Source organism: Drosophila santomea, chromosome 3L (genome assembly GCF_016746245.2).
Source record: "Drosophila santomea strain STO CAGO 1482 chromosome 3L, Prin_Dsan_1.1, whole genome shotgun sequence".
NCBI lineage: Eukaryota > Metazoa > Arthropoda > Insecta > Diptera > Drosophilidae > Drosophila > Drosophila santomea.
Genome location: NC_053018.2, coordinates 7,622,292 through 7,746,392, shown reverse-complemented (window position 1 = coordinate 7,746,392; position 124,101 = coordinate 7,622,292). Strand labels below are relative to the sequence as shown.

General features: G+C 42.1%; 16 protein-coding genes across 30 annotated transcripts; 10 read left to right on the top strand and 6 right to left on the bottom strand.

Moving 5' to 3' along the window:
* Positions 1–6,470: 6,470 nt before the first annotated feature.
* LOC120448378 (collagen alpha-1(XVIII) chain) lies at positions 6,471–63,839 on the bottom strand. 11 transcript variants are annotated; one of them, XM_039630348.1, is made up of 25 exons: positions 63,361–63,839; positions 62,479–62,678; positions 49,385–49,503; positions 48,568–49,106; positions 26,788–26,883; positions 26,167–26,202; positions 25,995–26,063; positions 25,629–25,695; positions 25,353–25,498; positions 24,860–24,997; positions 22,506–22,652; positions 19,370–19,483; positions 16,570–16,824; positions 15,112–15,189; positions 14,759–15,005; positions 14,489–14,566; positions 13,600–13,754; positions 13,411–13,503; positions 11,081–11,203; positions 10,476–10,502; positions 9,861–9,875; positions 9,366–9,496; positions 8,613–8,792; positions 8,313–8,549; positions 6,471–8,039 (listed from the first exon to the last, which is right to left on the bottom strand). In XM_039630348.1, the coding sequence occupies exons 3-25, from the start codon at positions 49,482–49,484 to the stop codon at positions 7,964–7,966; spliced, it is 3,147 nt and encodes a 1,048-aa protein (XP_039486282.1). In that variant the 5' UTR covers positions 49,485–49,503; positions 62,479–62,678; positions 63,361–63,839; the 3' UTR covers positions 6,471–7,963. The 11 variants fall into 11 exon arrangements, with proteins under 11 accessions (XP_039486282.1, XP_039486284.1, XP_039486285.1 ...); XM_039630350.1 differs by having other exon boundaries at positions 62,479–62,673; XM_039630351.1 differs by lacking the exon at positions 10,476–10,502.
* On the top strand, positions 34,751–35,779 carry LOC120448379. The gene is made up of 2 exons (XM_039630361.2): positions 34,751–35,082; positions 35,141–35,779. Exons 1-2 carry the CDS (start codon positions 34,834–34,836, stop codon positions 35,597–35,599), a joined length of 708 nt encoding a protein of 235 aa, XP_039486295.1. The 5' UTR covers positions 34,751–34,833; the 3' UTR covers positions 35,600–35,779.
* A 3,747-nt stretch (positions 63,840–67,586) lies between the features above and the next one.
* Positions 67,587–72,012, bottom strand: LOC120450082 (forkhead box protein biniou). Its single transcript, XM_039632875.2, has 4 exons — positions 70,756–72,012; positions 69,209–69,485; positions 68,728–69,139; positions 67,587–68,029 (listed from the first exon to the last, which is right to left on the bottom strand). Exons 1-4 carry the CDS (start codon positions 71,835–71,837, stop codon positions 67,704–67,706), a joined length of 2,097 nt encoding a protein of 698 aa, XP_039488809.1. The 5' UTR covers positions 71,838–72,012; the 3' UTR covers positions 67,587–67,703.
* A 6,436-nt stretch (positions 72,013–78,448) lies between these two features.
* LOC120448456 lies at positions 78,449–78,907 on the top strand. The gene is made up of 2 exons (XM_039630474.2): positions 78,449–78,712; positions 78,766–78,907. Exons 1-2 carry the CDS (start codon positions 78,553–78,555, stop codon positions 78,852–78,854), a joined length of 249 nt encoding a protein of 82 aa, XP_039486408.1. The 5' UTR covers positions 78,449–78,552; the 3' UTR covers positions 78,855–78,907.
* A 51-nt stretch (positions 78,908–78,958) lies between these two features.
* On the top strand, positions 78,959–79,605 carry LOC120448457. The gene is made up of 2 exons (XM_039630475.2): positions 78,959–79,126; positions 79,207–79,605. Exon 1 carries the CDS (start codon positions 78,959–78,961, stop codon positions 79,124–79,126), a length of 168 nt encoding a protein of 55 aa, XP_039486409.1. The 3' UTR covers positions 79,207–79,605.
* A 3,349-nt stretch (positions 79,606–82,954) lies between these two features.
* Positions 82,955–90,862, top strand: LOC120448025 (G protein alpha i subunit). The gene is made up of 5 exons (XM_039629766.2): positions 82,955–83,514; positions 89,125–89,596; positions 89,668–89,762; positions 89,826–90,014; positions 90,074–90,862. The coding sequence occupies exons 1-5, from the start codon at positions 83,394–83,396 to the stop codon at positions 90,262–90,264; spliced, it is 1,068 nt and encodes a 355-aa protein (XP_039485700.1). The 5' UTR covers positions 82,955–83,393; the 3' UTR covers positions 90,265–90,862.
* Positions 90,863–91,142: 280 nt separating this feature from the next.
* LOC120448026 lies at positions 91,143–92,056 on the top strand. The gene is made up of 2 exons (XM_039629767.2): positions 91,143–91,330; positions 91,402–92,056. The coding sequence occupies exons 1-2, from the start codon at positions 91,264–91,266 to the stop codon at positions 91,974–91,976; spliced, it is 642 nt and encodes a 213-aa protein (XP_039485701.1). The 5' UTR covers positions 91,143–91,263; the 3' UTR covers positions 91,977–92,056.
* LOC120448024 (putative serine protease K12H4.7) lies at positions 91,968–93,967 on the bottom strand. Its single transcript, XM_039629765.2, has 4 exons — positions 93,022–93,967; positions 92,819–92,957; positions 92,287–92,758; positions 91,968–92,221 (listed from the first exon to the last, which is right to left on the bottom strand). Exons 1-4 carry the CDS (start codon positions 93,807–93,809, stop codon positions 92,094–92,096), a joined length of 1,527 nt encoding a protein of 508 aa, XP_039485699.1. The 5' UTR covers positions 93,810–93,967; the 3' UTR covers positions 91,968–92,093.
* A 494-nt stretch (positions 93,968–94,461) lies between these two features.
* On the top strand, positions 94,462–95,470 carry LOC120448042. Its single transcript, XM_039629786.1, has 3 exons — positions 94,462–94,635; positions 94,705–94,997; positions 95,119–95,470. Exons 1-3 carry the CDS (start codon positions 94,539–94,541, stop codon positions 95,302–95,304), a joined length of 576 nt encoding a protein of 191 aa, XP_039485720.1. The 5' UTR covers positions 94,462–94,538; the 3' UTR covers positions 95,305–95,470.
* A 69-nt stretch (positions 95,471–95,539) lies between these two features.
* Positions 95,540–98,196, top strand: LOC120448039 (cilia- and flagella-associated protein 52). The gene is made up of 5 exons (XM_039629782.2): positions 95,540–96,078; positions 96,137–96,841; positions 96,903–97,132; positions 97,201–97,417; positions 97,481–98,196. The coding sequence occupies exons 1-5, from the start codon at positions 95,654–95,656 to the stop codon at positions 98,130–98,132; spliced, it is 2,229 nt and encodes a 742-aa protein (XP_039485716.1). The 5' UTR covers positions 95,540–95,653; the 3' UTR covers positions 98,133–98,196.
* A 494-nt stretch (positions 98,197–98,690) lies between these two features.
* On the top strand, positions 98,691–103,922 carry LOC120448040 (UDP-glucose 6-dehydrogenase). Its single transcript, XM_039629783.2, has 3 exons — positions 98,691–99,082; positions 101,449–101,587; positions 102,141–103,922. The coding sequence occupies exons 1-3, from the start codon at positions 98,933–98,935 to the stop codon at positions 103,280–103,282; spliced, it is 1,431 nt and encodes a 476-aa protein (XP_039485717.1). The 5' UTR covers positions 98,691–98,932; the 3' UTR covers positions 103,283–103,922.
* LOC120448041 (SURF1-like protein) lies at positions 103,895–105,117 on the bottom strand. The gene is made up of 4 exons (XM_039629784.2): positions 104,840–105,117; positions 104,653–104,774; positions 104,399–104,593; positions 103,895–104,340 (listed from the first exon to the last, which is right to left on the bottom strand). The coding sequence occupies exons 1-4, from the start codon at positions 105,041–105,043 to the stop codon at positions 103,959–103,961; spliced, it is 903 nt and encodes a 300-aa protein (XP_039485718.1). The 5' UTR covers positions 105,044–105,117; the 3' UTR covers positions 103,895–103,958.
* Positions 105,118–105,362: 245 nt separating this feature from the next.
* Positions 105,363–106,525, top strand: LOC120450373 (ubiquinol-cytochrome-c reductase complex assembly factor 1). The gene is made up of 4 exons (XM_039633361.1): positions 105,363–105,505; positions 105,620–105,808; positions 105,871–106,122; positions 106,193–106,525. Exons 1-4 carry the CDS (start codon positions 105,449–105,451, stop codon positions 106,472–106,474), a joined length of 780 nt encoding a protein of 259 aa, XP_039489295.1. The 5' UTR covers positions 105,363–105,448; the 3' UTR covers positions 106,475–106,525.
* LOC120450374 lies at positions 106,440–107,467 on the bottom strand. The gene is made up of 2 exons (XM_039633362.2): positions 107,089–107,467; positions 106,440–107,032 (listed from the first exon to the last, which is right to left on the bottom strand). The coding sequence occupies exons 1-2, from the start codon at positions 107,249–107,251 to the stop codon at positions 106,527–106,529; spliced, it is 669 nt and encodes a 222-aa protein (XP_039489296.1). The 5' UTR covers positions 107,252–107,467; the 3' UTR covers positions 106,440–106,526.
* Positions 107,468–107,627: 160 nt separating this feature from the next.
* LOC120450371 (ATP-dependent RNA helicase DBP2) lies at positions 107,628–114,024 on the top strand. The gene is made up of 5 exons (XM_039633354.1): positions 107,628–107,775; positions 107,947–108,063; positions 108,274–109,670; positions 112,062–112,240; positions 112,314–114,024. Exons 2-5 carry the CDS (start codon positions 108,056–108,058, stop codon positions 113,196–113,198), a joined length of 2,469 nt encoding a protein of 822 aa, XP_039489288.1. The 5' UTR covers positions 107,628–107,775; positions 107,947–108,055; the 3' UTR covers positions 113,199–114,024.
* Positions 114,025–114,827: 803 nt separating this feature from the next.
* On the bottom strand, positions 114,828–120,850 carry LOC120450372 (histone-lysine N-methyltransferase 2D). 5 transcript variants are annotated; one of them, XM_039633356.2, is made up of 7 exons: positions 120,637–120,850; positions 118,924–119,254; positions 117,184–117,367; positions 117,074–117,131; positions 115,649–116,307; positions 115,452–115,575; positions 114,828–115,279 (listed from the first exon to the last, which is right to left on the bottom strand). In XM_039633356.2, exons 2-7 carry the CDS (start codon positions 119,000–119,002, stop codon positions 115,052–115,054), a joined length of 1,332 nt encoding a protein of 443 aa, XP_039489290.1. In that variant the 5' UTR covers positions 119,003–119,254; positions 120,637–120,850; the 3' UTR covers positions 114,828–115,051. The 5 variants fall into 5 exon arrangements, with proteins under 5 accessions (XP_039489290.1, XP_039489291.1, XP_039489293.1 ...); XM_039633357.2 differs by having other exon boundaries at positions 118,924–119,226; XM_039633359.2 differs by having other exon boundaries at positions 118,924–119,103.
* Positions 120,851–124,101: the final 3,251 nt, after the last annotated feature.

Sequence of the window (124,101 nt, the reverse complement as noted above, 5' to 3'; positions counted from 1 at the left end):
ATGTTATATATATTGTAAACGATTGAATTACGATTTAATAAAATTTAAAACATAGACTACAGTTTTGGTTTGGAAGTTTGGTTAAAAGCTTTTACAACATGGTAACGAAAACATCCTTTAAGCTCGAAAGCTCGTTTTCAAAAGTAAACTTTGGTAAAGCTCTGCTGAATAAAAGGATAAAAGTTCAACAGTGTTGCGATAAATAGTTCACGATGAACCAGTAACTCCGAGCTTTATTATATATTATATTTTAATTAATTTACATTTATTATCGAGAATATTAAAGCCCAAAAATCCATCTAATACGAATTTGCATGCCTACAGACTGAAGTTATTCTTAAATGTATTATTTTTGCTAAATGCAACTAAATTGCTTTCATGTTATTTAAGTTTAGTAGGACTTGGAAGTTGGCTAGACTTGGTTTCAGCATAGGAAAAGCTTTTATGTTCAGGAAGTTTTGAAACCCAGATGAAAACTTCAAAAGCTTTAATATTATTTTTGAAATTGCCTCTTTACCCACAAAACTGAACGTTATGAATGACTTTGCCAAGCAGATAACCGCCACATAATTGGTTTATAATTAAATGGGTCAGACAAACGCATATTTCACACCACTGCAAAGTGTGTACACCTTGCGTATACGTGATGTGACGACATTTCCGCTCTCATATTCTAGAACAACAAATCACTGCATGTCCTGCCACGTTGACAACAACAATCTGGCACACATTGGCCCACATTACAAGACACTCTCTGGCTGGGAAAAATTTATGCTTTGCAGACGCGCCGGCCTGGTCCTAAATAATGGCCAGTTGCGCCATCCTGGAAAAGTAACAGGAGCACGTGCACGTGGCGATGACGCCGACACATTTACGCCCAATTGAACAATTTTCCGGGAAAAAAAGGTTGGAGCGGGAAATGGCTAAAGGGGAGAGGCGGTGGCAGGACGAAGGCGGTCCATGTGGCTGGAGGGCAGTCGCTCAGAAGTGCAGTCAATTTTAATTGCTTGTCTGATCGCAGACAGGGGCTATTAATAGGCTTATGGCTTGCATGATATACCCACGCTATATCCCGATGCGAAAACCTACTCCATGTGGCTTTCTGTGCGCGTTGGCAGTCGCTGGCTTATGCAAGTGAATTGTTTCTGCCAGCTGGAACTGCAGATGCCCCCCATAAGCCCCACGATAATCACGTGGTTAGCTGGCCATCCCCCCCCCCCCCCACCAGAATGGGTCATTGTGTGGAAAGCGTGGGGGGGGGAGAGGGAATCTCCCCTGATACCTAATACAATTTGCATATGAAATTTGCCGTCTGCCAATTACGATTCGCCCAAAATAGATTAGTTCCCAAAAAGCCAAATCATAATTTTAATTATGTATTGGGGCGCCGCTGTTCCACAGCTCGAATGCTAATTAAAAGTTAAGCATTTTGGCATTTTGATTTCATTGTTTTATTTCGATGATCCTGGCTAGTTTAATTAGAGCAAGATGGCTAAATGCTGTCATTGCCATTGCACCCAACACCTGCACCTGCAGCTAACCAACACCTGCGCCTGCATCTTTTCCAGGTGGTAAATGCCGATTGGCGAGGTGGCAAATATTTACACAGCAGCAAAATGGAAAAGTTATCGCACGTTTCCCAGCCAGACTTTGCTTAGTGCTGTTTAACTATCAGTCGGCCGAGGGAAAATAAAACCAGGAGCGGGAAAACTTTCTATGTAAGCAGGACTCGTGTTGACGATGCCGTCTTTAAGTCAACTAAACCTGTTCACTAACAGGAAATAAATGCACTGACAAAAACAAAAGGCAAGTGTAAGGTAATTGTACATGAAAATGCAATTGGCATAAGCTTAGAAATTTATTTATATTTATTTAATTTTAATTTCTAAACTAATATAAAAAACAAGAGAGAACGCTATAGTCGAGTTCCCCGACTATCTGATACCCGTTACTCAGTTAGTGGAAGGGAGAAGGAGAGTCTTAAACACAGTTTTTCGCGGTTTGTGGGCGTTAGAGTGGGCGTGGCAAAAAGTTTTTTGGCAAATCGATAGAAATTTACAAGACCAATACAAAAATGAAAAAATTTCAAAACATTTTTCAAAAGTGTGGGCGTAGCAGCTTTGGGCGGTTTGTGGGCGTTAGAGTGGGCGTGGCAAAAAGTTTTTTGGCAAATCGATAGAAATTTACAAGACCAATATAAAAATGAAAAAATATCAAAACATTTTTCAAAAGTGTGGGCGTGGCAGTTTTGGGCGGTTTATGGGCGTTAGAGTGGGCGTGGCAACATGAATCGACAAACTTGCGCTGCGTCTATGTCTCTGGAGTCTGTATGCTTAATCTCAACTTTGTAGCTTTTGTAGTTCCTGAGATCACAGCGTTCATACGGACGGACAGACAGACGGACAGACGGACAGACGGACAGACGGACAGACGGACAGACGGACAGACGGACAGACGGACATGGTCATATCGACTCGGCTATTGGTCCTGATCAAGAATATATATACTTTATATGGTCGGAAACCCTTCCTTCTGCCTGTTACATACTTTTCAACGAATCTAGTATACCCTTTTACTCTACGAGTAACGGGTATAATAATCATTTTCATTTTGATCATTAAAATTTTATTAAAATATTAATTTTTAAAAAGCTTTATAAAACTTGTGACTGTAAGAACATTTAAAAAAAGGTATAACATTCGCTTTTTCGGGTTATATTCCCCAAGGCTGAACTGCAAGTATTCTTGTCTTTTGTCATTTAATTACATTAAAATGATAATTTAAACTAAAAGGGTTATTTTTTTGGTAGAATTTTATCTCTGTGCACTTGTTGGTGGCGCCACCAACGCTGGAGTATTTGCTTATTGTGTTTGTAAACATTGCTAACAACTTGAGTAATGCCGGCGACAATGCCAGTATTGCCACTTGCCACAGTGCCACGCCCACGCCACCTACGCCTCCAACTGTTAATAGCGCGGCAAAGGGGGCGGGATGTGAGGTGAACCAAGGGGGATTCACCGCCGCTTCCTTGCAAGTTGTAAGTGCCCAAGTTTTTCAATTAAAAGTTGCTACCTTTTGTGTGTTACTGCGGCGGCATAACATAAATACGCATGTGTGTACACACACACACACTCACAGCAACTTAGGTGGACTTGTATATTTCCTGACTTTTCGCCTAATCACGATGCAGCTGATATATCAATAAACCACAGGGGCAGAACCGAGGAGGATCGCATGCATTGTAAATCAGCAGCAACCAGAAAGCAAACTCCTGGCAAACCAAACAGCCAAACAAACAGAAAACAAACAACAACAAAAACAAGAACAAAAATAACAACAAAAATAACAACAAAAACAACAATAAAAACAACAACCAAACGAACGAATGAACGAACAGCAAACGACAGGTGTTGAAGTCGAGGGCATTATAAATTCATACGAAAAAATACCGAAACGTCAAACAAATTGCAAGTTTTCAGTTGCATTTCCGCAAAACGTAACTGAAATAATACGTTGCCGGCAACGCAGCAAAGTATGCAACAAAAGGCGGCGCTGTGCGGTTGCACTTGCATTTTGCCCGCCGTCGCCGCCAAGTTTCTATCCCAATCCCATATCCAGGTGGCAGGGTTATCGGATGGCGACGGGGCACATGGACAAATTGAAGGTAGGCCATGTTACAGCCCGGGGCAACGTCTTCGACTTTGCAGCACGGTTCTCTGCTTCTGCTTCTGCCGCTGCCTGTGCCCCGCCCACTTTCACCTGTGCCCCCCACCGCGTGCCGCTCTTTTCCACGCTTTTCCCGCTCGCATGACAAGTTGAAATGTTGACGGCTCACTGACATTGTCTGCCAGTGTATACGTGCCCTGTTCCATGGATGCACTGAAAATAATAGTGCACTCAAATATTCTAATCAATTAAATTTTCACTGAATATTGTCTTGTGGAGTAAATGCCTCAAAAATTTAAGAAGGGTTATTTATTAATGGGCTTCTGTAAGAACCAAGTTTTGTGTAATTATTGTTAACAGAGCTTCGTATTCAAACGTTTAACTCTGTTTTAACTGTTTTTTATGTTGTTTATTTCATGACTATTTCAAGTTAGTCCAAGTATGCAGTATAGATCGTAAAAATATGCATTTTTTTTCCAGTGCACTTGATTGTGGACTGCATGCATGTATAAATGATATTGTGGCTCGACATGGCTGCGCTGCAAGAATCTCATACAAAGTTATGCAAATTCCGATTCCGTTGTCGCTGTCGCCGCTACGTTGACGTCGCAAGGGCTCTGGGATGTGGGCTGTTGGCTGTGGGCGTGGCAGCGGTTTCTGCGGTCTGGCATGCATAATTGTTGGTTTTTAGTTACACGTGAGTCGGCCGTGCGGCCACGCCCCCCAACTCTTGTAAAAACAGCCCCTTTCTAAGGCATATTCATTCAAATAATTTGTTCGCCTTAATTGTCTATCTTGGAAAAGATGGAAATCTCATTAGAAAGGATAAATTTCATGTGTTGTGAGATAAAAGCTTTTAAAATGTATAAATATATTCGGAAATATATTCGGTATAAATAACTGTCTGTTATGGCATGGGAAAAAAAGGAGATTAAGAAATATAATCTGCAAAAATCAGTTCGCCTTTGGCATGTCTATTTTGGGCCTGTTTTAATGATAAGATCTAGAACTCATTCAATGGACCATCTGCTTTGATTAGAACCCATTCATAACTCTGTGTAATTCGAAATTCCCATTGGCTATGATAGATTGTAAATCACATGCGGGCAGAACAATAATCATTTCTCAGACATTTGCCATGTATTTTCGTGTTGCTTACCTAAGAATCCCTACCACACACACAAAAAAAAAAGAAGGAGAAATAACTACAACTGGGGGCTATCATCAAAAAACAATTCTCTGCGTAGCGTCCGCAAAATAATGGACGTTAGGCCGCGCGTCTTGATAAGCTAAATGATAAATTGTTTTTACTCGTGACATATGTATGTACGCCCTTCTGAATGCGAGTGTGTGTGTGTTAGCCAACTTGTTACGGATGCTGGCCTCGTATGTGCGGCTGGGAAAGTTGTTTTGTGTTTCAATAAAAAAGAAAACAGAAGAAAATGGAATGGAATGGTACGGAAAAGAAAAGCAAGAGAGCTGGAAAACATGCTTGGAAAACTTGTAAATGCGGCTGGGCACAAAAGTGGAATCTAATAAGCTCACGGCTAAATGTGTTATGATGAATGACATTGTCAGCCGCACACGGAATTTAAACTTTTTGGCCCTGGGACCAACTCAAGCAAGGCTTATAATTGAAAACTCCGTATACTTGGCCCCCTTTTTGTTGTTGGAGGTTTTGCAAGATTTCCAAGAGGCACAGATTTGAATTGGCTTTGTGGCTAATCAACTAATACTACAAGAGATTCGCATTCATTCATTAAATTAAAATTTCATCCCGCTCATCTGATTTGATTGCTTTGTGCCTAAGTGCCGGCCTTTCCACCAGAACTTCAGCCACCAAGATCCAGCTGGACGTTAAATTTTCCCGATTATATTGCGGCTTCAATCACAATGGAAGCTGGCAGTCCCAAGTCGAATCGCAACTGTTGGCACTCGGCAGCTTCTTGGCCTGTTTGTTTATTTGCCTGACAGCAGCCATACAGCCGCTGCCTAAGTATCTGAAACTGAATCTGAATCGGAATCGGCAAAATGAATCTGTATCTCTGCCGGGGTATCGGCAGCTCAGGATGAAATCCGCATCCGGAAACTATGTTGGCCTGCCATTGAAATTCATAAAGCATCAATGGCTCCGCCGAGCTTGGCAGTGGCAGTGGCGTGGCTCTTTTTGTTTGAAATCATTTGCTTTAATTCAAGTGAAAAATTATTTAAATTGGTTATCAAACGTGCGGCTCAGACAAGCTTCAATGGGGCTACGGATGCAGATACAGATATAGATTCAGATACAGCTACAAATACAAATACAGATTCAAATACAGGTAAACGTGGATATGGAAATGGAGCAATGCTCTTTGTTTTCCCCCAGCCACATCCATATAAAAATACCTTTTGTTGCCATGCTGGGCCGACTGGGATGGAAATGAAAATTGATTCCAACTTAAATGAAAAATATTGAGCAAAGTAATTTCTAGGCGGCATTTGGTAGATGGCCAGGTAGATGAATTTGTAATATTTTTTTTTATATCCTGAAAAATGTATGAGCCATATAAAATATTTCGAATTCAGATAGACAACAATTGCGCCCGGATCCATGGGGGATTTGTCGATATGCCAAGTGTGTTTGGGCTCACTCTGAAATTTCGATGCGTGTTTATGGATATTAATATTTTAAGGCCAAAACACCCGAAAGCAATTTACCACGATTGCCCCATGTGCAGCAAACTTTTTAGCTATTTTCCATAGCCTTTAAATAAATTGCACTAAAAACCAGAAAGTAGAAAAGTTCCGAATGACAAGACTTGTGCTGCATTTGATAGTTTACTTTTTATTGTTTCATATTATTCAATTATATTATGCTATTATGTATCTCTGTTATGCACTCGCTCTGCTCTTTTCATCGCATCATATTTTAGGCTTAGGACTAGAGGGTTCTGCACTTCAGTTTTGATTTCACTAAATTTATATTACTTTAATCGTACTATATAATGTCACCATGCGTTTGGCTACCGCGCCAATCGCTTTGTGTTCTGCATTTGTGGTTTATTGTTTTAAATTAATACCTTAACTGTCGTTACAATTACGTTTAATTACATTACAAATGTTGTAGTTGGAAATGCATTGGTTAAATGCAAAAAGAAATTATTATGTAACTAACTATCGGTAACTATAATTAGAATTTAGTTAAGTGTTTCGTTATCGAATGACAATAAATTACGAATTTACCATCCACGTATGTATGTGTATGTACTTATGTATGTGTGTTGATTATGCTATAATTTCATTATCGTTACTCATCTGATGCATATAAAAACTGCGATCCGAATGTGGAATATTCGCCGGTAACGAGTATTGTGGGTAATCGCGAGCTACGCTGTAGAAAATCTCTGGCCTACGATAGGAGTACTGTAGAAATCGTTCGTAAAACATATGTATATCCTATATAACCTTCAGATATATATTACCGTATATAGAGTGGGCAGAAAGGGCTGCATGCGATAGTTAAAAACGGTTGTTTCGTATTGTAACCACGCGGGGCTTACTTATAATGTACACACACCTAGAAGTCTTTTGACAAAAATACACATTTATACACGCATATACAGGGTCCTGTGAAGAGTTTGGAGAGCCTTTGAATTCTCGATTCTCGAGTGCATTGCCATACGTTCTAAGTAGGATACTAATTTGGCCAGTATTGCGTAGGCGGAGGCGACTGGGTGTTCCGCTGCTGTTTTTCTTTTCTTTTTCTTTTTGTTCTTTTATTTTATTTTTCTATTTCATTGTGGGGGTGAGCTTATGTAATTACAAAATTAGACATTAGTTCGGTTACGGCTATCGGTAAGTTACAAATTACAGTTTACAAACTACAAATACGTTTTCTGCTTGTACAAAAAATTGCTGCTTGCTCGTGCCGTGTCCTAAACATAAAGTACAACTCAATATATATATATATATATCCACGATATATATATATCTATTTGCGTTTGTCATATACGACGTGTAGCAATATATTAGACATATTACCTACGAGTAGTGTGTATGCGTACGGGTAATATATGTAAGTATGTATTTATATGCAACATCCATCTGCCGTCTGAGTATTTCTCTTTTTGGTTTTTGTTTGGAATTCGCTGATTATATGCATGGCCATGATTCACGTTTACATTCAATGTATGCACGTAGGTGTGTAGGTGTGTATGGGTGTTTATATATGTGTGTGTGTGAGTGCTGTGATTTGTTTTGTTTTATGCATGAGAATGGTTTGGTGTGACGCCGCTCTGCTTCTTCCTTCCGGTTCCGCTTACAGCAGTAAATTTTCTAAATGCGCTGCATACTCATCGGCCGTCTTGAACTCCCTGCCTTCACTTTCGCCGTGACTGTGAAATGAAACAGAAACAGTGACAAAATTAAATAACATAAAACTAATCAAGTGGTAATTATAATATTTTCATTCATCAACTTGAACAGTTTAGGGTTTAATTAAAAAATAAGATTTTAAACACATTATTCGTACAAATAAAAATAGGTCTCAAATTAAGGTGGTAATTTCTCCCTGTGCACAAGTGCTTGTGGCCACGGAGGTAATGAGCAAAGTTGGCAAGTAATAAAAACGTTAATGCCAAATCAATAGGACCCGTGTAAGTACACACCTGCTGCCATCGCCGATTTCCCGCTTCTTGCGCTTGCGATCCTGCGAAAGTGCCTCCACGCACAGGATGATCAGCTTGCTGTCGCAGGACTGGCGCTTCTGTTCGAGCAGCTTGTGGCCATCGAGATTGCTGGCATAGCCGGACTTCAGATGGTCACCCGAGTGCCAGGCATCGCAGTAGGTGTCCATGGAGCGCTCGCCATTGGGCAGCGAGCCGTGCCACACCATCTTCATGGGCCTACAGAGGTTATTCACAATATGAATTTATTTGAAAAACTTTAGCAGCAATATAGATTTATACCATGAAGAGTCCGTCATCACATTCTTGCCGCTGAAGCTGTAGATTCTCGGCGCCTGCGAGAAGAAGCCACCTTGGCCATTGAAGATGCCCTTCCACGAGTTGAAGAGCACATCGCCACGAGTGTTCACCACGGGCAGATCCCGGTCACCCGTACGCACAATGCTGTCCAGATTCTGTACCCTGCAGACGAGAGACGAGAGTTAAGCATTCCGTTTATGCACAAGTTATTGCCAGCATACGAGCGGCAATTATACGCGAACAAACAAACTGCCATCAAAAGATGTCTGAAGGGCAGGTGCTGTGTTCGCTCGGTTCTAGCTCTTTGTTCGTTTGTTTATTTATGCTTTTTTTTTTCCTTGCACAGCCCAAACACCAAAACTCGTAAAACTCCTACTACAAGTCCACCCCCCCTCTGGTGTGCCGGTAGCACTGGGTAAATAAATTGCACGAAATTGTTTTCACAAGCTTTTGTTTTCATACTTTGGGCGCGCGCATTTTTGCCGCTTTCGCCTCGCTTCAAATATCAAGATTATGCGGCAACTAATGAGTTCCCAAAGTGTCGGCTCAGTCGGGCCAACGTGGCGTATGAGCAATGCCGAGCATTAAAGCGGCAAAATCCCCGAGCTGGATTTGTGAAGAAATCCAAATATCCAGCACCGAGAAAAACTAAACACGAAAACGGGCCAAATACGCGTGAAAAATCTAAAGAATGATAAGACACACTCGCCGCCAAAGACAAAACCAAGTACTCACCTGGATGAGAGGAACGCCTTGAAGGTGCCCAGGAGTCCTGCCCGTCGTCCTTGCCGATAGCAGGCGAAGTCCGCCCCCCGAATCCCCTGCAAATCGCCGGTGGAGGGCTCATTCAGTGCGGCCACGCGTAGCTATTGCGGATCCAAGAAAATATGGCATGAAATTAATGCGGAATTTATGTCAAGCATTTTAAGATCTAATTAATACAGAATTTAATAGCCAGAAATTGTTTGCTTTACAAAGGGAGGGCTGTCGCAACCCCCCGGGGACTCTGTACAATAATTGATAGGTACGAGTAATGGATAGTAAAATATTTCAAATAATTGTAGGGACTCTAAGGAAACAAAAACAATAGATGCCGAAACCTCCTTCCGGGCACTAAACACAAGAAAAAAAATCCATAAAAAAAACAGCACTCATAAAAATGTTAAAACGTGGGCAGAGGAGCTCAAAGGTCGAATCTAGCTAAATTGAGGGGGAGAAAAGAGAACTCACCATTCGCGGATACCACTGGAAATACGATTTTAATTTGTTTATTATTTTCGAATCCATTAAATTTGTTTGTAGACGCAGCCATAAATGTGGGACAAAAATGTTCATAATTTAATATATCTAAATGGAAAATTCCGAGCATTCGAACACCGAGACACAAAAAAAGAAGCTCTCAACATTCTGGATTTTTGGTTTCGTTGAGAACTAAGCTTTATGGATTACCCAAAAGCAAAGGACACAAAATTCAATCAAGAAGCGTCTAGTTATAAAAGCAAATCACATAGAAACACACAAGGAAATGGAATTAAACATATAACTTATTTTTCTAGATAAAAAGTATAGGGTTTCCATTGGCTTAGTGAATATATAGATTTAAAAACAATGGATACAGACAAAAGCAGAAAATCAAACTACACCAATTGTTCCGTGTACAACAGAACTTTAAATGCAATTTTTGCTAATTAGAAATATTTCCATCGACCAGCAAAACAAATTAAATTATTTATTCAACGAGTGTGTGTGGTGCAAAAATCGTTTGGCTATTTGAAAATATGCCCGTTTGGTTTTTATTATTTTTTAGTCGACACTACGATATGCGAATATTATGGATTTAATTACCGTTTCGTATTCGGGCGCGGTTGTAAACTGCATTTAATGACAATTAATTACAAATAAGTTTAGTAGGTTATATCGATAGCAATTGCTTCAGCTTTTCAGCTCGTCTCACTGAGTATTCAATGTGAAATTTGGAACAAGTAGTGTGTAGTGCATTTGTTGTGTATTTTTGTAGCTTTCTTGCATGAAAGTTGAGTTGCCAAAACATTGATAGTGAACTCCATTAAAAATTTGACATAAATCAAGCTGCATCATAAAATAACTATCAATAAATCGCCAACTCAATTATGTAGAGTAGAATACATTTTTGTTAGACACTCTCGGCGGGAAATGACATTCGGAAAATCAGTGTCAGCGTGCATCGCGATTTATAAATATTTCATGTTGAGCACATCAAAGTCGAGTACAATTAATGCAGGCAAAAGGGAATCGCAACTAGGACTTCTGATTTTCCGTCGAAGAACTCGAAATTCTTTTTCTATTTTTTTTGCCCGGTATCAATGTCATTATCCCACCGATGGATGTGGATGTGGATGCGATTCGAATGTGGCAAGCAAGTAGATGTGTGGCAGCAAGATAATGACAATTTTCCATCATTTTCCACTCACCGTTGGCGTATTGAGCAGGGGTGGTGGACTGTTGAGCAGGTTCTTCGACTGCAGATCGAATCGCATCGAGGGTGCCACCGTTGTGGGCGGAGCGGGCGTGGCAATCGGCACCAGAGTTCCCAGCTGCAAAAGATAGTAGGAAATGGGGATATACGAAAAAGGGGGGAGAATTAAATGTGGAATCGTAATTAAAAGGCGCAGAGACAAACAAGCGTTTGACGAATTTGTAATTAATAAAACAAGAGGCTCTGTGCGCAAATATGCTCGTCAGACCCTTTCAAGTAGTTAATATTTCAGCGCTGGAACAGAAGGCAAACAGCCGGTGTTCGGCTCCATGCCATTATGCGATGAAATCAGCGTTGTATTGAAACTTTTGCTCAAATATTTGCATTACGTGTTGGGTAAATATATGTAGCAACTGTCCCACACCCTTCCCCCCTTCCCCCCTGATCCACAGATCCCCAGATCTGAGTCCTTATGCCCATCCTTTCAGCCAGCCCCAGCTTTTTAGCGGGCCCAGTGTATTAGGGTCAAATTTTCGACTGCCATAATGCGCGACGTCGTCTGACAAAAGTTTTAATTACTATTTTGAACTTTAAGTAGTCGACTCGTGTACTGAAATCTAATTAGGCTGGCGCTTCGGCTACCATCTCCGTATCTCGACAGACTGCTGTGTACTTGGCCCAGACGAAAGCGAAATGCAAATGGGAGTCCCGACTACACCGGCAAAGATTCGGAATACTTCACAAACTATTATTCAGTAAATAAAACTATTTTATCAAATTAGAAATTACAAATTAAAGTATTGTTTTCAATGACAGTTCATTTTATGAACATTTCGAGTATTTGTGTATTATTGGAGCATAAGTACATAACTATTTGTTGCCGTGCAGCCAAATTCCTGGCTTGCTGATATTCCGTCAACAAAGGGTCCTTTGCTCTCCACCCGATTTCGCCATATTACTCGGCACACACTGACAGTTCATGGTGCTGTGTTGGGTTTTTTGTTGTCAAAAGTATTTAAATGCTGCCGTCAAAGGCAAGAGATTTCGTTTTCATTCCGGGCTGTCTTATGCACATGCCAGTTGCCAGGACTCGGGACTCGGGACTCGGTGCTCAGTAACCAGTAACCAGGATCCTGGAGCCACGAGGCACAACCCTGCTGTGCTGACTTTTGTGCCCTGCAACAACGGAAGCGGAAATCGAATCTCGAGCTGTTTTTTTTTCGTCTTTTTTACCAATGTTGCTGTTGTGCAGCAGCAGCCACAGCTCCCCAATTCGGAGAATTTTGTACACTTTTGCCACAATCGAGGCACTAGTTTCCCGTGGCTGGCCTTTCGTTTTTCATTTTTTGATGATTTCAATAACGCAACAAGCAGTCCAAATTGTGGCCACTTTAATGTTTAACAAGCTATTGAGAAATCGAGCAATTTTGTGTGTGTAATTTCTGCTGACCCAAGCAAATTTGCGAGGGAGAAAGTAGGGTAATAAAAGGCTCCCATAAGGCGCAAGTTCACCTTGAACGCAGGTCCAGATTAATTGGCAAATTTCGACATTTTAGGGGAATTGTCCAGAGGACGACAATAAAAACCTTCGATTTCCGTTTAATATTACTTTTAATCTGGCAAAAAGAATTTATGGTCTTTCTCCCTTCTACTTATCCACCAAGCCATATGAAGCGATGCATGTTTTATGTTCCATCAATAAATGTTTTGAGCCTCTGACGGACTGACTGACTTGGCTGACTCAAATTGCCTGCCACATGCCACATGTCTCAGGACACTCGCAGCCCCCCGTGTCCTTCCTTTTTATTTGTATCCCTTAACCGGCTCAAGTGAAAAGCCAAGCGCAAGTCAATATAATTGAATAACGCAGATACACATATGTATATATAGTATGTATAGTAGCACCCATGTTTCGGGTGGCAATCAGTCTGCAACATTTAATGTGCAAATAAAAAACGAGTCGATACAAGGGCAATGCCAAACAAACCTTACTTTATGGCAGGCAAAGGAAAATAAATAAATAAATAAGGCGAAGCCTCTGCAAGGCCTGTCTCATCTACTTTTGCATGCATTTGAATCTTCTCCATTGTTTTCCTTTTTTCCTTTTTTTTTTTTTTTTGTTGCCAAAGAGCAGCTTATAGCCATAATGGCACAAGAAGCGTGGATGGAAGGGAGCGGGATCTATAAAATAATAACCACCCGTCGGCGGGCTCAGCGGCTGTCATATTTGGCATTTTTAAAAGTCCCTCTGTTTGCTTAGGAGCCAGAAATCATATTGCAAACCCAAAACCAAAAAACCAAAAAAGGATTTGTCCCGAAACTCACCGCAATGTACTGCCATCCCTTGTTCACGCGAACCAGTAGCGCCTCCTCCTCGGTGATGTAGGCCAATGTGCCCGGTGGATTCAGGGCCGATTTCTGCGGAATACACATATGTATGTACACACATATCAGCGAAAGGGTTTTTTTTTAAAAATACATGGCAGTTGCCAAATTTAACTAATCGACACCCACTTTTGTCATTTCATCGATGTTCTGGAAGGTGACTGCGCCCGGCACAATCTTCATGTTCATATTCGATGAGGATGCGGAGAAGTATGGCTCCTCGCCATCGACGAGCCCCAGGGTCTCCTCATGCTTGTGGGAATGTCCTGGCTGGCGTGGTGGCTCTGAAAATACATAGTTCATGCATTATGACACAATATTTGATATCACGCTTTCACTTATTTTGAACTCAATAAGTGCTAAACCATAACAGTGCCAACATACTTATTTCTAACTTCTATTTGTTTTATAAAAGTTTTCACAAATTCTATGCCTCTACAATATTTGATATTCGAATGAGTAAATCAATAAATCAATATTCGTGCACTCAACAATGTAATTATAATTATAAAAAGCCTTGTTATATCCTGTTGCTCTACATGTGTGCCCGAAATTCAATATGAATAAAATTGTGCTTAAATGTTACATCTGCACATTCAACCGTTTTCCATTTTGACTTCTGACCAAAATATTACTGGTAACTAAAATATGTAATATCTCTGTGTGTGTGGGACCATGAGTCGTTGGTTTTACCATTTTTGGCAGAGGAGAAGGAGAAAAAGTCATGACGATGTGAAAAATCGCGCATAAAGAAAATGTTTACACGTTGTACTCCATCAATGGCAAATGAGTTAATGATGATGTGCAAATATGAGCAGCTCACTACTAGTGAGTTCCATTAATGGAGCTAGCTCATGTACATAAATGTTGGTGATTGAATAGGTAATTTAGGAACAGAACGTAATCAGCTGAATCAAAAGGTAAGTCATGCAACATACAAAAGGACTAGAACTACTCTAATGTGGTGAATGGGAGTTTCGATTGTAGATTGTAGATTGTAGTTAGTTAGTTCGATTACCGGCTGTGCCATCGGGCCGATCGCGAAGATCTTGCAGTTCTCGCAGTGCTTTGAGTTCGTCCAAGGATGAGCGCGCTCCTTGATGACGAGGACGATGCAAATGACATGGATTGATAGCGGTTGGATAAGTTAGGTTTTTTTTTTTGTTTTTTGTTGCTCTTGGGCAAGGATAATGCTAACTATGTACAGATATTGACCACTAACTAAGCTCACAAGTGACATATATACAATTTATGTTAGTATAGCACAGTTTTGCATAGCCTATCTCACCTGGTCGCCCGTAGTAGGATGCATCGCCGAAGAAGGAGCTTCGCGAATCCATTCCGGGTTCTCCTTTGGGTCCTGATATGGAAAGTCCCGGCAGACCCGGAGGTCCCGGAGGTCCTGGAGGTCCTGGCATTGGGATGTACTGCACGCCGCCGCTGTCGCCATCACCTCCACCAGTGGAGGGTAATCCTGGAGGTCCTGGCAAGCCATCGCGACCATCCTGACCTCGGTCTCCCTTATCACCCTTTGTCTGCAAGTGAGTTTCAGTAGGTGAGTATATGCAGCACCCCTGGTGATCCATCAACATTCTGTTGGCCCCACGGGGCGTATACTTGACATCGACTTTTGCCACTTACCCCCTCGCGTCCGCCGGAATCGCCTTTTGGTCCTTTGGGACCCATTTCACCCTTTGGTCCTGTCATGCCAGGACGGCCCTTTAAATCAATTAAATTGGGCGTCATTAAAATCAGTAAAATTAAGAACAAAATGGGTATTGTATGAAAAAGTAATAATACAAGAAGGCTTGTTTAAAATGCACTCAATTATTGGAATAAAGTCCTTAAAATCGCTTAAATGACAACGGCACGTATCCAAGTTTCCAGATGGCCAGCAAAAATCATACTCGCCTCGCCTCGTAAGTGGGAAAGTTGGAGGGCAAATTATAAGATCATTGCCAGCAAAATGCCTCGTGCGAAGCATATACAACTTGGCCCAAATGCAGTTCCTAACACTGGGAATCGGACCAACGGGGCAACTTGAACTATGGCCAAAAAACGGGCAAACTTTTGCCGTTTTCGGAATGTGCAACAATTCTGCTAGTTGCAACGCTTTTGTCTCTTCGCTCGTTTCGGCCATTGAGCCAAAGTTCCGTGCCCCACTCCAAAATTTAGCTGCAGAAATGGCAGCTCATGTAAATACGTTGCTTGATTTTGATTTTTCGGGACGGTAAACGATGCCAGTTGGCATAGAGAATGTCATGGTGTCCTTTTGCAATGGGCATATCGTGCAGCACACGCGCCTGCCTCTCAATTCACTGACTCTGACTCGGATCCAAAAAAAAAAAAAACAAAAAAGGAAACTTTGCTCCTTGCTGCCATTGCTTAGCTGTTGTTATTGCGGAATAATGGCGGAATTTCTGGGTAAACTGCAATTGGAATCGTGCGATGCACCAACTGCTGCGTCCTGAATAACCGTGATGAAAATGCACTTAAAATACTTTTCGTTTGACTTTATTCCAACGCTTTTTGTCCTTTTTTTTTGCAGCTCCTTTTGCTGTGCAACTCAACCTCTTTCAGTGCCCTGATTGTCTAGATTGCGAGTGCGGCCAGGAAAATTCTGTTTGTCTGTGAACATTCTTAGCATCACGAAATATATAGCCTAGGTCATGGCACAATTTTGAGTTATTTGGTTTAGGCCTTCTCTAATAGGCGTAAAAGAGTACTTTAAAACCAAAGGTATAAGTTAAAAATAACAGTGACCTAGGAAAAAAAACTCTTTTCTACATTAAAAACTAAACTCTTTAGATGCAATGTTAAATATGACTTAATTTAATAAATGCTTTTAAACTTGTTTGTTAATATTGTGGCTATTCACAAGATTGCCATTTAATCTAAATATTTATGTATTATGAAAATATTTAAAAAACAAATTCCTTTCCTTTCAAAAACTCAGTGCCTGCACCCACGAAGTAATTTGTGGCTACGCCACTGGCCAGCATGGGTGAAAGCATGTGAAAGTTGGTCAATCTCATGAATATGCATGCGAAAGTTGTGAGTGGTCGGGACTCTTTCAGTCGCACTCCACCCTTCACTTACCGAGTGTCCAATATCGCCCATGGGTCCGGGTTTTCCGGGCGGTCCAATTGGTCCAGTGGCGCCAGTTCCTCCACGGCGACCCCGCATGCCCTTCTCGCCCTTCTCGCCCCGCTCGCCCTTGGTCCCATTGGCGCTGGCGAGTCCCTCAAGTCCGCCGGGCTGTCCGGCCTGTCCCGGCAATCCCGGCAGTCCGGGTGTTCCCGGTTCGCCGGGCTCACCCTTTGCGCCGCTGGGCCCGTGTGCACCTTTGTGACCCTGTTTTTGCCAGCGAAAAGATTTTGGTGAGAAAGGAGCGCAAGTTGTGTGAAATGATTTACGGTCTTAAATATGTAGGCATACATGTGTGTGCCCAGGGGGGAATAAGGAAATACAGGGAATACTATATATGGTTGTGTGTGGGGGCGCCTAGAAGCGGCAACAGCAGTTCTCTCGCCTAATTTGGCCGTAAAACTCAATTTCAAACGTTTTGTCGACGACCGAAAAAAAAAAGAAATTCAATTCAAACTCATTTTGAAATCAAATCAATTCCGAAATCCCACACTCACACACGCAACACACGAGCAGAGAAATTTATGCAATGCCTGGTGACAAGCCCGAAAACACAAAACCATATTCCTTTCTTGTTGGGGGGCAGGGAGGTCCTTTTTGTGGAAATTTGCTTCCTTCCTTCGACTCAATTCATCCCCAGCGTCGTCTTCCACATCATCAGCGCCTTAAATGGTTCGCCATAAATTCGCACGCCTGCATTTGGTTGGAGAAAATTGGGAGGCTGGCTGCTGGCTGATCCGGCTGCTACTTTCCTCGATTTTCCCCAGTTTGTTGCGTTGGCGAACCTTGCTCCACATCGCCAACTTAATACCAACTAATGAATAATTAATAAGGCAACACACACACACCCTCACACACACACGACTGCTCTGCTGGCTGTCTTTTGAGATTCCTGTTTTTTAGGCTTAATGAAACGTACCTAATTGTGCGTGTATTCATACGTTTAAAATGCTAATTTCCATATTAGTTTTCTGCCCTCGAAAATTGTAATGCAATAACGCCGTCTCCCTGACAAATTGGGCGTGAATTTATCATAAAATCCCAATCGATTTTTTTTCGTTTTTTTTTGTTTCATCAAGTGTGTGTTTGTGTGTGTGTGCTGTTTGCATAATTTCTTTTTATTTCACGCACGATTAATTCCGGGTGTGGCCACCGAAGGGAATAACTACTTAAAAGAGCGACCTTGTTACACCAGATTCCTTTGCCACAAGCCGCATAAATATTACTTATGCATATATATCAAAGGTCGTGGGCCCAATTTGGATGCTGTTTTGCAAGAGTAATCTGCGACACCCGGAAGGTAACCGAGCTCAAAAGCTAAAGCCGGGAAAAAACCGACAAACAAACAGACTAACAACAAGCACATTATGCGAGTCCTCCTGGTTGGAGATTTAAGTTTTTGAGGTTGCAGGACATAAAAGAAATATCCTGGAAAAAGGGAGAGACACCCGCAGAGGGTGTCCGAGGGTGCAAAGCCACCCCAACTAAGCTGCTAAATGGCATACAGGGTAATGGCTAGGAAGTAAGCGTCGCCTAAGCAGGATGAGCTTTCCAAATGGCCAAAACTTATTATGAAAGTAATGCCAAAACGAGAAGTGAAAAGAAGCTGAAACGAAACCAAATAGTTTATGATGAGTGTGTGCGTGGCTCCCCTTTAAGCTGGTGATCATATCATATCCACTGAAAATCAAATGAGCTATAAATGCACACAAATTGGCCCCCAACGAAAGACACATCCACATCGTCGCAACTGACGCATTTTTCTCTTTGGCCAACTGCTGATAGAAATTTATGTCCCAAATTGTGTATTTCCTGCACAAATGACTGCGTTGCCATAAATATGAAATTCGGGATAACGAAGGGACAGAATAGCAGGACCTCAACTGGAGCTGAGCGCCCCCAAAAAAAGACTTATTACTATCTATCAAATTGGGTACAATTTAGCTTGAACTCAAGTAGTAATTTGGTAGATGGGGCATTTATCCTTTCACGGGGTTAATCGCTTGGCATTTATTTGCCAGGAAGCAGTCATTTTAGGAAGCAGTAAAATATTAAAATGTGTCATAAAGGAGCGAAAATTATCTTAGCTCTTCGTAAAGTCATTGCACTTTAACTATATTTTGATTTAATAGACAGTTGAAAATAAAATTGTATAGTATATACGTGTGTCACCTTGAAAAACAGTAAAATATTAAAATAACCGAATCTAGAATATACAGAATCTTCATAGTTATATTTCTTGATTTAATAGACTAGAATAGACTAGAATAGAGGTAGAAAATAAAATTGAAAAGTATACAAGCTTAAAAACGCTTTTATAGAGCTTGCAAATTTATCTACAACTAAAATACATTCTGGTCTTTGGTCGTAAATGCAAACCTTGAGACCTTTTGCACCCAAATGCCCGACCAAATACGATTATTGCCCGGCCCAATAGAGAATTATCGTCGCAGTCCTGTTTTGCTCATTTGGGCCGAAAAGCAACAAAGTCCTTGGCCCGATTGCCCTTTTAAGAAGCCTCAAAATCAATTGAGTAGTCAATAGGGCAGAAGTTATTATTATTATATATTTGAAACAACAATCGTGCGGGCCTCCAAGATCCACCTCCTCCCACCCAAAAAACACTTTATAATGCAAACACTCACGCACACACACACACACACACATCTAGAGGCATGGAAAACTGGAAGGTTGGGAGAGAGAATTCAAGGAAAACCTGGGCCATTTATCAGAACATGCCCCCATGACTTACCGGATCGCCACGCTCTCCTTTCTGGCCGGCATCACCTTTCTCGCCGGGCACACCTTTGGCTCCTGGCTGCGTCGTGCCCCGGAATGCGCCCATCGAGTTGACCATTAGGGATTCCTGTGTGCGGGTATGTGTATATGGGCATAGTAATTTGTTAAATATTTGCTTGTTGTACAATTTATTTTCGATACATGTATCTTCGTCTGCGGGGGACCCCCATTTTTCTGATCGTTTTTCTTCACAGCAGGCGGCCCCCCTTTTTTGACGAGGGACACCGCCGCCAGGACACCACATGCACCAAAACACACGGCGGTGTATCTCAAATTTGATTAATGATCTTTTTTTTTTTTATTTGGGCGTAGTTGGGCCTTTTTTTTGGGGGGCGTACCGCCTCTCAGATTTCGGGGCGGGGCTAATGATGCCAAGTGGTATTAGTCCATTAAAGGCGGTGGCCAGCGCTTAACCCCCGACAAACCTTTTCGTTTTTTTTTGCGATTTTAGTTGTGTTTTATTAACGAGTAAGTGGTGGTGATGGTGAATAAGATGAAATTGTTAAAATGTTTATACCTTGAAGGTCCTGGTTGGATTCCAATTTATCTGTTATTTATGTGTTGATTGTTACAAGAATACATAGTTTTTTTTGGATACGATATACGTTTAACAATAATATAGAGCAATGGGCGTGAAATTAAAGCGTATTAGTAGATGATTTTACTGGTAGAAAATCGGGAAACGTTTCAAAATTGCAACTTTTACTTTTACGGGAAAACTCATAGATACAAATTGTACATGGGCATGGGTAATTGAATTTCTGAATAAAACATTTGAAGAAGTGAATGTCGTGTCGGCAATCAAAAGCCGTTCTAATAAGCATAAAAGCATTTCCCTCCTAAGTAACTCTAAGTGCGTCTATAGAAAAAGTCGGCTTTAAATACCGTCCAACTAATTGTATACCCTACATTGAGGCAAAGTATATGATATATATTATTACATTCTCCCTTAAGTTCTTTTTCAATATATCCCATTAATATCCTTTCCCTTTTTCATCTGATTTCTATTTTATTATTATATGCTTGGACCCAAGCGCATTTGTTCAGCCGCTGGTGGCTCCCTTGTCGTGTGTCCTGGCACCGCCCAATCCGAAGGATAATGCCGAGGGTATACGGCTTTCCCTGGAAAGCTTTTAAAAACGCTCCGACTCTGGGGTGATGATAATGATGATAAACCCTCCGACATTAAACAATGGGCGGGCCGACAGGCGAGTGGCTGTCTGATTTTTACTGCCGCCTCGTCGACCACAAGTAGCTTGACACTTTCATAAACGTAACAGTGCGATAATGATTACGGCCCACCCCCATCCTCTGCCACCCACAGCCACCCACAGCCACCCACACACAGTTAGATGGAAAAGCGGGCAACATACGGCGTTGAAATGCGGTGATAAAGCCGAGCGGCAAAAAGAAAAGTTTCACTCTTGCATGAAAGGGTTCAAAGTGGCAACGGGGCTTCGGATGCCCGGAGTGATGTGATGTGTTTGCCTTTGTGTGGGTGACTCCGACTCCATGTTGCTGCCCCCCCAATCGTATCTGTGTTTGTATCTGTATCTGTGTGCGTGCCACCGCATTTAACCGCGTGAACTGCGCGCCATGCGCTGATAACGGTAATTGCCACCAGCTGGAACACCGCCATCGACATTGCCATGTGGCATGTGGCATGCGGCACCCCGAATACTGCCTCCTGCCCTCTGAAAACTGAGCCTCTGACTGCCGCCTAAGGGCAATAGTACTACAGTAAGTCCCACAGTTGCACGGAAAGTAATTCTATAATTATAAACCATTTTTTATAGGAATAGGAGCTTTCTCTGAACTTAAAAAAATACGAATATTATCAAACAAATTATAAAATATTTTTTAGAGCATTTGAGAAAGTATTTTATACTACTTTACTATGTTTTCTTTGGCTGGGTTCACTATTAAAACCTTCTAAACCTTCTTTAAACTGCCTTCAAATAAGACCTATTTTCTGCCAGTGCAGACTCCACTTGACTTCAGTGTCGACACGACGACTCCACTTCCATTTGGGTTAGGTTAGGCCTGGTGGCTCGCGTGCTCAAGACGCTTACGTTTCGGCCCTTTCGCCAGGAGATGATTTCGTGTTACCTCCGCGGTTTTAAGATTATTAGCAGAGATAGGCCATTTGTGGCATTCGCGACAACGACAATGGTGGCCACCGAACGTGCCCGCTTGTGGCAGACTCTGACTCCCAGTTGCCAGTCGCGAGTTTCCAGTTCCCAGTTGGAATAGGAATAAGGATCTGAATCTGGAGCTGGCGTGACGCCACGAGCCACCAGGGTGGTAATTTTTCACAGTTACTGCGCGAGCCAGGAAGGAAATTAGTTTAGGCAAATTGTGCGGCTTGTAAAACACGACGGACGTTTACCTTGGCCAGTCCTCGCAATTCATAAGGATGTGCGTGATTGAAAAAAAACAGACGGACAAGGAGCGGCAGGACGAAACGACGGAAGGATACGCGACCAGACACCGAGCAACTGCATTAGCCATCTGACGTTGCTGTGTTTGCCCAGTGTAAAAGGTGCAATTTTGATCGAAAGCCAAGTTGTAACGTAGCTAGGGAAGTTATGAACAATATTCTCTTCGATTAGCCGAAGAGTGGATACCCGTGTCCTCTACATATAAGAATTATAAATAAATAAAAATAATAATAAATGGTATATATTATTATACATACATATGTAGTATATATAGGGAACGAGGGCATAAGAACTTAATATAACATTTAATTTACATTTATAAATACTTAGAACTTTGGAAAATCCAAAGTAACTTTTGAGTGTGTCACGATATTATTTATTTATTTTATAAGCTACTAAAAAGTTATTGATTTTATAAATAAAAGTAGAATTAAATTTAAAGAAATATATAATTATAATTTAAAAGTTTAGTTTAAAATTAAAGACTCGAACCAAAAGTAAACTACTCGTGACACACTCAATGTGCTTTAAAATGGAGTAGTGATATTTTCGAGTAAGTCCATTACGACATAATTAAACATTTAAACTGGTAAATATATTCAAATGGTTTTCTTTGTCTTTTTCTTAACGTTTCTATGGAATACTTACATCGTAGTTCTCGGGCAAACCAGGCGGACCCGGTGGTCCCGGCGGACCCATGACTCCGGGCAGTCCGTCGACGCCTGGCTCGCCCTTCAGCCCCTGGGCACCCTCGGACCCCCGGGCGCCTCTGGCTCCTGGCACTCCGGTGGCTCCCTGGATAAATGGAAGCGGAAGCGAGACATCCAGTAGCAGGACAACAAGAGTATTGAGGCGGTAGAAAAGGGAAGAAACGTCGCCGGCAGCGACAGAGAAATAAATCACATTAGTGGGCGTGCATATAACGTGTCCTGCGTCCTTACAGCTACAAATCTACATCTACATGGCAAATTCTACACCGTCTACGGACTGCGACTTCAAGGAGCTGTTTGTGGAGCTATAGCATTTTAGCATTTTGGGGGTTTTCCTAACTGGCTGCGGTCGATTTACATAATCGTTGCGTTTTAGTCCGAGCTCATTAATCTACGCGACCGTGCCCGTCCATGTGGCATGTGGTTCGGTTCTTGGGGCCTTTGGGATTGGATTAAGTTTTGGGTCTTGGGGGTCTACCGACATTCCAATAGGCTGCATGGATGGGTACACACAAAAAATGTGTCTCCCGATGTTCTTAATCTTATGCAAAATGGTCACGCTGTGAGCCATTTGCGTGCCATGTTTCTATGCCTGTTCTTGTTCTTGTGCTTGTTCTTGTTGCTGTGTTGGCCTGTGTAGCTGTTGCTTATCGTCGTCCTTTAAATTAATTGCTATTAGTTAAGGGATTAGCAGTGGGGCAACAAAGTTGTCGCTGGAATTTCCGGTATGCGCGCCAGCTTGCCATATTTCACTGTGCCCGTCCAAAAGCCTTTTTGAGTGGGCTGAGCTTAAGGATACGGGGTGGCATTTTGGGTGGGTCAGTGGGTTTTTCGGGCCAAGTAAAGAGGGGGAGGACGTAAGCTGGCATATTTAGCTTCTGGCAATGGACCGCAGAATGCGGGGCATACCGCTTTCCTTTTGATGTATTGCATCGCATTGAAGAGGCTGCGTTCCACAGGTTGCTAAAGTGCCCCAGATAATGCGAGATTGAATGGAGACGGAGATGGAGAGATGGGCTTTAGAAGTGAATATCTTTGGCCTGCTTTCGCTTTCTGAATAATTCCAACCGAAGTAATGGACATGCATTCAAAGTTATTCTATATTTTTGGTTAGCTGCTCAAAGTTTTCTTGCTCTCATTTTTTTTTTTGGCCCTGTTGCGTGATAAGCACTTAAGTGAGTTGAGAGGAGAGCTTGTTACATTGTGGACTTTGCCTTTGACCCGCACTCAAACACACACTCACACTGGCACGCTCGCATGTAGTAAATGACAAGTACATAGTCAAGTGTAGTTCAGCACACACACACACACACACAGGAGACATGGAGACATGTCCTTTGTGTATCCACTGTGAACTCTTATGGTTGCCAAAGACGTTCCCAGTTGATGAGATAATATAACGAGTAGCACCCGGAGAGTGGATAAGTGTTTAAGCGTGAGCTGGCGCATAAAGAAATTTTTCGTTACGATTCGTTTTCATTTTCTCCTTTTTCTCATCTTCCACGCGACTCTAAGTGTTCGTGTGTGTCTGTGTGTGTGAGTGGGTGTACGTTAACGTTTTTTCCATTTCCGGTTACACGCACAGCCATACGCACACTCTCACACACACACACACACACACATGGTGCACAGTGCAAATTATGATGTTTGACATAGGAAAACATGCAGCCCCTTCTGAAATTGCCCACCCTCCGTTTGCCAATTCCCCAGTCCATCCAGCTTGAATCCACTCACTCTTGGAGATTAGACGATGTGTGTAATGAAATTGAAAATGTGTTAGATTCATGTCAAATATTGCCTTTTTGCCAACCCGTTGTAACTCGAAATTGCCGTACACACAGATAAGCCCAACGAACGGAAGGAAAACATGAAAGAAAGTTCAGCTCAAATACCTTCCATCTCGATTACATACATAGTTCGCTTGAGTACAGCACTGACTTATAAAAAGACCTTCACTATTTTCTCCAATAAATTGTAGTATAAAAACTAAACTTTAGTTCTGCATTTATAAAAAATATAAGAAATTTACAAGGACTAAGTAAATACTTAACTATGCACATTTTTTTTTTCATTTTGTGCAATATTTACAAGTTCCAATGTACTAACTTTACCATATATGTATATATAATTCTATAGAACTGGCTAAGTACTGATAGATACTCAAAAATAGTACCCTTGCTTAACTATCTGTGTAATATTATATCTATACATCTTGCCATACTCAAATATCCTTCGTTAAGGTATGAAAACAGATAGAGAAAATCCTGCGAGATGACAAGGACTGGTACTTACGGTGTGTCCAGGGGTCCCTGGCTTTCCATCCTTGCCCGGCGTACCCGGTGCTCCACGCAACGACTCCCGCAACGACTCATTGTCCTTGATGGCCTCTAGGATATCAGACGCATTACATGTACACTCGCCAGTGTATTTCTGCGAAGGGAAATGGAATACAAAACTTAGCACCTGGCTGTGAATCGGATCACATTACCGCGGCACATCGTTATGGCAGGCAGGCAATTTCGTGTTGCCCGCCACAACGGCACAGAGAAAAAAATTCTACAATACTAGTTTCATTTATACAAGAAATTTGAATGGAAATATATGTATTTTCAAACTATTTAAGCTACCAGGAAATATGCCAGACTTTTAATCAGTAATCGTTGCCTACCCTTAGACTCATTTAAAAATGATTTTGGATATTTTTGCAGCTTTACTAAAAGGTTGTCTAAACTTTTTTCTCTGTGCAGATGCCAGCGGCGAATAAGTCTCTATTTGCAATACTCACAGCCCCCGCACTCGTCGTCTCCACAAAGGGCGGATAGGGGGCCGTTTCGCCTTTGGGCCCGGGCGGACCCGGCGGTCCCGGCGGACCGCGAATGCTGTCGCCCTTGGGCCCCCGCTCTCCCTTCTCGCCCTTGATGCCTCGGTACGCTGCCGCAACGGATGTGAAAATGGTATGGAAAGCAGAAAAAAAAAAAAACAATTGATTAAAACCATTGCATTAGCATTGGACAATACAGTGGGACACATTAGCATGGATTCCTGGCGGGGATGCACTTACGTCTCTCGTGCGAATACTGCGTCTGTCCCGGGGGCTGCATGCCACTGGCGTCGAAGATGTCTGTCGCCTGTGGAATGTGGATAGAGGTGAAAAATCATTAGGACTCGAGTGCAAACCGCTGTCAATTTTCATACATTTTCATGACATTAACTTATAACTGACTGTAAATATTTAATTATGCAAAGGGCAGCCGCACTGCTGACCAATATTACCATTTATGCAGCATTTCAAGAGCACTGTCAATAACAGCAGCACCACAATGAGCAAACGTATTTGCACTTGTTTAATGCACTCCCAATTGCTTTACTTAATTTTATAGATATTTTTTTTTTATTTGTTAATATACCAATAGGACTGCAGACTAACCTCATCGCCTGTATCCCAAAACTCATCACTTAAAATATTTGCTTCCGTCGAATCTTCGAAGAGAACACTCTTGGGGCCAAAAATATGAAAAGGCGGAAAGTCAGATAGATAAAATAATAAGGGAATCAAAGGGTTAAATAAATAATAAATAATAACTTGGGAACCAACATACCTCTCCAGATCCTTCGTTAGGTAAAGAACTCTCATCCTTATGAAAAAATAAATACAAAATAATGCCAAGCTTTAGGAATCAACAAATAAAATAATTTCAAGGTATTGATATTCAACAAACTATAACAAAATAAAATGAGTATATAAATAATAGGAATTTCAAAGGAAGAAACCCGATAAGTTTGGTTTAATTTGGTTAATTAAAAGTCGTAGGTAACTAATATGTGTAAAAGGACTTTGCAAATATTTCAAAAGGCTGGCTTACACACATTTTTAGTGCTAAATTGAATTTTAAATTTGCAGCTGGCTACCAACACGATTAGCCGCATTGAGCTCTTTAATACACAAATATAACTTTACAGCGCGGGGATTAAAAATGCATCATCACATACATAAGTGTATCCGATTACATGTTATTTGCAGCATTAGTTGGTAGTCTCAATAAATGAACGCAAATCCCAATGCAAATATTCCTCTCACTTATGCAGACATAATGCAATTTTAATGTAATTTATCAGTAAGATGATTTGCCCGGCTATTCATTAATTAATTTAAATGCCAACCAATGCATTCTATTGGTTTTGGTTTAGTGGTGACCTCCATGATGATGACTATGACTTACCGCCGTGGTGGGAGCAATCGTTGCCTTTGGGGGCGGCATGCATGTGACATTTATGGCATCGGGATTACCATAGACATTGATTTTTTCTAAATAGCCCTGGGTTAAATAGTAACGTTTGTGTTAGAAATAAACGCATATTATATGCACATGCATATGCATATGCATATTGCGAGGGGAATAATTTTCGAAACGCTTTTCATCGAACCAAAACGCACAATGAGTGCCCACAACCCAATACATAATAAATCAATCAATTTGTATATATACATACATACGAGTATACTACCCGTGCATGTGCAAAGTATTTCCAGTACCAGAGCCCCATTTGTAATTGCCGCAAATCGAAATTTATTATTGATGTTAATGTGCAACAGTGACTGGCAAACGGCCGACCGGCCGGATAACTAATGTGCCGTGGTTTCGGATTTAGAATTACAATTAAGCATGCATATTTCACATTAGCCATTAGAAAAGGGGGCCCAGGATAAATAACCACTTGCGAGCAGTCAGTCGAACTGCTGGCCGCAGAAACTAACTACTGCATGCGGAGTATGGAATACGTAATGGGCCTATGAAGACAATGGACCACAAACAATATGCGGCTGAATCCTGAGACCAGAGACCATAGACCAGAGGTCTGAGTCCTTAGTCCTCGCTGCTCGCTGTACAATCACCTCCCTGTACAGATAGAGACACACAAATGCTCAATGCACATTTGCCCATAAAGTGAAGCACTGCAAATAAAAACGGCAGCAAACACTCAGGCCCAGGACACCAGTTTCAGGAGCTGAAACAGGCGCAGCAGGACTCAGCACCAGTACCGTGCAGTATCACAGGACTAAGCTACCGTAATAGCAGTCGGGTGTTTTAGTTGTGGCTGCTACTGCTACAGCCGCTTCGTCCTGTGAATGATAGTAATGGCCGTGCAGCTTTTATCCTGCCGCTCAGTTGAAAAAGTTTTGTCTGAGACGCTAACTCGTTGAGTTTCGGGTTAAAAGCGTCCTGGCACGGCTCACAATGGCTTAATATGCGCTGAGTCTGCGGCGGACTTACAATCTGGCTTTTGGACCTCGAGTTTATGGGGAGAGCAATTTAAGTAGTTTTTTCGAGTAGCAGAATTGGGATTTTACGTTTTTATACTAAATAAAGTGGTTTAAGTAATATGGATATGCTTTTCTACAATATACTTCAAAATTATTTTTAATATTATTATATATTTATTTAAACGAGTTTTTCAATTCCGTAATAAGTTAGAAATTAAAAAGATATTTTTATGTATTTTTTTCCGGAAAATGTTAAGAGTGTTTCTCAGCAAGCAAACATCATTATCTGTTTTTGAAAGTCTCTGGTCTCTGTTCGTAATACCACCAATTCTCAAGTATAAACGAACCAAACTTTGGTCATTGACAATAGGATGGTGCCATGGAGGATATTCTTTGAAACTGAGGGGTAGACAGTGAGGGTGTGAGTGTGTAAGTGTGTGTGTGCTGTAACACACACGTGGCCCATCAATAGACATTGAAGTGAGCATTGTTCGCCATGTAGCTTGTTGCTGTTGTGGCATTGAGTGCGGATATTAAAGTTTTCGCTTTGTTTCTGGCTCGGCTTTGTTTTGGTTCAAGAAAACTATGCGCTAAACAAATGGCAAGCCGGCGAAAATCACTGGCTGGAGAGTCGGAGCATGAAAGCAATGTCCGTGCTCGTGTCCGGACTCTGTGTCCGTCCGTAATTTCTGTCCGTCCACCGTTCTGTCCGTGCTCGTGTCCGTGTGGCCCAGTTTCTATTGCAGCACGTGCTCTACGACCAAATGTTTGTGTGTGCAACAAAATTAGCAGCAAGGAAATTCACTTGAAACGGAAATTAAGCCGCAGGAAGTGGCATTTTTTTGGGCATGAGTCGACGTCGACATTTTGGGATGTTTTTTTTTTGCTGCCGCTGGCTTGACTCTCATTATTACCTGCATTTTTGGGCTAAGTAAATTGACAGCTCCACCATTGTGCAGTTGCCAAACAAAGGAAACGAGAATGTACTCTCTCTGTATCACATTTCTGGGTAGTCAAAGCTCCCCAATTTAAGGACCAACACTCTTTTGGGTTAGAATTAAAATTACTGCGGCCATATTATTACGTGTACACTTGCATAGCCAAGTATAAGCTTTCACAGTACGACTTATGGTATTCCTCGTTTCGATGCGGATCTGGCAAACAAAAAACTATCTGTGGACATTGCAAAAAGGGCTTAACCTCGACGGCACCGAGAACCCTTTTCGACCGCTCCTTGAGTACGACAGAAAATTCAGGGCGATGAACTGATAAGCGGACATCAAAGCCGCTCGCCTCCGCAATATTGTGCACGGCAACAAGCAGCTGCAAAGGCAGCTGGCCAACGAAAAGCCGTAAGTAAATAGGTGTACGGAGAAAAATGTATATAAAATATATACCCAAATGGAAATGTGTCACTACGAGTGGTAAAGTGATAAACTATTATAAGATACAATAAATAAACCTAATAACTATTAGACAATTCGGAACGCAGTGTTTCAATTCTGCCCAGATTCTCTGCTGTGTAAAAAAAGGTCATAAAACTCAGTTTCTTAATTTCTTTCAGTGCAGTATTTTTTATCCAGTAAGGAATTGCGTTGGCGCACGACAACAGGCGTTGTGACAGAGGGTCAAGCGCAGACAAAGGCCGTTTTAAATAACGAAAAGCTGGCCGCAGGCAAAAGAAACATTTTCGGTGTCCTGGACATCCTGGTAGAATGTGATTTTAAGGTGAGCATTTAGTTTAAATAGTGTCAGGCGGAGAGCAGCTGAGGTTCTGCAGGTTGAGCAGGCTGAGGAGATTGAGGAGGCTAAAGGAGGTGGCAGGACAAATGGTTGGCATTCGCAGGACGTCTCGGCAGGTCGGTCAAGTGGCGCAGAGTGCTCCGAGTGCTCCGAGTGTGCCGTGAGCAATTAACTGGGCTGAAAGTGCATGTGCAGTGCATATGCGCTGCTTGTGCATTTGTTGTTTGTTCTGTGCCGCACATAATTAAGGCCAGAAATGAACTGAAATGCGAAAGAAGCGGAGCAAGGACACAACAGGCCAGCAAAAAGTGAGTGCGAGAGCAGGCAGAAAGTGTGGTAATATTTGCGCAGCAGCGAGGCATCCATTGCCTAGCAATGAGTCCTTTTTGCTACTTTTTTTTTCACTCTTTTGCCCCTGACAAGGGTTCGTTCTGCGTATTGAAAATAAAGCAAATAATACGCAAATCGTTGACCCTTTTCCATTTGCCATTACCACGAGAAACCAGAAAGGTAGACCGGATTCCTTAAAAATGCGAGACACGTTTCAGTTGCAAGCTATAGGACCAGGAAAAGGACTCCGCAAATCCAACTCTGCGGCTATCTGGCAATTTGTCAAAAATGTGTCAATAATGGAGATCGATTGGGGCTCTTAAAAATTAACCGAAAATGGATTCGCAATCGAATCGAAATCCATGGCCAGGCAATAACCGTCACATTGTCTGAATCGGAAACATGTAAAATGACTTAGCTCAATTGATATTTCTATATGAATTTCAAAAATGCAAAAATTTGTCAAATTTTTTTTTTTTTGGATAAATAGTAGGGATAGGCATAGTTAGCTGTGTTTATTAGCAGCACAAAACAGTTTTTATTTTAGCTGTGCGGACATTTTTGGTCAAGTTATGGCGAAAACACCGATTGAAAATATCCGATTTTTGATAACAATTTTTTTTTTTTCGATTTTTCGATAAAAAATAGTCAGTTTTTCTTCGATAGCAGTAAAATTAGTTGTCCAAATGTGGAATGCCATACCTCGTTGAATTCGTAACAAAATTCCCTATCGATCCATGTACTTACATTGAAATGCTCATTTTTTGCCATTTTTCGCAAATTTTGGTGATGGTACCCCTTATGGAAAATGCAAAAATTTGTGAAATTTTTTTTTTTCAAATATCGAAAAAGTGGGGATAGACATAGTTAGCTATGTTTATTAGCAGCACAAAGCAGTCTTTATTTTAGATGTGCGGCTATTTTTGGTCAAGTTATGGCGAAACAACGATTAAAAATACTCGATTTTTTTACATTTTTTTTTTTGATATTTTGATAAAAAATAATCCCTTTTTTTCGATAGCAGTAAAATTAGTTGTCCAAATGTGGAATGCCATACCTCGTTGAATTCGTAACAAAATTCCCTATCTGCATGTGTTAAAAAAATTTAAATGTAATTTTTTGCCTTTTTTCGCAAATTTTGATGATGATACCTCTTATCGAACTATAAAATGTATACTTGTATATATTTGTGCCTATTTATTGCCACTTCTGTATTCTTTTACTTTTAATAACCATTGTACTTTAAAATAAATAAAATTTACTTTATTGTTAAATAAAATAAAACGGAAGAATGATTTAATTAATCTTACAATCCATAATCTGAGATTTCAATAAATTTAAATCATTGCTTCACCTAATGAACTTTTCAAGGAGGTCGTGACTCATGAACTTAATTATACATTATGAAACTTAAAGCCTAGTTTGAAATGTGATCCCAATGCCATTGAAAGTCTGATCCCGCCGTCACTTCCTCCCAACATTTCGCTTGTTGTGAGAGTTAAATTCTTAATTAAGCACAAATATTTAATAAGTGAAATTTACGGCATGCAGCGGCATCACAACAAAGGAAAGCTTTAGGCATTAAGATTACCATAAACTTGTTTCCGCTGACGCTGCTCCTGTACTCTATAATTCTGAAACTTATGGTAGGGTATATGAACTATTAGGAATTTATAGGACCATAAGATTAAATCTTAGTTAAAAACGTTAGCTACATATACACAATTTTACAGACACTTTACGGAGTATTTTTATCGCTGTTGCTGAACCCGGTGATACAATCATATTTTCTAGTCGAAACATTTTAATCAAGGGTATTAGTAAGTCCACCTGACTTCTGTAACAATTAGAATTTTTCGCAGTTCGCTTTACCTCCTATATAATGACAATGGCAGCCACTGCCAGGACAAGAGCGGAAACGGATGTATATATTTTCGTTGAAGGCTCCTAATTCGCCCGCTTGTCCTGGTATTTGTGTCTGTGTGTGTGTGTGCATTTGTTGGCGGTTCTGGATCCTGCGAATTCTGCACTCGCACCCAACGAAAAAGTTATGCTCAAGTTAATAGATAATTAACCATGCAAATTGCCGCGCAACAGTTTACAGATACGGGTCTCATCCCAACCACCAACCAACAACCATCGTCATCGTAATTTTCATTATCATTTTCATCCTCATCAGCTTGCGTACAGCTTCCATCTTCCAGTTTCAGTTTCATTATCATTTTCACCTTCAATCTCGCCGTGTCACCGGCTACATGCGTAAGCACTTTCAGTACCTGACTGCCTACCTACCGACCTACCTTTGCCAGGTGTCTCTGCTCGCTCAAGTACAAAAGAATTAACTCTAATTACTTTGTAATGTTGATTAAGCCTGTTAGAGCGCATTAAATATGTAAGCGACGTTTTGACATTTTCAGCATATTTGCCCGTGGCTTTTAAGTGGGCAAAAACTATATGAGTTATGCATATTTGCCACTTGATTCACCGACGGCGGCCTAACGTATTTTCGTAATTTCAACTGGAATGTGGCTTCAATTATTTAACCGCAGTAATGGCAAACAATTCGATTTCAATTCGTTTTCAAGGCATTTTCCAGAGCCGCACACAAAATGGTAATGGCAATAGCCGAATGCCAAAAATGCTAAATTTAAATTCAACTTTATGGCCACCGACGACAGCCGGCCGACAGCCGACAACAAACAAATGCCAATCCTGCTGAACTCGCAACTCCAAACTGGGAGCTCGAAGAACTCGGAGCACTCGGTTCTCGAACGGGCCAAGGTACCCGGGTCATAGCATAGTTTCTAAATCACTTTCTGACAGCCGTTTCGGCCCTCAGTAAAAGTCCAAAAAAAATAAGGCAAAAAAACCGAAAAATCTGAAAAGGAAAACACCGGAGCAACGAGGATAACAATCGCAACGTCAGAAAGTTGCGCACTTTTTGTAATTTTATTTTATTTCCGTTTAAATGCGTGCCACGCCCCCTTGGTTGCCACTTCTCACTTTTTGGGGATGAGCTGGGTTGAGGTTTTTGTGCGATTTTAAAGCTAAATTATAGCAACATAAATTTTTACGGCCCTTTCAAGAGGCGGGATTCTTTGGAAAATACGAACATAAGGCTGCCCAGGTGCAGGACTTAATTCTCTTTACTCTGCACTTGACGCCAAAGCTCCCTTTTTTTTTTATTTTTTTGACACTCGACGGCCGTTTCACATTTTATTTGATGCCCATTTTCATTTTTGCGCCGGTTCTTGTTTTGCATATAATCAGAATAAATTACTTTGCACATTTTGCGGCACATAAATTATTTAAGCAACGGTCGCATCAAAGCGCAGAGAGCACATAACGCAAAACTTGTACATATATGCAAACTCAAGCACATATTCATTGATTCAATGGCACCACTGTATAAAATATACTTAAAATACATTTTTTTATAACCAAAACGTAAATTGTAGCTTGAACAATACATATTGTTTTGCAAGTAGCTTATCATTAACTTCATTATAAGCAACATAAAGCCCTAAAGTTTATTTTTGAGATATTCTTAACTTGCTCCTGAGTCATCCCTTCTTATAAGAGGTTCTATATTAATGTAACATTATTTTTAATGCGTATATTTGGCAGTGTCCATGTGCAGCGAGCAGAAGTGACTATCTAAATTGTGGCAGAGACGGAGAAATGGAAACACAAGCCGAATATGAAAAGGAGCTGGAGCTGGGGAAGTGGAAATGGAACTGAAACTGGAAAAGCGGGTGGAAATGGGGGAAAATGGGGTAGCTGGGGGATCAAGGGCCCTGTTAGGGGACCGAAAAACAATGAGACGGCAAATGCCAACCGCATAGTGACAGATTTTTTTTAATTTTGCTAAAAACCTACGACTAATTCTCAAACGAGCTGACACAAATCTCGAAAAGTTTTTGCGCCAACGTTTTTGCAGAAGCGTCTGTCTCTTGGTCCTTCAGTCACTTTGTCCTTCCGCCTCTCCGACTGTCACACTGCCTTTCTGCTCGACTGTTTATCCTGCTGAGCATAAGCTACATATATATGCATATACAAATATACACAACTGGATACATACATATGTATGTACCAACTGCAGCAGAAGAACTCGGCAGCGGAGCTTTCGGGCTTATAGGGAAGGCAAAAAAGTATTTCATACTAAATTGCCCCAGTTAGGAAATGAAGTTCTTAAAAAAAACGAAACTTCACTGTATTTATTTAATTATTTAAAATTAACTCATTTGTTGTGTTGTATGCACTAACATAATCCCATTGCGCACACACAAAAAATATAACCCATGCCTATGAAGCACATTTTGTCTAATAAATTGTGTTAAGATGTTTGTTACATTTTGTTTATTTAGGTTTTTGTGCCACTTTTCCGCTCAATGAATTTATTACTTTATTTGCACCTTTACACGTATGTTTTTCAGACCCCAAGACAGAATACAAAGAGCAAAAGGGTTAAAATTGCATTTTATTGTGGGTCAAAAGTGCCGACAACAATTAGTTTAATACGAGAAAAGCTGTCAAAAATAAAACCAAAACTTAAAATGTACCATGTGAATAAAGCAACATATTGTGAGCAAGTGGAATATTTTTCTGTGTTTATGTTCCAGTGTGCTGGTTTGAGCGTTGATTTAGACAGTTTTATAAACACAAAAGCAAACAGACTGTGACAACGTTGCGTATACGCAGCGTAAGCCGTTCTCCTGAGGCAGCTGCAGCTACAGCTACAGCAAAATATGCAACATTTTAAATATATATTTTAAAGAGGATGTGCTAGACTTAGTTCCTAAAAACAAGAAACTGGTTGGGGAAAATACTGGGAGTTTCTGAAATGTACTTCAAAACAAAAATTTATAATGCTAATACAGCATTACTTTTCATCAAGCTTTAACTTTCCAATTTATATTTTGTTGTCAGCATGCAGCCTGCTAAAGTCCTAAATAAACTACTAAAGGAAGCTCCCAAGAATACTAAAGGCAGCAAGGAGATTGAGGAGTTGCGAAAACTGATTAGGGAGCTGATGAAACCGCGACAAGGACAACTACTTCAGATCCTGAAGACTCGCATGATTGCTGCCACTCGAGATGACTATCAGGATGACAATCAGGACTGGTGGCCAGATTACGAGCTATTAACATCAGACTGGCGAGCCATTACAGATATGAATGTGAGCAGTAGTTAATAAAGTATCAAAAATAATATATATTAATAATAAAATACTAAAGGGTCTTTTAGTCTGCGCTCAGGATGCTCTGAAGGGACTACCAGATGATCTGAAGGCCATTGGTGAAAATTTCGATTATGCCTATTCGGTAACAAAGCCTATAACTATACGGAAAAAGACAAGGAACTATTTTTTAGTAGTGGAACTTATCGAGGACATGGAGGACTTCGTAACGCATCTCAGCCGCCTGTGCAGCAAGAATCTGGACGAGCGAAGGGACCTGTACGATCTGGCATCGATAACTAAGGACACTGGCGACCGCATCAAGGTGAAAATCTTCGATGAACGCACCTTTGTGCAATTGCAGTCGCGTATCGAAAGTCTTAGGAACTACATAAGAGACTTCAGCGCCCTATTCGATGTCCACTTGGAGTCCAAAGAGGAGGCTGCATTCAAGCCATTGTATATGTTGGCAAAACCCCAAGAACCGGTTGCCATTGCTGATAAGGTCCAGACTTAAGCCAGATCGATCAGGAAGTCATCTCACCGTCTATTCCCAAGGCATGGCTTCCAACGGTTTTCATTGTACAATACCCACACACACACACATATACACGTAGATACAGAACACAGAAACATGACTCCGGCATATGGGCGGTAATAAAGAGTTCGCCTCCAGTGTATTGGAGTATCTGGGAAAGCTTTTTATGCTTCAAAGTCAATATAGTAGTGTGCCATGTACAGAGCGCACAGTTTTAAAACGGTAAGTATGCCTTTCAGTTACGTGGTCGTGTGTGGTGACACACTTGCCCCCCCCCCCCCCACCCCCCCCACTGCCACACCCACTGAACAGCCCTACGACCCTCTGGCCACCCACCCACGGCCCCTTGTCAATGGGCTGTTAGTTGCTCCGAGCACAGACGCCATTCAAGCGGAAATGCAGCACCGAAAGCCGGCTACGAGCTGCACTGAGCGAAATTTGGGTGCTAAACGGTTCGCTGCTTATAAGGATGACATGTAATTGGTTATCGAATGAGTTGGAAATAAGGATTTTTCAGAATTTGAGCAACTGTAATTCTTTGAAGATATATATCAGATTTAATTGTGAAGAACTTACTACCAAAAAAAACTTACAGATTGATATGTCACTGCTTTTCACTGATTTTTTCTTTAAAAACTTTAAAGTTTCAATGTTTTTTCGCAGTGTGAGTTCTATGAACGGGCACACGGCAACGAAAAAAGAGCCAGAACCATAGCCGGAGGCAGAAACCTCCATGTGAAGTGTGTCATCAGTTTAAGGTTTTTGTGGGCAGCACTCACACACAGACACAGACGGCAATCCACTCACACTAACATGCCGAACACGCATACAAATGCACATGCACACAGATACTGGCACACAGATACAGGCTCAGAGGGCCGGAGAAAGCGATACGAAATACGGAGCTCCCACTCACGAGACCGAGCAGCCCGTATTTTCATAATAAACAAATGGGTTGTATGGTTGGTTGGCTTAACTTTCGGGCTGCCAGCAAGTCGCAGATAGCAGATAGCGACAGCCACCGCTCCGCATTTGTTAGCGCAAATCAGTGCTATTTATATTGCGGCAGTGGCAAGGTATATGGCAAGGTATATGGCATGGCATGGCATGGTATGGTTTATCCTCGACCATATCTCCCGCCATATCAGAGGTACCAAGTCAAATCCTCACGCCCCCGGGGGCATCATAGTGCGTGGTGCTTGTCAACACGCTTGCCAACTGCATTTCGCCGACGAGGTTTGCATCCAATTTGCCGAGCAGCGGCCACAATGACGCACACACAGATACTCAGAAACTCAGATACTCCGATGCAAATGCAGATGCAGCCGCTCTTGGAGCAAAAACCAACCCGCCAGCTATCTATTTGCTATAACTATAGCGCGCAGAGTAACATTTGTCTTAAAATTACCTTTTTTTCGGAATGGTAAACCAAAAATATCAAATAAAATAAATAAATAAAGAATTTGATCCTTCAGAATTCTTTTGTATACAATTTTCAGCGGGAGACAATACCTGAGGTAGATACGAATTTAATCTTACTATGATCAATAAATAAACTTTAAATTTATAAAAAGATATCAAATGCAACCCAATTATTCATTAAGTTTATAAAAAGACATCAAATGCAACCCAATTATTCATTAAATTTATATACCATAAAGATATCAAATGCAACCCAATTATTCATTAAATTTATCTAAAAATCACAAGATGCGGGTTATCAGCATTTGCGGCATGCAAACAGAAGTTGCAATCTGAAGGGAGCAACTTCCGTTGCAGGTTGTCAATGCAACAAGTTCAAGAAGCGCAAACTTTTGCGCTGCCTATCGCAGCGTCAAAACCGCAAGAGTCGGCTAAAAGTTCTGCTATCTATGCCATCAAAAGTGAGATACCACCAACTACACCTACACCATCGTCCTGCCACTTCTGTTCTCTTCAGTTCGGTTCGGTTCGGTTTGGTTCTGGCTTCTGGCTTGTGGTGCGGCACAATAATAAATTTATTACGGACTCTTTGGCGGGGCGTGTCGACGTCGTCATCGAGCGGCAAGTTCGCCTTGGATTTCTATACGATTCCTTGGGTGCGTGCAACAACTCAAACTCCCTGCTGCCATTTGGTTGCTAACCCGTAGTTATAGTGGCATGCTGCGCTTTAATAAAATATTATCATAAACGTAACGGAAGCTAGTTTTTCATATGCTTATATTCCCAGCCCGTGGAAGAAGCTTTCACAAATATCCGTATTTTTACTCCGGTTTTGTTTTCCTTTTCTCTGCCATGCAGGATAGCAACGGGCGTAATATGTTTTCATAAATCAAATGTACGAGAAGCGCGTTGCTCAATATTTAATGTTTTGCCTTTCGGAATTTATACACACATCAGGAATGTGGGGATTAAATTTGAATTTATCTGATGTTCATGAATATGAACATCATTTCTTTTAGTCATCTCAAGACTTTTTTGTAGTCAGAGCTAGTTTTCAAACCATTGACTTTAAATTAGCTTCTATTTAGTGCGGAAAATAAAATATTTTATAAATGCCATTTTAGAGACTCTGAATACGGAATTTCATTTTGAAAGAAATAGAGCAGCCGAGTTGCTGGTTTATTTGCTAGTAAACACTGATTCGATTCCCAGGAATTCGCCACTGGTATTTTCTTTCTGTTTTAGACGGAAACTTTTCTTCTGCTGCTGAGGCACTCGGATATTTTTATAATTTATTGCCAGCCACGAATGCACACATATACGAGTATCTGTGTGTGTTTGTACCTGTATATTTGTGTAGGTAAATCTAGGGGAATGCTTTTCCGGTAGTTTTTTATTGCTCAATCGAAAATGGGAAAGTGGGTGTGAGTTAATGGCTGGCTACTTTCTACTTTCTTTCCATACCCAGCAGCAATGTCGATGTCTGAATGCGGGTGTGAATTGGTTTTTTATGCCCACAAGGATACCACCGCATAATAGATGCCTTATTAATTGGAAATGCGCAGCAGGATTAACGACTTATACCTGGTGTAACACAATGCTCGTCAGTCCATAAATGTCCAACGACTTTCGACGAGTTGGCGGCATCGGTAAATGCATTAACTATAATTGGCTTTCGTCTAATTTCGCTTTTGGGTAATTAGGCACTAATGAAACCTAATAGACCTCGCTCCGCCTCGAAAGCCACAAATCTAAGCCTCGGGAATTCGGCGATATCAGTCAATAAGCCAACTACCGCCAGCAGTGGATAACCACCTCGTATTAAACAAGGACAAATTGCCTGTCAATCTACGTGTAATTTTTATAAATTTCCAATTGTGCAGCAGGCGTTTTTTTTCCTTTCATTCGCCACCGATTTTCTCGCCCCTTTTGCCCCACCATTTTTATCGTGGGTTCGTAATTAACAGCGCCAAGGAAACTAGGAAAATAGCGACTAGAACGGGGGGGAAAAGCGTGTGTAATGTAAGTCACTGCTAATGAACCCATCTACGGTTTGCTAGTGGGTGGTGCTGGGAGTGGGTGTTGGAAGGTGGGTGGTTGTGGGTGCCATTTAGTGGGTGGTGCCAGGTGAGACAGCCCATGCAGAAATGGCTTTATTAACAACCTGGCTACAACTCGCGCTGCTTGTTTTGGATTTTTATTGCTAAACTTTGTTTCTTTGGTTTGTTGGGCTTGACTCCATTTTCGCGCTCAGCACATATATTTGGTTGGGCACTGGGAAAAATAGTCATAATAATCATAAAAAAATATTAATTTATAAATATGTATGAGGAATTTGTGGCAACTAATAATATACAAATCAAACAAATACAGATCAACAACAAATACAAAATAGCTTAGTTATTTTTTTTCTTTCTTTCCATGTTGGTATATTTTGCCATATAGAGATGGTAATTGAAAAACAGCAAAATAGAGCCATCAACTGTGTTCCATATCGATGCCAGTCGTTAACGCTTGTCGACTTTCACTTTGCTCGTTCTCATGCGACACTTTGAATGTTTTAAATGGTTTTTTATTGCCTCGCCCCTCGCCGTTTCCTCGCTTTCCGCGAATCCTTGCCTGTATCCTTGTATTCGCCCTCGTCCTGCCTCGCTGCTGCATAAAATTAGTTTAATCACTGTTTTCAGACTCGCAAGCGTGGTGAAGGGGGGGGGTGGCGAAGGGGCAGGTGAGAGCGAGCCAAACCCATAGGTAAGCGTAAATAATGTCAAAGCAGTGCAACTCTGGGAAAGGACATCGCCCAGCCCCGCCCACCAGTCGCCGCCCCTTTGCCAGCGTGCTTGGTGTCAATAGAAACATTAACTGGGCGTGCTGACAAAATTAGCACAACAATTATGCAGGTATTAGTCGAAGTTTTCTCGTATTGTGGCTCTGTATTGGTTGCTCTCGCTCCCTTTGGGAAAAGGTCCTTCGGCGCGGAAACAATGGAAACGAACGTTTGACAGGAAAGAAAAAGGTTCTATCAACACGGAAATAGCTGCCATTTGCTCTTTTGTCTACTTTAGAGCACTTCAATTGTGTATCTTATGACAAAACTTTAGAAAATGGGTGGGGCATTAGCACTTTGCGAGCTGTCTGCAATAAAACACTCTTTTAAGTCATTGTTTAGGAAATAGAGGAAACTTAATTAAGTCTAAGTGCGTTTATACACATTCTATTAATGTGAAATTCATGGAATTATCCTAAATACGATTAAATCATTTCATCTCTGCTTTTCCTTGGGTCATCAAAAAGTCTAAAAATATTTTGTGGTCAGCCAGTTAAGCAAGTTACATAAATGAAATTTGTATATTTACATTCAAAGCATTTTCAAAATGCTGAGGATATTTACAATTTAACAGCCACAAAATGGAGAAATGATGGTCTGCCATGTACTTGTACACTTTCTTTAAAAAAAGCAATAACAAAACAAGTCCAAAGTAAAAATGCCATTGGGCATTATAAAGTGCAACCCACTCATTCGCCAAATAGAATCTTTCAAGCAGTCGCAAAAACTGACATTGCGTATACGCCACGTGGACAGCAGAAAAACGTAAAACGCAGCTCGTTAAACGGGACATGAAGTACTATACCAAACAGGTGAGCGTAGCCGTGTCACTCTTATCAATTTATCTTGTGACCGAGCGTCGGCAACAAAATGCTTATAATGTGCTCTAATAATTGCAATGTCCTTTTATTCCTCTGCTGCGCAACAACAACAAAGGTGGACTTTCACCTGTGGGAGAAAGTGGAGAACGGGAGAGGCGGGTGTGCTCGACCAGAGCGAAATGTTATGTTGTCATGAAACATTTGTCACAATAAACTTTATTTGTTTTCGTGTACTGCATGTATATGTATATGTACGTGCACGGAGAATAATTGAATGGCAGTAATTGCTGGCTATAATTACTTGTTTTTAATTACATGTAATAGTACTTATAAATAATTTAAACCCTTTATTACTATGTCAATTGAGACAGTCTTCAATATAAATGTTAGCTTTCAAACTGTCAGCTGTATTGTATTGTATATTGAAGAGGGGAACGATTAGGGTAGTTTTGTAAAAATCCACTTAAGTTTTAAAAAATAAACTCTTAATATTTCAATAATATTCAATAAAATGAAATATTAAGTAATTCTCAATTTTTTTTTAAACCAATGCTCATCCTCGTTTCCTGTGTACATCCTAGCATGCTTTATTTGCTCTCCGCTCGCTGTGACTGCGACGATGTTTGCGGGTGTGTGTTTAAAAGTTTTTCCCAACTTGTTGTGTGTGCTGGTTGTTAGTTCCAGCTGTGTGTGTGTCTGTGTGTGTGTTTGTTGTGTGCGTGCTGGACGCGCATAAGCCGCGCTAGAAGTGAAAAACCCCCTGCCCGAGTACAAACCAACCTGGTCACTGCAGGTGGAATCCCAGTTCTGGAACCCACACCGGTGACATTTGTTTGCATTTAAAGGGGCAGGATGTCAAGCATTTAGCATTTACCATTTACCATTTAGCATTACACATAGTAATGTACACAGTTCGTAATGTTTAGATGCTTGGCGAGCCTCGTAAAGTGCTTGTGGCAAAACAAAAAATAGAGGCGGCGTAATGGTGCGCCAGACACGTGTTGATAATGATTATAATTAATTGGCTAGTTCATTTTAATTAGACTGAAATGCCATTTGGTTTCAAAAAAAAAAAAAAACGCAAAACCCCAGCAAAACTTGTTGCGGTCGAGGCTTGTGGGTTTAAGTTAGTTACCTGAATCCTAGCTGCCACCCGTTCGCCGTTGTAGCGATTGGGATTGAACCATCCCTTTGTGGAGCCCGTTACGAGAACGATGCCGAGCAGGAAGAACAAAATCAGCGCGGTAATCACGAGCTTGGCACGCGTCGATATAACCATTGCCATTTTGTACGATATTTACACGATTCCGATTCCGATTGCGATTGCGATTCAACACCGATTCGATATGCAACACTTAAAGCACTACGAGAAATCAACGTCAAGCGAAATGAACGACAACAAACGACCGGCGACGAATAGAATTGCCTGAAAGAAAATGCATAAATTGGAATATTAATTAGCTGAGGGTGGGTATATTGCTTTGCCACCATCGCCGCACACAAATGGTTTAGATGGCTTGGGTTCCGCTTCTGGTTCGATTTTATTTTAGTTTCGTTGTTCGACAGTGATGAGAAGTTTATCCTGGGATTAATACATATTTAGAAATCAACCATTTGGTTTATAAGTACATCGCACTATTTAATTGTAACATCCCACGTTGGGCGCCATAAACTGGTCTACGCTGAAGTGAGACCTTAAAATTGGGTCTGTATCCTGGTTTTTTCCTAATCACTTGCCATCTCTGATTATTGAGTTGTCGGCAAGTATATTTGACCCGCTTGGACTTTGGCTTAGTGATATTGCTGGCTCTGATGCTGATGCCTAATGGCTTTTGTGGCCCAGTCTTAACCTTGCGAACTTCCCCTGCCGCGCCAACATGTTTCTGTCTGTGAGGAAGCAGGAAGGTGCTTTCCCTGCCACAAAGCGTTTTTGTACACATGCCACAAGCACTCTCACATGTATGGCAAGGAGCTCACACCCATACTCATACTCATACTCACACTCACACGCACACGCCCCTTAACAGGCACTCGACCAAGGACCCCCGACCCTCACGCTCACTTCCTGTAAACGCTACAAATGTAATACGTTTTATTTAATTCTGCTTCCCGTATTTTTTCCTTCCACCCGTCGCTTGTCAGCATTTTCTCACTGATTTGCGGCGCCCGGGGTGGCGGCTCTAAAAATATGACTTAAGCAGTGGAAAAGACCAACTGATACCCATTAAAAACAGATTTAATCAGCATAAAATGTTATTTTTCTAACATGACCATTAAAGCCAAAAAAATACATAAAGTAGGGCTACTACTATGAAAAATGATCCTTAAAGTGCTTAAACTTCCCAATCATCACAAAAAATCACCCTCAAAACGGCGAAACCGCAACAAATCAGAGGTAGCACTTGAAGTAAACTTTTTGAAAAGTTAAGCTGCCAACAAGTTTAGTTGAAAAAAAAATATTGAATTATAGCAATGTCAAAGGCAGGGAATGAAGCTCCGAAAATTGGTCACATGTTTGCAAGATGTCTTGCTACGACGTTTGCTACATTTTTGGTAATTTCTTTTTTTTTCGTGGCAACCGCATAAAGGCATAAGCCAAATGTTTTGCAGCGGGTTCTGGGGGGTTTTGTCCTTGAGTCAGTGCAACCCCGAAAAAAACTGAAAGTAAAATGAAAATAAAATGAAAAAAGGCGAGCAGCAACTTCTGCCAACCTACATAATTGCGGCAAAAGTTGGGCCAACACACACACACACTTACAGGAGATGCAGAGATACACAAACGCACTCACACAACAACAACTTATTACGAGGCTAAGAGTTGGCTCACAAAAGTGTGCTACAGTCAGCGCATAATTACGATAATCGTGTCAGTCTAGAGCCACCAGCAGCGTCCATGGGCTCACCTTAAGTCTTTAACACCCCGGCCACGCCCCCAGACCCACCTAAAACGCCCACCTTTCGGGCCTCCTACGACTTGGCTTCCCTTTTCTTTTTTTTCTTTTTTTTTGTGGGTGGCAGTGAAGCCAACCAGTTATTGGAGTCAACGAGTCGGCGGCGGCGGCGTAACACAAAGTTTTGTGCGCGCCCAAAAAGTGGAAGGCCAAAAGGAAACTTTTTTATGCCAAGTCAAGCGACTGGCCCACACCTCTGGATCGGATCCGGATCCACCCATACACTCCTGCCCATCTAAACTTGGCATTCTTCACGCAGCATTAAAATTCTGCGACTGCAGGCACACAGGCGCGGAGTTGAAGCTTAAAGTTTGACGCGGTTCAAGTTTTCTAATGAAATTACCTGCTCCCTGGTACTCAGCCTTACTTTTAATGAAAAGGGGCAAGCTTGTGCTGCCAGAAATAACAAAAAAAAAAGAATTAAGGTGGTTGGGCGATAAGAAGGAAATTTCGTATCTTTTACCAAATTAAGTACACAAAAATGAGTAACGACTTTTGAAGTTGTCATGGTAGCCAGAAAGTTAAATGCTGGAAGAGGGCAGAAAAAAAAAACACAAAGTTTCAGAGGGCAGTAGTTTGAGTGAAACCCTTTTTCGGACATTAGCGCCTAATGAAGATAATGGGGCGACATATTTAAAAAGGGTTCTTCCGTCCCCGAAAGCAACGAAATCCAAAAGCTTTGTGCAAAGTCATCTCGTGTGAGTTTTGGGTTTCCTCTGCTGGCTTTCCGTTTGACATGTAATTTTTAATAAGCACCGTTTTCCGCACAAATTTCCCTTCTTTTTTTTTTGTTGCTGTGGGCCCGTCTTTGTTGGTCGCTATCTGTGACAAGGTCGGAAAATGGAATAGAAATGAATGCTGGGAGTGGGATATGTGTCACACATGTATCCTTAAAATGAAGGCGGAACAAAACAAACCGTCAGTGCTAGAAATGTCTAATGTCTAACCTCAGGCCTTTGTGACTTTTGTAAGCGTTTGATCGATAAGCCCGACAGCTCCTCCCATCTACACATGTATATATTCTCATATATATCTACAGAAGTCCCAAGAAATCCACATCATATGGGGGTTTCCTTGAGACGCGTGTTCCCAATGATTAAAACGCGCTCATGAATTCTCTGCCTAATTAATAACAACCCAAAAAATTATGGGGCGGTGCTATCAGCTCATATAATTAAAGTCAAAAATTTGCATAATTTATGTTTATTGGTGACGCCCCATTTGGTTGCGATGGCTCTTCGCCCCTTTTGGGGTAGCTACCAGCTATAAAATTACAAAATAATCATAGTTTGTCGTTGCTCTCTGCGTACCCTTGTGTCATTGAAGATGTGTGTTCTTCGTTCGGTTCACATTATTTTGTAAGGGTTTTATGGGGCTTCCAGAAATCAACAGCCCCCATCAGATTCATAAAATAGGCAACGAATATGTACGATTTTAATGGCCTGCAGCTCTAGACGTAATAAAAAACCCATTTATGGACATAAGCACAAAAGGTATGTACATGTGTTATTGCCTTGGGGTAAAAACTCTCATGGCCGTCCATCAAGCGGAAATATATGCGGTAAATGAGTATCGAAAACCAGATCCGTCGTAAAATAATGCTCGAGGAATCAAAGAAACCGCCTGGCTTTCAATTATTTATTACATCATTGCCCAATTTTATGTATTGCCTGCATATTTCTTAAAATGCGAAAAAGAGAGAATATATTTAAATCAACGACAAGTATTGCCAGCTTCTCAACCCAAATGTTGTTTACTGACCAACTGTGAACTAACAAACCACTAAAAAATTGTTCAATTTCCGACGAGTGCAGAATGAACCAGTGGACCTGAGTGTTTGTTGAAAACTAATTTCCAAAACAATTGATTGGCAGTTGGTAGCTGGTAGATGGCTGTACTTGACCAAATATGTAAATAAACATTTTAAATTGAATTTTGAAATTGTGCCAGCATAATAGATTCTAATATTCTATTATGATGATAAATTGTTTAATTTACAAATCAAAATTACATATTGCTGAAAGCGAAGCTGACGCAAGTCAATGTTCAACGTGCAACAGCAAAAACAATCATCCTCTGATATTTAAATGCATATTAGCAGTGAAAACACACACACAGACCCACACATGCACCCAGTTGGTTGGTACATGAATATTTATGATCTCTTTTGGCCAAGAAGCTGTGCAGAGCAAAGTTTGTTTTGTAATTGAAATTTTGCTGTGCCTCTTGTGCAATTAAATGCAGTCGAAATGGCCAAGGTCTTTAAAGTTTCAGCCGTAGAGAGATACTTTTCAGTATGCTTAGCATACTTTTCTGAAGGGTTAACTTTCGCTCTTTATGCCAACGCGCCTTTTGTTTGATCCACCACACGATGCCTATTAAAATCCAGCACGAGCAAAAGAGAGCCTCGACTGCCAGTCCTATTTTATTTAATAAATAAAACGTATTTTCCTTTGCCTTTCGGCCATATGCGAAGTACGCGGGACGCAGAAGGCGGAGACAAAGGCGGCCAGGACAGCCCACAATATTATAAATGTATACATACATCTTACGCATACGCCCCGTGCTGCTTTAATATGCATATGCAGGCGCATTGGCTGCTCGGGAATAAGGGAAAATTGTGGGAGTATGGGAGTTGGGTGCTAGAAGGCGGGAGTTGGCCAACTCTGTCAGTGGTTAGTGACGCGTCGGGGCAAAAACTGTTTTCGCCGGCGCTTAATGAGTTTGCCATTGATTTAGGCATGCCAGGGCAATCCATGCGGCCCTATATCCTGCCTATTTTAGCCATGGCTGGCTGGACTAAAGGGGCTTTATTTTCCCGACCCCACCAAGCTTGACACAATTTATGCGCGAACCATGTTCTCTTTTTTGATGGGCGACTTTCCAAACCATTTGTGTGTGTACGAAGTAGGTCTTATTTCAACTGGCCAACTGGCCATATTTACCTTCAAGCCGAACGCACTGGGACCATTCACAACTATTCACTTTAAATTATGGGATACGAATATGGGATATGGGAGTTTAATCACGCGCACGCAAAATATTTAATATGTTGACAAAAATCACAGATAATTTAATGGCAAATACTTTGCTGTATTTATAGGTATGTGTTTTGCTTTAAAATTTATTGTAATTGTGAATTATGTATGCCACTTTTTTTCCTGCTCATTTGTAATTACAAATGACAGTCGTGTCGTGTGGTGCTTTTATGCGCAATTTTATTCTTTATTGTTAAATTGCTGTTTGTTATGTTTCTTAGCTTTGACGTCGTGCTGTGCAATTAATTCACTTTTTTACACCGCTTGCATTCTGGCATTGTGCAATTGATTGATTTCCATTCGAACAAGCTCGCTGAGTGGAGTTTTTTATTTTGGTGGGGGTTTTTTGGACAGTGTTTGGGTTTATATTCGTGTTTGCCACCACTTCTTGAACTTTTACAACCGGCAGTTGCAACGCGAAGACACAGAACGACGACGCTGACAAGCAGAACAAGGGTAAAAGTAATTGCAGTTTTGATATCTGGCGTATATCCTTGCCGTTGATAAGTCTCACTAGTCTGGAATTTAACCCACTTTTGTAGTGTTACACGATATGTACTCTCTTATCCACTTGTGATATGATCGATTGCTTGGATTATGCTTGGGGAACACACTTCAATGGCAGTTTAAACTTCCGGTTCAGTCAGGAGTTCAGCGGTCGAACGGTTTTCAAACGCTTGCGCGGCCTCTCCTTCATCTTTGGTCGCATAATTGAATTTTAATTGACTCAATTCCGGGCCGGTCGGTTCACTTAGGCGAGCATATTTCATTTGGCCATATAAATCACTTTCATTTTTTGCGGCTAAGCCAGCACAAGGGCTTCATTCGCAGTTGTTTTTGGCCCTATAATAGCTACAGCAGCAATAGCAAAAGTAGTATTGGTAGTGGTAGTTGTGCCACCAGCTGCCACCGCACTCACGACGTCCTCTAACCAGAGCGAGCAAGACGAGCAGGACGACCTGAACGAAGACGACAAAGACGACGAGGATGTGGATGTGGACGAGGACGAGTACCGACCGCACGGCAGCAACGATGGGCTCATCTTAAAACCGGCCGCGTGGCCATCTGAACTGCTGGAAAACGCGAACGCAACTGAAAAGGTAAACGCACTCGCAGCCCAAGGAGGCCCATCAAATCACAGCAATCTGTTCGGGCCACAGACAACACATTGCTCCTCGTGCCAGCTCGACTCGTTCACTCATTGGCTGAATCTCAACGAGCGCTGAATGCGCTCAATGGAGAGAATCGGGAGTTGAGAAGCGAGTGAGTTATTCGCCGGCCAACGGGGGGTATACGCAATAAAGCCCACATGGCGTATACGATACGCTTTTGAGTGCCTTTTGAGTGCCAACTGAGAGTGCCAACTTTTTCCGCCAGATGGCCAAGTGGCGCCACTTTTGGGGCGACTCAAGTGGTGAGTGGTGAAAAGCTTTCAGCTATTGCTGAATGGAAGTGCACAGCAAGAAAATACCTTCTACAATTTGCTAACTTTGCTCAAGCTTAATTCAGAAATGTTCTACCTCGACCCACTTAAAAATATTTGAGTTTTTCTTTACTTAACTTAACTTGACACAAATGAATATTTTCCATTATTACAATAATAATTCTATTATTATACATTCTCAGCAACAAACTGTAGAATGAACAATTAGGTCGTGTTTCAGTCCACAAAATATTGATTTCCAAGAATAAACCATTGCGGTGCTGACCACAAATTAAAGATCCACTTAAAATCGATTTCCAAACTTCACCCTTACGGTAATAAAATTGCACTTCACTTGAATATTGGGCAAGTGGTAGGTGGTGCTCGATAGCGTTTCGAAAATCATTCCCCTGCCATGGATCGCTGATCAAAGGCGTAATCAAATTGGCCGCCGCCAGAACTTACCTCGAATTTACCGCCAATAATGGAGCCCGCCTGGCCAATATACAGAGTGGATGCCGAATCGAAGACCAATTCGATGGGCTCCCTGGTGACCAGAGTGGTGTTGCGCAGCTCGCAGTCGTAGTAGAAGGACACTTTATCGCTGAGCACCTGGAGGGCAATCGAGTTCCACTTGTCCGGCACATGAGCCACGCCGAAGCTGGCCAACTTGCGGCCGATGTTCTGGTCCGCCTGCGTGTAGACCAGCGATACGTTGTAGCTGTTCTTCACGACGGGCGAGAGGTGTACGCCCAGCTGAACGACCGTGTCCAGCGGATTCACCACGCTGAACAGGTAGCCGCCCTTCAGCGAGCTCTGCCGGAAAGTGATGAGGATGGCGAACTCGTAGAGCTTCTCCGGTAGGAGCATCCGATACGGTGACTTCACGTCCGCCGTCTGCAGGAAGCGGAAGGCGGGGAAGCCGTCCTCCGCCTCACCAAACTCGATGCCCGCAAATTGGTTGTTGTTCATGATGTCGGTCAGCGTGTATTCGGCCAGAGCATCTGAAAAGGGAGTCAAGTTGGAGTTAGAGTCACACTCATTGCGATATTGGAATATTACAGTTTGAGGTGCACTGGCATGCAATGTGTGTGCCCAAAAGTATGCTACACCTATACCACATGCTGCAATCGTACTCAGCCACAAAGCTTGCAATAAACTAAAGATTGTTTAAAAAATGCTTTTAAAAATATTAGCAGAAACCTAATATATTTAACACCTTAAGCGCAATGTGTAGTTGCTTATACTAAAAGTTAAAACTACAATAGTGAGACGCACTAACCTTTAATGGACTGTCCAACCAACTCAAAAGATCCAAGCACTGGATCCAGAAGCATGCAAATCATGCCCAATGCAAACATTACCCATTGTAGCACACGCATCTTGATTCGAATGGGGAGTCTGCAAAAAAAGCAATAAAAACCATAAGCTGTCATCCATTTGAATCTGTAAAATTATGAGATTAAAGCGGCACTTCCGTTTCGCCGGGTAATCAATGCACAAATGTGGCCAGTTTCGGATTGCATTCACAACTCGCATACAATTCTCCCCACCACTTTTGCGGACACTTGTGCGTGGAAATAAACCAACCGCAGACACTTTATGCGCCGCCCGCAATTATGGCCACCAGTATTGGCAACACGAGTCGCACACTTGACTCAATGCCGAAATTATATGCACACGGGCATCCCTCCTCGGTTTTGGCCAACTGGGCTGGCTGGCTGGCAACATTTTGTAATTACCTCCCCGGCAAACCGCAAAGCCCTTGTCCCATTCCCATTCCCATTCCCAATTCTGATTCCGATTTCCATGCCATCGCACACACCCAAAAAGATAGTTCATCTGGAAGCCACACAACTTTGCGGTCGGTCTTCATTCATTCGCCAAACGAAAATCGTAGGCTTCGGCGGAAGAAAAAACTATGATTCATTCATTGGGTTCGAAGCAGTCAGATCGCCGGGAAAGATTAACAAAATAATGGTAATTATGAAGGGCAGATCGCTACACACAAATAAAATGCGATTGTGTGCTGATATTATCATAGCAAAACGATCTCTTTGATCATTGAAAAAAAGGTTGTCTCATTCTTAATGCAAAATAAATAAAAATAAATAAATTTATTCAACTTTTTTAAATGAGCATTTAGCTTAATGCTCTTTTGTGCCCAATTGTTTTTAATTGCGTTCAATAGATAATTTAAAATACTTTTCCGTGTATCTGTTTACCTACAAATTTTGGGGACACACCTAAAACTCAAATGAGCCATAGATTAAAACTACTTTGTTTTTGAGGGGCACTGTGCCAGTTGAAATGTCAGAGATCATTGTGAATCATTATCCCATAAATACAAATTTTGTCAACTACTCAGTACTGAAGCTATAATCGCTCAGCCAATAAATCATTATCTGAGCCCAGCTTCTACATATTACGCAATTATCTGCTGCCAAGGGCAGCCTGATAAAGCCATTCTATTGAAAGTTCCCAAGAAAAGTTCAGGCGCTACAAACGTCATGTGTGAATAATTTGAACACAATAATATAACACAATTAATGGGCGCCAGTTACCCAGCAAACACTCAGATCCAATCTACAGATACAATTTACATTCGGAAACTATGTCGCTGACCCCGAAATGTCTGTGGACAATTAATATTTATCAAGACCGACTTAGCAGCCCAACAATAAGAATCGAAAAAGAAAAAAAAACTATGCTTGACACTTTCTCTGCACTTTGCTGCGTATGAAATGCAAATTACTTTCAATTGCGAGCATCGACTAAAAGTGTATTCTTGTCTCAATTTGTGGCTGACAGCTGACTCAAAATATTTCGGCAGCCAATGTTCAACTAATTGGGTATAAGAGCTCAATCATCAATTCACATAAAAGAAGTCTTGCTTCAAACCGCCGATCTATATCTTAATTGTTCAGAATAATATGCATCTTTTGTACGAGCATTTTTTAACAAGAAATGCTATAAAATAGTACAAATTTTGTATTAACTGCGTGCCTTGTGAAATATGTAGAAAATAAGAATTAGAAAATAGAAAATAAAATTTCTTTAAACTTTTTTTGATTTTTACAAATTCTATCAATCAAATACAAACAGAATTTGTGACTCACAGTTTTTTATTGTTTAGCAATTTCTTTAAAAATAGAATAAAATAGAAAACAAGTGAACGATTGCGTCACGTATAAAAAAGAAGAATTACTCCAGCTTTCAATGCGAACGCATTCTGAATGAAATAACGTAAAGCCTTCAACCAGCAACACACACACACACACACATCAAGTGCTGTCTACATATGTGCACTTACATCATTTTTGGCCAACAGTCTTTCGACTCCAAGCCGTATGTTCCGACAATCTGCACCAGCCACTTAATGGCATCATTAGGCGCCAAAAACAAACAGCCATACAAATTGAACAATCGCCCCGAGGGGGGGGATATTTGATTTTCAAGCATTATCATACGAATTCCTGGCCATTCTGGTGGCGTGTCTTTCCTGTTTCTTGCTCTCCACACAATTGGCTCCCTGACATAATGAGGCAGCGTTTATGCAGTTCACAGACGGCGAGCCGCACATCACGTGCAACATGGACCGCGTGGCCAATGTCAGCGGCGACCCCTTTTGGCCAAGCTTCACCTCCCCCCCTCCGATACAAATTCCCACTCCCCAGCAGGGATCCCCATACAAGCACAACTGCGGTTGCATAAATAGTTCCGAAGTTTTATTAAATTAGTAGTCTAGGATCTTGTGAAGAATCATTTTTTTTAATTTACATACATTTGTTTTAGGTGTTTGATTTCCACATTTTTTTCAGCACCAATAATAAGCATTTAAAAATACATTTAATAACAAATGCTCTAGTTTTTTTTATCAATTTATGCATTTAAAAACAATATAACAATTAATTAGTTTTCTAAATCAAAAACTATTAAAACAAAATCTGAAGCATCACTCTAGTATTATAAAGACTTCCAAGACCTATTGCTGTGCCCTTATCTGTGTGTATATATGTATGAGCCCGATTGTCTGGCTCCCGGGGAGGCGAGTAATAATAATACTCCGGCTGTTTGTTTAGAATGGGACGCACGTACGACCGATTATTGGGGCCTAGCCGGCAAACTTGGGCGTGGACGGAGCGCGACTCATGTAAATGCCCAGGAAAGTGTCGAAAGAGCGGTCATAATAAATAAAACTCCCCCCACAAAATCAAAGCGCGCCCATGTATTTCACTTATGAATTTACGAGTCATTATGATTTTCCGCTTTTGCATCCGCTGATCATAAGCATGGCAGGCCATTTGGTCCAATACCATATGCAATTCCCAAAACCAATAAGCAATAAAATTTTATTCAAAACTAGCAGCAACAGCTGCCAATTTTTTGTTTTAAATCAAAATAGTTCTGAGTGGTGGTGGTTAGTGTCGTAAAAAGTTGCGCACATCAAATTCAAAAGTCGTCAGAGCGTTGCACATTCAAAGGCGGTAAGACCTTAAAAAAAAAAGGAAGTAAGATATTCAATGAAGGGAAACCCCCTTGTAAAGAGCACAAAAAGTGAGGGAAAATTGTAATAAAATTTTATTTTCAATAGTAAATCGGCTCAATATGACTGAGGGGCATATGAAAGGGCTCCCTGGCCACAGACGACGACCAAGCGCAAAAGCACCAAAACTGTGCCACTATGTCACTTCAACCGGCGACAGGGACCAAAGACCCATCTTTCCTCGACGGCAAAAGCGGCTGAAAAGCTGCAGCAACTGCTGCAGAGACAGACGCCGCAGTGAAATACCCTTTCAAATGGGTTAATGGAATTCGTAGAAATCATTAAAGTTTTATTTGTATGTATATAATTCATTCTGCAACTCAGACAGAAGTTTATGGGCTATAATCTCTTTTAATTTTATTTCATATTAAAGAACAGTAAAACTCAAGATAACTTAACTAAAGACAAATAGATAGATATATAAAGATTTTCGAAATTTTTTATTGGATTTATTTTCCATGATTTATTATAGAGTATTCCGTATTCGGCTTTCACTAGCAAATTTTCCCTAGGGCCCTGTTTGGTTCGTCGCGCACTTTTTTGTCCCCGCTTCTGCGCCCCTAAGTGAACTATTAGCTTTGTTGATTTTATGTTTTCCAATTTGTTTTGTGATGTACTTGCTGCGAGGACTGGGTTGGGAATGGAAATGGGGATGGGTTTGGGGTTGGGGATGGTGTTCGGGATGTTGATGAACGAGGGGGCAAAAAGTTGCCTGTCAGCTGGCGTGTCGCCTGCCGACATTTATTGGCTCTGCTTTATTTGCAACGCCCAATTCGCCCTTTTGTTTGATTTAAAGGATTTACATGCCCAATTTGACTTTATATATTTTTAAGGCTAACACGTACACGTACACGTACTCGTACACGTACACACACCCACACACACAAAAGCAAAGAAGTGATTGGGCTGAATGTTTAACATTTTAAGTGCCTTCATTTAAGGTGAAAATATTTTACAAACAGCTTTGCATAAATAAACGACAATGCATCGAAATATAGGGTGTTTTTTTTAGAGGTATAGAACTTTAAATTGCAATAAAACAACGATGGATTATTCGATTGACATGAATTTTATTGACATGAAAGATAATCTTGTGGCATTACATTTTAAATATGATTTCTGGCATATGACCGCCACGGCTGGCTCGGATGTAGTCCAATCTGGACGTCCAATTTGCAATGACTTTTTCCAACATTTGGCCGTATATCGGCAATAACACGGCGAATGTTGTCTTCCAAATGGTTTAGCGTTTGTGGCTTATCCGCATAGACCAATGACTTTACATAGCCCCACAAAAAGTAGTCTAGCGGTGTTAAATCACAAGATCTTGGAGGCTTATGAAAAATCGGGAACAACAGCAATCTCGTTTTGGGCCCATTCGACGAATCTACGCCTTGCTTGATGATCGTTTGGTTTCAATTCTTGCACGAGTTGGATTTTGTAAGCACGCATGACGAATTGCCAAACCAAACTGAGAATAAATCACTTGACAGCTGTTAAATCGGTCGCCATCTTGAACAGTAATGCCAACTTAAAGTTCTATACCTCTAAAAAAAACACCCGTTACAAGTTGCCACATTTAGAGCAAACAGCAACCAATTCCCCAAAGACATTCAAGCCAGGACCAACTGTTGCATGCTGGTTAAAAGTGTGTGAGTGTTGGATTTGGATGGATGAGCGATAAAGGCCCAAAGCGTAATTCGATATTGGCCAGCTGGCAACCAAAATCGGAGGTGAAGAGTGGGTTTCGATTGCAGAGACATAATACCGTAATTATAAATGGATGATAGAGACACGCAGTCTGGCCCAGAAACTGAAATTACCGCATGAAAAGTTCACAGAGTGGGAAATGATGAAATTTTATTTTAAATATCGCAAAGAAGCACTTATCAAGGGGAAATATTTGCTTAGCAACAAAAAAAACACATTGATCGTGTCATTTGCAGATGCAATATATTATATTTTTTGCCAAATTTCTACATGCGCTTGAAGTATGGCCAAATAAACACAAACAAATTGCAGGTTCACTATTTACCAATCCAACTCTACAGCACTTCAGAGCATTGAACTTGCCAATATTCCTGGTAATACCTCAAAAAGTATACATCTATACGAATCTCACAGTTGGGGTCGTTGAAACATTCTGGGAAAAATGTGCAAAAATAATATATTTGACTTACTGACAGCATCGATGGCAAACAATGCAATATAGATAAGAAAAAATCCTCTTTTATTTAAAAGGCTTACTGCCGCAGACAAGCGATTAATAATGCCTCAAACATGGGCAAATAAATAACCGAATTACTGACTAGGAATTTTTCGAACGGGCTTTTTGTAAATTTTGCTGTATATTTTGGGTGGTATAAATATCAGCAGTTTCCCCTTTTACGACTCCTTCTGATCCACAAAAAAGCATCATCTCTGTGTTTAGCATTTGGGTTAATTCCCTTGATAATGATGCTGGCAAAATGGCAACATAAAAACTGAATCGCCAGACACAAAAAACATTCATACCAAAAAGTATAAATATGCACTGATCTCGGTTGTGGTACCCACTCCTACTCCCATTTACTTTTACTTTTACTTTCTGACCCCGATCTTCTCAAGAACGTGGCTAAGTTGCAGTCCTACTAATTGGCCACATGCCTCGGAAGCTGAAGCTTCGGAGGAGCAGAAGCTAAAACTGCCAGTGTGCCACTTGCATCCCGCTTTTATTTTTCTACAAAGTACTTCCCCTTTTTATTTACACTTGGAGAAAATGTTCTTGCCATATGTCATATATTCTAAATCTTAAAAATTTCTAAACAAATCACTTCGAGATATTAATATTTTTATATTTTTCTGCATCTTACGTTTAAGTTAAGTTCTCTCTTTCTAATAAATTAGTTTTGTGATTATTATAAATCTTCCCCTTAAAATCGAGTATTTTTTCCTTTGTAAATAATTTATGATAGTTTCTAGATCTCATTTTTTTATGCAACAGCTGCCGGCAAGTGATTTAAATAATCTCTAAGCGACGAGTGCTACTCACATTGCACTTAGCTGGAAGGCGGCCATGTGCAACATGTTGTCGCAATCCCAAAAACAAAAAAAAAAGAATCGAAGGCGCAGACAGCGAAAAAGTTCAATGAAATGTGCATCATGAGGCGTTTCGGATACAGATTCGTAATGGGATTGGGATTGAATATCCAGAGATCCAGATCTGAGGCTGTGGCCGTGCGTGTCCCATCGAACTTGATGAATGGGGTGTGCCGAGGCATCAGAGTGTTCGTTATTGCTGTCATTATAATGCTTTGCATTTATTTATAGCTTCTTTGCCGCTTATCTCGCATGCAATGTGTGTGTGTTTTTTTTTTTTTTTTTTTTTTCACCGGACACTTCAGCCAAAAATGTATAAATAATGATCGGCGATCTTTGGCAACGCAAAAACCCAAAATAGGTAGTTGAACTCTTTGCCCGCAACACGGGATTCAAGGTTGACTGGGTGGCCGTTGCATTTCACGCAGTCTGGTATCGAAAATCGACTTCCTACAGCGAAGTTGCCTCTGAATACTTTTTCATATCTCCATTTGCTGGCATTCGGCCAGCCACGCAATGCACAAAAAAAAAAGTGTAACTCGAAATGGAGCAAAAGTTCATAAAAATTCTGGCTACCAGTCGCCGCCAGAAAACTGACTAATTATTTGTTTTGATATTCATGGAAATTTTTGGTTTCATACTTGATGAGCCAAAATGATGTCCTCCAATGTTTTCTATAACTTTCGAGACGTATAGAAAAATTCCCAAGGGTCTAGAGAACACAGAGGCGTAAAGTTTCACAACGCAAATTTTGATCGCTCTAAAAATAGACATTATGTTCACACTTCAGCGGACGACAGCTGTCGGGAAGACAATTATTCGTCCGTCAGTCTGTCCACTTTTGATGGAATCATTTGTCTGCGATGACCTTGTGCCCACAGATGTAGGGCCAACTGCATGGTCTCCCATAAAAGACCTATAAACATTTCAGTTTATTTCCAAATTGCCATATCTATGCTTGTTGTTATTGCTTCATTTTCGCATAAAATTAAAATGTTGGCGGGAAAATGTATTTAATGTGTATATAGCGAGATGTCTCTTTTTCCGCAAAAACAAAGAAAAGCAAGTAATGGAATGTACGGACTATGGGAGTGGGTTAACATTCATCATGCTAGTTTTGTGGTCTAGGATTCGGTGGCGTATGCGTAATGCGGCAACTGATATGAGCTTGCCACAGGCTGGAAAAAACGTATTTATGGCCAAAAGCCCGTTATCAGCTTGGCAGCAGAAGTGCGGCAAGAAATCCGAATTAAAGCCGGGAATTAAAGCTGGGCGAACGAAGCCCATTTGATTGCACTTGATTGGCAATCAATGAGCTTGCTGCGAGTTCCCCTGTCACCAGATAAGCACAAAAAAATCTATTAACCGGACTCGGTGTCCTGGGCCAAAACGAAATCTAATATCCATTTGGAATGGATGTGGTTGCTCCGGGGGCCAGGCAGCATCACCGTGCCAGGACACGCACACGAAAGGCGGCAATAAAGCGTTCCGGACTTCAGTTAATAATCAATGTGAGTGGATGGAAAGAGGTGGTGGATGGATGGAGGTGATGGCATTACTCCTTGAAAGGTTAAGTAGCGAGTTGTCGAGTGGCGCTTGACTGCCAAAAGCAGGAAACGGAAGCCAGGACACGATAGATGTCGATAAGTCACATCCTCGCCGGGCTAAAGGAGCATTACGCATACGTGGCTGTTAGTCAAAGGTTTCTACTTCTTCGCCTAATTGAAATGGCTTTCATTAATGCCTCCATGCCTTCATACCTCCATCCACAGAGGCGACTAAGTGACCCCCACCCAAAACACCCGACGACGTGTCCCTGCCGGAGATAATGGATTGATGTAATAAATAAATATATTAAAATGCTCACACGTCTCGCGTATTTAGCTCATTGTCGCTGGCTATATAAGCAAAAACAAAAAAAATAATTAATTAATAAGTAACATTTACATATAAGCGTATGATTTCATAGTGTAATCTGTTGTTTTCACAGCCAGTCTAGAATTTATTGGACAGCTGGACCATCAAAGAGACGTCTTCCTCATGCGAATTCAAGAGTGTATAGCATATTTTGTAAGCATGCACATTATATGTGAATTTATGACGATCACGAGACGAACAGGTTCATTGGATGAGTTTTCATCGCTGCTGGACTGTAAATTTATAAATAACTTTGGACACATGGAAACAGCAGAGAAATAGCTTTCTTGATCTACTTGGGAGTATAAATCTGCAGGTCAAAAATGTATAAATTGCTGTTTGGGTAACTGATACATTGACGCATTGAACCATCTGTCTAGTTTGCTTAAACAGTACAATAATTCGTTGATAAGCTATGATTAATATTAATGATACACCAAGCCAGTAGTTAATATCAAATGGATTCTACAAATATATATGCTAATATAGAAACGACTGCCAAAATGTTATCAAAAACTGTATGATAAAAACCAAAAATATTTCATATTTTTTACTACTTCTCTTATCGGAAACTTTCCTATGGCACGTGTGGCATGAAAAAACCATTTATTAAATTAATTTATGTTTGTTTATAATTCGCTTTATTTTTTTTTAGAAATTCAAATCGTGGCTGAGAACTAAGATCGTTAGACGGAGAACTAGTTTCCACTCGAAGTAGACGATACTGATCGAGAATAAATATGTGCAGTAATTGCACGCAAGCTCCCAAGCAAATTTAGTCGTAATATGTAAAGTAATTCCCATTACGTCAAATTGACGTCTAGCCAATGAGTTTGCATGAATTTCAATTTCCAAAGTGTGCATAAATTTTCGAATGAGAAGTTGAAAAAAAGATCGCCGGCTGGAGGACAACCGCAATCCGATGGAAACCAGACTCCAAACTGTAAGCGATCTGATAAAAAGTCATTCGCGATTTATGATAAGTGGCACAGAAAGATACTTTTTGTAACTGGTATGTTATGTGTATGCTTTGCTAGGTGATTATTATTATTTGTTTACTTAATTAGTGATACACCAAAATAAAATTGAATTTGTGGCATACAATTACATTTAATTGTGTAAGTTATTTCATTTCAGTTTTATATTAAGCTTCTTCCCTTTAAACTGCTCCCTTCCAGCGCTCTATGGCTGCCATATCAATGCATAAACTAACCTTATTTCGTGATTTTTCGCTCAGTGTAGTCGCAGCGACCTGCACTTTTTGCATAACTCCTTTGTCGCGCCAATCGAGGCGGTTAATCGCTGCCAACTTGGCAACGCATCAAGTCGCCGGCACACACAATGAATGCCAATTAATTAAGACGCGGGCAGGGGTACGATCTTTTTGCTGTCCGTCGACTTATTTGGCTAATTGTCTTTCGATCGATCGGATAGTAGCCGAAAATGAATATATATATATATAAATATATGTATTCCAGCCCACATTGGGTGAGCAAATTCAGATTAAACAGGTTGCGTTGCGCACGCGTTCAAAGGCGGCGACCGGCAATTATTGTTAACACGGGGAATCGATCGAAAAAACTGATTGAGAGGCGCCAAGCTCAGGTGACGGCGCTTAACGTTTTGCATAAATTAAATTGGCATGATTTAGCTACAGATTGCCATCGTACACGGGCAATTAGAAGGCGTCATGAAAGGGGGTAATCATCTAAATGGTTTTTGTAGGTGACGAAAGTATAGACCAGTCACTGCGAATTATGATCAAAGACAATGTCTTTGTTTATTTGCAATGCGAATGCATAAACAACAGGACACAATGGCCATTGTCCTGCATTTATAAACAATGACAACAAGTTCCGAAAAAAAAAAACGGAACACAAGCGGAAAACAAGCAACGATAAAATATTTAATGGCAAGGTCAGCGAAATAATGTTGACTTACTGAAATGGCAGCAGATTTTATTCCGGGAACACACACAAATAAATGCAATATAAAAGTGTAAATATAAACCCAAAGCTTATCAAAAATGCGATACTATGCCGCGGGGATCGTGGGAAAGTAGCCTCAAATGCAAATCGCCGATTAAACTAATCCAAATGCCCGCATGCCACGCCCACCGCAAATAATTCACGCCCATCTTGCACAACAATTATGCGCAACACTTGCGAGGCTAATATTTATGTAAACACGGACACGTATTTTCACTTGGAGCCCAATAACACGACTCTGTGGGATGCAAATGCATCTGCATCTCAACATCTCAGCAACTCAGCATCTTGGCATCTTAGCAACGGAAAGTCAATCTGAGTGTAAGGCCGCGTTAATGCCCCAAACCTGTTCGTCTTCTGGCTATTTATTTTGCGGCATATATTTTGTTAATTTTGTTACCTTTGGAGCTGCTTGGCTACTTGATTTAGTAGTTTACTACAGCTGTGCACTGGAAAAAATGTATTACAGTTACAGCGTTATGAAGCTGAACAATGATTTACTTTTATTTAATTTTGTAAAGCCTTTTTCTACATTTTTTTAAAACAATCTTTGAATCCTAAGGGTGTATATTAATTTCGGCTAAAACATGGGTCACTTAGGAAACTAATATGTTGAAAATCCCATAAGAAAAACACACCCCAACGATTTTAAAAATACGAATTAATAACTGTAATAAACCCACCAGAATTACAATATTTTTTAATTACCAATTATTTTTTCATGTGCAGCATTTAGTTGCAGACAGCTGGTTACCGAGGGACCCTCGCGATCTTTCATCGCCAACTGCCTGGTTTCATTAAACAATATTATTATGAGATGCGAGTATGCGGCACTTATGGGGCAACAAGTTGCGGATACCGGGCATGTTTCTAATTTAAATATTTTGCAAGTGCGCGAATCGAACTAAAATCGCGCACTACCATTCACAAGTGACCTAATTGAGACGTAAGTTCTTCCAGTTATCACTGCAGCGATTGTTCACTCACTTTTATGCCTGAGTCACTGCCAAGTGGCAAAAATATGACGACATCGAGGGGTGTGTGTGGGGGTCACATGCAAATTTGTAGCCAATATTAATTAATTTCTACATTTTTGCATTTATCGCTTTTTTAGTGAAAAGTCATGCTTGTTTCGCTGCGACTGACTCATGAAGATTTATACTTGTTTTCGTTACAGAATCTTAAATTGGCACACATTGTTCTAGTTCCATTTACAAAGCCTACTACTATTTTTTGATGTATATTTTTTTCTCTTTCTTTTGCTGAGCTTGTGTAACTAATATTGGTGGCATTCCCTTTTGCAAAATGTTTATGTGTATTACATCAAAGTACATTTGCTTTTCGGCCAGTTGTTGCTGCCGGTTGCTGTTGCCGTGAATTAGAGTCACACAGTGGCAACAAAATCGCAACACAATCGCAACAAAAAATCGCAACAAAAGGGGGAACTTTCAACAGTCAAGCCCACGAATGTTAGCACAAATGTGTGCCAAAAATGTTTGCTGTCACAACTTTTTTTTCCTGCCAAATTCGGGGCATTTGTCATTTAATTAGGACAAGTTAGTTCAGTTCGCATGGATATAAAAAATCCGGCGGGTAAAAGTTCTAAAAACCAGAATATTCACAAAGATCAATAAGTCAGCCGCCGGATTCTTTAAATTTAAATACATCATTTTCTATGCATATCATGCAGTGCCAAACCATTAGGAAAAGAGTATAATCATTCCATTCGACATTCGAGTTACTTTTCTAGGTTTTTTTTTTTTTTTGCCCTTAACCGATTTAAGTTGGTTGCACATCATGCATCTTAAACTTAAACTGTCGCAGAAGCCACCCATGAAATAATTATAGATTCACAGAATTGCGACAGCTCTCACTCAAGATTTATATGCAATAATTACAAGTTTATTTCGACATGATTGCAATATGCAATTATCGCGTATTAAACTCACATATATAAAGCTGAGCCCCATAAATCGCGAAGTTCTCAAGCGAATAAGTTGACTTATTGACTAGCCCCATCGACAGCTTCAATTTCCGCTGATGTATTGCAGACTCAATCGACTTAATGCCGTTGAAAGATCATTAATGTGTTAAACTCCTAATGCCGGCAAAATATTGGGGGTACAAAAAAACACAGACAAATCTGGCGAAGAAAAACTGCAGATGTTATGCGAAAATGTCTAAAAGAAACTCTGTAACAATGGCTACATTTAAATATTCTTTATTTTTTAGCATTAACTATGATGATTGTATGATTTTCAATTTAACGCCTTACCGCTTTTTCTGAAGAAGCAAATCAATAGTTATTTTCAGAATTTACGTGCTGATTTATCAGTAAGTCAATCCCCACGTGAATAAAATGTGCAAACATTTTGGCTGATTTTGAGCCAAGATTGCAGACACACTGCCAATATTTGAACCAACAGATGGCCAACGAAATCCGTCAAGGGCAACAAAAAGCCGAATTTGCTTCTGCTCCTAAACCTATAGACTCTAAGTTATATTTGTTAATGAGCTGCGCAAATATGCATAGTTAATTTTCAGTTCATTGCCGTTGTTTTTGCTTTGTTTGTTTGTCGGCGATTTTGTTTGTCGTCATGAATGGGTTATGATATCGGCAGAAATACAGAAAACTAAATGTTATTTAGTAAGTAAATAAAAGCAAACGCTAATCGTTGGCCGAGATTACGACAGGCTAAAAATGCATTTCCCGCACTTCCAATTATCATTTGAAATGCCCGACTTCAAGTGGCTTTCTGTGGGCAATATGGATATGGAATTTTTGGACGTAAACCCATATACGTGACCATCAAAGGGTAATCGCTTAAAATAGTTTGGCGGACTTACCTCAGTCTCCTTGGTTGAATGCCACTGAATATTTCCACGTTTTTCCTGGCGGAAGTGGGCCTTTTTCACTGCTGCATAGTTTCGGGCGACAGTTGCCAGCAGCAGGACACTTCTCACAAAGCCTTTGGACACTTTTCTTTAAGCGCCGGTTTCCTTTTCTATATATACTCTCGGGTATTCCGTTCTTGTAACTCACTACACTACACAAAACGAGGACATTATACATGGGCATTATACGTGGGGAAGATCAATGGAACAATGACAATGATTGGTCATTTGAGATGGCATTGACATTGGCCAGTCATTGTCCAATCCAATAATGGCACAAAGCAGGAGCCACAAAGGCAGTCCGAAGGACTTTTGAACGCAAAACACAAAGTATACTTTTGAATTTCGCAATCAAAAGTACACTATAACTACAAGTTACTAGTCTGCATTGTAATAATGTATGGTTAAAATGTCATAAATGTTTATGGTGCTTTGTTTAAAGTTTTATGTTATAAGTTTTTATGGGATTTGGTTTAAATGTTATGAAATAGAAATCAGAAAGGTATATATAAATTGCATTCATTAAAAGTGGGCCTATATTCTGCTTTGCGTAAATCAAAAGCTTTATCAAAAATAATTGACACTAATATGAAATACAAATTATGTGACTTTTTGATGTGATTCTTGATTAAAATTGTTTACGATGTGCTTTTTATAATAACACAATTTTTTCCAAGTGTTTAATTTTAGATTTAATATTGTATACACTTTGAGCATGCTCAAGTCTGCAAGTTTATTTAAATCAGTTTAAAATTTGATTCGTAACACATTTTTATACACTTCTTGCAATGAAATATTTAGTTATATTTTATGTTTATATTTTTTTCAACGCACACTCTCGTTTTTTTTCGCAGTGTAGCAATCTCAGCCGGCGAAATCGCGAGTTGTATCTTTCTCGTTTCGCAGGGGAGCACGCTTCGGTGTGGCCGGCACTCAATTCGCGTGTGGGTGCCCTGCGATGCGCTCCGTTCAGCGTTCAGACTGAGACTGAGTCTGAGGCCTGAAAACGAAACTTTCGACTGCCGGCGACTGTGTGTGTGTGAGAGCAGGCAGCCGGCAGCGCAGTTGGCAGCGCAGTTGGCAGCGGGAGAATGTCAAAATCAAAATGCTACCGTTTTCCGCCTATGGTAAATACATTTTGGCAGATACTTTTGTCGCTGATACCGATACAGATACGGATGCAGATACTGGCGGAACGCAAAAATTCGAAATGCAATTAAAAGCATTGTTTGAAGGCATTCGAACTGGTAGACAACTTTTAGATGCGGTTTAGCAGCTGGAAAATAAATCGAAAACTCGATTTAGTAAACAACTAGCGCCACTTTGTATTGCTGATCCAGTGTTTGGTGTGCAAATAGAAGTAGAAATTTTAATTGACTTGCTTCAAAGCAAAATTGTGTAAATAACATGAATAAAATAAATTTAAATTAAATTTAAGTGATTATATTTAAGAAGCCCAACTGTAGTTATAGTTTCAGTAACAATACTTTAAACAATAAATCTGTTCAGCATTTTACTTAGTTTCCTATGCATTTTCTTGTATGCATTTTGTATAATTTGTGATTCACATTCTGAAAGACTGGAAGTATACATGACATCATATCCGTTTTATGAGCAATACTTAAAGTATCCTGCGAGTGAAATCAAAGCGCAATTTCGCCAGTTGCAGCGCAATTTTCCGCTGCATGGGACTGTGACTGCAGGTGCTTAGGGCTTCTGCATTTTCCGTCTTTTCCCAGCTGTCGTCGTCTTTGCGGCGACCACTTGGCTATAAATAGGGCCAACTGGAGAGACGAACCAAACGGGGCAACACTTTCGTTTAACTTTTCGGTGAGGGAAAAATGGCAGGACAGCAGCACAAATTAGTTCCCCAGCGGCTTTAAACGCTATGTGTGGCAAGCAAAGGCCGCAAGTGCGGAGAAGTCGAAAAATTGGTTGGGCGGGAAAACATAGCGAGCATATGCCCCTGGTCCCACATGTGCTGTGGCAAGTTGGCCATCTTAATTATTTATACGTAATAAAACTAAGCATAATTCTCCAGCAACAACTACGCACTGGCGCCTCATTTGAAATTCTATAAATAAATTGGAAAGCAGTTGATATAGTTGCAACGCAAAGGGCTCGCAAGGCTCGAAACCAAAAAGCCGGATAAACTGAAAACACATTCATACAAGTTGTTGAACGAAAAAAATAGAGAGAGAGAGAGAGTGAGTGAAAAGCGCCAGAGAGAGAGTGTGTGTGCATGTGTGTGTGTGTGTGGGCAGAGGAAGAGAGAGAGCGCTGCCGACGTCGACTGCGACTGCGACGCGGGCACATGCGGCGTATGCGTAATTTAGTCAGCCTTATCAGAAAGCCATTGCAAGCAAACTTTATTTTAAAGAGCCGGGCCATTTATCGAACTTGCAACGTGTTGTCTCCTGTGGTTCCCTAACCCCCACTCCACCTACCCCCCCCCCCCCTTGGATGGGGGTATTCCCCCACAACCCCCCTTAGCCATTTTCTGCCACAAGAGTCGCGTTGTTTGCACGCCGACTGCCCAAAGCCCGCCAATTGTTTATTCAAGCAGCATCACAGCATCGCAGAATTGCAGCTCATGTTGCCCATGTGCACTTGAACTGCCTTCGCCAGCATGCCTGTGCATCCATTTGGCCGGCGATGTGTTTGTCTGGACATTTTTTTCCGCCTCCAAAGCCAGCCTCCGCCCAAGACACTGGAAAAAAATATGTGCTTATGACATATAGTAATATATAAAAAAGCATTTGAAAGTCTTTTAAAGAACGCCTAAGTGCAATAATAATAAAAGTTAGTAGTTTAAGTAAAAAAGGTTTCTTTACTGCATCAACTGACAATTTTTTGGGAGTGAAATATAAATAAGAATATAAGAACAAAAAACAAAGTATATTGACTCATTAAAAGTTAAATAATTTTACTTTAAATGATGGCCAGCAATTGGTCGCTGTGCAGAAGGCGCTGATTGCAGTTGTTATCGCCGCCGTTTGTTGTTGTCGCCGGGTTTAAGCGCCTCTTAGTGGCAGTGAATCAGTGGCCAAACATGTAATCTGTTTAATGGCCAACTGACCGTGCATCCAACTGAACCAACTGGTCCTTCACGCCCCTGTCGCATTTCAGACCGTCGCGTATACGCACTGTGAGCCGGGCAAAAGTATTGGAATTTGCATAGATCTTTCGCCAAATACTTGTGCCTTTTTTTTTTTATTTTGTGCGGCGGCACTCTTGAAAATGCCCACCTGTTGCATACGACAAACCAAAGCCGAAACTAAAAAAACAATAACGAAACAAATGGCATTTGGACATTTGGGGCCAAACAAATAACGTGAGCAATCGTTAAACAAAATAACCGCAACAAAAAAACAAAGTTACTTTGCCAGAGAGCGTAAACTTGTTCAGTTGCTGATTTGCATAAACCGCTAAAACCAAAAGCTGAAACAAATAAACATTTAGCGCATTTCGGAGTAAACAACAATAAATAGAATCATTGCATTTAGTACTGGCGAAGCTGATTTTTCAATTAGTCTCGAAATCGAACGGCTTCTTAAAACCCTTAATCTAAATCTCCGATCTTTTTAAGTGTTTTTTATTATACCGGCGAAACCTGGTTTACAACATTTATATCGAATCTTTTGATTCGCACTTTGCATTCCTCGTTTTAGACACCATCTATAGTTATCCACAGTTCTAGAATAAAAGACCCGAAAATTCCATATTCGAAATGAAACATGGCCAATTTACATAAATAACGACCTGATTTGCCTTGACTATAATCATCGTAAGCTGAAGCTTATTTGCATTTATACAAACAGATAAGAAACCGATCCGATTGCATATTGGCTTAGCTCTACGAAACCTATATTTCCGCTTCAAGTCCTGATCAAGCGAATTTTATAGTTTCGATGTTTTTTAACAAAAGAAGACTGTTATGCTCATATGTTTGCAGACTCATATTTAACTAAGAACATTCTAAACGTATAATCACCAATAAAATTTCGCCGTTTTTTTCTGGGAATTTCTAAACCAGCTGAACACTTTTATTAGCCCAGTTTATTATTTCTTGACCGTTTATAGCTCCGTATTAAAGCGCCTAATATGTGCTAAAAAAGTTGATGCTGCTGATTAGTATTAGACTGGATTCGCATCGGTTAAAATAATACAATTCATTTGCCTTATTAAGTCAATTGATAATTTGCATTTTAAGTTTATCCATCAACATTTTATTGTTTATATTCAATATTTGCTTGTCCTAAAATCTCGGTGTCACTGAACCGTTTTTCACAAAATACCAGAAAATCTAAAGCCAATCGAAATAAAAATATCCGCAATTTAAAAGTGTTCTCATTGCTAATGTTCGACTTTCGTCTTTCGAGTTCGTCTTTTGTACCTTTAATTTTTCGTATTTACACCACCTTCTGTCGCATAGATGGCGCTCGAAATGGGGGAAATTTATATAGGTTTTTTAAAGATTCCCAACCTATATATATTTGCAAAGGCATAATAAGTATGCAACGAAATAAAGTAGGTTTCGAAACTGAAAAGGAAACAGTATTTAGCTTCAACCCACAGATGGCGCCAAAAACTGGTTCGAGAATTAGCTAAGGTGCTTTGCATCTTGAAGAACTTTTGTAGGCGTGCCTATTTATTCCTCTTTTAATTGTATTTAACAGTCACCCTCAAACTGTAATAACTTGGTTAAATCCTTTAAAATGCTTATTAAATATAAAGAAAATAAAATTTTTAAACAATAAAATATGATTTTGATGAGAATTAAATATTACTTCATGTAATTGGTCAAAAACCTTTTATTTAATATGGTATAAAATAACTAAATATTGCAAATAATGCCATTCAACATATATAAAAAGTTTTCTTTTAATAGGTTAGTTTATAAGCCATCTTTCATAACTTATATGATTCACTTGAATCCACTTTAAAAACCCGAATTGAAATGATGTGTAAAACTTCGCAGCGCTGTTTGTCTTTTTTATAAATAATTTCTGTTTATTTCTATTTGTATGTATATATATATATTTTCATTTATAGTTTCCCTTCTATGAACTATGCAACTACTTCTTCTCCGCCACTACTTAGAGCCTAATTAAACGTGATTAATGTGTCCTTTGAGGTAATATTGATGCACGCCATTCCAATTTTCGGGTAAATGGCTAATTGGCGTACTTGAGGCCCTCGTAATAGCCGCCGCCCCCATTCAGAGCCACCGAGGTGGGGGGCGGCGTGATGGGCGGCAGGTAAACCGGCTTGCGATCAATGGGCGAATGATCGATCACATGGCTGCCACCGGACTGCGATGGCGGCGGCGTCATGGACGATGTGCCGTGGTTCTGGTGCATCGATCCGTGGCCCGGATGGCTTCCTCCATGGCTCGAGTGGTGCTGATGGTGGTGGTGATGTGCCTGTGCCTGCGCCTGAGCCTGGGCATGCTGGATGCTGGATAAGCCGGGCAGTTGCTGCAGCGAAATCGAGCGGAGGCCTGTGGATAGAATTCGAATTGAGAGGAAAACCGATTAAACTGGCTGTTCTCGTTTTATGGACAAGCGCTAAAATTCACACTGCGCCGCGACGTCGGCGGCAACTATAAAAACAACACAAAAAATACAAGAAAAAAAAAGGGAGTCGATCGAGTGCGGCATAGATTACCATATGTCGCTGCTGCACCCACACCCCCCCACACCCCCGCCCACCGGCCAGCGTAATTCGAGATGTGAACCGTCAGCAATTAAATTACCCTGATTGACGCGAACACCCAGGAACATTGCGATCCCCCTTCGCAGCTCCGAACGGGCCCTTCAAGTGGCCACACTGCGCGAAATACTACGCAATTTGTCTACAAGTATTAGTTAGAATTTTTAAAATATTAAGTAGATTTTTCCCATGTATGCCCACAGACTTAAGTTGTTTTAAGCATATTCTTTGCATTCAGATATCACCAGTTTACAGCTTTGGAAAATTACAAATACATTTTAGGTATTAGAACACTCACCCATGAACTTAAAAATTTTTAGCTATATCTTTACAAATTATATCCCTAATAATTTTAGACATTATTCTTTAAGCTAACTATTTCCTAGCTTTCCCAAACAATAAACCTTCCTTCATAACCCTAATTTTGGTGTGCGATTTCATTTCAGCTATAATTTCTCGCTGTGTAGCGCGACCCTCGTCACTTACCGTTGTCCAGGCTGGCGGCACTTGTTGCATAGGAGTAGCCCGCTGCCACGAGACTCGCGGTTGGCGCATAGTCGCTTTGAAGCGACGCCGCCGCTCCCAGGCTCACAGGCGAACTTGAGGGTGGGAGCGATGATGGGGCCATGCCCAGGGTGGAGTGGGCCAGCGGGGGCGTGGTGGCCGAGCCATTCAGATTGCCGCCTGCTGCTGCCAGGCAGGATATGTTCGTGTACTGGGGCAGTGGGCCCACGCCCACACCCATGCCCACGCCCACCGACGAGGAGCCACTGTGGGCGGCATGGGCGTTCCAGGGATCGGCGAATCCTTGACCACCAGCAGGTGACACGCCGCTGGCTCCAGCTGCGCCGTAATCGTAGCTGGCGAAGGCGGGCGAGGCGTAATAGTTGCCATTGTCCTGGTGGCAAAAGTGAAGTAATATAGTTATGATGTGATCCTGATGAGTAAGGCAAACAAGTGAACTTACCATTCCCGCATCGGCATAGCTGCCGGCGTAGTAGCCATTGGCATGGCCGGCATAGGGCTTCACCTTGATCTTGGAGCGATAGCCGCGTGGCCGGCGCCTTAGGCTGCCTTCGTCCTCGAAGAGATGCGCGGAGTTCTCGTCGATGGTCCAGTAGTTACCCTTGCCCGGCTTGCCCACGCCCATGCCCTTGGGCAGCTTCTTGAAGCACTCGTTCAGGCTGAGATTGTGGCGCACCGAGTTCTTCCAGCCCACGTAGGGTCCTCGAAAGAATTCGTAGCTGCAAGGATACATATGATTTTTAACAACTGCATTTGGAGCACCTCCTTTACGGCTTGTACTTAATATCATGAATTTAAGAGGGCATCATTATGTTTGTGCTTAAAATCAAGCGAATTTTGACGAAAATTGATAATCAAGCGTTTATTTATTTTACTGAGCCTGCGAGACTCGATTAAATTTTTTTTGGTGCTGGAGCGGATCAGAGTGTGGTGTCAAACAAATAAACGATGTCAGCTTAAAAGCCTCTCACGCATTTGGAATCCCCTCCCCCCTCCATTTCCGACCCCGCCCCTGCCCCCTTAAAGCTCAAGTGGATTGGAGCTCCGTCTCGTCGCCGAAATCGAAATCCAAACAAGCGTCGCGAAAGCGAAATATGAGATATTCTGAAGGATGCGCATGCGGCAGGCAAGTCGAGTTGGCTAAATAGAATCGGATGCCCATAAATAAGGCAGTGCGACACATATTTGTTGTAGCCCGACACGGATCGCACTCACTGGTATTGATATCCGTATATGCCGGAGTGTCGATATCGCCAATTGGCTCCGCCACTGAGATGCCGCCACCATTCTGCAGATCGATTGGTTTTTAAAGAAACTGCGAGTCTCAGTTTGGTACGGAAATATTTTGGGCTATCTCAAAGAATGTGCAATGGATTTTACCATTTGGATAAACATTTTTTTGGATTTTAATTTGAAGCACTTGTGCATAAATACGTACATATGTATATACAATCGGTTTTCATTCTTGGCCTAAATATTGCAACTTCACTGATTGGAAATTGTATAGGAATTCGGTCCTTCTTGGATATCTATTTTGAAGAAAACTTTTCACTTTTTTAGATATTTAAAAGACTAATTTTTGAAGTGACCTTTTCACATTTTTACTTGTTTAATAGACTCCATTATTAAGTTACCTCTTCAATATTTTACTTATATAATAGACTAAATTTGGAGCGACCAAAGAAGCCAACTATTTTAGATATTTAAAAGACTAATTTTTGAAGTTACTTTTTTACTATTTATATATTTTAATATTTAATAAATATCTCGGAGTGACCTGTCCACTATTTTATTTATTTAATAGACTCATTTTTGAAATTACCTTTTCATTCTCTTAGTTATTTAAAAGACTCATTTTTGAAGCGACCTTTTCACTGTCTTAGATATTTTATAAACTTAATTTTGAAGCGACCTTTTCCCCTTTTTTACATATTTAACAGACTCAATTAGAACGAATTTAATTCCCCATCCATGACTTATAATAATTACCTCTTTTGCAAGTAGGCGTAGATCTCCGAGAGCGTCAGTTTCCCAGTGGGCGACTCCTTGATCGCATGTCCAATCATATTGATATAGCTGAGCGCTGGTTTCTCTGGCCGCCGGGTACCCGACTTCTTGGTGGTATCCGGAGTGCTGGGCGCATCGTGGTTGCTGGAACCACCAGTGCCACCACCCGCTGAACCAGCGCCCTTGTTCTCCAGCGGATTCTGGCTGATTGGCGAGCACTCCGAGCCGTTGAGCGACTTGGCTGGCGAGGAACTTGAACTGGAGTAGTTGAGCACATTCATGCCGTGCGCATTGCTGATCACCTGCGACGGCGATGTGGTGATCCGCGTCATGTAGGCGCCGCCTGGTGAGTGCTGGAGCTGCTGGCTGGATTGCACCTGCTGCTGCGACGGCGGCGGCGGCGGTGGATGCTCTTGCTCCACCTGGTCCTGGCTGGTCAGCAATTGGTAGTCGTTCGCACTGAGTATGGTGTTGTTGGAGCAGTACTTAATGGTGGACGCGTACTGATGGTTCAGCGGCTGCAGCTGCACCTGCAATGGCTGCACCTTGGCGGCTGTGCTGGAGCTCACATACTGCAGATCCTGCGCCAAATCCGTGGGCGTCTTCGAGTTCGATTGCGGCGACGCGGATCCCGCCGAATGGGCAGTCATTAGAACGCCATACGGTGGTATGGGACTGGAGGAGGCCGGCGGTGTGGCCATGCTGTGCAGCGCACTGAGGCTGTAATGCTGGGCGGCCGAAACGGGCGTGGCAGTGGGCGTTACTTCCATATAATGCTTTAGCTCCATGTAGCCGATATTCGGCTTTTCATCGATCAACTCCGTGGGTGATTCGCCGCCACCCATTGCCTGGTAATTGCCACTGCTCAATAGATTCCCTGCTCTATATAGATGCCCACTATGGGTGTGATTGTGCGGGTGGGTGTGTGTGTGGTTGTGTGTGTGGTTGTGGGTGTGCGCATGTGGGTGGCTGAAGGGCGGATGGGCGCGATGATCGTGGTAGTAGCCACCCAGCTGATCCATCGTCATAACCGAACGATCTGCGACCTCTTCACTCTTGATCATTTTCACTGGGCTTCTTTAGTTTTCAACAACAAATATTATAAATATTACAAAATATTTAAGAAATATTTTACAAATATTACAGAATATTTTACAAATATTACAGAATATTTTACAAATATTTTTTTTATTTATATTTCTCTTTAAAATAGTTTGCACTAAATCTGTACGAAATTACGCGCAATTCTTTCCGCCGGAGTTTCTTTCTTTTTCTATAACCACTGGAAGACCGCACCGCTTGGCTATTCTCGCTCGACTGAAACTGATGGCAGATCGCTCCTGGAACCACGACCACGACCACGATCACGATCCCGATCCCATTCGATGCGATCCACTTGAGTTGCCATCGGCCGGAATTCTTTTTTTAGTACGCCCACGCCTTACGCAAATCGCTCGATTCTCTTCTCTCTTTTTCTCTCTCGGATTCTCCATATGTACTATGAACATATATATTTTGGGCCACGCTCTTTCTTTTCACGCCGCCAATTGGCTCGTTTTCCCAGGGTTTTCCTCGGAGAGTCGAGCAAAAGGCAAAACATATAGAATTCAGGTCTGTGACTTGGGAACTGCGGTTATTGGAGTACGTTTGGATGGTATGCCAGGTATCTGGGTAACCTAGACAGGAATCAAGGGAATCAAGTCGAGATACCCATTACTTGGTATCAAGAAAAACAAAATCAAATGCATGCTTTCTATTTCAAATACTTAGTATTTCCCTCTAGATAAAGGCTAATATGAAGTCTTGAAATAAATAAATTAACTAAAGCATATGATTATTTATCAATTTCCATTTGGCACTTTAAACTGCTTATATGATAAACCTGGCATCTGTGTATAGTTCCAATATATGGTTCAAAGTTGAAAAATTTATTCTGACCCCACAAAGATCGCGAACGGAACCCACACATTACTGGCTCATTATCGTTATTGTTTCCGATGCGAATTTGAATTGAGATTGAGTCCCCGCTGAGGGGGGTGCACACCCTTCAACCCCTCCCCCCTCCGGCCAGTCAACTGTTAATAAATAGTCGAAAAACAGAGAAAGATCCTCGAAGATCGAAGATCGAAGCCCGCAATTAGCCGCAAATGCATTAACATATTCGGCGGAAAAAAGGAAGCTGCCGTTGCTGGAGGCGGCGTTCGGATTTCGAAACGAGCTGTTAATTGATTTAGTCGTTGCCTGGCACGGATCCGGACCAAAATGGGTATGGCCACGGGAATGGGCACGGGCACGGGCACGGGTATGGATATGGGTATGCCCATGTGGAACCGGCGGAGGTGGGTGGGGGGAGCGTTGGGCCGCCGGAGAGCGGACCGTTTAGCAGCACCCCTGAGTGCCGCCATTGCTGTCAGCACTACGCCGACTCGTTGGCAGCAAGACGACCGTGACGGTGATGGAAACATGGGCGTAGAATGGGGGCAAAAAATACAAAAACGTTGAATAAAAATATACAAAAAAGTTACAATTATAATACCATATGCAAATTATTATAATACACTATGTATAGAGAACTGCGTTTCAGAATGATACGGTTTTATAAACCACATTTATCAAATAAGTTTTAGCTAAGAACTAAAGGCTAACAATATATGTAAGTTGAATATATGTACATATATAGTATATAATACATAATTATTTAAAATCATAATCAAAGACTTTTCAGAGCTTATTACATTTAGCAGTTCATTTTCCAAGTTTTATATTCAATGATTTAAAATCATTTTTAGTTTTATGGATTTATTTTAATCTAAATATATTTATGTAGTTTTAATATATATATTTTTTCTAACTCTAAGTAGTATCAACACCTTATAAGAACGCCCCAGAAAGATACCCCCTTGACAGCGCCCCTGAACGGAGACGATGGCGACGCCGCTCCCCATCGCTCCCTCTCGCTCGGGCGCTATCGCGGGCTCGCTCTCGCCGCCGCTGTCGCCGTGGCAACGATTCAATTCGGTGCTCGGTGCCCCAAAACAAGATACGAGATACACAGGGGCGCGCACAGATACAGATACATTCCGTGGAGGGGACACACGGGGGCGGAGTTTTGTTTACATTTCACGAAATTCTATTTGTCGACGGCATCGGGCATTGATTGAGAAAATCGAAGGAGAGAAAATTCCGCTCGCTAGGTTACTTTTTTTTCTGTTTTTATTTTTTTATTTTTTTGGTTGTCTTGCGAACGCGGCCTGAAAGATATTTTAATTCCATCCGCCACTTTCTAGCCCGCCCGCATATCAAGCCACTCGCCATTTTCCGCGAATTTCCACCATTTCCATCGCCCATTCGGCTTTTCCGAATTCCGCCGTCTTTAGTAATTTCCAATCGAGCATACAGATATTTCTCACCGATGGCCATTTTTCCTGCGGCTTCTGCGGTTTGGAGGCCATAAATTAATTTTACTTTTGATTATTATTACTTCTTCTTAATCGTTTTTTTCATTTTTTTTTTTTGTTTTTCGTTTTGCACGCTGTTTTTGTTTTGTGCAGATTCAGGAATTTTTCAGCGAGTGAGGAATAAATTAAGCAGGCCCCACCAATAGCTCACAGACCCTGAAATGGCGGCAAATTAATTAATTGCTTTGTTTGGCGATGGATTCCCAGAATCGGAAAAGTTATGTCCGACTTCGCATGACGTTCATTTACAAAATCCAGAAATCCTTAATGATTTATTGGCTTGGCATAAGTTTAATGGCGCTAATGAAATGTGGCCAAATAGGTGATATTACTGCTCTACAATGTTTGCATTTCATTCGTTGGTGGTTTTTAAAATGTGGACAGTAACAGATTTCTAAAAAATATAAACCTCACATATATTCTTCAACAATCTGAATATTTCATTTACATTTTTCACCCAAAATTTAATTTTACTGCCCACAGAATATTTACTGAAAATTTGATCAAAGATTCGTATGGCATATTTGACAGTAGCTGTTGCAGAAAAATGTTTGCCATGAAATGGATTTCGCTGCGATGATTTTATTTTTGCATTTCCCGGTGCGACATCTTGTCTTTATGGCCGCTTATTAATAGCCAGTGTCCGACCAAAATGCAACGACCACCCACACAGCAAATGTATCATGCGTCATCATCTTAACTGGGCCAACAGCAACTGCAGTGGATCTTAGCCATCTTGACTTGGTCAATGGACTTTCAATGCACCATAAGCTGCAAGAGCGAGCTCTTTTTGTGGGTCATAATACGGATTCATAAACACTGGCAAGGGAATTCCCAAACAAAAGTCGTCATCAGACGATTCCATTCCACATTGTTGTGCCAGTTTTCAAGTTCAGATAATCATAATAAAGATAAGTTTGGCATAGACGAAAGGCGTGCTTCTTGTTTTGCTTTTAATTTTAATGTTAATGTTATTAAATGGCCGAAAATTGTTTACTATTATGGGTGTTTGTAAACAAAATTATGTATACGACGCGTTGAGCCGGCTGATCGGCGGCGATCTTCTATTCGTATCCCAGGCGAACCCATTGATGCTCCTGGATGATGCGATGCCCATCTCAGGCATTGTTTAAACTGTAGTTTTAATAAACATTTAACAATTAAACGCTTCACTCTAAACACATCGCAATCGAACCACCAGCAACACCAGCAACATCACCAACTTTTGTATACAAGAAGAAGCCGCATTCGGATTGAGATTTTTGTTTTTGCACACTGACCTACAACAACTGGTGAAAGCAAACAATTGCACCTAAGCCAAATCCTCCTGGCTTATTAAACAGTCCACCCATAAATAATCGAATGGAATCAGGCTGATAGTGGATGTGAATAGGGAATGGAGGATGGAGGATAGGGAAAAGTCGAATGAATTTCCATAATATTTACATAGAGTTTTCGACCCGAAAATTATGCCGTCTAGTTAAACTCCGCTGCTGCCCCTCGCCCAAATTCTCAGTTGGCCAAGACTTTGTTTAAATATTTACATTCTGTGTTCGCTGTGCAATTTGCTGCCTAGATCTTACTCGAAAACGACTGTGAATGCGATTTGATCCAGTTTCTGTTTATCACCATCTTGATTAGGATCACGTGTTGTGGCCAAAAACCAAAATCAAATACACAAACAGCGCGTTATTTGCTCATTTTTTTTTTGTTTTTAACCAGCCAGCATTTAAGTTGTTATTGTTCTTTCCCACGACTGTAATTATGTGTTTGTAAATATTTATGAATTTCCACGTTTTATTTCCCATTAAATGCGAGCATTTCGCTTTAAGTGGATTCGATCTTGTTTGGGCCAATGCGGTTGACAAAACTTGAGTGGCATAAACACAGCCACGATTGCCCAAAGTTCAAAAAGGTAAACTCAAAGGAATGGCTAAGTGTAATTGCGGTGATGTGTAAATAGGAAGGGAAATTAGCACGGGAAACTAAACAGAAATGTTGGCCAAAATATTATGGCCAGCAGTAAGCGGAAACGGAAATGGTTAATGGGTTCAAAAGAAGAAGAAATCAATAGTACCAAAAAAAAACATAAAATATTAAATAATGTTGTTTATAAATACAATAGTGTACAAATATTAGAAATAAATAAGGTATTTCTATATTTTCATTTATTTTCAAGAATAAACAGCGCGTGAAATTACTTTTGCTATAGGAAAATGTAGGATTTTTTTGTTCTTTCCACCGAACATATTTATATTTTGTGCTGTAGCAATTCGGTTAATTGCAGTTTTGGCTCTCGCCTCCTGTTGTGACCAACGATTGCCACACTTTGGCACTTCAGTTGGCCATAAACACCTTGGCCGCTGTGAAAATTCAAGATGGGCGCCTTGCGTTGCGCAAGATGGCCAAGAATCGCCTGCTTTTCCATCGCAACGATGCCATTGCCAAACTATGCCAAACTATGGACTATGGACTATGGACGGACGCAGTAAAAGTTCAGAGACGCCTCCTTCTCCATTCTCACATTTGGCGCTTTGCGCCATTCAACTGTCGAAGCTGGCGCAATAAAATCGAACAATTTATAGACTGGCGATCCATTTGGTGCGCAATAATTGCGCCAAATGTACAAAAATTAAGACAAAGAGAGCAAAAGAAGAAAAGGCAACAAAACGCAAAGAGAATTCTACAAATTACTGTGGAAAAGACCCAAAAAGAAAAAAGGAAAAAAAAAAGAGGAGAAGAAAAGCACTTCGGATGCCCGAAAAACCGATCGCATCCGATTCTTCACTTGGGCTGCTGTTGTTTAGCTTTTAGTTTAATGGCCGGTACTTAAAATGCGTTGACTCACAGAACAGGAAGCTGAAATTGAAATCGAAATTGAAATTGAAATTGAGCATCTGAACGCTGGGATTTACTCGCTTTTCATCAGCCGTTCGATCGATTCCGCAACGTTGGCAGTAATTAATCTTCCCGCTTAAGCACCCTTGCCAAAATGGCTGATCTACAGTCTTCAGTGTTCAGTCTTCAGTGTTCAGTCTTCAGTGTTCAGTCTTCAACTCGTTCCCAATCCCCAATCGATGATGATCTCGATCTTGGGATTTTGTATCTTGTATCTGCAGATCGCCATCCAATTGGCTGGCGGCATCTGTTTCGTTTCATTTGACGCCCATTGTCGTCAATGGTCCTCCGCTCTGCTCCAATCTTCGCCACTCTTCCCCAGTCTTCTCCACCTTCATCCACCCACCAATTCTTCCGTGTCGTTCGCTTTGTTCTTCCTGGGCTTTTGTAGACGCGTTTTTTACGCATCTCCGTCTTTTGGCCTTCGAGGGCAGCGCACCTGTGGGTTTAAAAATATACACGGATACACGCGGCAGAAAAAAGTTCGCTTGCTCAACATTGAAATGTCAAGGGGATGGTGTTTTTTCCACCGACAGTCGAATGTTGAAACTATTTGCTTAAATGTTTTTCATGCGCCGAAGGTAAAATCAGCCCACGAATTTACTAGTGATGGATACAGAGCAGTTGAAGGATTTTTCACTTTCGCTGCAAGGCTCTACCCTTTCATGCAATTAACCCACGTAGCAGTGCTCTGCCCTTTCATACAATTAACCCACGTAGCAATAAATCAAAGCCAAATTTCTTGACAAGCCATCAGCCGCAGATCATTAGTGAGATCAAAACCCCCAACTAAGATCATGTTCAAGTGTTTATGGCGTTGTCCAAAAACAGAAAAATTCCCTTTTTTCCGCTCATTTTAATCAACGGCGACATCCTGACGCAGCAGTCGCCTAATTATCCGCACCGTAAATCGAAGCAATTGAGGCGCTGACGACAAATATTTTGACGTGGCGCCGCCACGACGTTTGCCTCGTTTTTCCCCGCTTTTCCAGCTCGCCCGCTTTTCCCCGACGAAAGCCGAGGTTCGTGGCAAATGTGTGGTCGCCACTTGAGTTTCGATTTTGGAAGCGGTAGCCACGGGGTACTGAACACTCTTGGCTTGTAATTGCAACCGTAACCGAAACCCAAAACAACAAAAAATGCAAACCAAGCAATTGAGCAGCGCCTCAATTCCATGTGTCACTTCAATAATAGATTTTTACCCACATTCAGCATTAAATTCGGGCCTAAAGATAGTTGTTTTTAACCAGTACAATTTGGCAGCAGGAAAAGGGTTGGCTTTTCATATTCAAGTTGTATGCTGCTTAAAATCACAGTAGCTTTTGAAACTAACGCAAACAAAACATAGTTCAGCACACAATTTGGACACTAAGTTTAAAAATTTTTGTGATTCGTAACTTCGTAAATAAAATTCAGTTAAAAAATGTTCAAAATTCGCAACTTTGCGCTCTTGAAACTGAGTGAAGGCGTTTTCGGCCCGCGTCTAATGTCCAAATCTTCGAAAGATTCGGGCAAGGATTCTTGCAAGGGTGGCGATTCCGCAAAGGGGAAAGACAAGAAGAAGAAGGATCTCTGTGGCAGAAGTGGGTAAATTACCATTTAAAGTATCCGGTTAATTCTTGCGTTTTCCACATAGCTATTGTTCCCACTTCGCCACGTTGCAAAAACAAGCCCGGCGGTTCAGACAAGTCCAAATCCTCCAAAGATGATTGCAAGAAAAATTAGCAGAGCTCGAATTATGATTTCAAAATCATAGCAGGCCTTGCAACAACTTTCAAGCTGCCTGGGCTCAACTAAATAAATTTAAAAAAAAATTAAAGTTCAAAAAGATGTCCCGACTTTTGCTGCAGTGCCGCAGAACTTTGCTGATCCTGCGCCGCCAAACGGCGGTGGAAAATGAAAAAGGACTCTTCAGCAAGCTGCTGGAGAAGTGCGAGTCCTTCGGCAAGGAGGAGAAGCATGTGGACCAGGAGCAGGAGGAATCTAAGCGGTCTTAAGTAAGAAGATCTTTACTATTAGTATAGCTTCTGAAATTTTCAAACATTTATTATCTCGTGTTCCTTGCAAACCCTTACAGTCTGCAGTCTACAGCTATCCCTACCCATTGAAGATCATATAATGGCCAACAAATTACCATATTACCATATTGCTGCCGGGGGCCTGAGATGAATCGGGTCCATTTTACGGGCAGCTCATAAAACGGAACGTGCACAGACATTATAAAGGCATAAAGCATCAACTAAAATCGGGCAAAAATAGCTGTGGAAGAACAGGCGATGCCCAGACTTAGACAAGTGATATAGTGATATAACACCATTTCCATAGACGCTGGACGGGTTTACGATGTCTAAAATGCCAGGCGTTCCATTCGATGGCCGAAGGGGAGGTGAGGAAGGACAGCATTGACCAGCGGAACGTATCAAAATTTTAAGCGAACACAATTGTTAGATAAAAGCAATCGTTTCTCACTGAACAACCGAGTATGAGTATCATTATTTCGGGGGAAAACTGGACAACATCAGCTGGCAGGTGCTTAAAAGCTCCCACGTTGCAGCAACCGTAGTTGCGTTGCAGTGCTCAAACTGCGATTTTCCCATTTTCCGACACAATTTTCCGAACCACAGATGCATGACAAAGATGAGCCGGAATCCAGAAGCCCATGGGCAACCAATAAATCCCAAACATCCGAGAGTGGGCGGCTACTTATGGCCTGATTTCTGGGTTCTTCCCATTTTTATGGCTATTCAATTGCATTGCCAGCGACTTTTGTTTCCTGCCGCGTACCAATTTTCAATTTTTTTCCCCCCTTCCCCTTTCCTAGGCACGCAGGTTGCAACCGTATGGCCATGTAAGATCTATATTTTCGGCTTTTCCTTTGCGGAATGTAAACAAATGTATGTATAACCCCCGACATAGTCACACTTGTCGGTTCAATAGTTGGCATACTATTTTCCCCAGCTCAATTCATTTATTTATATATTTTTTTTGTTGCCTTGGGCTGCGATTGATCGCATGAATCGCTGTAATATACGTTGTTCTGTGTTTTTTTGGGGTAATTATTACTTTGGCGCAGTGTAAACAAATCGCTGCGCCTTATTTTAGTCGAAGAGATTATTCGCTTTGGTTTTACGATTCTGCGGCCTCATTTCGTTGGCAAATCGGCGCAATTTATTGAATAATTGGGGTTACTTGGGGTCTGTGGTATCTTTCATGTTAGCTTGGCTATGGAAATACTATGTATCAAACATAAATCTATTTTATTAGTCAATTCCTAGCAGGACAATTGATGGCTGGGAACTTTTGGCGGAAAGAAACCGCACGGAAGTTTTCCATTCCGTAGAATATACATACAATACTAGGCATTTTTCCTATAGTTAAACTATGATCACTACTTGTAACTAGCAATCTTCAATTGAAACCCTTTCCATTCCACTTTTCCGATCGATTCATTTTCTACACTTCTCGCTTCCAGACGTCTTTTGAAAAAGTGCCGAAATTCAATGGGAAATCAATCCGATGATCGACGCCTAAAGAATCCATCAATACCCTTTAAACGCCTCTCGTCTGCAGACTGCAGACTGCAACTTCGCTTGACTGCGACTGCAGATTGAAGGGGTGATTTTGGTGGAAAGTGTGGGCTTTTCCCGCCTGTCTGTTCCACCTTTCAACGGCCAGCGAAAGATTTCGTCCGAAACTACATTTTCCAGCCTCTCGAATTATCGGGGAAATTAATCTTCTCAAATCTTGAGTTTGCCCAGTGCTGCAACACATGTGCCAAACGCAGCACGCACGCACTGAGAGAAATAATAATGCCTTTTATAGGGATGTAAAAAATGTTAAATATAAATCTCCTGGTTAGTTTACTAGTTATAATATGGACACTTATAAAACTAGTAAAAATAGCTTTTAATATTTTTTAAATGCCTCACACTTATAAAACTAGTAATATAAGCTTTTTAATATTTTTTAAATTTTCTTACACTTGCAATCCTATATAGCAATATTTTTATAAAATACTGTGATTTTAATATTTAATATTATTATTTAAAAGCTAGAGTATTTTGAGCTATTGGCAATACCCATAATTCCAAATTCTTAATATTTCATATAAATCACAACTGAAGCCTGTGCTTTTTTCTCCCAGTGCATGGTATGTGTGGGCTGGCTGCTAACGGTATATCTATTTCAAGGCCTTGCCCATCCTTGTAATTGCTCCTCCCCTCCCCTCCTCTCCACTTCCCTCCTCTTCCTCCTTCCAGCCGCTAGTTTCAAGGCAGCTTGTTGTTTTTGGTTCTCCTTCCCCTCCCGCCCTTCTTCCTTCTCCTCCTCCTCCTCTTCTTCTTCGTTTTCCCGATGGCGATTGAAGTTTTGGATGAAATGATGCCGACATTCGTCAAATTTGTTGGCATCAGCAAACAGTTCGGGATTCCAATTCCGATCCCGCCTGCAACAACAACACTGCCAGCTACAACAACACCAACAGCAACAACTACAGCTACAGCAACAACAGCAATGTTGCAGCGTGCGCCGCATTCGCAGTCAGCGAGTGCGACAGAAATGGGTAGCGGGACCACCCACAGTGCCTGCATTGCTGTCTCGCTCACACTCGCGCGGAAAACCGCAGAAATCCATATTTCTCTAGCTTGTGCTTTTTACGATAAATTACAGAGGTTGCAGGCTGTTTGTTGGATAGCACAAATGATCATTCATTCATGAGACAGCAGCTCCCCATCCCCATCACCACCCCCACCCCCCTTCCACCCCTCTGGCTCAACCCTCGACAAATGCCGCACGTTGCGTGTAAACATGTGTAAATCATGACCCGTTGATGGCCTTTATTTTCATGGCAATGGAGGGAGGGGGTGGAGGTTGGGGTTCTTGGGGGGATGGGGGCCACATGTGACGTCCTCCGGCGGCGGCAAAACTTTTGCACTGCGACCCCATCCTCATCCGCATCCGCATCCGCATCCTCGTCTTCCTGCATCTTTGCATCTTTTTGTTTAGATTAATCACAATAGGTTCTTTTAATATCTTCGATTTGGGGAAAAACAGAGGAGCTTCTTTTAAGTCAAAGTTTCTAATGGAATATTATTTGCCTTATCTTAACATTGGTATATTATTAAAGGTAGTGTTATTAATTACAAGTACATTAAATAAATAGATACTCAATTTAGTTTTAAGTAGTTAAGTTATAGAACTTTTCGAAAACTTCTGTGCTTCTTAATGATCTTAAATGACTTGAAATATTTCTGGTTTGTGACAAAGAAGCTCCACTGTACCCGCACCGCTTGCAACTGCAGACATTTGGAATTCAAATCGAGAACGGATTTGTCCCAAAAGGCAAATATTATTTATGCCAGGGCCCTGAGAACTTTTTCTTCAGAGGCCTGCGTGCATATTGCATTGGGGCAGGGGGAGGGGAAGTGGTGGGGAATGCCGATCGCCTGCATTTCAGAACAACATCATATTTTCGGCTATGTTTATTTACACTTAAAGCGCTATAACAACAAACAAAAGTGCAAGAGGAAAAGGGCAAGTTGGGCATAATGCATGTCTGACTCATGAGTGACCAAAAGAAATAAGATCATATGATCATTCAGAAACTTAAACATACAAAGTTGCGATAATAAAAATGCGTGTAGTTTAATTAAATTAATTTGAAATTTGCCGCGCAGGAGTGACGTCACAATTGCCTAAGACACATTGTAGCGAAGTTACAAACCCAGCCGGAGTTGCCACATCGCTGCAAGCAGAGTAGCAAGCCCGACAGCGTTGCCACATTGACGATCGTGCTAAATGCACTAACGCCAGCGGGCAAACGATCTGTGAACTTCAAGCAACGGTCACACCAATCCGACGCGAAGTGAATCATATTGCGCACAGCAAAATCAGCGGATAAGCGAATTTAAGCGACAAAAGAATATTAAAACGGCTCTGCCGGTGCAGCAAAAAGCGTGACAAACAGCAATGCAAACGGGCTAATATATTTAAAAACACCCAATAAACGTTTCGAACCCGTGCGCGAGTGTGTGTGTGTTTGCGTGCGTGCCCTGCGCATGTGTGGTGTGTTCGTGTGAAAGGAAGAGAGTTGAAAACGCACACAAAAAGCGAAACAAAAAAAAAAGTGTACAGCCGACGACGCGCAGACGCATCTCGAAATTTGGTGGAAAAATCGCGAGTGAAGAGTGCGGAAAGTACATAAAAGTACCATAAAACGCGGTAAAAAGCATTGCGATCGCCGAGCGCTAAAGACATCCAGCGAATATGGGTTGTGCCGTGAGTACAGCACGCGATAAGGAGGCCATCGAGCGGTCCAAGAACATCGATCGCGTCTTGCGGGCGGAGGGCGAAAGGGCCGCCTCGGAGGTGAAACTGCTGCTGCTGGGTGCGTTCCTCTTGCATTTCACCTATTCACCTCTCCACCTCTGTAGTATTCCGGTATTTGTATTTCCCCAGTTTCGCGAATTCCCTTGTTTGCCGAGAGAAATGTGCTGAAATTCGCGCTCTGACCTCATTTTTCGGTTGCTTTTGGCTTGGGCGGGGTGGGTTTCCGCTGGGTTCCGTTTTTTTTCTTTCCTTTCCTTTCCTTTGCTTATCTTTTCGGCTGTGGTGAGTTTGGGCAAGGATTTTGCCGGCTTTTCCAGTGGGGAAATCCCCATGCTGGAAGGCCGCGAAACAAATAATACAGCAGAACCGCAGTATATTGCAAATTGAATTAGTCATACTTAAATAACAATTTTGTTTATTTGAGCTTTGTATACTAAAGTTACTAGAAAAGTAACTATTTGCTTAAAATGAAGACATATATTGAAATATACTAATAACTGAACTTATTGTTATTCTATACAATACAACTTATGCTAAGAGTTTTCTATAAATCGAAACAACTAAGATTTAGGTAATGTAGTTGTGAGACTTCAAACAACTCTGTTTATCTGGGAAAAGCCATGTTTATAAGGCTAAACAAATCCATCTGTTCGTATGTAGATCGTGCATTATGCAATGTCTGTGTCCAATAATTCGATGGCGATAAGGGAGTTGAACGTAAATTGAAACCAAATGTTGGTTTGGCTGTGGATTCTCTATTCTCGATTCTCCGTATGCGGTACACGATCTTTTCAGATCTTTTGGATCGATTCAACAAGTGGATTGAATCGAATCGCCGCAATGGAAACATGTTTGTTGATATGCAGTTGGTGGTGCCGATAGTGCGACGGTTTTTACTTTGCAGGAAAAACCATTCAAGCGACAAGGCGCCATCGTATCGTAACATACTTATATGGTACTTTTATATATGTAAGCACATATGTACATATATATATGTATATAGTATATGGTGACCCGACCTCTGCGGCAAATGCAGTGAAACTGAATGCGGCGCCGCGTTGCAACCTTCTGCAATTTAATTTCCACCGAGCGATTTAAATGCACGGCATATGGGAGCGATAATATTTCACCGTCTGCGTGTGTACTTTTCATTTCATTGCCATTCACTTGCGAAAAACAATGCAGCTGAGCTTTTCCTCCACCTGATTTGTGGCTGACTTACCAATGAAGCGGGCCAACATGCCTAAGGCAACAAGTGGCAGGCTAAAAAGTACAGAAAAGATTGGCTATCATTATTCAATTCAATTGGAAAACATTTTCTTTAATTTCTATGAATTACTTTAAGAACGATTCTCTATTAACAAATTATTGTTAGATAGGTATCATGTACTATATGTTAAAGAAGAATGATGAACATGAGAAAATTAAGACTGAAATCAATATTTTAAAAGCCTTTATCAGGTGTAGTTTTCATTTGCACTATGAAATATATCTACCATATAAGCACACTGCACCTTGCACAGTGCTGTTTGCCAGTAACCACTGTACTTGCAAGCTGAAAGATAATAGGGAAAACTGTTTGTCTGCAAGAAAACCCTGGAAACCGGTTTGGAAAATGCCAGCAGAAAGGTGCCGGAAAGTTCTACAGTTTTCATCCCCGCATTGAGCACCAAAATCTCCCCTATAATCTTTTACTATCCCAGCTGTTTTGTTGACCAGTGTAAATGGACCCGGTTTACATAGACGAGAAAACAGCTTGCAGCAGTTGCATCCTAGAATTTAGCCCAACTTTCCCGCTGCCAATGCACTTGATTTAATTGTTTGCACCTTGTGTGTGGGGCGTGAGTTCTGTAATTTCTGGATCATGATGAAAACCGATCTCTGATCTCTGAGCCGAGCACTCTCTTCTCTTCTCCCCACCTCTCTCTCTTCGTGTCTTCAAGCTGAGTAATTGGCTGATGTTGTTGCTGCTGCTTTGTTGTTTGCTCGCTGACATTTCAAGTGGGGTGAACGATATTAGCGCAAATAAATGGCCCCGCCACCAAATGCAGCTGGCTCTGCTACACGGAGAGAAATACAAAGTCAAAGTTAATTCTCAAAATTAATTAAAATATGATAGTTTTTCACTACAAAGTGTAGACATCTGTATACAACATTTTTGTTTATTTCGTTCATAAACACTCTTAGTAATAAGAATTGTGCAGTTCTGATTTTTCATTAGAATCTTTGTGTTCTTAGCTATATTTTCTCACAATGCCACAAAGAAATTTGTTAAAATATTCCTTTTTTTTCGTTGAACTTGCATGTTATTTCTCCGCGTGTAGCGCGACTACTTGCTCAAATTGGAATCGGAATTGCCAGCCCCCAACGCTGCGCTTATTGTGTAGATTTAATAAAGCTGCTCAGCTGGCACTTAATTTATATTACACTATGCTGTTGCTGCCACGCCCCTTTTTGTTTCCTTTGCCGCACGCCATTCAATTGAAAAGCTGATACTTTCAGCTGAATTTCTTCGCTTTTCACCCGTTCACAAGCCCAAAACATACTCATTTAAGGGCAAAGATTGTGAGTTATTGCATTATTATCAAGATATTTGCACTGAGAGAATTGCAAAAGCGACGGAATTCCATTTGGGGGGCATGAGTAAGCAGCTTGGGATATCTGTAAAAACAAAAAAAAAAGCGAAGAAAAAAGCGAATGTATAAACAAAATAGTGTCATGCTGCTGGCGCACCAATATCAAAATCGAAACACAGACTACTGTCAACACACAGCAACTTAATCTACAATTATTTAAGAACTTACTTACACACACACTTGAGCACGCTGAAAGTATCATTGGCCTTATCAAAATTATCGCCAAACGAGCGACCTTATACATCAATTTCGAACAGCCCTGTGCTCCATATATATGCTATATGCTATATGGTTCAATAATTTATATAAGAAATTCCCCGATAATCGAATGATCTGTGTGAAAGTCACTGGGTGGGGGCTTCCGTTTTGGTGGAGTCCCATTTCATCGGATTTAATTGTTTACTTTTTCGGTGGCTCCGGTCAATTTCACGCTCCCCGCTGATTAACACATTTCCCACTTCGATAACCGCGACCAGGCGCCATTTAACTTGATTACTCATGGCGCGAACACTTTCTTACGATTCTTCTCTCGCTGTCTACAGCGTTGTTCTTCCTCACCTCCCCCTTTTAACTCATCGCGTGGAGCGGCCTTAGTCACCACTTCCAATGAATATTCTAACGATCATTTGGCCAATTGGATGTTGCACTACGTTGCACACAGTCGGGAAAGTTAGTAAGCAATACAGTGGAAAGTGCATGTTTCACTCGGCTTTAGATTTGCTGTGCCACTTAAAACTGTTTTTTTTTACAAGCTAAAGTTCAAATGATAAGTGGCAATGTAGAATCATTAAGTTTTATTTACATATTGTTAAATTTTTTGCAAAATCTAGTATCTACAGGTCATGTAACTCTAAAAATATGTAAAATGAATGCTGCCACACCAAAAACATTAGAATGTCATTGAACGTTGGTCACACTAAACTAAACATGTCACAACTTGTGGACACTTTTATATACCAGTAATACTTCTTTCTGACAAATTCTAAAAATTTATTCTAATAACAATAATACAAAATATGTTTTTTTTTTTCATAATAAAACTTCTATAACTTAATGAAAATAAATAAAACATCTCAATAGAAGCGAGAGATCCCCAACATTCTCCGCCGATTCTCTTTTCGCCGCTGTTCACTGTTTAATGATGTTAATTATAATACCGTTTGGTCGTGGCGATCGCGATGATGATAATGAGCTTGTAAACGCGGCTTTGTGCGTACCGCCGTTGTTCTGACCCCTTCTCGCTCTAGCCCTCTAGCCTGGCCTCTCGCTCGCACGCGCTGACGCGCGGCTTGTTATGGCACAGCTAACGGTGCATTGATAAATGAAGGCCCAGCCACACTAACACACCAATACACACGCACACACACTCTTTCGCATTTTGTTAGCATTATTATTATTAAATTGACCTTTTTCCGCCGCTCATTTGGTGGATTGCTTTGTTTGTTGCTTTTTTCCACACAGTGGCAAGTTTGAACATCGCCTAATGTCCATATTCGTATTCAAATCTGTCAATTTCATCATTATGTGGCGACCGTTGTTTGCCTATTATTATCTATTATCTGCACTCTGCATCCGTCTCTTTCGCTCCGGCATTGTTTATGCCAAAATTAGCACGCATTGTGCGCGATTGGTTGGAATGAAATTCTTAAAAATATCTGACAAAATATATATAACCATTCTAGTACAATTTGTATTAGTAGTAGATGTAATAGTTGCACGCACTGTACAATTAAGGTGGACCTTCTTCTAACTCTGTGTGGCACTTGTAACAAGGTCTGATGAGCATAGCTAAGAATTAAAGTGCTTTTCAATGTTTTTTCTTAGCTGATCTTAAAGCCGAAATATTCCAAAATATTTCATTTACTTAATCACTTTCTTAAATGAGCCGCAGGGAACTTCCAACCCTGGGGGATTGATATATGAACGAATAGTAAAAACAATTATAGTTTCAGTGCAAGTACCGAGGCCCTGAAAGAGGGGAGAAAAGTGAAAGTATAGTCGCAGGCTTGGCTTTGGCAATTACCTAATCATCCGGTGGCTGGGAATGGACCCAACTGCCAACTGCAGCAAAAACTCAGCTTAATGTGCCATTGTTGCAATGCCCCAACATCTCGTATATACATACATATGTATATGTATATAGCTATAGATATGGCCAAAGCTATAGATAACCGAAATAGACATATAACTTGGAGCGGCAGAGTTGCCAATTTTTGTATTTGCCCATTTTCTCTGCCATTTCAGCTTCTGTAGTTTTTAAACGAAAAGGGAAACTGGCGAGCACGTAATGCGATTATATTTCATATATTTTTTTATCATTCGACGCAGCAGATAATAATACATACATAATAAACTGGCCAGACGAAGCCGTGTTTGTTTATTAACGCTCGCGGGTCAGGTCTCATTTTACAATTGAAGGCACTCGGCGAATGAAATTATGCCCAGTTCATTTTCTCCGCCATTTCCACCGCCTTTGATAACTTTTGAGAACTGATGACTGGTTCAACGAACTCCAGGGCTTGGCCAATGGCCATGCATTCAAATGTAAGGGAATGGACACTGACTGAGCTGACCAGGCAGTTTAAAAACAAATAAATTATGGAAGATTACACATAGGAAATACATGTATATATTAATGGGTAATATATTTACCTTAATAATCATCATATTACTTGATGAGCCATCAAATACTATGGACCTCTATTGGGCATTCATATTATTTGTATCGAAATACGACATTCATTCATTTCTCAACTTGACCAGCGCAATTAAGCGTAAACCAGTCGCTGCTTTGACCTTTTGAGCCCGCAATTGAGCAACTTTTCTCGATCATTCCATTCATAAATTCCTCTTCCGTGCCCATTGATACTTAAAAACCCGAATCCAAGTGGCGATTCATTCTGTTTTACGCCCTGAACTTCAAAGTTATTACAAATATTCTTGGAAAGAAATTGAATACGCTTACAATACACTTACATTATAAACTTAAATAGTAACCTTTACTGATACACATTGTTGAATTCATTTTGCAGGAGCCGGCGAGTCGGGCAAGTCGACGATTGTGAAACAGATGAAGATCATCCATGACACGGGCTACTCGCAGGAGGAATGCGAGGAGTACCGTCGCGTGGTCTTCAGCAACACGGTGCAGAGTCTGATGGTGATCATCCGGGCCATGGGTCGTCTAAAGATCGAGTTTGCCGATCCGGGACGGACAGACATTGCCCGCCAGTTCTTCACACACGCCTCGGCCGCCGACGAGGGCATCCTGCTGCCCGAGATCGTTCTCCTGATGAAGAAACTCTGGGCAGACGGAGGTGTACAGCAGAGCTTCGCCCGATCCCGTGAATATCAGCTGAATGACTCGGCGGGTTACTATCTGAACTCGCTGGACCGCATCGCGCAACCGAACTACATACCCACCCAGCAGGATGTGCTACGCACGCGGGTGAAGACCACTGGCATCATCGAGACACACTTCTCCTGCAAGCAGCTGCACTTCAAGTGAGTTTGCCATTAATTGGCCACTTCCGGTTCATTTTGATTCGTTTCTAATGGTTATGTTTTCGCTTCAGACTTTTTGACGTGGGCGGACAGCGATCGGAGCGCAAAAAGTGGATTCATTGCTTCGAGGGCGTTACGGCCATAATCTTCTGCGTTGCGTTATCAGGTAAGTCTCATATTCTTAGCAAAATATGACAATTCATAACTGGAATGCCTTTTATTTTGTTAGGTTACGATTTAGTTTTGGCCGAGGACGAAGAGATGAATCGCATGATTGAATCCCTGAAGCTCTTTGACTCCATCTGCAACTCCAAGTGGTTTGTGGAAACATCCATAATACTGTTCCTCAACAAGAAGGATCTGTTCGAGGAGAAGATAAAGAGATCTCCGCTGACGATATGCTTCCCAGAGTACACAGGTAACATACGAATGCAAGAAACAATTAAATATTTAACTAACAACATATATTTTTACTAGGAACCAACACCTTCGAGGAGGCGGCCAACTACATTCGCATGAAGTTTGAAAATCTCAACAAGCGAAAAGACCAAAAGGAGATCTACACGCATCTCACCTGCGCCACGGATACGAACAACGTGAAGTTCGTCTTCGATGCCGTCACCGATGTGATCATCAAGAACAATCTGAAACAAATTGGCTTATTCTAAGAGGGCTGCGGATCATAAGAGATCATCATTATTTAGCTGGCGTCGTAGTATTAAAGGAAAACGCGCATCAACATTTCCATTAAACGCTAAGAACTCGATACATTTACGCTCTGCATATGCGCAATCGTATGCTCCATATATGTTTTAAATGCGTTACATGCTTGACACACGTAATTTTAATAACCGATTTGGTTGCCAGTAGTCGCGGAACAAATTAACCAACTGCAATTTAGTTAACCGTGTCCATTAAATTGCACCTATAAGTTAACTAATTTAAACATTAGCCTAACACAAATGTAAAGTTCGACAAAGGACAGCCGATGGGTTTTGTACATCCTAAACCCTCAACCCGATCGGCTCTCCTTGGAATTTAGTTAAGTTTCGCGTGCTAATGGCGGCGACCAAGGAGAACATCCGGAAATCGTAGAGGTGTCTCCTTGGACTCTGCCATTTTCCGGACGTTTATTTTTTGCCAAGAGCTTGACAGCGTTAGTTAAGGTGAACCTAAGGCCTGGAGTTGTAAGCCCTAACATGTAACTAGTAAACTTACTAATATGTTTAGTAATAGCCTAAATAAAAGACCATTTATACAAAATAACCACGAACTTTAATGCTGCCAATGGTGCCCATCATTCTGCGTGCTTTCAGAGCTGACAACTCAGTATAATAAATTTAAGGATCTTTAATTTACATTGAGCATTCCCTAACAAGTTTAGTATATCCACAAATTTAGAGCTGTTATTCTAAAACTTCTTCCTGTTTATATACATATCTTAAAAATTTTTGTTTCTTTGGGGTTAGCTTTATTAGAATTAAGTGTTCTCTTCTTAGAAAGAGGGATTTTCCACAGAAAGGGTTGCAACTCTGGCTGATGATAGTCAAGTTGGCCTTTCCGCCTTCTGCTTTTTGTCAGGCATTTTTGGAATAATTCGTTTGTTGAAATTGTCACTTGCGTGTGTGAAGAATTTAAAATCTGCAATCGTCGCAAAACCTTGGAAAATGATTCGCGCATTGTTAATGACCAAATGGAGCAAGTCGGTGGCGGGACCAATGGTCACAACGTGGAGTAAGTGAAGCGCACGTGTTTTTTCACTCATTAGCAACTAGACTAGACTAACGCCTTTCCCTGCCGTAAAGATTACCCCACATGGAATCGCCTCAATGCCCACACTGTGCGTCCACGTGCCGTGTCCTTGAATCCCGATCGCAGCTTCTCCGCTGAAGGTGGCAGCGATGACAAGCCCAAGAACGTGCCGCACGGCTTTGTGGCGCCGGGTTTTCCATCGACAAGCAGCACTTTGGGAAGTAACCCAGGGAAGAACACGCGTAAGGACGTGCCAATTGGTGAGGTGCAAACGCCATCCATTTCCATAGTCACTTCAGGCGGAAAACTGGGCAGAGCCGAGCCACTGGACTCCATCGTACGCAGCAAGGGCACCTCGAATGAGGATAAGAAGAGCGAGGCGCAGAAGAAGGCATCGGAGGCCAAGGAGGCGGCCGCCAAGCAGCTGCAGGATGTCATGGCCAACTTGCCCAGCAAGGAGCAGACCGAGAAGTACTTTTTCCGCGTGGTGGCCTTCTTTTATGACCTGACCTACCTGACCTGCACCTGGCTGCTGAACTTTGTCGAGCACAATATCGTTCGAAACGCCACGGTGCAGCACTACTGGAAGCGATTCCACGAGAAAATGGAACAGGCCAAGAAGGATTAACTCCCAGCGGAGCAGAAAATATATTATAAAACTCATGCGTTAGCAAAAAATAAAACAAATCGCTGACGAGTCCAAAATTACATTTGACTTAGCCACTCTTCCCCTGCCATTTCGAAATCACATTAGTGCTGAGGTGTAGCCATCCAGTAGCTTGGCCAGGAATTTGAGTATCTTGTTGCGAGCGGCCACCAGTTGGGGCGGATCGGTTTTCACCGGCTCGTACATATTGGCGCAGTGAGCAGTTCCTAAAAGGCGAAAAATACTCAATTTAGCCAACAAAAAAGGGAAAAATCTGTTGATAAGCGCATACCTTCTATGTAAATTGTAGGAAGTGCAGGGTTAGAAGACTTGAACAAGCCCAAAGCATGCCAGGGATCAATGGAACCGTGCACGTACAGCACATTTGTGGTGTTTGGCTTTAGGGCGCCATAGTAATCATTGGTGCCGGACACCACCAGCTGCAGGAACTTGGCGTCCATGTTCTTTGAGAACACATCCATGCACTGGCGAATGAAGAAGTCCACCCCGAAGCGATCTCCAAAAGTGTCTGCTGGGTTGTCCGAAGTCTGATAGAAGCCGAATTCGTGGCAGGTCTGATACGTCCACTGTCGCATTCCCTTGGCCGTTTCCGAGTCCCAGGAAACGTTCTTCATGTCCGCCACCATCTTCTCGTACTTGTAGTCCAGGCAGGTGGTGTTCGATTCCTTCAGTAGCATGTCGTTCACCAGGCCCAAACGGGTGACAGGTGGACCCGCTGTGGTATTCAGCATAACATCGCAGATCTACGGAGTTGAAATATGTTTAGTATGTGCTCAGAGGAGCAAGGTGAGGGTAAAACACACGTCGTCAATGGTAATGGTGGCATGGGGACTGTTGTCCTTGTTGTACTGCACCACTCCAGCAAAGTTGCCAGCCAGATTCTCAAAGAAGTTGGCCATGTCCAGGTCGTTTTCAATGGAATCCTTGATGGGAGTGCAGGTTCTGAAAGTGAAAAGGCATACAGAATCAACACTTGAACAGGATGTTTATAAGTTGATCCACTCACTTGAACTTCTCATCCAGACTGCGTTGTCCAATCATGTGCTTCAGGAGAATCTCCACTTGAGCGAAGCTGCGGGTCACGGCCTCCACGCATTCGGGCTTATAGGCAGCTAGAGAGGCTTTGACCACCTCGAAGTACTCCTTGAAGTCAACCTCCGCCAGCAGTGGACCACTGGAGCTGATTGATCCGTGGATGAGCTGGGGAAACTTCTCACGGGCCCAGGCAGCCAGCGAACCAGGATAGGAACCACCGAAGGCGATCCATTTCTGACCATCGGCCAGGTTGAACTTAACCTTCATGGCGGTCACAAAGCTGGCCAAATCCTCAAGAGCCTGCTCCGAGCTGAGATAGCGAAGATTATCGGTGGACAGATCCGCGGTGGGATGACTCTTGCCGTAGAAACGGTGCTCCAGCTGCAGACAAAGCGCTCCAAAGTGCTCCGCATAGTGTACCCAGGCTCCCTCCCGCATCCACTTGGCCGACGCCTCACCCTCGCCACCGATCATCAGGAAAACGGGTGCGGAGCTGTCATTCCGGTAGTAATCGGCATTCACAAAGTATCGCTGCTGCCAGGTGCGCTTATCGCTGGACTTGAAGTGATCCAATCGCTGCTCGAACCACAGATCCTCGGATTGCTGGCTCCTTTGCAGGGTTGGAATCTTGCTGGGCTCCCCAAGGAATCCGTTGCCCAGCCTTCCGCGTCGAAAGCCAATGCCAGAAATGGGCGCAAACAGTCCCAGGAGCAGAAGACCCACTCCCAAGGGGCACAGAACGCCCCCCATGAAACGCATATTTGCTTCCTTTGTTTGCTCGGGTCAAGTTGATTTTCCAGTAATTGAAGTATTTAATTAGTTGGAACCTCGCACAGTGCCTAACTGTAAATAGCGACTGCAGAAGAGTGGTGTGAGCTATTTATATAGGCACCGTTATGTATGTCGCACTCTCCTGATTATTCAGTTCTCGCTGTATTATATTCGCAAAGCCGGCAAAGCAAAACAAAAACATTAGGGGCATTCATGGTGCTTCTCGATTTGCATTCTCATTCAATTAATATAGTTTTTAGCGGACTAAGTGATTTATATACATATTTTGTATGCGTTCTGGTAACTTCAAAACTCTACAATAAGTGTTTTTAATTTATTTTTTTCATAAGCTAGATATTATCGATGAGCCCAACATGATGAGATAATATATGTATTTGTCAAGCAATAAACCAAGTATGTAAAATATTCCATTTGTTAGGTAGGTATTAATGCGGGGTTTAACAGTGCCGTTAATGTGCATGTTTAATAAATGTATTTGTCAAAAACTTTTTAAAACCATGGATGGGTTTCTTTTATTTAATTTCCATCTGCATAGTAATTTATTAGCAATGAGCTAAATTTACTAGCTAGATTTCTAGCTTAGTATGGCAGCACTGTTGATGTGTTAGCATTTCTCCGCTTTCTTAGAACGGTCACATTAAATGCGCGACTTTTTCAATTATTTACGTTTTTGTTCAATTTAATTTTAATATTTTTATGAATATATTGTTGAAATCTGTGATAATGGACTTTAATAGCAGCACCTACGATCAGAAGTTCTTCAATTTCACAGCAGCACAGCTATCGGCAGAGCGTAAGTCCTACATTCCTAGTTTCCTATATCAGCGTCCTTTTTTCATCATTTTCAATTTCCATTTCAAAGGTGAACATATTGTGCAGGACATAATAAAGAAAGGCATTGGCCAGATCATCAATAAGATTAAAACGCCCGCAACGGCGGAGTTATTAGAAGCCCAAAGGGAAACCGTGGAGCGTCGTTTCCAGGCCGCCGCCTGCAAGGGCCTAAAAGCTCTGAGGGAACTGGACAGCAGGGTGTTCCACGTTCCACCGCATGTGCTGCATCCGGAGCACATGTTCTTCGAAAATCAGTACACCAGCGAGGAGGAGGAGCAGAAGACAGCCAAGTTGGAGGAGCTAAAGGCCAAGTACAGAGAGGTAACTTAAGAACTAAAGGAAACTATCTTGATCACAAGCTTAAGATCGTGGGAAATGGATGATTTATGTTATAATGCTAGATCGAGAAAGCAATAAATCTATAAATGCACTTTCATTTCAGAACATGGCTATGCTGGCACATTTGAAAATCGAGGAGGAGAAGTACGCCGCCATGGAGGATGTCATCCAGAAGGAGCTCGAAATGCAAGATCGTGTTCAGCGAGCCTGCTCCTCCCTCAATATCAGCAAGCTGAAACAGTACTGCACTCAAGTCAAGCCCTTCCACCTACAAAAGGAGATTGATTAATTTTAATTTATAATCTACATTCCCATTATCTATTTTCCCATTTATTTTTAACGTTTACGTTTTTCCCTATTCCACTTTAAACCTTTTCTGTCGTTAATTTAGTTTTAAAATAGACATTTAAAATTATTATGAAATAGAGCAAATATAAAACACATTAATCATCTTACAAAAACGTTAAACTAGTTACTTTGGCAACAGCGGCAACCCAGCAACGGTCGCTGTTTAAAATGCCAGCTGCCCTGTTTTCAAACAAAAAACAAGCCGGTTAAAAACCTTCAAGCTCAGAACAGACACAAACTCCCCTATATGCTACATTTGGAATCGTATATTTTGCTATAATCCAGTGAAAATGGGAGAGTCCCACGATGGCTGCAGGCAACTGTTACCGCGCGCGATCTTTGGCATCAATGGCAAGGTGGAGAATGGAGTGCGCCAGCATCCGGTCACAGGATCCATTATCTTTGCGCTGGGCAACAAGATAGGCATCGCCGACTACAAAAAGAATACGCAGGAGTTTGTGGCCGGACACACGAACACCATATCATGCCTGGATCTCAGCAAGAGTGGCAAGTACATGGCCTCCGGTCAGATCAATCACATGGGATTCCGGGGCTACGTCATCATCTGGGACTACGAACAGCGCAAGGAGATCGCTCGCCACGATCTGCACAAGGTCTCGGTGCAGGCCATCTGCTTTACTGCCCAGGATAGATGCGTGGTGTCCATTGGAGGCGTGGACGATGGCTCAGTTATCGTCTTCGATATGGAGGCATTGTAAGTATCCATGGCAGAACTTGCGCATAAACTTAATTGACTATGTTCGCCATTATAGCTCTCCCATCTGCCAAACACCCGCGTCGCGGGCTATATCCGGAAACGCCTTGACTGTCCGGCCGTTGCACAACAATCCGTACTTCTTTGTGACCGCCGGAGATCGACACCTGCGCCTGTGGAGCATCCTGCGCGAGCAGAAGAAACTGTACGTGCAGGATGTCCTGATGGCCAGCAAGACGCGCGTCTTCTACTGCGCCCGCATCAACAAGACTGATGAGTTCGCCTACTTGGGCACCGGAACTGGTGATATTGTGAAGATCGTGCTCAACTGCTGCGATAGCGAGCATGTGAGCAAGAAGGGCTCCACCAGCTGCATCCTGGGTGCCTTCGGCACCCACAATCCCAGAAAGCCAACGGGCAGAGATTGCAATCGCTATGTGAATGGTGTGCGTGCTCTGTATGTCCTGGAAGGCGGACGTTTGCTGATTGGAGCGGGAAATGGCGACATCGAGCTGGTGGAGGAGCGCACCGATGTGCCGCTGATTAACTTCCGCGACTATCCGGGTCCCACATGGCCATATTTGCGCACCCTAAAGAAGACTCACGTTTCTGGCAGGATCTCGTCCTTTGTGCGCTCGAGAACTGAAATGTTCTACATCTGCACGGACACCAACGAGATCTACGGGCTGAACATCAAGACCTGGGTGCTTAAGCTGCTGCGAACTTGCCACACCAAGTCGGTCTACTGCATCACGTTTCCCAAGTGAGTAGATCGCATATACGCTTCTACGATCCTTAATATCTTTAAACGTATCGAATTTAAGGAACTACTCTGGCGTGTTTGCCACGTCGGGCAAGGAGTGCATCCGCATCTGGTCTTCTGGACGCAAGCAGGAGCTGCTCCGCATCATGGTTTACAACTTTAACTGCGCCTGCGTGCGCTTCACCCACGATGGCACCAGCATAGTCTCTGTTTGGAACGATGGCATCATTCGCGCCTTTACCCCAATCACCGGAAGACTCATCTACGCCATTCCCAACGCACACAACAAGGGTGAACTTTTGGAATACTAACTGAAACCTTCTTATTCCTTCTTATTGAAAACATCTCTTTAACCACAGGATGCAGCGCCTTGGCCGTGGCCTCCTCGGGTCGTCTGATCGTCACCGGCGGCATCGAGGGACAGGTGAGGGTGTGGAAGATCGATCCGTATCGCCAGGATCTCGTGGGTGTGCTGAAGGATCACTCGGGGCCCATTACCTCGCTGGACATCAATTATCTGGACACTGAAGTGATCTCGGCCTGCACCGATGGCTCCTGTGTGATTTGGGATATTAAGTGAGTTGGAAATAGCTATATGTACCTTGAAGTATTCCTTAAACAGTAACTAATCCCCTCAAGACGCATGACGCGCAAGCAAGTGGTGACCGCCAACACGCAGTTCATGTCCGCGTCCTATTTCCCAACTGGCGTCCAGGTGATCACCTGCGGCTCGGACGGCAGAATCATCTACTGGATGGTGTACAATGGAGCCCTGATCAGGGAACTAACCGCCTCCAAAAAGTCGTCGGTTAACTGCCTGGCCATCAACGAAACTGGTGACTACTTCATCACCGTGGGCAGCGATCTGCAGGTGAAGCTCTGGGACTACAACAGTGGTGCTGTGGTGGGCATAGGCTCGGAGCACGCCTCCTCCGTGATCAGTTGTGCCTACAGCCCGTGCATGACTATGTTTGTCACCGGCAGCACGGACGGTTCGCTGATCATCTGGGATGTGCCGCGCGACTTCTGGGGCCGACCCAATCCGCCGGATGCTACCAAGTACTCGCTGCCCAAGACCTCGTCCAAGACCAAGATGAACGAGGTGCCATCGCGTGTGAACTCGGGCACAAACCTAAAGACGCCCAGGGGCGAGAACATCGATGGCCTGTTGAAGGCCACTCCCAAGGACGATCTCTGCTGCGTGGAGTGCCCGCCGTGCGCCAAAAAGGAGGCCAAGGCGCCTGATCCCTATGCTGAGTGCGGAATCGTTCCGGATGTCCGCAAGTGCTGAGCTTTACATATTTGAGTTTTTTGTCGTGAAATAAAAGCAGTTGTCTTTCTGCCAGCTGAGGTTACATTTATATTAGATTTACTTAATAGAATTAAGGATCTTGGTTTAATCATCATTTAAATCATTATTGTGGAGAATATACATATGACTTTAAATAATATTTCAACACGAGCCTCCTAATATTAAATTAATTAACTTCAAATCTTTGCTAATGGAAACCATTTTCGAAAATGTAATTTTACCAATTAAAAATATTGCAGTAAAACCTCATATATAAAAATAAAACATCATTTAAATGAATAAAAATCATTTTAATAATCAAGCTGAATATTTAAATATCAAAGTGCATCCTATTTGATGACAAATTATTAGCAATTCGTAATTTAAATAATTAATTTGTTTAAAAAACGAATATTTAAAAGTTGTTAAGTTCCCAGAGTGACCATGCTGGCAAGCGCCGTTATGGGGCGCTCGCTCTGCGGTCACACTGCATTACTATTGGCCAGCGTTGTTGTTGTTCTTGTTTGCAAACATCCAAACTTCGTGTGGATTTTAAGCGGTATTGGTAGTAGTTATTGTCGTTCCGCCGCCGCGTGAAGTCAGATTCCTCCGACCGCTCGATTCAACAGCACGCGACACTCGCCGGAGAAGCAAAAACACAAGACAAAAAAAAAAACAACAACAAGAACTATAAGTAGTGGGAAATTGGCAAAGGAGAAAGAGGAGGAAGGAAGCAAACGGAAGGGACGACGAACGGCGAAGCAAAACAAATCGAGCGACGAAAAGCGGTGTGCAACGAAATGAAGGTCTGCTGCATTGGCGCTGGTTATGTCGGTGGTCCGACCTGCGCGGTTATGGCGCTCAAATGCCCCGATATCGTGATAACCCTGGTGGACAAGAGCGTCGAGCGGATTGCCCAGTGGAATTCGGATAAATTGCCCATTTACGAGGTACGTTTTTCTTTTTTCCGCTTGTATGTACATAGGAAGTGCTACTGTTGTGTGCGTTTGCTTGCCAGTGGGAGAGAGAGGGAACGTTAGCTGCACTGGTGTGTGTGTGTGTGCTCGTGCTCACGCCTTAGCCTTGCAATTTGTGTGTTTTTTCTTCTTTTCGGGGCTTCCACTAATCCTAAACAAACAATACATCAATCAATTCCCGATCCATCGAGCAGATTCCAAAACGTCGATGACCGCTCATGTCCAACTCGGTGAATACCCCCCTCCCTCCGCTCTCCTCACTCCGCAAAAGTAAACCAGTTCCTCTGCACATAGAAAATGCCAGAGCTATTCGGAGATTTCTTGAATAATTCAATCCTATGTATCTTGTAGATACATTAGTCCTTTAGTTACTATGATTGAGTTTGCCATGATTAAGTTTATACGAGTTATACTTTAAATCACTTGATAGATTGATTGCCTTACGAAGCTCAGTTTTCGCGCAGTGTAGCCCGTCTTCACCTGAACAACGGTGCGTGTTTGGCATTCTACTAGACTTCAGGTGCTCAACGCACTTGGCCCACAACAAGGTCAATGGTCAGTCGGCGTGTTGCAGCCATTAGTCACTCAAAATAAAGCATTAAAAGCGCGCAGAGCCGTATGATTGCTGAAATATGATTCGGAACGGAAAACCAGCGTGGGAATCGATTTTACTTTCCAGACTGCGTGACCATCACTGTCGTTCCACCAGACCCAAATTCCAGATACTACAAGTGCGCCATTAGGTGAGAAGCCATAAGGTGCAAGCGGATTGCCCGCAAAGGCAGCTTCTCCTCCTACTTTACCCCTCCCCCCCTCCAGTACTGCCGCATTTCCGTCCTGGCTTCCGTCCGCCCTCATTCTCCACTCTATACACTATATGTACATATATATTTGGAGCTACCCACTCTTCTTATCGGCTCTGCGCCAAAACAAAGTCTCGGTTGCAGATAAGCTCGCTGGGCATGACTTTTTTTTATTTTTTTATTTTTTGGTTTAGCGAGCGCACATTAGTTGGAATTACCAATTACCCACGTTCCCGTCAAACACCCAGTATCTCTGGGGGAAACAGTATAGAATAGAAGTATATACAGTACAATCACCCAAACACCCATTACTCTGTGCCTGAGTTTCGCGTGTACTGGCTTCCTAGTATATCACGTTTTGGGATTTGTACCCTGTAGCAGTAGTATGTCATATCAGTTTCCTTAAAACAACAAATCACTGCGTATATTTTATATATTTAACTCAAGCTTATCGTCTTCTGAGTGTATCCCTAAAAATAGTTTCAAAACCAATCAAGTACAATACACATTTATCTGCATTCTAGACCGTAAATGTTTTTACCTAGACCCACAAATTGGAAAATTTACGTTTCAAGATAAGCTGCGCTCAATGGAGCTCGATTGTAATGGATACTAATGATATGCACGCAAAGAAGATGGGCAAAAAGTAGACACTGGGTGCACTTGTACCCATTAGAGCCATTAGAGGCTGTCTAGTCAGTTTCCGATTATTGATATTCACTTACCAAGATTGCAATACCACCAGCAAACAATCATGGCCAACACTTGAGTACTCCAATGCAATTTGCTAGGAAATGTAAGGGCGATCTTGTCAACAACATCCTCTTGTTTGGAATTTGCACAATTGGCAATTGGCAATTGGCGTACTTTCATTTTGCACTTTTATATTTCCCGCCACGTTCCAACTCGCTGTACTCATGTTCCATAAAACTTATCGCTTATGTTCCCGACTAACACATGTATCTGACTGGTTGTTTAATGTATCTGTCCAATTATCAAGATCTGGAGATAGATCTGCTGTTGTTGTTTATATCAAACGAAAGGCGAAAAAGAAATAAAAAAGACAGTTTTTAACACCTGCCCCCCGAGAAATCCATATAAATACGTATGCAAATTTGGCTGGGCGCACCAAACGAGTTCAATGAACATTCAAAGTGTATCTGAAACGGAAACATGTCTGGCTGAATGAGTTAAATGAGTGGTGAATCAAGAATTCGTGTGAATATTGCATAAGCGTAGTCATGGGAAGACCCTATCCAATAATTTCTAAATTAATCACTAAACGCCGCCAAGTGGACCACTCCAGGTGCTATTGCAGCACGTAAACACGTTAATTGAGAGATAGCTTTCATGGGAAATCGGATACAAAGTATATATATAGAAGGGTTATAATCTTATCGGGCAACCAAGTGCTCAGCTTTGGGAGTGGGTCGTGATTGGCATTTTGAGAAAGCCAAAGCTAAAAAACTAGGCCAACAACTTGTGGCTGAATAATTTCTAAAATATTTTAACAAAGCACTTTGGTTTCTTTTGCAGCCCGGCTTGGATGAGGTGGTGAAGAAGTGTCGCAATGTGAACCTGTTCTTCTCCACGGACATCGAGACGGCCATTAAGGAGGCGGACCTCATCTTCATCTCGGTGAACACGCCCACAAAAACCTGCGGCAATGGCAAGGGTAAGTACCTATAATATATAGAATATTAACAGGTTCAATAGATAGAGCAATTATCATTTGCTATGAAATACAATCATTTACAATCATATACTATCATTTAATACAACTATCGTTCATTTAGCTTCTTAAGTTTAGAAAATATGGCTACTATCATGTCAGCTTCAAATCATAAATTTGTTATTTAATTATCAATAAAATAGCAAAGCCAAGAAGCAGACATCATAAATAATTACAGAATGAGGCAGTACTTGAAAATATGCTTTCTAAAAATAGACAGCAAGATGTTTTTTTAATTTAAAGAAATAAACTTTGTGAAGTGCGTTTAATCAGAAATCGTTTGATAATCACACAGCTCTAAAATACAATTAATTGAAAAAGCAATTAAGGGTGCACTTTCATAGCTATTAGTCACCAAAATGTTTAACTTTTCAAGGTTCATTGTACACACCTCCATCTTTGCTGTTCGAGAAATACTTTAAGTAAACCTAAAATGAATTGCTACCGCTTATTGTCAAACCTAATATCACTTAGTAATCCACTTTTTAATCTGCAGGCCGAGCGGCGGACCTCAAGTACGTGGAGAGTGCAGCACGGATGATCGCCGAGATTGCGCAGTCCAACAAGATTGTGGTGGAGAAGAGCACGGTGCCCGTGCGGGCGGCGGAGAGCATCATGCACATACTGCGGGCGAACCAGAAGCCGGGCATCCACTACGACATTCTGTCCAATCCCGAGTTCCTGGCCGAGGGCACCGCCATCAATGATCTGCTGAATGCGGATCGCGTGCTGATCGGCGGCGAGGAGACGCCCGAGGGCCATCAAGCGGTGGAAAAGCTGTCCTGGATCTACGAGCACTGGATACCCAAGCAGAACATCCTCACAACCAACACGTGGAGCAGCGAACTGTCCAAGCTGGCGGCAAACGCATTCCTCGCCCAGCGAATCTCAAGCATCAATTCGCTGTCGGCAGTGTGCGAGGCCACCGGCGCAGATGTCTCCGAGGTGGCGCGCGCCGTGGGTCTGGACTCTCGCATCGGTTCCAAGTTCCTGCAGGCTTCCGTGGGCTTTGGCGGCAGCTGCTTTCAGAAGGACATCCTCAACCTGATCTACATATGCGAGAACCTCAATCTGCCCGAGGTGGCCGCCTACTGGCAGCAGGTGATCGACATGAACGAGTACCAGAAGCGGCGATTCTCGCAGAAGATCATCGAGAGTTTGTTCAACACGGTGTCGGACAAAAGGATAGCGATCTTGGGCTTTGCCTTCAAGAAGAATACGGGCGATACGCGCGAAACGGCCGCTATAACCGTATGCCAAACTCTACTGGAGGAGGGCGCCGCACTGGATATCTACGATCCCAAGGTGGAACCGGAGCAGATCATAGACGATCTCACGCATCCCAGTGTCACGGAATCGCCGGAGAAGGTGAAGAAGGCGGTGCAGATCCACAGTGATCCCTACAGCGCAGTGCGAGCCACACATGCCTTGGTCATCTGCACGGAATGGGATGAGTTTGTCGATTTGGACTTTAAGCGTATATACCAATCCATGATGAAGCCGGCTTACATCTTCGATGGCCGCAAGATCCTCGACCACGAGCGATTGCAACAGATCGGCTTCCACGTCCAGACCATTGGCAAGAAGTACCAGCGCACTGGACTCCTCCGCTCGTGGGGCATTGTGCCGCAGCTTTAGGCGCGTCGGACGGCGGATGTGGTGGCATTCACACTTAAAGTTGGCGAAATTTCCAGTATTTGCGAGACTACACTGTAAATATGCGTATTTTTTTCTGTATTTGAGTGTGTGTTAGATTGGGTCGATTGAGAGGATAGCCACTAAATAAGACCAAAAGCAATATTTAATCACATCTTGGACAATTGGATGTTCTTAAGTAGGAACTCTGTCTATTTTAAGTGAAAAGTAAATTTGAATTCTTGAATTTTGTATATTAGTTTCTAAAGAAAGTAAGCTTTTAAAACATTTCTGTATATAATAAGAAAGCGTTATACTAATTTGAACACAATTAAGGCAATATTTAACCACAAAGTTATAAAACGTAGCGTTTTTTTTAGATACCCCCTCTGATCAGACAATATTATAATTTCCCCATATCGACCCAAGCTAACGAGTGTGTTTTTAAATAGTTAAAAGTATTCAACTAGGCACACCCGAAAGGGAAACCCTCAAACCGTATTTGTATTCATATTCCTATTCCCCTGTCGATCCGCCACTCGAGGATCGGTAGTTGCAATATAAGTCCCCAGCAGGACAATCCCCTCCTGCGGGGCGGGCCAATAAAAACCAGCATTTACACGAGAACATGTAAATTTTATAATAAAAATAACAACAGTGCGTTTAACTAATGTTCCTCTCAAAAGGGTATCCTCTTGACTATTTGGCGGTACCACAAAAAGGAGGTGGCCGCCGATAGGCTGAACCAGGTCACCAGGTACGACAGGTGATCGTTGCGCAGCGTAACGCGTGTCTGGCCACCGATGGGACCATGTGTAGCCGTTTGGGCGTCGTATACGGCATCCAGGAAGACAGGAGCCGCTCCTGTGGCGGCGCACATGCGTACCAGATCGCGATAGAGGTAGACATTGCCCTTGTGGTCAGGTGTGAACTGCGGACGTGCCTCTCCTTTGCGCACCACGGCCGTGAGCTCCACTTCCGCCTGCTGTTGGCCCAATGCACGGTTTTCCGGATCCACTTGCTTGCGGGACACCCATCCTCGATTGACGAGCACTATGTCGCTAAGGGATCGGATGAATATTTAGATGATTCGGAGAATGCTTCTAGAGTATAACTTACTCTCTATCTGCGAGCTGAAAAGGGGTTACTATTAGATAGCCATTGCCCGAGTCCCGCTGCGAGAAGAGTCCGCCTTGGGTTTCCACGCCATCGGGACGTATGAGCGATCTCGGACCCATGCGCATCTCCTTGTCATGAAGGAAACGTCCACGGATCTTGACCAGCCGGTACTCCATTTGGGTTAGGTCACTGAGACTGCCGGATGCACACATTAGAGCGGGAGAATATACAGCAGAATGTGCTGGCAAACCTACTCATCTGGCAGAGCCACAGGCGCCGTGCTCAGCTGTTTGTTCAGATCCTTGATCAACTGCTCCTTCCAAATCTTGCGCTTCACTTGCCAGCAGCCCAAGCCAAATGTGGTGGCCGGAATAAGCTAGGGAATGGGTGGCAACAATGATTAGTAATATTATGCAGCTGAGGGCGCGAGTTTTGACCCACCAGGAGGAACCATCCCAATGGAGCAATCTTCTCCTTGTCCTTGGCCGCCTGATTGGGAATGCTGGTGGTCCAATTCACCGGCGCCCGCTGTTGTGTCATCTTCCTGGCGATTAAGTTCGGTTTGTTCGCGGTACCGGTGTATCGGGATGCAGTCTGCATATTATAGGCCACCTGCCGGCACAGTTGACTCCCCAAACGCAGCATGCTTTCTATTATTTAGTTATGAAATTTATGGTTACTTATTTATTTACATTTCCAATTGGATGTTTACAGTATGACTGTTTCGTGCTGTTAAAAGCAGCCTTTAAATCACGCAGTCACACTATTTTCGAACTCAAGCTTTTCTAGAATTTATGAATTAAAACTAAAAAAGTATGAAGCGTCTATGTAAATAAAGAAATGGTTCTTAATTTTCCTATGCTAAAAAAACATATATTTTCATTTACCATTATTTTTAACAATTCTGTTATTTATATGTTAGTAAATCACTGTTAACTTGTGTTTATAACCGAGTTGGCAGCCCTGCTGGATCAGCTGTTTAGGACTGTTGTCGCGTGCAATTGGAATTTTGAAACGATTTTGTTTTAGTAAATTTAAAAATATTTAAAAATGCACTGCACTCGAGCAGTTGCAAGACTGGCCGGCGGCATATCGAGAAGCACATGGGTAAGTTTAAAGCAATGGATGTGCGTGATTTACTCAAAACACAGGCCTACGAATGCACCGCCTGCAACTCTTATATAAACGGGTGTACAATTTTTAAATTAAACTTTATTATAGGCAACACAACATGCCTACAAACACAGCCCAGCGATACTGGGAGTACTGGAGCAGCCCTGCCGCTTGTGTTCCTCCACCGGCGTGGTGGATAATCCCAATAAAACCAAACCAGGCGCAGCAGCAGCTGCGGAAGGCGGAATCCTGAAGAGAGTGCTCAACAAAGTGGGCTTCACACCGAACACAAAAGCGGTAGGTGAATGATACTTATACTTATATATTGGTTAATATTCAACTTTGTAATCCCTTACTAGCGCCTCAAGGTAACCAGTCATCTTCTGTACGAAAGCGTTGCCGACAAGATCAACTATGTGGCCTTCTTCCGCGACTTCAATCTGCCCAATACCTTTAACTCGTGGTTTCTGGTCACCGAACTGCATGTTTGGCTACTCCTAATGCGCTCCATGGCCGAGGGCTCCGAAACAGGCGAGGATGGACGCTTCCTGCGCAATTGCATTGTGGAGGCCATGTGGGGAGATGTCAACACACGCGCCAAGAAATTGGGAGTAGGTTTTACACTAGTTCATCTTTAGTTGGCCATATTCTTCATACTCTGCATTCTGTCTTGCCCAACAGGCTCACAATCCCTCCCGCACCCGTCAGCAGATCGAGACGCTATCCGAGCAGTTCCAAGCGGCTCTTATCGCCTACGACGAGGGCATTATGTCCGACGATCGGGTCTTGGCATGCGCGTTGTGGCGTCGCTTTTTCGAGATGAACTGCGATGATTACGCGCAGATCGAGCGACTGGTGAAGTACGTCCGCCAGCAGACCACAATGCTGGACAGTTTGCCGCGCGATCAGTTCATTGTGAAGCCAAAAGTTGCATGGTTGGATTTGGACAAGTGCAAGGTTTAATCTTAGTTATATTCTGTTTTTTAAATAAAGTTGTGAGTATGTAAACGGAAAGCTAAATGCTCAGGTCCTCCACGGACTGATTGCTCAAGGCACGCAGCTGGCACTTCAGCAGAAACGCTGTAATCCTCCGCTCTGCCCGTCTCCTGTGCGGTTCTTTCAGTTGCGCCAGTACTTGGTCCATCTGGAGAAAGCTGCTTCTGGGGGAGAGTATCTCAGCTGGCTCTTGTTCCTCGTAGATGATTTCCTCCTGGATGATCTGTTCGCTAGGCTCCTCTATGACCTCCTCGATGATAAACGTGCTGGACTGTTGTGGAACATCCCCATCCTCATAGGTCTCCCACAGGAACTGCACAGGGGTTTCTGTCTGGATGATCGCCTCTTGTTTGCCCGTGGAGTCCCTTACTTTGGGTTTGTTTCTGGTTTTGGGGGGCGGCTGGATCTCGGCCAGAAATCGTAGGCGTTCCAAGTACGGCCAGGTAGACCCACTGGTGTCCGCCCGGCGAAACTCCTTGCGAAACTGGTAGTGCAGATTGTTCCAGCGCATCAGGCAGAAGTCCACTAGTGAGAGTGTAACTTAATATGGATATTACCAAGGAATTAATGAACTGACTTACCATCACAACCCATCATCTCGGCTATGCGAGCCCAAATATCAGTTTTCGCCTTCATGGCATCGTAGTTCGAGAGCCCTGATCTCTTGTAGAGCACCGGATTCGGTTCCACCAGATCAATTAGCTTGAAGTCGAAAGGTCTGTTTTTCTTGTAACTGGTGCGCATTGCTACCAAACGCTTCTCTTTATTGAATCTAATAATTAAGAATCCCTTGTTTGAGCCATGTTTGTTTACATTATGAAGTACGGCAGAGCTTCGATCAAGCGAAAACCATTTGACACTTTTTGTATGGCATAATTGTAGCTAAAAAATAATGGTCAGATTTAGAGCAACTACCAAGATTAACTGAACTGCAATATTACGACCAATTTCATTAGTTATTACTTTACAGATTGAAAATTATAGGTTCACTACTGTGAGTGATTACTGTCACATTCCGATTGCTGACCACTTTTCTGTATTTAAGTCCGGTCACATTACTTTTGCTGTCAACTGCTATCGAAGTTCTTCAGCCGATAGGTTCAGACAAATAATCTCAGACGGACTTGTTTTTGTTTTGCTTAAAAGATTAATAGTTCGTGTTGTTAGTTACCGGCGCCGCTATAACCAAATACTGGTTAGACAACTAAAACCAGAAATACAGAAATCAGTGCAAGTGCTCAACCTAAATATTATCGGATATTTCTTAAGTAATTAAAAATTATTAATTATTTATAAATAGTAATAAATTATTTGTCAATTAACAAGAAGTTTGTAAGTTTTTCTGCACATTTGTCATCGGCTCTTGAAAACTCTATCGATGTTTCCAGAAAACTCAACCAATCGGCAGCAATCGATATTAACACCGATTTTTTCCACAGCTCTATTGACGACGTAGAAGCTAAAAAAATTGTGGAGTGAAAAATTGTGAAAAGTGACCGAAAAAACTATTATTTGGCCAGCTATATTTCCACTTACAGCACAGCAGCAATGAACATGTGAGTAGAGAAACACAAACCCACATATTTTGGGCCGAAATTCGAGCTACCATGCGGCCAGGGGCCGAGTGTCGAAAATCAATAAATTCAAAATGGCAGTAAAAACTGAAAATTACATAAAAAAAGATCGTTTCGTGTAAATTTCAACATTTTGGCAACGCATTAAAAGACTCCAAATTCTAATTTCATGGCGCAAAACGCTCGTTTCAGGTACAACGGACAGGTGAACGCCTACGGAGGCGGCGGCGGAGGTGGAGCTGGTGGCCTAGCCGGTGGTATGGTGCCCAATCGCATGGGCGGCGGTGCTCCCGGGGTCGGACCCGGTGGAGCAGGCATGTTCCAGCGCAACCGATCCGCTCCATACCCAGGTTTCAATGGTCACGGACCCGCCAATGGAGGCCAGCGACGCATGAACGGTGGTGGTCCTGGCATGGGACCCGGAGGACCCCGCAATCAGGATGGATTTGGTGGTCAGAACGGCGGCCAGCGCTCTTCCAATCACGGCGCCCACCTGCCCAAGATCGTTTGGTCCGAGGTGAATCTCACGCCATTCCGCAAGAACTTTTACAAGCCGTGCGATTCGGTGCTGGCCAGAACTGCCGGTGAAACAGAGACCTTCCTCACCAGCAATGAGATCACCATTAAGGGCGATCAGGTGCCCACACCCAGTATTGAATTCGAGGAGGGCGGCTTTCCCGACTACGTGATGAACGAGATCCGTAAGCAGGGTTTCGCCAAGCCAACGGCCATTCAAGCCCAGGGTTGGCCCATTGCTTTGAGTGGACGGGATCTGGTGGGCGTGGCCCAGACCGGATCAGGCAAGACCCTGGCCTATGTTCTGCCGGCGGTGGTGCACATCAATAACCAGCCGCGCCTGGAGCGTGGAGATGGACCCATCGCCCTGGTGCTGGCACCCACTAGGGAGCTGGCCCAGCAGATCCAGCAGGTGGCCATCGAGTTTGGCAGCAATACGCATGTGCGCAACACTTGCATCTTTGGCGGAGCCCCCAAGGGACAGCAGGCTAGGGATTTGGAGCGCGGCGTGGAGATTGTGATTGCCACACCTGGTCGTCTGATTGATTTCCTTGAGCGAGGCACCACCTCCTTGAAGAGATGCACCTATCTGGTGCTGGACGAGGCCGATCGTATGCTTGACATGGGCTTCGAGCCCCAGATCAGAAAGATCATGCAGCAGATCCGCCCGGACCGTCAGGTTCTGATGTGGTCCGCAACCTGGCCCAAAGAGGTGCGCCAGCTGGCCGAGGAGTTCCTTAATAACTATATACAGGTGAACATTGGTTCGCTTTCGCTTAGCGCCAACCACAACATCCTGCAGATCGTTGACGTGTGCGATGAGAACGAGAAGTTAATGAAGCTGATTAAGCTGCTTACGGACATCTCGGCGGAGAACGAGACGAAGACCATCATTTTCGTGGAGACCAAGAAACGTGTGGACGAGATCACTCGCAATATCTCACGCCAAGGCTGGCGTGCATGTGCCATTCACGGCGATAAGTCGCAGCAGGAGCGTGACTTTGTGCTCTCGAGCTTCCGTAATGGCCGGCACTCGATACTGGTGGCCACTGATGTGGCTGCCCGTGGACTCGGTGAGTATACGTAGCCTTTGTGGGGCCTCAATGAGGCCAACTTCCGTTTTTTCTCTCCGTAACCAAGCAATTGTTGCCTGTGGATCAATCAGCATCCCGTGGGGTTTCATTCATTATTTTGTGATTCGTCGTCGACGCCTTCCTGGTTCGTCTGGTCTCAGCGATCCGTCAGCGATGAATCGGCCAACACCGCCCAGTCTCTTCGCTCTTCCTTCCGCTCTCTGTTTCCAGAACTTTTGGAGGTTTTTCGTTTCGGGTCTGTTCCGGATTTCACAAGTTTTTCAGTCACGATTTAAGCTGAAAGCGCTCGATTCCCAGGGGTTCATAGATGGAATCCTCGCTTATTTCAGTGTGTAAATATTCATAGTTCGATGCAGTTTTTTTTGTTTGTATTCATATTGATTTAATTAAGTTGGGTAAAAATAGTAACCTACAATTTTGTTTTGCCAAAAGAGCTCTACCCAAGTTCTTCGCCTAGCTTTATTTGAAATTTACTGGGGTATTTCTTAAATATTGAAAACAATATTCATTTCACCTTATGTGAAAATGGAAAGTGTGGATTTGCCTGGCGGGTAGCTAAGTTAAGGCGAAGTTAACAGAGCTTAAAGCTGGTTATCCTCAAACGAAGATTGTAATTTGGTAAACGTGAAAACCGGAAAGGACCGCTTGTATTTTTTTGAATTGCATGTTTTGAATCTCTTAACAGCCGAGAAATTGATATTTATTATTTTTCAATAATTTTTCAAGTGGTTCGATACCGAGTGGATCACTATGTCTAACTTGAACCCTTTAGTTTGCTGAATGATTCTATGAATCCGAAGAAAAGGTGTGGGCTCAAATAATGAGGGGAATGTGTTTGTTCTCCATGCATTGCTGGTTATACGATGTTGTTACTTTTAGTTCGTTTGTTGCTCTCTTGCTCATAGTTTTTAGTTGTGTCTCGTCAATCACATTTTGAGTAACTTAATTGTAAAAAGCAATTTACTGTCAGTCAAGGAGTCAATGGCCAGCAAAATAATCTAAAATAAAAACAGAAAAATCCTAAGTAAATAATAGTCTCAGTGCACCCTAAAAAATTAACCTTTAATCCAAGGCGATTAAACTGTGCCTTAAAACTATGCATATCTCTTAAGTTTTTTTTTTTTAGTTTATAGAAAAAATGTGAAGTAACTAATGTGTTGAGTAATTGCTACATTTTGCGGCCCAAGAATTTGTTGACTGATGATAACTTTCTGTAGCTTATTTATGTATCATAAAGTACTTAATATACTATATTACGTCGCTCCTTACTCTATGTATAATACCTAAATTTGTGTGTGAACAAAAATATCATCAGCACTTTATGAAATGGACTTCGATTTTTCAAATGGCAAAAAAAAGACAAAAAACAAAAAGCAAAAAAAAAAGAAAACCGTTCAAAGTTAAAAGTTAAAAAGTTATATACACAAAGCAGTTAAAGAGAAAAGCTATATATACAAGTTGAGGGTTGAGTTATAAGTTTCTAGCATTGCGGAGATCCGTGGGATCTCCATCATCACGGCCCAGTTGCGAGGACAGGATCTCCAGGGACAGGGATTCTTGTTCGTAAGCCTAATTCTAATCCCATAATTTAACCCTAGAGCGCCGGGGTAAGTACTAGGCTAATTTATTTCTTCCTAATCATAGCAATATGTCCGCACCCTCGTTCCCTCCTTACCATCAACGTGTATCTTGATTTTAAACCAAAGCACCCCTCTATATCTATCATAAGCTTCGATCATTCATTTACTTTATATATATATCTCTTATTTATAATGTTAATTTTAATCAAGCCGTCTCTTGTATGCATTAAGCTTAAACATTTATATTACGATTTGTGTATTCAAAAATGATATGAAAGTATGATGAGAAGAAAAGGTCGAGGTCCACATTTCTGCAGTATAAAAAAAACATATGTCTATTTGCCAAAGATGTATAGTTATTAATATACGCTAATAGTATTGATGGCGAAATTTTTGTTCAAAGTACAAACAAAGAAAAAACATACCAAAGAAAAGATTGAAACCGATCTACCACCTACCAACTACCAACCGACAAAATCCATTCGACAATTCGATCAAAAATATATTTTAAGTTGTATTAACAAACTTAACAAGAAAACAAATGATCGCACCATGACACCACTACCATAACCACCCACCACTACAACGACACGAATACTCACACCATGACAGAAACGGACAACACTCACACAAGCACACAAATAAGTTTTCGTTTTTGTTGAATAGTTTCTTGAGTATTGAGAAAGATTCCTATTTTCGACGCATTGGTTCGATTCGATAATTTTAACGCTTCTTTTCACATTCTTCAATTTTCAAATTCGAAATGAAAAATATAATTGAAATCAAACAGACGTTGACGATGTCAAGTTTGTGATCAACTATGATTATCCTTCGAACTCGGAGGACTACGTTCATCGCATTGGACGTACCGGACGATCCAATAACACCGGCACGGCCTACACCTTGTTCACTCATTCCAACGCCAACAAGGCCAACGACTTGATTCAGGTGCTGCGCGAGGCCAACCAGGTGAGTTCTCCTACTAGTAGCTTGCAAGCTTGAGGGGCAAATGTACTCACCTTCTACTCCACTCACTTTGCAGACCATCAATCCCAAACTGATGAACATGGCCATGAGCGGTGGCTACAACAAGCGCGGTGGCGGCATGGGTGGCGGCTACCGTGGCGGCAATGGCTATCAGGGTCGCAACCCACAGATGGGCGGTGGATACAATGGCGGCAACAACTACCGCAACAACAATGGTCCCGGTGCCAGCATGAATCGCAATGCCTTCAATGGCGGCAGCGCTGGCGGACCACCACGATTCGATCAGAAGCCACGCACTTCGCCGCCAAATCAGGGCGGTCAGGGCGGCTACCGGGGCCAGGGAGGCGGTGGCTACCAGGGTCAGCAGCAGCAGCAGCAACAGCAGAACGGCGGAGTGCACTTCTCGCGCTTCAATCCCAATGCCGCTTGCTTCGAGCCCAACAAGGCACAGAATGGTCCGGGCTCTGGACCGCAACAGGCACAACAGGCGCAGACTGCCCAGCAGCTGCACCTACTGCCCGATGCAGCATTGCAATCGGCGTTAACGGCTGCGAACTTCATAAACGATCAGAAGCGCTCCCGCTTCTCGCCGTACAACATGAACTTTGCCAACATGCCACCACCAGCGATGAACCAGCAGCAGCAGCAGCAGGCGGCGGCGGCCCAGCAGCAGCAGCAGCAGCAACAACAGTTGCAGACTCCCCAGCAACAGCAACAACAGCAACAGCAGCAGCAGCAATTGCAACAGCCACAGGCTTATGGCCAGTACTCGTCGATGTCCTCCAGCATGGCAACCGTGTCGCTGAACGGAGGAGCTGCAGCGGTGGCCAACTCTTACCGCGCCCAGTATGCAGTGCCCACGCAGGCGGCACCCTATATGATGGCGAATGGCGGCGATATCTTTGCCTATCCGCCGCCACCACTGCCAGTGCAGAACTAAAGGCTCTGCAGTTCGATAGAGGCTACCAAATTGTAGATCAGGTCTACTGTAATTTCCTTTACCCACACGAAACATAACACGCACATCCGTACACCCACCCGTATAATTGTACACAAGCCACGATCACAAGTCCAGAAACTACATAGGGAAGATGTTAGATGAGCGTCGGTGATGTGCGTATCGTGTAGATCTCCTCCGCCCACATCATAGCTATATAATATGGTTTAATCTGGAATCAAATACGCTTTTAATTTGATTAATCTCTTTGTTTCCTCCCAAACAAAAAAACAAAACCCACATTTAGTTGATAAGCTTTTGGTTTAGTCAAATTGTTAGGGCATTCGAGTGCCGATCATCGATGTTGTTGGCATTTATCTTTCCAGAGCCCTGGGCGTATTTGATTTCTTTATACAATTCTCGAATATTGTACCTATCTATACATACACTGCAAAAGAAATGTTTGCAATGCTCCAAACAAACCCAAGCCAAAAGAGATTAGATACAATCGGATTACGAAGGAACACTAAATGGGAAAGCGCTCCCGCACACCTTTCACACTATCGGACACATGTACACATAAGAAACAATGTCAATTTCGTGGAATCAAATGCGTATTATTATGTCATCTTAAACCATATTATGTGACTAGTCTAATGAATTGCTTTAGCTGGATACTTTTCACACAATAACAACTTTAAAACATACAAAAAAAAACAATGAAACATCAAAATACTTTCAGAAATATAAAATGCAATTCCATTTTATGTCAGCCCATAAGTATGAATTGATAACAAGATATGAATAAAGGAATTAATTAGAAGTTCAACTGTGCGTTATAATTATTATTGCCGCTGTGAATAGAAAAGTCGCTGGAGGCGCCTTTAAACTTAATTGATTTGCTTTTATTTTTCATTTTAAATATATATATATATATATCCATATAAGAAAAAACTATCATACATCCAAAATTATCAATAATAATAAATAGAACTAAATTATACAAATATTACTAGACAGCTTCATCCGTTAATTGCATATCCAACGAACATTCTATCATCATATCCATATCCATCGATCAACGTTACACCATTTTGAGAATTTGACGGAAAATATTTGTTTGTTAAAAAATTACACCATGAGATTTATGACTAACAAAATTGCGTGAGAATGTAGAAGTCATTTGTTTGTTACACTTTATATTATTTACTTTGTATGATTTGTTTTTGCTTTTCTTCCGGGCTCTAACACCTTCTACTCCGCATCTGCATCTGCATCCGCATCCGCATTTGCATCTTCTTTGTGGCATTGGCATATATATATCGCCTTATAACGCTATACTCGACTCGATTCCTAAATCTATGTACCTTGCGCTTTCGGATCCAAACTCCAACTATGTTATGTCCTTATGTGCCTATCCTACGCATCGGTTCTTTGGCTGCCTCTTGAATATCTTTGTAGTTTAATGCTTTATTTGTTGCTCCGCATAGGTATAGTAGTTGCTCATCTTGTTTTGTGGTAAGTAGTACGCAATTTTTGGGGGGCGGCTCCATCTGCCCGCCACTTGGGTTTTCTGAGGGTCTGAAACATTGAGTGCAGTTTTACAATTTCTTAATTGATTTTCTTCCATTATGAAGTTGTTTTAGTTTTTTTTTTTTTTGCTTTTTCTTCGTTTTTTTTTTGTTTGTTTGTGTGTTTGTCACGGGGTTCGTATTTTGATAATTTTGGTTAATTTTTTAGCTTTCCTCTTTGGCTGCAGTTTTTCCAACTGTGTGGGCTTAGGTTGTGTGTGTGTTTGAGTGTGTGTCTGAACGTGGGTGCATCCTCCGTCTGCTGGCTGTTTACATATATAGATATCACGAGAGTTCCTGCGAGAACTGCGTCTCCAGGGTGGGTCTAGTTCTAGTGGGGTTCCTGCTGGGATTGCGTATCGGTGGTCCTGGGCTGCCATAGCCCGCCGCATACAGCTGCGGGCACGAGTCTTTTATGAGTTCCTGCGTCTCGCGCAGCTGCCGCTGCACCTGCGGCGCCAGTCGCTGCACACTGATGGCTGGCGGGAACTTGTATTCCGCCGCTGGAGCGGCCTGCAAATGGTCAATGAAAAATATATGGGTCACTTAGTTAGCAGTCAAGAAATAAGTCATTGAGTAATAGTTGCTTGGTAGCAATACGCCTTTGACTCAAGGCAGATCCTTCAATCTCAAGATCTAGTTGCTACATACTGCCACAGATAGTTGCATATCCCGGATCACTCACCTGTACGCCGTGCATCATCTCGCCGTAGTAGGCGCCCGGCGGAGGAGGCGGCGGCTGTTGCTGCTGGATTTGGCTGTGTGGAGCGGTTGGCGGTTCGTAAGTTTCGGGGGCGTTGCATTTGATGCTGTAATGCATATCATCGTATTTAATTATATAATTATAATTATAATTATAAAAGGTCAAGATGCTGCACTTACCCAGTTGCACAGAGGAGAGTGGTGGCAGCGGGGCCACCATAGATGAGGCGCTTTGGACTCACGCTCTGTGGCTTTGATCCGGCGGGAAGGGTCAGCAGGTATTGCTGTTGCTGCTGGTAGAGTTGCTGCTGCTGCTGATTGAGTTGCAGCTGCTGTTGCTGTTGCAGCTGCAGTTGCTGTTGCTGCAGCTGCTGCTGCTGTTGATGCTGCTGCTGCAACTGGACGAGCTGTGCCGCTGCTGCTGCCGTGGACGTGTTGACAACATTAGGATCCAACTGGGGCAGCAGGATTAGTTGTTGCTGCTGCTGCTGCTGGTAGAGAACTGCCGCCTGTTGCTGTTGCTGCTGCACCACTTGCCGTCCCGTCAACACATGCTGAGGTAGATACTCCGTCGTGGGCAGCGCGACTATCGTCGAGGAGGAGGAGGAGGAGGCGGTGACCGCCGACGCGCTGGAAGGCTGGAGCAGCAGACCGGCGCCACGTGGTGGCTGCTTCAATGGCACCTGCACCTGGCGAATGGGCGTCGTCTGCAGCGAGCGGCTGGCCGAGGAGCAAATGGAGGCCGTGATGCTGGCGGACTCCCAATGTTGACGCAGTGCGTTTAGTCGGGCCTCCTCCAATGCGATCTCCGTCTCGCTGGCCGAGTCGTAGTCCGGACCCTAAAACAAACGTGTTTGTTTAGCCGGATTTACTCAAGTTATCATTCTAACAGACAGACAAAAAGATTGAATCCATATTCTTATATAATATAAAAGTATACATTTCGAACTTTGCAATTTATATGGGATGTTTTGGTTCCAACACGTTTGATAAAATAATCAAATTAATCCTCACAGCGAACACACATTTTCCTGCTGCGTATGAGGTGCTCATATCTCTTTGAAGTGAAATTTACAGGTAACAAGCGAATTTTAATGGTTCCTCACATGTTGTTCGAAATGAAAACAAATACGAGGCTATAAAACCAATTGTTTTGCTCTGTCGATTATTTGGCGTGGCCAAATACTTAGTGCACTTATATATTGATCTTTCGCCAACAAGCCATTTGTTTATTATCACGAAACAGCCCATTACACATCAATATTATGACTATTTGCTGTTCTTCTATTATTTTCGTGAGGAATATATTATAAATATTTCAAAATATATGTGTTTGAATAAATAAATTCTCAGAATTTTCAGATTATAATTTTATATTTTGCATTTTACGTATTTGGGGTCAATGAATTATAACTAATGCAATTAATTTTGGAAGCAAGATTGCTAAGTAAACTTTTTGTTTATGAAAACGAAGGAACAACGTTTATTTTCTCTAACAAGTGATTGAAAAAAAACCCATAATAGTGTTTATACTTTAATGGACTAGAACTATTGGGAAGCCCCACGATTTAATTGTTGATCAAAAAGCACAAAGTGGATACTCACCTCATCGATCTTCTTGTCCAGCATGCGGAAGAAGTTCTGTTGGCTAGATGATATTTCCCTGGAAAAGTGAGGTGTTCATTTTCGTTTAGGTGGTCGGTGGGCTGACTTACTGGCTTTGCAGCAGCGACAGGTTCTTGGCGCGCAGCAGGGAGACGGCCACGTCCTCGTCGCTTTCCTGGATGTCCTTATTGCTTAGCTCCTCGCTCTCGTCGTGCTTCTCGCGGTCGCGCTGCTGTGCCTTCTCGGCATCCTCGATGTGGCCTTCGTCCTCGTCCGTTTCGGCATCTGAGTCGGCTGCCAAATGGACAAACAAATGGATAATGCCAAAGAAGAGTTTCGAGCATTAGTCAAGCTGAGTGGGCAATTTCGCGAGTGCCATGGAGTGGCAAAAGTTTTGCAATAAGCCAAGTGTGGCAACTTCTGTGCGATGCGGCGGGGGGCAGTCGAGAAGGGCGCTTAGAAAACACTTGTGAAAATTATACTAGGTCCTGGGCATGTGCACACTCCGAACAACTAACTATCTGCCTTAGACATATTCACTTATTAATAAAAACATGTTTAAGTAAACAATATCTTATCCACCTAAAAACAAAGTTGTTAGCATCCGTTTTGTGCTCGCACGTTCTGTTTTGCTAATCCATCTTTCGGCTTGACCTGCGTATACTTAATATTTCCTTGGGCCTTTCTTTGAAGTGGCCTTGCTACCCATAAATTTAATTAAAAGCCGTTATGCATTTTAATGCAAAATTCGGAAAAGAGAGAGCCGTCGAGTATTATGAATAATTAATCTAGGACCGAGAGTAAAGCTTAGGCGCCTCCGAAATATTTGGGTCGTTTATGGCACAATGGCGCCTTTGTGTATGCTATACTTTTTTAGCTTTAACCCTTTTGCCCACACAGACACACACACACACAGACTTACGGAGCCTGGGGGGCTGGCCACGCCCCTTGAAGCGGCGCCCTGTGCAACAACAAGTTGCCTTTTTAGCAGTTAATTATACACACACAAAATGGAATAAAAAAAGCAAGAAACACGCACACATAGACAGCCACAATAGAGCGGGGTTGGGCATAGTCAAAAGTTTGGCATGTAGGCTAGGTTTTTTCATTCTTATAAACTTAAGCGCAAACACTGGCTAGTGTGTGTGTGTGTGTGTGTTTTGGTGTATATATAGACAATGCTGTGGGCTTTAAAATGTAGGCCTTTATTATTACTTTGGTGAATGCATGGCCTTAAAACTGGGCTTCTCCTTTCAACTTCCCCTGCACTGCCCCTTTTTTTCACTGCTGGTGACATATTAATCAATGATGTCCTCATTGTGTGGAAACAGGTGGCTCACAATCACACACACACACACACTCATGCACGGAAACACGAACGTACACACGCACACACAGCTGGAGGCAAATTGATGTCGTCATGCGTGTAAGCTTTTGTTGTGCGAGGCAATACTTTTTCCTCGCCATTTCCCCAATTTCCCTCGCTCTACACAGAAGAAAATGCTCAAACGAATTTGCAGATCATTCCAAATGATCGGGGATATAAAAATGTAGCAAAACAATATCAATTCTAGCACGCAAAAAAAGAAAAACATGAAGTCTATAGGTAAAATTTCACTAAACTGTGAAATTTTCCTAGATCAACTCATCGAGTTTTACTGTTTCTTTATGATATAAATAACATAAATGCCAACTAAAAACATTTGAACCGTGTATTTTGGTTATAAAAACCTGTAGATTACCTATTGATTGCTAGCTTTCAATGGTACTTTTCGTGCTGTGCACCATACCTATATGGGATCTTATAAAGTCAGGGGCCCCAAGGATGTACTCCCATTTCGCCTACTCACCATGTCCTCCTTTCTTGCCGTTCGCTTTACTCTTCGATTTCCTGGGATACAAATGTATCTTGCTCTGTCCACAGCCCATCTTTTGAATGTGCCGCTGCCTCTAGAAATCCAGAATCGCTGCTTCTGCTGCCGCTGATGCTTTTGTTGTTGTTTTCAATTTGTGTTGCTTTTTTTATTTATCTGATTTTTTGTTGTATTATTAATTTGTTGCTCGACACGTTGCTCTCCCGCTCTGTCAGCCACTCTCCTCACTTCTGCATCACCTCTCCTTCTTTTATTTACGTGTGTCGTCTATTCTTTCTTCTGTTTTATTCAATTTTTACTAATTTAACTATGTGTGTAAATTTAATTTATTTGATTTGCTGTTGTGTCTGCCGCTGCCACTGATGCCGTTGTCAATTTCGAAAGATTGAGGTAGCAGCAACAAATGCTCCTCGGGGGGAAATACATTTGTGCGTGAGTTTTTCTAAGGGAAATTGCCACCCAAGCCACCCACTCAACCAGCCACCTATTTCCAGTTTAAACCAAATACAGGACAACTTGGCTAATTCGAGCGAAGTCAAGCGCTTAATTAGTGGACAACTTTTAAACTGATACCAAGTTCCAATTTCTTAAGTAATTGTTTTTGTTTTGAAAAATCTGTCAACAATTATTAAATGTTATTCACATTACTATTTAAAGCTGATAATAAATAAAACTTCTGAATAATTTTATTTAAAAATTTGTCTCATGAAAGAATTTTGATTAGTAGTAGCATTATTAAATATGAAATGGTTTGAAATTACAGCTTAAGTTTAGTTTTCCCTGCTCGATGCTTCACTGTAGTGGCATTTTCCTCATTTACTTGTCTTTGGTATTTTGGGGACTGTAACGGAAATTAAGTGGGTCCCTGGCTGGCACTCAACCACTTGTTTCAGCCGCGCTATAAATTCAATTTGCAGCGTCAATTTGTAAACAGGACAAACCCATAAAAGGGTTTTCTGACCAGGGCTGCAGCAGCACTACGCCAATCGCTCTCCTTGAGAGCCTTTTGTGTGTTGTTGATGTTTTCGGTGATGCCTTTGAAGCACCAGTGGGCAACCACTGCGTTGGGATAATCGCGCGCGTGGTGCTCTTGTTGTTTATGTTGTCGTTGGTAATTTAAACAAATAATAACGATAATAAGCACAACAAATAGTGTGCAACAAAAACACTTGAATTATATTCAATTATTCGCAGAAAGAGCGAGAGCACTCGGCCACTCGCTTTTGCTCACTGGATATTATAATAGACACCGACACGGGAGACACACCGCACCACCACACGCACACAGAGCGCACGGAGCACACGCACACATGCGCCCATTTTGGGGGAAGACGGACACAGACAGGCGCGCGCCAAAAAAGAGAGAGAGCGCGAGAGAGAGAGCGCCACAGAGAGAGAGAAATTGATTTTTCTATTTATAAAAAAAAATCAAAATATATCCGCTTGGTTCACATCTTCCCTGCTTTTTTTTTTTTTGATTATTTTATTTTTGTTGCCGCCAACTGGCAGCGAAACATAATTTATGTTTTATTTATGATAGCCGGATTTTCATTTAATTTCCATTCCCATGGCGATTGTCGGCTGGCCGCTGGCCGTTTTATTTCGCCCCATAGAAACTTGTTTGATTTATCTCACTTGACCACTTGGGCGCATTTGGCCATTCCATGAAATAAAAACACTAGCATTTACCATTTAACGTATACACCAGCTTATTTACACCAATTTGTTAAAAACTAAGAGGAACTGTCGCCCATTTTTTCGGTTTTTTTTGTTATTTTATTTTTTTAATTATTTACACTGGCTTTTTCCTGCGGAAAACTTTGCCGAAAAGTATCTGCGACGCGTTGCGAGTGTGCGGAATTTGTATGAAATTTATGCTGCATGACACTCCTCTTTGTGTCACAAAAAGCGAGAACCGCTCTCAGCGGCATGCCAGCACACACACAACGATGGAGGTGAGTGCCCACTGAAATGGGGGTGGGTTTTCAGGCGGAGCTTTCGCACAGGGGTTCAATGCTACCGAAGCATGCGGAGCTGGAGCTTTCGGCAAACGGCGAGCTTCGGGGTGCCCCCACAGTGAACTCTCCTGGCAGAGCATGCTTTAAGCTTTCTGCCAGGAACTTTTCCGATTTGTTGGCCACGCGAAAACAGCTCCAGTAATGCCAAAAAGCTCCTGCAGAGGTCAGGTCAGTGCCCATTCTGGAAGTTTTCAAATGGTGTTATACAGTCAGCTCTATATAAAGTTTTTTGTTTATGAACAGACTGGTTTTGTTTTTAAAACTATTTTGTTTTTATTTTGTATTAGTATATATGAATGCTGCTAGTATTTGTTTCTTTTTATATAGACCTCTAAAATAATGGACACAAAGGACACCACAAACACCACAAGCACCACAAGCACCACAAGCACCACAAACACCACAAACACCACAAAGACCACAGACATCACGAACACCACAGACACCAATGACACAACGGACAGCCTATCCCGTATTCCGGACTGCAGACTCCGTACACCAGGCCTCAAACTCCGTACCGATCACGGACTTTGGCAGATTCAATATTTCAATACCTTCCATATATTTCACAAAACAATATATTTGCACGAAAAAAAAATCGCGCCCTGTCATGTTAGGCCTCATTAATTTCCAGAGCAATGATTTTCTGACCATCGCTCCGCTCCACTTCCGCAGAGCAAAAATCGCAGGACAACTAAACTACCCCCTGCGATTCGCCCTTCTGCATAACATTAGATGGGACATGTAGATGGCATTATTTATTGCATAATAATGAAGTGAGAAACGTTACAAATCAAAACACTCGACAGCATCGATATAAACTTTCGTCCGTTTCCATTCACAACATTTTTTTTTATCATTATAATATATTTTTGGGGCAGAATCGCTGGCATTTTTTCCGTGCATTTGTCAGCCGCAACGGAATTGAAACGTTTGCGCTTTTATTGCCAAGGACGTGTGTCGTCAGTGGGCTGAAATGGCGACATCGTTTTCGGGGGGTGGACAGTCATGACATCTAGGACGATTCGGACTGGTGGGAAAAAATTAAATGTATATGACCATGCCAAGCAGGAAGTAATATACAACAAATGCGAAATGATATCTTCCCATTGATCTATGGCAAAGCAGGGTGGCATTTGCAGCCTTTTATTAGAAGTGTTTGGTAGGATTAGAGAAAATGGTTTCGCCAAACAACTGAAACCAGTATAGGTAGAGAAAATTATACATATAGCTTAATATATCTATATTTATTAAATAAAAATCGTAGGTAAAGTTTTAAGTCATGTTTAACTTGAACTAATGGTAAGAAAGAAAATGGAAAAATATTATTACCAAGAGTTCTATCAATAAATTGAGAAAATCGAATACTATTTAATATTATGAAAATAAATAATACATTTTTATAAAAAATGGTTTCAATATTTCCTGAAGCCCCAAACCCGACCTTGAACTTTTTACCTCCCAAAACCCTTTCCAAATTATCAAAATCCTTATGAAAGGATTGTCCTTTTGGTTAACTGCCGATAATGGCGACATATGTTTCTGTCACATTGTTTGGCATTTCTCTCGCTCTCTGCAACAGTTTGAACCTGTTGGGGTGTCCTGCCAGCATTTAGGCAAATTTTCGCACTCCTTTCGATCTGCGACCTCCCCGGGAAAACAATTTACATAATTTTCAGCGATTTTCCGCAGCTCTTTCCTGATTTCCCAGTCTTTTGGCCATGTTGATGATTTTCAACAGGCAACGGGGGCAACATGAATGACGTTTGATGCGGTGGGCAACGTTTTGTTTAAATCTCGACTGTCGATTGTGACTATCATGAAAGTGGGCGTATCCTTTAGCCACGTGACCGCACGCGTTGTGTTGAATTTAACACGGGACGGAGTCCTTCCGATCCGCAGACTTGGGTGCAATGCAAATGGGGTGCGATACACCCGCAAAGCCAAAGGCAGCCAGCCAAATATTTTTTAAACTTTTTTCCTTGGCAAAGGACAACGACGGAGGACGCGTGCAGCCAATAAGTCCTTCATCACTTCCGCTTCAGTTCAGTTCCGTGATTTTGCACAAATAATGTTTTGATTGCGTGGCAGCGTGACGTGTAATTATTATCGCCGCACACAATCGCCATCGCCATCGCCAACAACAAAGGCTAAGCCCTCGATTCCGGGGGCTTTTTGGTAGGAGAAGGATGCCCAAGTGCGGCAAAGCAATTAAAATGATTTGCCAGATGAAAACCAGCAAAACCCGAAGATCCTACGAACTGGTAGTACATCAATGAGGGCGGGAATTCGGTCTGTTTCCAAATAAGTCTAATGATATTTAGGCAAAGCACTTAGTGGTAATGAAAATGACCAATGAAATGACCAATCAAGAATTCATTTTTATTAAATAGTAAAGTTTTGGCATCTTAAAGTTAACTAAATTAAATATGTAGGAATCAATGCGCAACTAATTTACCAATGATAAGAAACCATTATTTAGAGAGCTTTAAAGTTAGTATAGACCTTTTTAGAGCCTATTATTTATTTTAAACCCAAGCACTCATAAATGTCTTTAATTACAAAGAATGCCCAAAGTGACAAAAAAAATCTGAAACAACTTCTTTAAGGACACTCACTTGACTGCCGCAAATCACAAATTAAAAATGGCTGAGAAGAAATTATGCAAATTTCGCTGGCGCCCAATCCTTTACAGGACAGCGCGAAAATTTCATTAAAAACAGCAGCAGCGCAAGAGATCTTTTGATAAAAATTAAAAACTTTGCGCTGAAGGACAATTGACAAGAGGGAGAAAAAAAATAAAATGAGAAAAGAAGCGAAACGAAACGAAAATAAAACATCAAAAAATTGTGAAATGATGGAACAAGGAATTAAAACAAGCAATCATAAAATATTATGACAGCGTGGAAATTGGGGTAGAAGTCGGTGAAATATTTAAATTTCGCCAAGCTGCTTTTATATAATTTTAATGTCCTTTTTTTCCAGAGCCTCTTAAGGTCCAGCCAAGTGGAGTGCGACTTTGCCGGCTGCTTTGCATAATTATATTCATTGAAAACTTATTTTCTTCAAGTTTTCCGCAGCAGGAAAATATTAAAATAAAAAAGAAAAATGTGGAAAAAAGGAAAAATCCAAGAGC

What these genes read in the sequence shown, in the direction of transcription:
- LOC120450373 (XM_039633361.1), top strand. Translation starts at nt 105,449, where the DNA reads ATGCACTGCACTCGAGCAGTTGCAAGACTGGCCGGCGGCATATCGAGA. An exon ending in TCACACCGAACACAAAAGCG is followed by an intron (nt 105,809 to 105,870) that starts GTAGGTGAATGA and finishes ATCCCTTACTAG; the next exon opens with CGCCTCAAGGTAACCAGTCA. An exon ending in CACGCGCCAAGAAATTGGGA is followed by an intron (nt 106,123 to 106,192) that starts GTAGGTTTTACA and finishes CTTGCCCAACAG; the next exon opens with GCTCACAATCCCTCCCGCAC.
- LOC120448457 (XM_039630475.2), top strand. Translation starts at nt 78,959, where the DNA reads ATGTCCCGACTTTTGCTGCAGTGCCGCAGAACTTTGCTGATCCTGCGC.
- LOC120448042 (XM_039629786.1), top strand. Translation starts at nt 94,539, where the DNA reads ATGAATATATTGTTGAAATCTGTGATAATGGACTTTAATAGCAGCACC. An exon ending in AGCACAGCTATCGGCAGAGC is followed by an intron (nt 94,636 to 94,704) that starts GTAAGTCCTACA and finishes TCCATTTCAAAG; the next exon opens with GTGAACATATTGTGCAGGAC. An exon ending in TAAAGGCCAAGTACAGAGAG is followed by an intron (nt 94,998 to 95,118) that starts GTAACTTAAGAA and finishes CTTTCATTTCAG; the next exon opens with AACATGGCTATGCTGGCACA.
- LOC120448378 (XM_039630348.1), bottom strand. Translation starts at nt 49,484, where the DNA reads ATGCGTGTGCTACAATGGGTAATGTTTGCATTGGGCATGATTTGCATG. An exon ending in TTTGGGATACAGGCGATGAG is followed by an intron (nt 25,696 to 25,994) that starts GTTAGTCTGCAG and finishes CACATTCCACAG; the next exon opens with GCGACAGACATCTTCGACGC. An exon ending in GTGATGACGGACTCTTCATG is followed by an intron (nt 8,550 to 8,612) that starts GTATAAATCTAT and finishes TAACCTCTGTAG; the next exon opens with GCCCATGAAGATGGTGTGGC.
- LOC120448041 (XM_039629784.2), bottom strand. Translation starts at nt 105,043, where the DNA reads ATGCTGCGTTTGGGGAGTCAACTGTGCCGGCAGGTGGCCTATAATATG. An exon ending in CATTGGGATGGTTCCTCCTG is followed by an intron (nt 104,775 to 104,839) that starts GTGGGTCAAAAC and finishes CCCATTCCCTAG; the next exon opens with CTTATTCCGGCCACCACATT. An exon ending in CCTGTGGCTCTGCCAGATGA is followed by an intron (nt 104,594 to 104,652) that starts GTAGGTTTGCCA and finishes TGCATCCGGCAG; the next exon opens with TCTCAGTGACCTAACCCAAA.
- LOC120448379 (XM_039630361.2), top strand. Translation starts at nt 34,834, where the DNA reads ATGCAGCCTGCTAAAGTCCTAAATAAACTACTAAAGGAAGCTCCCAAG. An exon ending in GAGCCATTACAGATATGAAT is followed by an intron (nt 35,083 to 35,140) that starts GTGAGCAGTAGT and finishes AAAATACTAAAG; the next exon opens with GGTCTTTTAGTCTGCGCTCA.
- LOC120450082 (XM_039632875.2), bottom strand. Translation starts at nt 71,837, where the DNA reads ATGATCAAGAGTGAAGAGGTCGCAGATCGTTCGGTTATGACGATGGAT. An exon ending in GCTATGCCGATGCGGGAATG is followed by an intron (nt 69,140 to 69,208) that starts GTAAGTTCACTT and finishes TTTTGCCACCAG; the next exon opens with GACAATGGCAACTATTACGC. An exon ending in TGCCGCCAGCCTGGACAACG is followed by an intron (nt 68,030 to 68,727) that starts GTAAGTGACGAG and finishes TTCTATCCACAG; the next exon opens with GCCTCCGCTCGATTTCGCTG.
- LOC120448024 (XM_039629765.2), bottom strand. Translation starts at nt 93,809, where the DNA reads ATGCGTTTCATGGGGGGCGTTCTGTGCCCCTTGGGAGTGGGTCTTCTG. An exon ending in AGTCTGGATGAGAAGTTCAA is followed by an intron (nt 92,958 to 93,021) that starts GTGAGTGGATCA and finishes TTTCACTTTCAG; the next exon opens with AACCTGCACTCCCATCAAGG. An exon ending in CCACCATTACCATTGACGAC is followed by an intron (nt 92,759 to 92,818) that starts GTGTGTTTTACC and finishes TCAACTCCGTAG; the next exon opens with ATCTGCGATGTTATGCTGAA.
- LOC120448040 (XM_039629783.2), top strand. Translation starts at nt 98,933, where the DNA reads ATGAAGGTCTGCTGCATTGGCGCTGGTTATGTCGGTGGTCCGACCTGC. An exon ending in ATAAATTGCCCATTTACGAG is followed by an intron (nt 99,083 to 101,448) that starts GTACGTTTTTCT and finishes TTTCTTTTGCAG; the next exon opens with CCCGGCTTGGATGAGGTGGT. An exon ending in AACCTGCGGCAATGGCAAGG is followed by an intron (nt 101,588 to 102,140) that starts GTAAGTACCTAT and finishes TTTAATCTGCAG; the next exon opens with GCCGAGCGGCGGACCTCAAG.
- LOC120450372 (XM_039633356.2), bottom strand. Translation starts at nt 119,002, where the DNA reads ATGGGCTGTGGACAGAGCAAGATACATTTGTATCCCAGGAAATCGAAG. An exon ending in CGGCAAGAAAGGAGGACATG is followed by an intron (nt 117,368 to 118,923) that starts GTGAGTAGGCGA and finishes TCCATTTGGCAG; the next exon opens with CCGACTCAGATGCCGAAACG. An exon ending in AGATGATGCACGGCGTACAG is followed by an intron (nt 115,280 to 115,451) that starts GTGAGTGATCCG and finishes GACCATTTGCAG; the next exon opens with GCCGCTCCAGCGGCGGAATA.
- LOC120448039 (XM_039629782.2), top strand. Translation starts at nt 95,654, where the DNA reads ATGGGAGAGTCCCACGATGGCTGCAGGCAACTGTTACCGCGCGCGATC. An exon ending in TACTGCATCACGTTTCCCAA is followed by an intron (nt 96,842 to 96,902) that starts GTGAGTAGATCG and finishes ATCGAATTTAAG; the next exon opens with GAACTACTCTGGCGTGTTTG. An exon ending in TCCCAACGCACACAACAAGG is followed by an intron (nt 97,133 to 97,200) that starts GTGAACTTTTGG and finishes CTTTAACCACAG; the next exon opens with GATGCAGCGCCTTGGCCGTG.
- LOC120450371 (XM_039633354.1), top strand. An exon ending in TGTGGCTGCCCGTGGACTCG is followed by an intron (nt 109,671 to 112,061) that starts GTGAGTATACGT and finishes GAAATCAAACAG; the next exon opens with ACGTTGACGATGTCAAGTTT. An exon ending in TGCTGCGCGAGGCCAACCAG is followed by an intron (nt 112,241 to 112,313) that starts GTGAGTTCTCCT and finishes CTCACTTTGCAG; the next exon opens with ACCATCAATCCCAAACTGAT.
- LOC120448456 (XM_039630474.2), top strand. Translation starts at nt 78,553, where the DNA reads ATGTTCAAAATTCGCAACTTTGCGCTCTTGAAACTGAGTGAAGGCGTT. An exon ending in GAAGGATCTCTGTGGCAGAA is followed by an intron (nt 78,713 to 78,765) that starts GTGGGTAAATTA and finishes TTTTCCACATAG; the next exon opens with CTATTGTTCCCACTTCGCCA.
- LOC120448026 (XM_039629767.2), top strand. Translation starts at nt 91,264, where the DNA reads ATGATTCGCGCATTGTTAATGACCAAATGGAGCAAGTCGGTGGCGGGA. An exon ending in ACCAATGGTCACAACGTGGA is followed by an intron (nt 91,331 to 91,401) that starts GTAAGTGAAGCG and finishes CCTGCCGTAAAG; the next exon opens with ATTACCCCACATGGAATCGC.
- LOC120448025 (XM_039629766.2), top strand. Translation starts at nt 83,394, where the DNA reads ATGGGTTGTGCCGTGAGTACAGCACGCGATAAGGAGGCCATCGAGCGG. An exon ending in GGTGAAACTGCTGCTGCTGG is followed by an intron (nt 83,515 to 89,124) that starts GTGCGTTCCTCT and finishes TTCATTTTGCAG; the next exon opens with GAGCCGGCGAGTCGGGCAAG. An exon ending in ATGCTTCCCAGAGTACACAG is followed by an intron (nt 90,015 to 90,073) that starts GTAACATACGAA and finishes TATTTTTACTAG; the next exon opens with GAACCAACACCTTCGAGGAG.
- LOC120450374 (XM_039633362.2), bottom strand. Translation starts at nt 107,251, where the DNA reads ATGCGCACCAGTTACAAGAAAAACAGACCTTTCGACTTCAAGCTAATT. An exon ending in CGAGATGATGGGTTGTGATG is followed by an intron (nt 107,033 to 107,088) that starts GTAAGTCAGTTC and finishes CACTCTCACTAG; the next exon opens with TGGACTTCTGCCTGATGCGC.